At 55.0% G+C, this 140,732-nt stretch overlaps 1 protein-coding gene across 3 annotated transcripts; it reads left to right on the plus strand.

Moving 5' to 3' along the window:
• Positions 1-28,652: 28,652 nt before the first annotated feature.
• Positions 28,653-108,586, plus strand: FBLN2 (fibulin 2). 3 transcript variants are annotated; one of them, XM_039254957.1, is made up of 18 exons: positions 28,653-28,739; positions 56,254-57,605; positions 80,182-80,293; positions 81,710-81,839; positions 84,368-84,548; positions 87,184-87,393; positions 87,981-88,094; positions 88,687-88,788; positions 91,064-91,204; positions 95,106-95,240; positions 96,520-96,657; positions 98,851-98,994; positions 99,121-99,249; positions 99,620-99,745; positions 101,557-101,673; positions 102,171-102,299; positions 104,987-105,110; positions 107,678-108,586. In XM_039254957.1, the coding sequence occupies exons 2-18, from the start codon at positions 56,312-56,314 to the stop codon at positions 108,033-108,035; spliced, it is 3,684 nt and encodes a 1,227-aa protein (XP_039110888.1). In that variant the 5' UTR covers positions 28,653-28,739; positions 56,254-56,311; the 3' UTR covers positions 108,036-108,586. The 3 variants fall into 3 exon arrangements, with proteins under 3 accessions (XP_039110888.1, XP_039110889.1, XP_039110890.1); XM_039254958.1 differs by having other exon boundaries at positions 56,254-57,593; XM_039254959.1 differs by lacking the exon at positions 91,064-91,204.
• Positions 108,587-140,732: the final 32,146 nt, after the last annotated feature.

Raw genomic sequence — 140,732 nt, forward strand, 5'->3', positions numbered from 1 at the left:
GCTCTGTGGCAGTACATGTGGCTGGCTGGCTGCGTGAGCTGAGGCCGGGAGGGATGAACAGCTTCCACGTCCTGCCCTTGAGGTGCTCCTTGGCTGGAGGATGCACGTCGGCCTTTCTGCAGCTCCAATTTTTCAAGCACAAAATGAACTCTTAAAAATAAAACAGAGCAGGCCGCCGAGAAGTGCTTTACGAATTGGTGTGTGCACGGTCAGAGCTCAGGGTCCCCCGGACGACTGGCCCCACCCACTTGCCGTGCAGACAGCCCACGGAGGCCCAGCCCCGGGCCACAGCAGCTGGTGGGGGCAGAGGAGAGGGAAGGCTGTCCTTCGCCAAGGGCCTGCTCGGAGCCTGGCTCAGTGCTGGCGGTCACCACCATCACTTTGTCTATAGGAAACGGGAGCCCTGTGGAAGGGTGACCCAGAGCCCAACTTCCTGGCTTCCTCCCCCAGTCTTCTTGTAGGGGATGGCAGGAGGGAGGGGCAGAGGGGCCATGCTGAGGGTGTACAGAGAGTAGCGTTCGGAAGAGGACCTGAGGAAGCCCTCCCACCACGAGCCACACAACCTCTGACCTCCCTGTTCCTGCTCTCCCCTGTCTGTGTTCATCCTCACAGTGGCCTCGCTGGACAGGGACCTCGAGCCTCGTCTCGCAGACTGGGAGACCGAGGCTCAGAGAGGCACACGGCACTTACTGCAAGCCACACGCAGCCAAGCGGTGGGGGAGAACGGGCTCCCCGACTGCCCCCCCCCCCCCGCCACGTGCTTTCCCTGCATTCCCGTGTCACTGTTACGGTTAGGGCATGGTTGACTGCATGAGTAGGAGCCGTGAGCTCTGCTGAGGAGGCCTTGAGAGAAGGGACACGGGCTTTGGAATTGGCTCGCCTTGGGCTCGAACGTGCCTCTGCTACTGGCCTGTAGAGTGACACTGGGCAGGTAGCATCCCTTCTCCGAGGCCCGCTTCCCCCTCCACAAGGACTGTGGGAGGTCATGGAAGTGGGCTGCCATATAGTCCCTGGGTCATTCGAGGACAGAAGTAGCATGGAGAGTGATCACGGGAGGGACCCTCCTGCCTCCCTGTCCAGCCCGCTGTTGCACAGATGGACCAGAAGCCTGGAGACGCAGGGGCCTTGCTCCGTGCGGGAGCCGGGTCCCCGGTAGGCAGTGTAACACGGTGGCTAGAGCTCGGATGAGCACTCCCTCACTATGCGACCTTGAGGAAGACAAATCACCGCCCTGAGCCTGCGTCTTTTCCCTCAGGAGATGTGCTGGCATAGGCAAGTGCTCAATTAATGTTAGCTAATAATACGATTCAGACGGAATAAGGCAGGACAGCCTCACAGCCAGAGCTTTCCAAAGATCATCAGAATCGCAGCCAATGCAACACATTGCTTCCGGGTTCACAGCACGGTTCAAGCTCTGGCCATGTATGCACGACTTCATCCTCACACAACCGTGTTTGCAGATGAGGAAAGGGGGTGCAGAGAGGGTCTGTCTCCCAGCCGGCTATGCTCCCCGGCTCCCCCCAGAGCCTGGTGCCAAGCTCCAACTTTGGGTGTCCTGTGGGTTGTGGCCTCCCCCTTATGGGAGGTGGAGTGCTGGGGGCATTGCACATCGGGGGGACCTTCTGGCTAGGCTGTTTCTGGGACTTCCCAGCCCTTTTCCTACTCTGAGTGTGCAACCGCCTTGGAGCTCAGGGGAAGGTGCCACACGTGAAGGGGGTGGGGTTCCTGCCGGGCCAGAGGCCCGCTCCCTTCTGGGACCCTGGAGCCAGAGCGCACAGCCTGCTGGTCGTTTCGGTAACCGATACCCAGGCGGCCAGACAAAGTTATGGTGTGTGGCTGGGAGGCTATTTTGTCTAATATGCTAAAAGGCCTTTGGAAATTCCTGGAGCCCATCTGGTCCTAGTTACACCACAATATTGCTGTCTCTTCAGCTCACAGACAAGGGAACACTTTTTATTTCTCCTTTCGGAGCTCAGGAATGTGCCTTAAACGCAGCTGCCCGTTTGGTTCCCTGAGTTCCTTGATCATGTGTCAGAGCCATCATCCCTTTAAATGACCACTCCTTCCCCTCGGCTCTCCCCATCTCGGTCAAGCCCTGTGAATCCTGAGGGCACCACAGGGAAGGCTGAGGATTTAGAGGTGCCCCTGACCTCCGTGCTTTCTCGTCTCTGTAACAGAGACAGGAACTCCAGAGAAGTGGCACGTGGTTGGGGCTTAGGAAATGAAGGTTTCCCACTCAGCACCATGAATTTGAGGAAGTTCCTCAGCCTGTCTAACGTGCTGGTAGCCTCTGTAAAATGAGATCCGCAGCTCTAAGGGATTCGGTAAGCTTTTTTCCCCTGGCACCTGTCCACCCACTACGGCCACCCCAAAAACTGGAAGGTGAAACAAATAGAGAGTCTGCATCTAAAACAGTCCTGAGGAATCCAGGCAGGGCCACTTGCATGCTTCTCCATGAGCTGGGGTCTATGTGTGTTTCTTCCCTGGAGTTCTGGTCCCTCTGGGGCCCTCGGGGCAGGAGCACATTTTTGAGGCATAGCATCTGATAGTCAGGGTCCCTGAAATCCCAAAATGAGTAGAGCCCCCACTCAAAGGGGGTGGACATTCAGTGTGAGTGAGAAATAAACCTTTGTCATTTAAGCTGCTGAGGTTTTCGGTGGCTCCTTACAAGCATAACCTTGGCTGTTCTGACTGACACATCCCCTTTTCATGACCACAGAGGTGGTTTAGTGATGCAGTGTTATTCAACCTGGACCAGAGTCCTTACCTAGACTTTTTTATTTTTTTGGGCACGGGGTGGGAAGAGAAGGGACCTTGTGTCTTGAGTTATAGAGCAGTCATATTTTGACCACAAAGATAAAGCCCATCAAAGGCATGAAAGAGTAAAATGGAGGCAGAAAAAGATAAAATGCGATAAAATGTAATAAAAATTCTGATGACATTAAGACAGAACTGCCATGATCAGTTGTACAAGTTGTGCACTACACAATTCTAAGTAGTGTGATTTACACTGCTTTCATGATATATTTGTGTATTTATCAGGACAGTTTCCCAGCAGGTGGCAGTAAAGTGTCTTAAGGAAGTGGAACTTTTCTCTATTTGGCACAAATTTGCTATAAAAAGGCTAAGAACCCATACTATCTCAAGCCCCCAATTTCAGTCATTGAGTCCCCAGAGATTCCTGAGCTTAAGCTTGGTAGAATTTATTCTTCTGATAAATTTCCTTCATTGTTGAGCTGTGCTCACAACACAATCATTGACACTCCATTCACCAAGGAGATGCATCAAGCTTGTTTTCCACTTTCCATAACAGATCTGGAAGTGTTTTTAGAAAAATAGTCCAGGGGCACCTGGACTCAATCAGTTAAGTGCCTGACTCTTGGTTTTGGCTCAGGTTATGATCTGATGGTTTGTGCTATCGAGCCCCACATGGAGCTCTGCACTGAACAGTGCAGGGTCTGCTGGGGATTCTTTCCCTCTCTTTCTGTCATAATAAATAGATAAAGTTAAAAAAATATATATAGTCCAACAAGAAGACAGGACACAGAACAACCATTAAAAGCAGACATTACAGGGGCACCTGGGTGGCTCAGTCAGTTAAGCATCTGACTCTTGATCTTGGCTCAGGTCTTGATCTCATGGTCATGAGTTTAAGCCTCATGTTGGCTTAAACTGGGCATGAAGCCTACCTCAAAACGAAACAGATATAACAACAACATCATCAGTTTGAGGCCATTTGTGTAGGTACAAGTCATTTTCTTATCTCAGTAAGCACCTAGATTCTTACCTACTGTGCTGTGGCCTAAAAATGGTTTGTAATAGTAATTTTTCTAGGGACACAGAGAAGACATTGTGTAGCCTTCATTTCCTCTTAAATGGTTAAATTGTAACTATGTTGTTGCTTAAAAGGACAGACCAAAATTATCTAGAGAGTTCACATATGTGTGGCTTAAGCTAGATAAATAATGTATCATTGTAAAAGAAAGGATGGTGGCTGGTGAGGTCCAGCCCCCTGCTATTCCCAGCAGAGGAGGAGGGAGTCCCACCCCTCCAACCCCCTCCCCTGAGCCGGGGCCCTGACCCTGTGCAGGACAGCTCACTCCCACGACCCTAAACGCCAGGAGTTTCCAGGAAAGGTCGAGGGGAGGCTGTGGGCCCTGGCGTCAGAGGATCCTGGACGGGGTCCTGGCACTGCCTTTTCTAGCTGGATGACGCCAGGCTAGTACTCCCCCGTTTGGAGCCTCAGTTGCCGCTTATCAAAACTGGGAATGAGGACACCCACCTGCGGGGTCATTGTGAGGGTCAGGTGGGCGTGGGTGGGAGCCAGCCGCATGTAGTCGGTGCTCAATGTACAGCCCTTGTTACAGCTCATCCCGCTGCCGGCTCCCCCTGCCAGGCAGCGAGGGGGTGGGATCCGTCTGCTCTCCCAGCATACACTCAGAGCAGGGCCTGTTGGCACCCAGTAGGTGCTCCATAAACACCCTGTCACTGTTCCAGTTGTGAGGGAGATTGGCTTGTGCCTGTTGGGGTTTCCTCGCCCTCCAGGCTGCGGGGGAAGGGGCCAGGACCAGCCTTTGCCTGCTCAGGCTAGAGACTCACTTCTCCATGACACTTCTCGGGGGAGACATTGGGCCCCAGTGTCCCCTCTGGATCCATGGGGGCCCCACCCCACTCCTGAGCAAGCCCTCCTAGTCAGCACTGCTTGGCAGGGACAGGACATAAAGAAGGGAGCTCCGGGGCCCCTGGGCCAACATGATTGTTTTTCTTCCTGGAGCAGCCAGGCTGAGGGGCTCAGGGTGAGTGAGACGCCAGTGGGCGTGGGAGGAACCAGAGTCACCCTCTCCATCCATGAGGGAGCACCGGGATCAGCTGGACAGCACTGGTTGGGATCCACTTTCCTTTGACCTCAGGTGAATGACTTAACCTCCCTGGCCTCAGTTTCTTCATCTACAAAATGGAATAATCTCAGCACCCACTTCTTAGCCGGGCTGTGAGGGATGGATAAGTGGGCCCCTGCAAAGCACTTACAACGACGCCTGGCGTGTAGTAAATGCTCCAGAAAAGAGTTGCTGCAATTCTTAGGACTGTCAGTGATTCCTGGTCTGAACATTGGGGCTCAGCTGCAGTGACGCAGGGCTATCATTCCCCGTCTCTGAGCCTCAGTGTGCCGTGTGTGTGTGTGTGTGTGTGTGTGTGTGTGTGTGTGTGTACTGGAGGCTGTGAGCACGCAAAGGCTGTGTGAAGAAGGTGTGTAGGTGAAACTTGCCTTCCTCCCTCCCACTACCCTTCCTCCCATTCCTGCTTCCTTTAGCATGGGGACTGCCCCCGAGGCAGGGCGTGAGCCATCTGCCCTCTGGGAGGGTCTTCCAGCTCCCTCAGCCCCAGAAAGAGTGGACCTATGGCCCTTGGGACATTGCCATGTCTCATCCCCCTTTGCACGGGATTAAAAATGGAGGCCCGAGAGGGACAGGGCTGATGCTGGGCAGTGTTGGGTCCAGCAGACCCGAGGTGTGGTCAGCCGGGTTCCCTGGGGCCCGGCCACGGGAACAGGCTGTCCCGACTCGGCTGGCTGCCGTCCCTCACCGTTGTTTGGAAGAGACAGCCGGTGTCAGTCGCAGCCCCACCCGCCCCTTGGCTCCCCCGCTCCTTGGCCCACGCAGCCCCTGCTGATGGAGGTCGTGCTAGGTGACCAGGGTTAGGCCCTGCTGCTCCCAGAACCTCCATCCTTCGTCCTTCACCTCCGCCTGAACACCAGGGGATGGAGCTGTTGTTCTCCGAGCGCCCCTCCTGGCCCAGGCCTTTGGGAAAGAGGGCAGGAGGTGCAGAGCCAAGGGCCGACACTAGGTGAGTGCCCACTGGGGACCAGGAGCCACTCAGGACTTCACACCCCTGATGGCATCTGGGAGGCAGAAACAGACATTGCCGTTTTATGAGTGGAGTGTGCACATCCGGCGGCCACGGCGTCTCCCTATCACAGCCCCAGCCATCCCACCTCATCCACCACCTACCCCTGCCCTGACCCAGAGTGGGTCTGAGCAGAGCAGCTCCTGGGCCACGTGGATGGACCAGACTGCATTCCTCAGAAAGGCGCAGGGCTGAGGGCGGGCCATCAGGAAGGGGAGGGGAGATTTAGAGCACTGGCCAGGGGAGCGCGTCCTGGCCGGGCAGATCCCGGGTCACAGACTCCAGGCTCATTCCTGTGTGCTCCCCCAGGAGGAGCAGCAGCGCCCAGCCTTCTCGGCAGCAAGGGAATTGGAGACAGGAGCCCAGCCGTGGGGCCTGATGAACGTGACCCCACCCACCAGGTGGCTACTGTGTGGACGCTCAGGTCCCAGGGCCTTGTGAATCTGGGGCTCAAGGCCGTTGACTTCAGACCCTACCTGCTGGTGGAAAGCAGGCTCTTGCCCCCTCCGTCCCTGGTCAGGTCATGCCCAGGCCTCCAAACAGGGAGAGGCTGCCTGGAGGGGCATTGGAGACTGGGTCCTGGGTTCAAATTCCACCCTTGCCACTTCTTAGCCATGTGACCTGGGGCAATGCTCTTCTCCTCTCTGAGTCCACATTTCCTCTTCTATAAACAGGAAAGTAATGACCCCAGTGTGTGAAATTTGGACAGTGTACATCAGAGGCCCAGTGTGTAGTCAGTGCTCCGTGCCTCTGTCCTCCTCCACCTTCGCTCCCCTGTCTAGGGCGCTGAGGAGAGGAAGCAGGCACTGGTGGCGTTCGTGCTGGCATCAGTTCCCAAGGCTCTGGCCAGGCCTCAGCTGCCTCTCCCAGATGATGCCAGCCCAGGGGCAGAGTCTCTGCCCGTGGGAACTTGGGCCCATCCCAGGAACGTGGGCCAGATGGTGGGAACGGGAGAGGGCAAGGTGCATGCTTGGCCAGGCCTCTGCCAAGGTCTCCCGGTCACAGGATGGAGAGCAGGCCCGGCCTGCTGAGCCCAGCACCCAGGGCGGGCAGCCAGGGTCCAGGACAAACAATGGTGCTTCCCACCGAGAGCTGGAAACGGGAGCCTGGGGAGGCCTGCAGGCGGTGAGTAAATATTTTCCCAAAGGATGCTTGGAACAAAGCTCACTCAGGGGGCTCCCTATGGTGGCTGGACACATGGAATGATGGGTGGAGGGAGGGAGGCAGCACCTGCCGACAGAGAAGAGAGGGTGCCCAGCCGGGGTTGGCCTTCAGACTGCAGAGTGGGGGGCTGGGACCAGGCGGCCTGGCCTGGGGCCAGCACTCCAAGGACCAGAGCCCCCTCTCAGGGAGGGCAGACCAGACGCTGCAGGCCGCGTGCTAGGCCTCAGCATGACTTTGTGCACGTTAGAAGAAAGTGCTCCCTCGGCAGACACAGCTGCCTGTATCACTGGAAGCAGGAGCCCTGAGCCAGCCTCAGAGCTGATGCTTCCCGTCCCAGGCTGGCCCTGAAACGGCACCTCCTTAGTCAGGGGTGGGGGGTGCGGGCCTGGATCGCAGGGCCCCTGCTGGTTCTGACCCCTCATCCTCCCTCCCTCCCCAGCAGCTTCAGGCCTTGCTTGTGGTGGGGGGTCGGGTGACCTTTGTCTCTCAGACAACCTGGCCCCAGCCTGCTGGAGGTCCTGCCCTGGGGCCCGGCAGCACCAGGGGTAGACTGTTTCCAGAAACTTGTGATGACTTAGGACAAGAGTGGAGTGTGGAACATCACCAGAGGGAGACCACGGACGGAGCTCACTGTGAATGCCTGGCTGCCCCAGACAGCCCTGGGCTTGGGCTGAGACTGTCTTCACCCCGTGCTTTTCTGTCTCCCTCCCTCATTGCAGGCCTCCATGAACACTGCAGAGGCACCCCCACCTCCTTCCCCTTCTTTCCTTCCCCCTCCCCCAGGCTGGGGAGGTCTCTGAGGGGCACCCAACCCTTTGTAGTTTGAGATTTACAGGGATGTGGAGAGTCGCCTGCTCTTCTGGGCCTCTGTTTTCTCAACTCTGGCGCTTTCCAGGCTGTTCCCGGGACTTCTTGGATTCCAGGGCCTGCAGCAGGAAAGGCTGAGTGGCCAGCTGCCCAGGTCGGGGCAGAGCTGCGTCCCACAGCTGGGAGGCCCCTGCCCTCTAAGCGAGCGTTAAAGAGCTTTGCAAAAATGCAAAATAGCGCTTCTCTTCTCGTTTGCTTTTTGTTTTGAAAGAGTAGCTATTTTTCACACAAATATGTTATTTATTATTAAAAAAATAGATATGTATTTATTTATTTATTTATTTTTTTATTTTTTTAATGTTTTATTTATTTCTAGGAGAGAGAGAGACAGCATGAGCAGGGGAGGGTCAGAGAGAGAGGGAGCCACAGACTGAAACAGGCTCCAGGCTCTGAGCTGGCAGTCAGCACAGAGCCCGATGTGGGCTCGAACCCATGAACCACGAGATCATGACCCAAGCGAAAGTCGGACGCTTAACCGACTAAGCCACCCAGGCACCCCAAAAAAATAGATATGTATTTAAACAAATTTTTTCCATTCAAGTTTCCAGTACAGTAAATAGTGATATTCACAACCCACATAAACTAAAATTGCTTGAATTTCTCAACACTATTTAAGAGCGCGAAGGATAGGGTCGCCAGAGAAAATGGAAGTATATCCCATGCAGTGTTTGGGACATGCTCGTATCACAGAGATGATTTGCTAGTTATCTGAAATTCAAACAGAACCGGGCATTCTGTATTTTTATTTACGTACGAAACTTGGCAACCCTATTAAGAGATCGTGAGAGCAAAATATTTGAGGACCACTAATATAAGAGACAACAGGTGGTCCACTGGGTAATAATTCAGAGACTGAGGGAGATCGCTAGCTCAGCGTGGTTGGGGACAGTGACATTGGGTGACATGTAGGGGAGAGAGTTCCCACAGGAGGCTCTGTGACTACCAGGGCCTGAGGCCCCGTTCAGGCTTGGGGGGTTGGAGTCATGGCCAAGGAGGGAGGGGGACATGGTCCCCTGTTGACCAGATCTGTTCTGGGAGGTAGAACATGTCTAGATCCAAGAAGTGGGGTGCAGGGCAGCTCAGGAACAGGCCCATATTTGTGCAGCTTGTGTGTGGCCATCAGGAGCAAACCCCTTGGGTGTGACCCCAAAGCCTACGCCTGGCCTCTCTAGCATCTTCTCCAGCTGCAGGACAGGGGCTGGCCAGCACACTGCCTGCTGGTCATAGACACAGGGCAGGAAACCTCCTTTCTCCCGGGCTGTGGAGAAGGCCACAGTGGGGGCCAGGGGTAAGGGATAGAAGAACAAAGGCCGTTTGTGAGCAGCAGATTTTAGGCTGGCCCCATCTGCACGTGGGATGAGGGTCATCAGTCTGGCGAAGGAGGCACAGGTTCAAGCAGGCTGCACGCCGAGCATGGGATTCCTGCTGGAGGCGGCCTTGACCTCTAGGTCCCCTTTCCATGGCGGTGGGTTCACAACCATCTGGGCTGGGAGAGTGAGAGTGAGGAAGGGACCCCAGACACGTGTCTTTCTGGGATACTAGGGCAGAGCCAGAAGCATCCTCATCCTCAGAGAAGTTCCCCCTTGGTCTTGCCTTGCCACTCACATCAGGGGCCTGGTGATTGCCCCGGACAGGACACAGTCAGGGTGACGAACTAATTGATAACCGGCCTCCCAGGTGGGCTGAGAAAAAAGACAAAAGCTCCCGCCACAGCCCTGTGTGGTGGTCAGAATGCTAGGCCAGGCCAGTAGAAGAAACCCTCTCCTCCAGCTGTTGAATGCCAGGACCATGTCAGACAGAAGAAAGGAGATGGGACCAGTTTCTCCAGGGATGGCCCATGGGGGTGTGTGGGCTATCCATGATTTGAATCAGTAATAAACCACACCAAAGACAGTCTGCTTTTTATTATCACTGTGCTCTGGAAATTCTAAAAAAGGATCCATGATAAAAATACTCCTCCCTGTTGTAAACAATTACAGTAGACACTGTTAAGTTTTAGTAAGATAGATGCATGCTTCAAATTCGCATGTTTTACTCATGTATAAACTCCTCCTACACAGGCACCCAGACACATGGGGACTCAACTACGAGCATATGTTTGGAGGGTAAGTTTGTGACAGTTTGGAAGCATTCGGGAAATTTCTTTCATTCGTGCATTGATTCATTCATTCGTTCATTCATTCATTTTTAAGTAGGCTCCACACCCAGTGCAGAGCCCAAGGTGGGGCTCAAACTCACAACCCCAAGGTCAAGACCTGATCTGAGATCAAGATCAAGAGTTGGATGCTTAATCGCCTGAGCCACCTAGGAGCCTGCATTTGGGCAATTTAGCATCTCTGACTGCCTGTGGTGCCACCTGCCTGTGCTGGGCAGTAGACTTGAAATGATCACCAATTTGCACAGTGATTATAATGATGGAAGGAGCGGAACTGGACTTACTTTGGTTCTTTCTATGTGACTACATGAAGTTTTTATTTCTGCTTAAAGTTTCATACAGTGAAAGAAATGCAGGCTTGGAATGAAATGCTTTTGCTGGGTAAGTGCACATTTTTGTTCACACATAACGTGTTTCCATTTTGCGATTATTACAAGCCAAAAGTTTGGCATAGAGAGACAAGGTTTGTGAACAGCGATCCTGTCTGAGCGTCCGACACGCAAGGTCAGCCGCTGGGTCAAAGCAGCCATAGAAAGAGCTGAACTGGGTCTGAGAAATGAAGTTTCTACAGAAGGTGGTTCTAAACCCCAGGTCAGAGTTGAAGGCAAGGCTGGGCCAGGGCGAGGGTTGCTGGAGGCACAGCTGAAGTAGGAGTGGGTAAGAGGTCCCAAACCGAGGCTGTGGATGGCCACGTTCTAGCTGGAGCACAGACAGGGCTGGGGCTGGTGTGACTGGGAGGAGTTTACCAGAAGCCACTACTCCCACTTTGTGCACATTGTATCTCTGTTAACACCACCCTTGGCTGCTTCTGCTTGGCGGACAGCCCTACCACTCTGGTGCAGCAAATGATGACTGTTCTGCGAAGCCCTAACTCCTTCGTGCTTTCTCTGCACTTATTTGTCTGACACCAAGGGCGGGACAGCTTGGAAGAGGGGTCCTCAGGGCAGGGAGCATCCCTGGACTGAATGCCCCCACCCATGCACCCTCTCTGCTGCCCTCTGTGGACTGGGTTCCTCCCGGGGCTTCCCACCCCGCTCCTCTCCAGCCCTTTCTCTCTGGTTTCTTCCTGATTGGCTTCAGCCTCCTATCCCCAAGGCTCTGCCTCCATTCCCTGGTTTTTCTCACCCAGACCTTCTGGAAATTTCTCTCCATCCCACATGTTCCTTTGCCCTCTCTCAATCAGAAACCCCAATTCAGTGCACAATTCAGAACACTCTCCTGAATTCCAATCCCACTTCTGGGCTGAGCCCCGATGGACAGACATACTCAGGACTTCCACCCTGGGTTCTCCGCTGCTCCCCGAGGTGGCCCCACACCCCGTGTCCCCCTCTTCTCCTCCTTGATGGCCCCAGTCACCAAGCCCAGCTGGTTCTGCCTCTGTCATAGCTGTTCAGTGTCACCTCACCAGCCCCCAGCCTCTTAACTGCCCCATCCACTCTGCCCATGGGTCCCCATGTGTTACCCTGAACACCACTTCCTGCACATTCCTCCTGGGCTCATTGTCAGTTGACTGAGTTCCCGCTGCACACTCACCCCTGTGTCGGGCCCTGTGGAAGATCCACAGGGCAAATAAAGATGCCACCCCCTTCCCGAGGGTCTCACTAGCCGCGAGGAAGGAGAGCCATCTTATCCCTTCCCTCCCTCCGTCTGTCCCTCCGTTCACCTCTCCCTCGCTCCACCCCCCTTCCCGTGTCTTTTCCTCCCTCCATCCAGCTTTTGTCCATCCCTCTACCTTTCCTCCTGTTCGCCTCTTTCCCTCCCTCCATCCCTCTATCCACTTATTTATCCATTTTGCCCCATTTGGTGCCAGGCCTTAGGCTGGCCATGGGGGCTGAGGCATGACTCAGGTGTCATCTACAGAGAGAGGGTGATCAGAGCCGTAAGGGAGGACACACAGGGGTTGGGGACCAATGCCTGAGCTGGGTTCTGGAGGGTGAGTAGGAGTTCACCAGGGAAAAAGGTGCAGGAAGAGCATCAAAGCAGAGGAGATAGCATCTGCAAAGCAACAGGGGTGTGAATGGTGCGGCGTGCCCCATCTGTACAGGCTAGCTAGAGGAGCAGGTGTGTGGGACACGGGACAGGATGTAGGGGAGGGCTGAGCCAGCTCCCATGGGCCTTGAAGGCCAGGGTGATGCAGTCAGACTCCATCCTCAAGGCACTGGCACTGAGGCAGGTTTCTAAGGAGAAGAGTTGTGTGGGTGGGGCATGTTTCCAGAAGAGCCTTCTTGTGGCCGGTTTCCGGGCAGATCAGAGGGGAGCCAGGCAGCGGCAGGACAAAGTGAGGGTGGGCATGGGGGTCCGCGTGAACCAGGGGGGAGGGGGCAGAGCAGGAGAAGGGGGAGACGGTCAAAAGGGCCACACTTGTCCTGCTGGCGAAGGACTATTGCGGGGTGGGACACAGCGCAGGGGGGACCCAAGAGCTAAGTGGGATGGAGGTGGGCTGTGCCGCTGAGCCACCTCCTTTCTCTCTGAGCATCGCTAGAGAGCAAGGAGCCTGCGAGGCAGTCCACACCTGGCTCCCTATTGTGGCGTCCCTGTGGCTTCTGCCGCCCTGACCCGTCTTTCCCACTGTCTTCTTCCCTGGGCACACAGGTCCAGGACCTAGGGCTCCTGGTCCATTCCAAGAGATGACACCCAAACTGAGAGTGAGGTGCCCACATCCCCTCCTTGCAGATCTACCTAATCCTTTGGTGATCTGGCTTTTGAGAGGGGCTTTACTTTTCGTGGGGGGGGGGGTGAGGAAGCTTGGCTTCTGCCCCATAAACAACAGTTTAACACCCTCCCTGTGGTCTATACATGCAGACTGATGGGGTGGGGCAGATGTCCAGAGGTGACAGCTGGAGCTGTGGGCTGCATCCATCCCCCATTGGCTTCTGGCTTTCTTTAAAATGTGGGCTTCAGGAACTTCTTTGTCCTCAGCTCTGCGTCCTGACCATGAGTCCCTGCTAAAGGGAGAATCTCAGCCCCCTGTGCTCCTGACAGGCTCAGATAAGCAGGTGATGTGCCCATGGCCACATGGGATCTGGAACTGGCTTCCCTCCCCAGGCAGGGGCAATCCCTCTATCATTCTCTCTCGTCCTGACATTTAAGATTAGAAAAAATGACTTGGGGCCAGGATTTGAGTGCAGGTAGTATATTTGGGATATGATTCCAGAATCATAGCACAGTGACCCTGTGAGGCAGGGGAAGGAAGAAAGCCAACCAAAGGTGTGTTCACAAAAGAGTCACCATCAGAGGCAATTGGGGCTCTAGCCAGTAGGGGACCCTGAGGGGGCTGTGCAGGGCACACCTCTGAATTCCCTGGCATGGGCTGAGGAAGCCGGATATTAGCCCACCAGTCCTGCCCCTTACTGGTTGAGGTTGCTCCTAGACTCATGAACTGCATGGCACTTGGGGCCGCCCTGCAGGCCAGCTGCTCTCTTATCAACAGAAGCCATCTGTGTGTGCAGCGGGGACCATGGAGGCTGCAGTGACCTCACAGGCTGACAAGTGATGGGCAGGGATGGATTTGTCTGCCACCAGGCCACTCTCTAGTGATCCCTGCAGTCTTCATAAAAGCAGAAGCTGACCAGAGGGGACGTTGTGGCTTATCCCACATACCTGTCTTTTATTAGCTCCTTAGTTCCCCATCCTAAGTGTGTGCATGCCGGATTTTCACAAACCAAACACAGTCATGAAAGTGGCACTCAGATCAAACAGCAGAACACAGCCAGCCCCCTGAAAATCGCCCCTGTGTCCCCTCCCGGTGCCCACCACGCACAGGATACCTGCTCCCAACTCCTAACAGCAAGGGATTCGTCTTGCCTGTTGTTGAACTTGGTCAACAACGAACTCACACGTGTGTGATCTGCTGCACCCAACTTGAGCTCAGAGCAGTCTTAGCGAGCTACCGCCGAGAGGGTGTGTGTGGCCGTGAACTGTTTGCTTTCTCAGAGCTGCGGTGCTCAGCGGGGCGAGTGTGCTGTGACCTGCTTATCCATCCCGCTGCTGTTGGACATTTGAGTAGGTGTTCAGTCTGGGGAATTATGGACAGAGCTGCCAGGGACCCAGACCTTGTCCTCACCTCTGGAGTCGGAACTCAAGAGTGGAATTTCTGGGTCATAGGATGTGCATGTCCTCAGCTTTAGTCAGTCCCAGCAAATAGTTTCCTAAAATGATTGTACCATGTGAAACTCCCACCAAGAATGCTCGTTGCTTCATGTCCTTGCCCACACTTGGTCCTTCCATTTGTTTCTTTCTGCAGCTCCTTCCGGGGGGCCAAGCAGCCCTGGGGTTGGCACACTCTCCACATTGTGCCACCCCCCTCCCCCAGCCCTCATTCGGCTGAGAAAGCAGAGGCTCAGAGAAGGGAGTCCCTTGCCCTGCATCACACAGCTTGTGGGTGGCAGGCTGGGAACTCGAGTTCTTTGCAGGGGAACTTCTGAGGGCTGGCAAGCATGCAGGGTGGAGGCAGCCGGGAGACAGGGTGGGGAGGTGGATACTCAGATTTCCAGATGTGAAGTGGCGGGTGGGGTTGGAGCCACCTCCTCCCGCCTTGAGGCTGTCCAGCACGCCAGCGATGACATCCTGTCCCTGTCCACTCTCTGACTCCCTGAGGGGAAGCCACACAGCCCCCCGTGTTCTTGCAGGGAGAGCAGAGTGATGAGGTCTGCTGGAAGAGGATGCCCCCTGCAGCCCACCTTGACTGCAGAGAGTTGTGCTGGGGGGCGTCGGGGGCAGGACCCCTCAGGGCAGTGGAGCAGCCGAGTCAGGCTGCCCACATGTGGTCCAGCCGCTGGCCCTCCTGACGGAGCCAAGGGCTCGTGATTGTGACCTTCAAGCCTCCTAAATTTCTCATCAGCTAAGCGAGCCTGGTGGCAATGCCCGCCTGGAGGGTTGGTGTAAGCCTTGCTTGAGATGCAAAGAGGGCACCCACTTTGATGGGCTCCCTCCACCCTACAGGAGGCTCAGACAAGGGTGGCCAGGGGTATGGGGGGCAGGAGAAGTGGGGCTCTCCTCAGAGTCGGTGGCATCTGGCAGTCTGGGCAGGGCGTGGAGTTGAGAGGGGCGCTGGGATGCTGCCTGCGCGCCTGCCCCTCCTCCCGCATGCTGGCATGTGGTTTCGTTCAGCTGAAGCCAAGCTGTTGGGGGGGAGTTTCCGTGAAAGAGGCCGGGAACAAGGCCCCTTTGTCTGGCCCGGGGTCTGCCAGCTCCCTGGGCCTGAAATTATAGGTCAGACCTCAGGCCAGCCATCCAGGAGCACATCTCTGATGGGAAGAAAGCCAGGGATCCCTTCTTTTAGATGGGGAAACTGAGGCAGAGAAGATATCAGACTTGCCTAGAAAACTCCAACTGTCAGGACCCAGCTCCCCTCCTCCACCTTAGCGTTGGGTCCTCATGGCCCCTGGGTCCCTCCCAGGGTCTGCGTTGAGGCAGCTGCTTCTCTTTAACAGTCCCATGCTGCCCCTGCTATTCTTCCCTCCTCCTTCCTCTTCCACAGAGTCCTAGCTGGCTGACTACAGCCACATTTCCGGTTACCAGGAATGTAAGCCTGCAAAGCAGTCACTGTCTTGGCCCTCAGGGAGTTTGCCATCCAGTTTCCAGCACAGGAGTGGTGGCCCTGAGACAGAATGAGCAGGCACTGTGGCCCTACACTCTGGGTGGGGGTGAGTAGAAGCCAGGAGGGTTCCTTGGAGGAGGTGATGTTTTAGCTGAGACTTGAAGGCTGAGAACGAAGCAGCCAGGCAAGGATGTGGGATCTGTGGGGAGAAGGAGGCGTTTTCTGGCCATCACCCAGCGCAAGCAGGAGCTGGAAGGTTGTAGAAGTAGGGTGTAGGCAAGCAAGTGGAAGAGGGGAGGGGAGAATGTGAGAAGAGCGTGTCAGGAAACAGCTCCTATCAAGAATGGAGATGCAGATGGGAGCCAGACCACTGTAGGGCCTTGCTGGCCAGGCCACTGGGCGTGAGCTTTACTCTGAGGCCCCATAGGAGTCACAGAAGGGCTTAAAGGCGGGGAGTCATGTGGCCAGACTATGCTTTAGAAATCAGCAATTTCCAAGAAGACTACAATCTTTTCAGGGGCAAAAGACATACGCAGAAATTTCATAAAGGAGGAAGTGCAGATGACCAACAAACACGTGTCAGGATGCTCATCCTTATTAGTGACAAGGGACACGGCAACGGAAACCTCACCGCGGTGCCATTTCACACCTACTGCATGGGCAAACGTTGCAAGGGTATTCGGGGAGGTGCAGTCCTTAGCAGCCCCTGGCAGGATTGTCACAAACACTCCGAAACAACAGTTTGGCATGAGCTGACGAACTTGAACATGTGCACACCCCATGACTCAGCGCTCCCTCTCCTGGCCACTGGCCCTAGAGCACTAAAACAAATGTCACAGGAAGAATGGACAAGGATAGTTACGGCAGCACTATTTGTAAAAGGAAAGAAAACCCAGAAAACAACCTGAATAGCCACAGACGAGAGGATCGCTCAGTGTTGGCCAGTCGGCAGAATACTATACAGCACTGAAAAGAAATGAAGGACGGCCACAGGTATTGATAAGGTGCTCTTGTCGCTGCAAATAGGAACGTTTACAGTGTGTCTGCTTACATCAAGTTCACGACCTGCCCAAACTAAATAACAGTTTGGGGATGCATCCATTAGAGAGGCCTTGCGGCCAAGAAGGAGCGCCGGAGACGATTTCTAGGTCTGGTAGTCTCCATCTCGGAGAGTCTCCCATTCTGGTATTTTCACATAACTGGAATCAGACACTGGGCTCGTATCACATTCCCTCCTGCTGGCTTAACATTTTTGCAATGGGCGTAACCTGCTTGTTTTATTATTAGTCAGCAGCCACAGGCGAGGACTTTCCTATCAGACCCACTTTGCTCTATGCCTGGCCCCTGGTACCCAGCCTAGTGTGAGTCAATGACGTGTGAGATCCAGGAATCTCTAGGCTCTCATTGGTTGGACTGGCCAGGGGCTCCCTTGGCTGACCGCCAGCCACTGACAGACTTGATGAAGTCCCCTTGTGACTGTTGGGGATTTTACAGAGAACATGTTTAAAAAATATGTGCTATTATCTGACAGTGTCTGATTCTAATGTAGACAAAATCAGCGTCAAGCCCCAGGCTGCAAATGCACCCACCCTGCCAGGGCCATTCATGGATTCCCCTCCAGCATCTGGCAACCACCCCCTAGTTTCCATTTAGAAGTTCATCTTAGCCCTGCTTCAGGCTTTTAGGGGAGAGTATAGGCCCTGGGCTGAGCCAATCAGCACAGCCCATTCTTCTGGCTGCGGTGATTGGTTTAGGCCTGGGCACCTGACTTAAGCCCCTCCAGTCAGAGAGAACTTGAGGATGAGCGGACTATGTTTCATTTTGTCTGGGTGTAATCGGCTGTAGGCCGAAGCTGCTGGGAAGTTTGGTCACCAGGAGAGGTGCTTTCTGGTGGTAAATGGAGGTGAGGGGAGGAGAGCTGAGGGACAAGGGGAGAGAAACTTGTTCCTGGAGACATTTGCAGACCTGAATCCAGCTATACTGGAAGTCCATCCCTCTACTCTTATGGAATTCACGATCTCCCTTTTTGGTGCTTAAGCCTGCTCGAATCAAGTGTACTGTGATTTGCAGACTGGCACCCCTCTCCAGCTAATCAGCGGCACCTCCTGAACCAGGAACTGGGGGGGGGTGTCATCCCTGCCCCTTCCTTTCCTGGCTCCCAACATCATATCCTCTCCTGAGCCCCTCCCCAGCTACAAGGCCTCACCAAGTGAATACACCCTCAGATTGTTGTTTAGTTTGGGCTGTTTTTGAGCCCGATGTAAGCAGACAAACTGTAAAAATATTCCTATTTGCACTGGCGAGACACCCATGTAAGTGTGTAGTCTCTCTTCTCAGTATCTCTCCAATCCTACTACCTCCCCGCGCCACCACCCCCTTTTGAACACTATCATCTCCCACCTGGACTCTACCGCCTACCTCCACTGAAATCCCCCAGTGGTTCCCCTAGCTCTGAGAATCAGCACCGAATCCTCCCTGTGGCCCCTTGCCTGCCACATCCTCTCTCCCACAGCCCTTCCTTCAAAGGGCTTCTCACCTTCCACAGCACCCCACCTTCCTCCCAGGGAGCACTTTCCTTGAGCACCATGCCTGGCCGTGCAAAGGTCCTGCCCACCTATGAACTCAGGTAACCCTCATGACACCTGATGAGTTAGGCACCATTGTCCCCATGTTTAGAGGAGGAAATAAGGTCCAGGGAGGTTAGAAGCCTCCTCTGGTCATCACGCAGCTAGGACCAGACATTGGGGCCCCAGCGTGTGTGGGCTGAGGCTGCCCCACACCGCCTCCCCCCGCACAGCCTCTTCAGGGCGCATCTTCCTGTTTGCTGGCGAAGCTGCTGAATTCATATCTGTCTCCTGCAAGAGTGCAGGCTCCGTGACAGCAAGGGGGAGCCTGCCCCCCTGCCAGACCCTATGCCTGGCATAGAGCGGGTGCTCGGGAAAGATCTGTTGAGTAAACAGCCAGGACTCAGTGAACACTTGCTGTGTGGAAGCCCCCTCCTAAACAGTTCCCCTGTATCAGCTCACTTAGTCCTCACAATAGCCTGCTGTTGTTGGAGGTTACTTTACAGCTACGAACCCTGTGACATGGACAGGGAACTTTCCCAGGTCACACAGCTAGTAAGTGGCAGAGCGTGGGTTCAAACCCAAGCCTCATGGCTCCAGGATCTGTGGTGGTTACTGCACCGTCCTTGCATGGTGGGTAAGTGGATAGACGGACACCGAGGAAGCATTCTGGGGTGGGGGGAGAGGGGGAGTCAGGGTGCATGGAGATCAGGGGTGTGAAGCCAAGACTGGGCCCATGTCCCGAGCATGTCAGGAGGCCAGGGCTGGACAGATGGAGATGCAGGATTAAGATATACCTCACCAGGGGCCTCCTTTGCTTCCTGGGGTTGGAGCCAGCTGGCTGGTATGCTGCAGAGGGTGTGCATCCCCTGCCGGCTGCCTTATCAGGGCCTCAGTGAGGAGGGTGGATGGAAGGAAAGGCCTGGCAGGCACCAAAGAGAGCTGCGTGGGGCGGAAAGAGACCAGAGGGCAACTCAGTGCGGATGCCCAGGACAGATGGCCTGGTCTGCTCGCAGGTCCCCAAGCCTAGCTGGGTTAGCACAGAGCCAAGGAGCTTTGCACGTTCAGCTGAGAAGCTGAGAGCCCCTGGGGTTTGTGTGTGCTGGCACTGAATAAATGCCTCTACCTTGGATCACATTACCTGAAGTTTAAAGGTTGGAATGTGGAAGGTGAATCATCTCTCTATGCTGTAGAGACCTCACTCCCCCAAGTCCTGTGCTCAGCCCTTAGCCCAGCCCTCAGAGAGGGACAGGCTGAGTTGGCCGCAGGGTACCAGAGGGGCTGGGGTGACTCGGCATGGAAAATAGCAGCCTTGGGTCTCTGACTGAAGAACAGGAAAGTCTGGAGCAACGGAGGGCACAACTGGAATCGAAGAAGGGAATCACCTCTCTGTGTATGGAAGACTTTTCTCTCAATACCTAAAGTTGCCTAAGGACGGACACGCTGCCTTCCCTAGCTGAGTTTCTAGCTCCTTCCTCTGGGTTCAGCTGGGGAAGGTGTCCTGGGCTCCTTCCACCCGGGGAAGAGGGTACTGGGCACTGTCTGCCTGACATTCCTATGGCTTAGAGAGGCCCAAGGGTCTCAGAGTTGGAGGAGGAAACACAGAGCCTGCTAGCCTGTGGCCCCAGGGGGAATGCTATGGACCTAGTTGCCCAGACTAAAGACCTTGGTACTCCTGGGGGCCATGGGGCTCTCCCCAGATTCCTGGTGGGAAGAAGAGAGCCTGAATTTTGACCAAATCTCAGCAGCTGTCTCTGAGTCTCGGTTTTCTCATCTGTAAAGTGGGAACAGTGTTTAACCTCCAGTGTGAGGGAGACGGACACAAGAGAGATGATTGTTGCCGAGCTTCATAAGCATGTAACACAGTGACAATGTTAGTTACTATCCTTATCGTCTCATTAGCCTAGGCCAAGGAGCCTAAACTAATTTTGCCAAGACAGGATAGGTATAGGAGGACATTACTGGGGGACGGAGCAGGAGAAGGCAGGAGAGGCGCTGACCAGGGCAGCTCAGACACTTGCTATAAGAGATGGGGAAGGGAGAAGGCTGGGAAGGAAGCATCTCAGAATGTGGCCGAATGTGGGGCAATTCCTGAAAGCCTCAGGCAGGATGAGGGGGAGCCCTGAGCCAGCTTCCTGCTGGGGGAAGCCCAGGGTCTTGCTGGAATGATCCTGCATTAGTAGTCACACGGAAGGGTGGCGGTGTGGAGCAGCTCATCGTGGCCTCGGCAGAAATGCAATGATGGCTTGACAGGGATGGCCAGCCACCTGTGCTGCCTGAAGCAGGAGATATGAGTGATGTGCTTTCACGGTAGCCATAATTATTGCCATTCTAAACTTTCCCACATCCGAGGACTGGTTGGGCAAGCCCTGTCAGGTAACCAGAGATTATTTTGAGTCTCAAAGGCCAAGATTTGTTATTTAAGCAGGGATGCTTTCCCTCCGTGCATTCCTGGAAGGGGAGGCTTCCAGGAATTACTGGAAATTTCTGCCCCACAACAAGGCAGTGTGTTGGAGGACCTAGCCACCAGCAGTGTGGGATGGGGTGGCCAGGGGCCATGGGGTTAGATGCAAGGGCAACAATGAATGAAAGGTAGATGCATGGATGGATGGATGAAAAGGGCACCCTAAGAGAATATAGGTAGTTTAGTATGTCTGCCTTAGAATGGGGAAAGCCTTTCCAGGCACAAAGAAAATAGTGTAGCTTTTTCTACAGCACATTTTGCAAGTTCTATATATTAAAAAAAGTACATCACCAAAGTTAAAACAGGTGTTTGCTGCGTGTACGTGGGAGACAAAGGGCCAGCACTTCTACTATATAAAGGATTGTTAAAAATGGTCGAGCTAAAGTTGAACACTTGCAGTAGTGAAAGGGAATGAAGAATATACACAGGAGTTCCAGAAGAAACACAAGTGGCTAGGAATGGTTTAAAAAGATGGTCAACTTCAAATAACAGAATACCATCTGCACCTAAGAGATCGACTAACCATCGACAAGACTTAGAATATCCAGGGGTGGTATTCTCACCATTATTGGTGGGAGGAAATTTGTACAACTTCCTGGGGGAGGGTCCTTGGCAGTCTATATCAAAAGCATTTAAAAAATGTACCTGGACTTTGAACTTCTTGGAGGTGGACAAGTGTCCAAATATACAGATTGGAGGATGTTTTCCAATCAGTATTTACTTACTTTTTTTAAAGTGTTTAAAATTTTTTTTAAATGTTTTATTTATTTCTGAGAGAGAGAGAGAGAGAGAGAGCATGAACAGGGGAGGGTCAGAAAGAGAGGGAGATACAGAATCAGAAACAGGCTCCAGGCTCTGAGCTGGCTGTCAGCACAGAGCCCAATGCGGGGCTCAAACCCATGAACTGTGAGATCATGACCTGAGCCGAAGTCGGACGCTTAACCGACTGAGCCACCCTACTTTTTTTTAAAGTTTATTTGTTTATTTTGAGACAGACAGAGACAGTGCGAGCGGGAGAGGGGCAGAGAGGGAGAGGAAGAGAGAGAGAATCCCAAGCAGCCTCCACACTGCCAGTGCAGAGCCTGACATGGGGCTGGAACTACGAACCTTGAGATCTTGACTTGAGCTGAAGTCTGACGCTTAACCCACTGAGCTACCCAGGTGCCCCTAAATCAGTTTTTATAATAAAGAAAATTAGGAGTGCTCAAGGGAGGGTCAGGTAAATAAATTGTGGTGGTAGGAGACAGAGGAATACCCTGCAGTTGTTGAAGTGACTGTCTAGATATGTTATTGATGTAGAAAAATGGCTACAGTATATTGACATTAAAATGGAGCAGAAAAAAATGTTCGTTAGAATTTGTGCGCATTTGTGTATACATACATCCATTTACCTATATATGCATACATACATCCATTTACCTATATATGCATACATACATATAGAACAAAAGTGGTTGGAAGTCATTCTCTCGTGAAAGTAGATCTGCTAGAGTTAAATGTTCTCTTTTTAATTTTTAAAACATTTTTATTCATTCTTTTTGAGAGACAGAGAGACTGTGAGTGGGGGAGGGGCAGAGAGAGAGATGGAGACACAGAATCTGAAGCAGGCTCCAGGCTCCGAGTTCCAGGCTGTCAGCACAGAGCCCGATGCGGGGCTCGAACCCACGAACTGGGAGATCATGACATGAGCTGAAGTCGGACGCTTAACTGACTAAGCCACCCAGGCGCCCCTAGAGTTAACTGTTCTATTATGTTTCCCCCAACTTATTTATTAAAATCAGAGTCAGCTTCTCCCATTTCACAAATGGAAAAACTGAGGCTCAGAGTGGGCAAGACGCTTGCTGGGACCAGGCCTCCTGTCTCGGGGCTGCTTTTGTCTTCGGGCTTCACTGTGTGGCCTTAAGCAAATTCCTTCCCTCTCTGGGCTGCTCCAGTCAGGGAAGGGGCTCTGAGACCCTGCTGCCTCGTTTCCCAGCCCTCTGGGTAGATCCCAGTCTCTGAGTTCAGTGCCCCTGGCCCCCTCGCCCTTGCCCCCTGCCAGAAGAGCTGGCTTAAACAGCAAGACTGAGCCAAGTCTTGTCTGGGGTGACCAGAACTTTTCAGAAGTGCCAGAAGTTTCATCACACACCAGGCAGAGAGATGGGCGGGAGTGAGTCACGAATGAGCCGACTGAGCCGGGCCTCGAGGGGAGGTCGGGGCTGACTGTTCCCAGATGGGAGGCGTCAGGCTGGGCAGCTTTCCTGTAATAAGCAGACAGCTTGGGAAAGTGTGGAGAAGCCCCAGGAGTGGAAGGAAAATGGTAATGTTTTTCCCACCTCTTCTCCCCACACACCCTGTTCCGTGCGCTTCAGCCCCTCTGACCACTATGCCAAGGGGTGACCCAGGCCCTGCTCGCATAGGGAGGAAGGGGCACCCATGGCCTCACTGCAACATGCTCCACTCCTTCCTCTGCAAGGGCAGGGCCACTCTGGAGTCAGACAGCTCCAGGCAGGGGCCCTGGCTATGCCACTGAGCCCGATTCTTTGTAAAATGGGCGTAATAATATCCACCATCTCCAGATTGTCTCTAGGATTAAATGAATGAATCAATATAAGGTGCCCATTCAAATAAATGCTTGGCACACAGCGTATGGTTAACAGATATGAGTTTATTTTTCATTCCAATCATCGTCCTCTTTATTTAGGACAAAGCACCTTTGGCGAGAGTCTGGCCATCATAAAATCTGATCCCTAACTGCTAACTAACCCCAGTATTGGAAGCAAGGCTGGGAAGTGCAGACGCCAGACGTGGTGGGTAACGTTGCCTCAGTGAGACAAACTCTGTTGGGCAAGACTCTTGGGTGCAAGTAATAGAACCCCAAGTGAAATTGGCTGAAGCCCCAAAGGGAATGAAGGTATTGAGCTTTGTAACCAAAAAACCCACAGGTGGGTTGGCCAGGCCAAGCTATAATCAGGTGCTTGAATGTTATGTCGTCCGAAAGTGGTCTCTCTCCTCTCGGCCGAGCTTTCCTCTGAGTTGGTGTTTCTTTCTCAGCGGGTTTCCGTATGCAGAGACCACAGGCTCATACCCATCACATGCACAATGCGCCAGGAAGAGCCCCTCTGTCGGGGCTCTGATGCAGGAAGTCGGCCTTAAATGAGGAGGCTCCTCCTTTTGTCTGGATGGATTACTTTAGCAGGGCACACCTGGGCCAGGTACTCCTCCTTCCTCCCCGGAAGGGAGGATTGGCTCCATCTGAACAAAACACATGGACTCAGAATGGAGAGAAGGGGGTTCTGGGCAGGGGACTCAGGAGGCTGGTCGCTGTGGCACAGGTCGACTGCACAGGTGTTCATGGAGGGCTCGGAATCGTGAGCACCTGCAGAAGAATGGTGCGCACGCTGTGTCTATGACTTGTTCATGGACAGCTGGAGCCAGCTGTTGGAGCGGGGTGGGGGTTGGGTACATGTTAGGCTGCTATAGCCAAGGGATCCTAAAAGACTATGGCTTATGCATTTGAAAGCTTATTTCTCATTCATGGGATGATCCCAGGTATGGTGGCTCCATGATGCTCAGGGGTTCCTTTCACTCAAGCACGACTTCTGCCTATTCTACTAGGTGGCTGCTCTTGCTCTGTATCCACCAGCAGGTCCTCATTCAGCCAGCAGGAAGGGGAAAGGCCACATCACTTCTGCTCCCATTCAGTGGCCTCACCTCCTACCTGGCTGCCAGGAAGGGGCTGGGGATGTGTCTTTTGCCAGGCAGCCATGGGTCTGTGCAAAATGTCTACAGTTAAGTTTCTAACATAGAAAGCCCTAGATGGAACAGCTTTCAGGGCGGATAGAAAGACAGGGAAGTGAAGGAAGTTCCGGTGTATAACCAGCCTTTTGTTGGCTAAAGACAGGGGTGTGCGTGAGTACAGAAGCTGGAGGACCAGGTGGGGTCCGCACCTGGGTTCTCAGGACTGACGGTGTGCCCACTGATGGTGAACTTCAGTCATGACACCTGCCAGCAGCTGCCGTTGGCCACCCGTTGGGCCTGGGATTGTCTGCCGGTGATACGGCCACTCCAGGATGTGAGGAGGGATGGGAGAAGAATCCAGCACAAACCCTGGGGCTCAGGGCCCCTTGAGGAGGGAATTCCAAGGACTGGTGTGAGATGTCATGTGCCACATGAGCGCAGTCCCTTGGTCTCTCCTTGGGGAGGGGTGCAGCTGGAAGAAGAAAGCAAGAGGGAAGTCCTTGAAGCAGCCTTTTCCAAACTTAGCTGTACCTTACTATGGACTGGGGATGAGAAAAATACTGATACCTCGCTGCACCCTCTGGAGACATAGATTTAATAGTTCTGGAGTAGAACGTAGACATTGGTAGTTGAAAAAAAGTTCCTGGGTGATTCTCTAGGACTGCCTTGTTCTAGAACTTGGGTCTGGATGCCGCCCTGGGTCTCAGTTGGACACCGAGATAGCAGGGGGTGTGGTGGGGAGAGCCTTTGTCTGCAAATCACTGCCTGTCATCCTTGAATATCTTTCCCTTTCCCGTACTTGTGGGATTCTCCCTTTTGACGGTCTGGCTGGGCCCAGATACCCACTTTCCTAGCTTTCTTTGTGGCCAGGGGTAGACAGATGCCTTGCACTGTCCAGTGTGTCATTGCGGCTGCAACAGGTGCTAGAGGGAAGGCAGGAGCTATGACTACGTGAGCCCAGCACAGAGGAAGGGCTGTCACATCAGCTCTTAGAAGTGGAGAAGCTCTGGTGGGGGGTCCCAGGCCCATCATTCAAGGAGTGGGCAGCCCCATGCTGTCTGCACGCAGGTGCATGGGAAGGTTTGGGGCACTGTTACTGGCTCATGTTGGTTTAGGCTGTGTGCAATGGCGGGGGAGGCGGGGCGTGGGGGAACAGAGGATCCAAAGTGGGCCTAGCGCTGACAGCAGAGAGTCCGATGTTGGGCTCAAACCCATGAGTGGTGATATTGTGACCTGAGCCGAAGTCTGACCTTAACCGACTGAGCCACCAGCTGCTCCAGCAACAACCACCATTTAATTGAGGGCTTATCACATGTTCAAGTCTGCTCTATGCATCTTGACTTCAAAGCGATCCTATGAGGCAGGAATTGTTTTATAGATCAGAGCGCTGAGGCCAGAGGGTTGAAGCCACTTGCTGAATGTCACACAGGGGGATGTGGCTTTAAATCAAGGCCATTTGGCTGCAGATTCACTGCTCCTAGACCCTCTGCTATTGTTGTAGAGGGTGTTGTTCCCATTTCTCAGATGCTGGGAGAGGTGCTGTGACCTACTGGAGGCCACCCAAGCCAGGATGCGGTTTCAGGAGCCCAGTGAGGCTGATACTTCTCCGCAGCCCAGCTGGCCGGGTGGTGCAGGTGTGTCCTGGCCCGGCGCCGCCGGCGCCTCAGTGCCCGGGGGGGCTGGTGAGATTGTCTCTGATGTGAAGAACTCTGCTGCCCACTCTGAGCACTATCTGTGCCTTATCGCCTGGAACTTCCTCCAGTCGTGTCTTGACCGGGCCTCGGGCCCCAAATTCCTTGGGGGTGATGCGCGCTCTGTCTGTGATAACAGCCCTGGCAGGACTCCGAGGAGTCAGCTGCCTTGGCCACATCTGCAGCTCAGATAACAGACTATGGGCAAAGTGTCTCCACTTTATCTCATGAAAGCTGGCCAGGCCCTGGGTTCCCCCTCCGCGGCAAGGTAAGGCCAAATCTTGGCTCACTGCCTCTCCTCCTGGGACCTGCGGGAGGGAGGGGGTTGGGGGGGGGGAGAAGGGAGCCTCACTAGGGGGCAGTGAGTTATCTTGGTGCAAGGGGGGCAAAGCCCAGTGGCTTCTATGCCCCAGGACTCCTCCCCTGCTGACAGAAGGAAGGATTCAATCTATCACTCACTCATTAGCTATTTTCTAAACACTCCCCTGGGGCTAAGCCCTCTTCAAAGTACTTTTGTATTTTGATTTGCTTAATCCTCCCAATAGCCCCTTGAGATAGGCCCTGTCATCTTTGTGCTCATTTTACAGTTGAGGAATTCAAGGCCCAGAGAGGTGCAGTAACTTGCTCAAAGTCACACAGCTGGTGAGCCGTGGAGTTCTCAACCACAGGTCACACTGCCTACAATCATTTTTAAATGTACTCGGGAGAGTAGAGAGGGTAGGCAGTGAGAGAGGGGCAGTTTCTACCTCGGCCCGGATCTTAGGTCGGTGATGTGGATCAGCCAGTCATGAGGATGCAGGTTTGTGCAAAGGCCCTTGAGGAAAAGAAGCTCCAGTGGGTAAAAGGGCTCAGAGAGCCCAGGGTTAGACGGGACGCTCAGCAGGCTGGGCCTACGGTCTCTGTTCAGGCTTTGGGTGTCCGTCCCCTTCTGGCTCTTTTGTGGTCAGCCCTGTCCTAGCCCCCAGACGGTTCCATGCTTCCTGGCTTCCTCTCCTCCCGGCTGTGACCTTGAAGAAGTGGCTTCCCTTCTCTCTGCCTTTGCTCGTCCTGGGCTATAGTGAGGCCTCTGGGGGTGGGGGGGGGCCGTGGCTGCTACCCACATGTGAGGTGGCAACTGTCGGGCAGGTGGAAGATGGTCCTAGAGGTCCTGGTCTGGGCTTCGGGTCCCAGAGATGTGGCCCCGGGACTGAGAAGCACAAGGAGACCAAGAGGTAGAGTCATAGGGAAATGCAGAGACCAAGAAAGGTAGAGTAAGACAGAGATAGAGACATAGGCAGAGACACAGAAAGGAGAGACTAAGTGGGGGAAGAGTGAGAGACCTGAGAGAGAGGGAGGCCTGACCATGTGAATAAGACACCAAGAAATGCAGATAGAGGTTGATTCACAGCAACAGAGAGACACAGATGCAGACGCAGACAAGTAAAGGTGACATGCCCAAGAGAGGACAGCAAAGCTGTGAGTGTTCCGAATGCCATTGAATTGGACACTTTAAAATGGTTCAAATGGCCAATTTTGTGCTTTGTGACTTCTACCACAATGAAAAGAGAAATTGGGAGACAGAAGATGGCAAAGAGAGAGGGACAGAGGGGGATGGGAGGATGGAATTCCTGGATCCTGACTATTCCCTTAGGAGCTGGCCTTTGGGACCCTAGAGAGTGGGAAGGGATGTGTGTCCAGGCCTGAAGGGCCCAGAGGATTTGGGGCCAGTCCCCTGCCACCTGGGCTGTTCTGGTGCTAATGTTGGCCAAGCAGTGCCAAATTTTGCTTGTGTGTTTTGGGTGTGGGGTTTTGAGCCCTTGGTGGGGAGGAAGGACCCTGGAGGTAGCCCCAGGCCACCTGCCTGCTCCTCATAGGGCCTCCTACCAGTCACAGGCTCCTTGTCTGCCCTTACTCAGACCTTGGGATGCGCCCCCTCTGCCTCAACTGGAGGCATGACAGCCACAGGAAGCGACATTTTAGTTTCCCTCTCGCGCAGTGTGCTTACGACCTGTTGGGGCCTATGCTGTGGGTAGGACACCTGGTTCTCCTTGGCTACCCATCACCGGTCCGGGTTAACCCATTCAAGAGCCAAGGAGGCTGGGGTCACGCAGGGGTCACAGGAAAGGGACAAACCTAGATTGCCCTAAAGCAGGGGGCAGGGAGCCATCTGCCCAGGGCCCTGCAGCAGCAGTGTGGGGCTGCCGGCCGGTCAGGTAGGGTGCGGGAGCTCCCAGGGCAGGCAGCCAGGGGGATGGAGAAGCCTGCCTTTTGTCCCTATCACACCGCCCGCGCCTCCGCAGTGTGATGCCCACACCCCTCAGCCTTCCCAAAGTGCCCAGCTTCGCTGAGCCCATCTTCCAGGTGGGAACACTGAGGCCCAGGCTGGCTTAGGAACTCACTGGGCGGGACAAGACGGGTGCGGGACGGGTGGGGTAGCCGGGACTCCTCAGCGGACGCGCCAGGCGACAGTCTCTGGGGCTCTGCTTGCAGAGCTAGGCGCGGGCCCGGCCCCCTCCCCGGCCCGCGGCGAGACCCCGCCCCGAAGGCGGAGGCAGGGGAAGGGGCCCCGGGCCGACTCGGGCCGCCCCTCCGCCCCGCCCCGCGCCGCGCACAGCCGGGGCTCGCGGCTCTCGACGCGCCGACGGCCGGGCAGACTGACGGACGGGCGGCCGGACGTGCGGAGCGCCCCGCGGTGAGTGCCCGCCGAGCCCCTCCTGCGCGGGGTCCCCACCTTCTCCTCCGCGCCGCGCCCCCGCCGCTCGCCACGGTGGGCTCGGGGGCCCTCTGGCGCCCCGACGGTTCGGCGGCCCCGCGGACGGGCACCCGGAGCCGGGAGCGTCCACACCCCGCCCCGCTGCGGGCTCGCCTTCCCTGTCCCGGTCCCATTGGACAGATGCGGGCGCCGAGGCCAGCGCCGGGGCGGGGAGGGGGGCGCTCGGGGTCCGTGGGCAGGGTCCCCCCACCCACCAGGTCGCGCGCGCCACCCCCTTCCCCCTGTGCTGCCGCCCTTCCCTCCGCCGCATCCAGCCGGTCACCGCACCCCCCCACCCCGGTATTGCTCCACTCCTTCCCTAGGCCCCCTCCTCCCCTCCCCCTGCCTCTCAGCTCCCTCCGTCGGGCACCACCCCCACCACCCACACTAGTAGCCAAAAGTAGCCTGGGCACACGCGCCATCCCGTCACCCCATTCCCCCAGGCAGAAAGTCCTATGCTGAGAGCCACCTCCCCATCTCTCGCACACATGCTCGGGCCTTTCACACTTCTCTCCCACACACATCGCTTTTGCACACATGCCTCATACACACGCGCCCCTCTCACGGGCGCCTCCCAGACACGCATGCCTCTCCAGCAGTCTCGGTTACACGCGTGTGCCTCTCTAACACGCATGCATGTCGGCCACACGTGTGTCTGTCACACATGCATATCTATCTCACATGTGTCACACACGTGTCTCACGCATAGCTGGAGTAACAGACATCCCCTCGAGCACCGAATCTTGCACAGCGAGTCACAGACACCGACGACTCCAGGGTCCCGTGCACCCTGAGGGTCGGTCTACTGTAATGGGTTCTGCACTGTGTTCCCTGCTCGCCTGAGTTTGCTGGGAGCCAGAGTAGCGCCCCCGGGAGGGGGGGGGGAATGTCTCCAGGCTCAGCCTCTCTTGCCCTGGGGCCTGGGAGGCTGTGGGAGCACAGGCAGCATGGTGGGGGGTGGGCTTCTGGGATGGACCTGACTCCACCAGCCTCCCCACTCCTTATCCACCCCTGTATTCTCTCCCCTGCTCCCACCCTCCCCTCCCCAGCAGGGTTGCCCTTTCTCTCTTTACTGTTACAAGGTGATTGCACTTGGACCGCCGGAAGCTGGTGAGAGCCAGCAGGTGTCATCAAGGCAAGCCAAAACAGAAAGAGATTTGGGTGGCGGTCATCACCCAGAGCCCCTTGAATAGGGACTGGTCCAGGCCCCTCGCAGAGCAAGCCCCCATGAGTGGTCCCGGCATGTGTCTGTAGCTGAAGGACTGGGGCTCTGAGCCGCACCTTCCCCGGATGCAGATGAGGGTGAAGACCCCCACCAGGAGGGGGGGGCTGTACTTGTTGCTCCCTCACCTCTCACCCTCCCCCCTTGCATCCAGAGCTGGGAGATGGAGGAAGTGGGCAGGGAATGGGTGAAATCAAGGAATCTTGCTCTGGCTATGCAGGGCCCGCCAGCCCCAGCTCCGACTGGCCCTGTGTGTTTTGTCTGGCTCTTACCGTGCTGTTATTATTTTTAAATATTTAATTAGCCACCAGGATCTGCACATGGGCAGGTTTCACGTAAAAGTCCAGATTCCCATCTTCACTTGAAAAATCGCGGCGGCCGGCAGCACAGGACCCACACCCCGCCGTGGTGCCCGCTGGCAGTGCTGCCTGCCTTCTGTGCCTGCGGGTGGAGGGGGCACCGTCTGGCCCAAGTCTCCACCAGGCCTGCTTGTACGTCCTCAGCGCCTGCCTGGCCTGTAGGTCTCCGTGTTCGCTGTGCCTGCTGTATAATCCGGGCTGTTTCTGCCACATTCCGGCCCCAGAGGGGCCTGGGCTCGTCCCCTCACCCGTGGCTGGGGAAGCCCTGAGGGAGCCTCATACCTCTCTGCTGCACTGAAAGGCGTGCTGGGGCCCAGACCACAGGCATCTTTGTGATGATGGCAGGCACTTTCTGCTGGCCCGTGGGGGACAGTGTTCTGGGAGCCCCTGGGCGGAAGGCAGTGATCTCAGAGTCAGACCTTGACCATCTCATTCCTCCTATATCCTGTCAGTGATTCTGCAAGGTCACATCCTTACCCTGTTTGACAGCTGGGGAAACCGAGGCTCAGAACTTTCCAGCAAACGCATGGTAGAACTGGGATTTCAACCTAGATTTTTCTGATCCCACAGCCAATCTCTTTAATTCCCCCTCCCCCCACTTCAGTGACTCCAGCAGAGGAAGGACTTGGTCTCATCCACCCTGGGCCAATTCCCAGAGTCAGGCCCATGCCTGGCACCCAGTAGATGCTTGATAAATGCTTGTGGAATGACGGAGGGAAGTGCAGCTGCTTCTCTGCAGGGGTCAGGGTAGAGCTAAATTCAGGGCCTAAAGCGAAGAAGGTTTCATGCAGACTGAACGACCACCCAGGTTCCTTTTATCAGCCTGAAAGCTCAGCAGTTTTCTGTGCTTTTAAAATTTTATTTTATTTGTTTTATTTTATAGAAAGGGAGTGAGGCAGGGAGAGGGGCAGGGGCGAGGGAGAGGGAGGTGGAGAGAGGAGAGGGGGCGGGGGGAGAATCCCAAGCAGGCTCCACGCTCAGGAGCTTGGTCCTATCTATGCCTGTGAGATCATGACCTGAGCCGAAATCAAGAGTCAGATGTTCTACCGTCTGAGCCACCCAGGTGCCCCTCTGCTTTAGTCTTAATAGTCATCTTGTCTGTGACTCTGTCACCACCAAGACGAAGATTCCTGAGTCTCAGTCTATATTGCCTTAGGAGCATCCTGGTGGGGCGTGTTGGACATCAGGTTCCACGTTGGTCCTGCATTTGAGGGCTGTAGGTGTGAGCATTTTCTCAGGAAGCCCAGGTTGGCGTACAAGATGCCTTACAAGGAGGAACTCAGGCTCCCAGCTCCTGGCTCCTGTTCCCTTGGGTGGCCCCTCCACGGGTGGCATGGGGTGGGGCAGTGCTGTGCTATTTTTTTAAAAAATGTTTGTTTATTTTTGAGAGACAGAGACAGAGCATGAGCAGGGGAGGGGCAGAGAGAGAGAGGGAGACACAGAATCCGAAGCAGGCTCCAGGCTCTGAGCTGTCAGCACAAAGCCCGATGTGGGGCTCGAACCCACAAACTATGAGATCATGACCTGAGCCGAAGTCAGATGCTCAACTGAATGAGCCCTCCAGACACCCCATTGCTTTGTTATTTTAAGACCTAGTTCCCGTACTCTCTCTTGTGAGCCCACGTGTGTGGCTAAAGTCCTGTCATTGAAGCACCCCAGGGACATGTGGCCTCCTAGATGTTTGCTGACCTGACTGAATGAGGACCTGCTCTTCCAGAGTGACTGGGGATGGTGGGCAGCCCCAGCCTCTTCCTCATACTTCCTGAAGGTTTTCCTTCCTGCTGGGGAGGAAGGTGCTGGGCTGTACAAGGTAGTGCTAAGGGCCCATCCCTCCCTTCCCTGGGCCTCAGTCTTACCTTCTGTAAGGTGGGTATCCTCCGACGGCTTTCCAGGGCTCGTGGTCCTGAAGTGGAGGGGAAGAGGGACTCCCAGTTTCTGTTCTCTGGGAGGCAGTTGGGTGTAGCCTGCCTCCCAGGCCTCCTGAACTCCGAAGGGCCTCCCCCTGGTGAAGGCCTTGCCCTGGGACCCAGTTGCAGCTTGCGACGGGATTCTGGACGCTGTGCTCCTACAGCCCCATGATCTCTGTGAGGCCTGGCAGGAATAATGCTATCAGGTGGGAACTGCTGCAGGAGCTTCACCCTCCTGAGCCCAAAGTAGGAGTCACGTCCTGGGTGAGGCACCGTCCAGGTAGGGACGCCTCGGGGACAACGCAGACATGGTCTCTCCCAGGCAGTTTATGTTCTAGTTGGAGGGGCAAGGTGGGGTGAGTCAGGTGACAAATGAATTAGGTTGATTGCAGATGCTCTAGAGGAGTTTAAGTCAGGACAACCAAATCCAGGTGGGCAGGGAGAGTTCTTTGAGGAGGAGTTCTGAGCTGAGACCAGAGTGGTGAGGGAAAATGTCAGGCAGCGAGCACAGCTAGTGCAAAGGCCCTGAGGTGGGACCCTGCTTGGTGTGTCTGAGGGATGGAGAAGGAGGAGGCTAGAGTGGCTAAGGGAGGGGAGGGAGGGTGCTGAGTAAGCGAAGAAGGGCAGGGCAGGGAGTTTGAAAGCTACTGAAAAGTTTTGATGGAAGGAGCAGTGAGATCTGATTTTTGTTTTAAAACACCCCCTCAAGCCATAAGATCAGGAGGCTTGTGCTGGCCCCATGCAGGGGTGCAATTCTCACCTTTGAGAAGCCGCAAGCGGGTGGGAGAGACAGGCGTGTGGGCAGACATTTGAGATCCAGGGTGACAGATACTGGTTAAGTAGATGTTGGTACAGCCTCACTGTGGAATATGATGCAGCTGCAAAGAATTAGAGTGCTCTCTGTGGAAAGAAAGGTCCTTCCAGATCTGTTAAGAGAGGAAAACAAGGTGCTGAATGGCATGTACAACACACTACTCTTTTTAAAAAAAATTTTATTAAACATTTTTAAATTTATTTAAAAATTTTTTTTATGTCTTTATTTTATTTTGAGAGACAAAGAGCAAACGGGGAAGGAGCAGACAGAGAGGGAGACACAGAATGTGAAGCAGGCTCCAGGCTCTGAGCTAGCTGTCAGCACAGAGCCCGATGTGGGGCTCGAACCCACGGACTGTGATCATGACCTGAGCCGAAGATGAACACTTAACCAACTGAGCCCCACAGATGCCTCTTATTTTTAAAGTTTTAAATGTTTATATATTTTTGATATATAGAGAGAGACAGAGGTTTAGCGGGGGAGGGGCAGAGAGGGAGACACAGAATGTGAGGCAGGCTCCAGGCTCCGAGCTGTCAGCACAGAGCTCGATGTGGGGCTCGAACCCACAAACTTCTAGATCATGACCCGAGCTGAAGTTAGACTCTTAACCAGCTAAGCCACCCAGTCGCCCCTAAAACATACAATTCTTGTGTCAAATAAGAAAAATGAATTCACGGGACACCTGGGTGGCTCAGTCGGTTAAGTGTCTGACACTTGATTTTGGCCCAGATCATGATCTTGAGGTTTGTGAGCTTCACCCCATATCGGGCTCTGCACTGAAACGTGGAGCCTGCTTGGGACCCTCTGTTTCTACTTCCCTTTTCTGTCCCCTGCCACCCATAAATGAATAAAGTGAAAATAAAAAAGAAGAAGAAGAAAGAAATACAAATTCACGCTGGCTTGTATGTGCATAAAGCAGCCTGGGCAGAAACGCGAGGAACAGGTTTTAGTGCTGTGGTTGCCTGGGGGTCAGGGTGGGTTGGGGTGGGCAGGTGGGGGCCTAGGGTGCAAGGGGGAGGTGACACATCCCACACTGTGCCTTGTTTATATTTTCTGCTTTTTGAACCATGGGACTGGATTGCTTGCTCAAAACATCAAATTGAGCAGTTGGGCCGTTGGTGGGTGACTGTTGGTTTGTGAGTTTTAAGTGGAAGTGCTTCAGGATGGTTTTTAAATTCCCGGCTTGACTGACCTTGTTGTTGAGCAGACGGACTTCTTCCTGGCATGGCATGCAGAAGTTTCCACTGTGATTAAATTAGATGGTAACAAAGTCACTCTTTGCAAGGTTTGGCAAATGGACAAAAGAAAAAACCCACCCTCTCTCTCTCCCTGTTTCTTACCCCCTTTTCCTGTGGGTGTGTTTCCTTCTGGTGATTTGACTGCTGGCTCTTCCTGGCGTGGGTACCATGGCACTTACCGTGCAGTCCTGAGACTGTTTCCGCAGTCAGCCCCTCCCGGCTGACGACAGGTCCAGAGCTGGGGGTGGCCAGGTGCAGGAAAGCCCCTGCTTTGGCTTCCTCTAGGGTTCAGATTCCCAGCCCTGCCACTCACAGGCTGTGCTCCCATCAGGCCAGTGACTTATTCCTTGGAGCCTCAGTTTCCTCATCTGTAAAATGGGTATCCTATCTCTGTTAGGGTTAACAGAAGGAGAAAATGAGATCACTCATTCCTTCATTGAATAGACCTTTCTTGAGCATCCACTGGGTCCCGGATGCTGCTCTAAGTGCTGGGAATGACAGTGACCAAGACAATATCTTCTGCCCCCACACACTTTCTGGCAGGAAGCACACACAGGAGACATATGGGTGCTCCCTGTTGTGTCCTGTGCTAGCCGTGTGTGCGATGAAGAGACGGCAGGGCTGGTCCAGGGCTGGGAGCTGGGGTGCAGGCAGGTTAGGCAGAACATCAGAGGAGTCAGTGGAGTAGATGCTTTGGGTGGAGTGGTCACAGCAGGTGCAGATGGCCTGAAATAGCTACAGATCAGGGCCTCCATGCACAAGAAGAGCCACTGGGGGGCCAGGTCTGGGGGCCACAGGAGGGCTTCTGTTTTAACTCTTGGTGTGATATAGAATCAATTGAGGGAGGAGTGAGCCCTGATTGAGATTTTGAAGTCCTGCACCCCTGGGCTGTTGGGGGAAGACCGCAGAGGCCTAGGACTTGGCCTTAGGGGACAATGGCGAGTAGTGGAGTTGTTTTCTTTCCCCGGGAGGGTTGAGAACCATGGCTGATCATTGCTTTGAGCAGCCAGGAAGAGGCTTGCGAAGCCCAGGTTCCTGGTCAGTGGCTCTTGGGACATCCATGCCAGGGATGTGTGCTTGCAGTAGCCTCTGGTGTGGCATGGCCTGGCGTCCCTCTCGCGCCCACCTGAGGGCCCCAGGGATGCACACAGGCAGTTCTGACGGCTTCTGTCCTGGCTGTCCTGAAGGACAGCCTAGAGGTCATGAGAGTCTGAGAGGCATCTAGCTGAGTTGGGCAGTGGTCAGGGAGGGCTTCCTGGAGGAGGTGATACATTCACTGCAAGGTAAAAGTGTGAGAGAGACACAAGAATGGGAGAAAACCTGCTCCTCTTGGAGAAGGGCAGGTGGGAAGCAAGGCTGTGCTGGTGGGCTAGACTCCGACACTGGAGCACCTCAAATCCTCGTCTGTGAATGGGTGATGGGCAGCCTTGGGACATTTCTTAGAAGAGGATGGACATGGCCAAAGGGTTAGGGGGTCTCTATGGCAGCCCGAGCAGGAGGTGGGACTGGAGGGGCAGAATGGTGGTAGGCAGAAGAGAATGTGACACTGAGAGTGACAGAGCAGGGACGCTGAGGCTCAGAAAGGGGCCTGCCTGGCTGTAGTCACACAGCAAGTGAGGAGGAAGAATGGGGCGGGAGCCAGGTCTGTGCACCTCCAGGTCCTGCTCCGGATGGGCTGCCCTTTCATTGCAGGCATGGCCGGCATGCATGCACGCACTGCTCATCCTCCTCCTCCGGCCGGGTCCCTTCCCGGGGCCTCTCCCGGGTCAGGCTGTGCGTCATTTTCCACCATTGTCCCCACAGTTATTGGAATTTGGAAACACTGCAAAAATGCCTCTGTCTTCTCATATATGGAGATCATTGCAAAGAAAGTGCTGGTTTGGGGAAAGGTTATTTCCTTCCTTGAGGGTGGGGAGCCTAGCTTTTCTGGTGGGGGGAGATGCTGCATTGTAGGCCAGAGGGACCCCACCCAGGTCACAGTGCTCGTGAGGAAGTGGCTGCCTGCCCGCCCGCCCGGGGCTGGGAGACTTGGCCCGGCCCAGAGGGTGGGGGGGCAGTGTGCGCCGTTGTCCTGGGGAGCGGGATGGCCACAGGCAGACCCTGACCTCCTGGGGCTTTAATCTCACCTCCTATGGTTTCAGTTTCCTCATCCTGGCTCAGCTGTTTGATGCCCAGGAATGGCCTGAAATGTGGGAAGAGGGCCTGATAATGGGGTGACAGTGGGGCGAGGACCCATAGGCCAGAGAGGCATGGAGGCTGCTGGCACGCCTGCCTGGCCCGAGTCCCATGACCCTGGGTGATGAGGGCCTTGTCTTGCAGCCTCAGCTTCTCCATCTGTAAAGTGGGCCTGCTGGTCATGGGCTGCCTAGCAGGGCTGGTGTGTGGACTACAGGATGTATGCAGAGCCCCAAGCATGGCTTTTGGGGGGGTCCACAGTGCCTCACTGATACATGCCAGCTAGGTTCTTGGAGTGCCGTGACCCCATTCTCCTGTCATGTGTCTCTGTATTCTGATCTTTGAGATGGCCATGGTCTGTGTAGGGGCCAGCCCTTGGCCTTGTGGTCAGGACACACCAGTTCTTTTATTTTTTTAAAACGTTTATTTATTTTTCAAAGTGGGGGGCAGAGAAAGAGGGAGAGAGAGAATCCAAAGCAGACTCCTCACTGTCATCACAGAGCCCAACACAGGACTTGAACTCACGAACCATGAGTTCATGACCTGAGCTGAAATGAAGAGTCCAACGCTTAACTGACTGCACCCCCTCAGGGGCCCCCAGGACACACCAGTTCCTGATGAGCCTCCCAGAGTTCTGTCCTCAGCCAGGTCTCCCATCCTGGCCCTGAATTCCCAGCAGTGCCTTCGGTCCCTAAGTGAGCTTTAGGTGACCTGGAAAATTCTGTTCTTCTCCTTTGTCCTCACAGTGAAAATACAGCATTAAAAATACTGTGGTCAAGAAGTCCTGGGAGCCCTGAGAACACAGCCCCCAAAGAGTCTGTGGCCTGGGTCCTAGGGACCTGGGAGGGGTCTGAGCAGGACAGCACAGCCTGCTGGGGATGTGTGGGATGGGCACAGCGGGACAGGACCTCCGCGGACCAGGCCGGCTCAGGGGGTTGGGGACCAGTGGTCTTGACCTGTGCTGGCCCCTCAAAGGCACAAGACATGTTGGACCCTCCTTGATCCCTGACACTCAGACACACACACACACACACACACACACACACACACACAGCTCTCATTGTGGTTTCCGCATCAGCCTTCCTGGTCCTTGGGAGCTCAGAGATTAGTTGCCCGCATGGTGGTTTGGTGCTGGCTGAGCCTCTCCGTGTCCCTTATCTGCTCCCCTGGCATGTCCCCAGAGTGGATTCGTTCCCATGTCGTCTGACCATCGGCACCCCAGGGGCTCTGGCTGCCGAAGTCTGATTACAGGGGCTGATGAAGGCGGGCCCCATAGGGGGCCTCGTGTCCTTTCTTGGGAAAAAAGCCAGTGGCTATCGGCTTCCTCTTCTGATAAAGGGATAATTAGCGTAATACCAGCACATTTTCTGCTGTATCTCCCAACCTCCTGTGCCTTTACATCATATGTGGTATACTTTTATTTTTTATTTTTTTAATTAAAAAGTGTTTATTTTTGAGAGAGAGAGAGAGACAGAGTATGAGCAGGGAGGAACAGAGAGAGGGGGAGACAGAATCCGAAGCAGGCTCCAGGCTCTGAGCTGTCAGCACAAACCTCGATTCGGGGCTCGAACTTGTGAACCGTGAGATCGCCACGTGAGCCCAAGTTAGATGCTTAATGGACTGAGCCACTCAGGTGCCCCATAGTATATGTTTAAAAATCCCTCCCATTACGCTTATTTTATAGGACACCTTTTGTCTCAACAGTAGACAAAAAAAACAGACTTGCCCTGAATCAGCAATACCCATGAAAATGCAGGGAACAGGCACCAAGCAGGGCTTTGAGCTGCTTCTGTTCAGCCTGCAGGGGCGGGACCTGCCCTTTCTTGGTGCAGAGGAAGGTTGGCAGGTGTCAGGGAGGTGTGAACGACGCACCAGGGTTCCTTGGAGAGTTCTCTATGGAAGCGAATAAGGCGGAGGATAATCACTGTCCCCAGGTTGCCGTCACCCCTGCCTTGTCCTGACATGTGACCTCACCCTGCATGGTCTTCTCTGGCCCCACTTGGACAGAAGCCCTCGGGCTGGGCATCCCAAACTTCTCATCTTCTGGGGACCCCCTTCCCACTTTCTGAGCCCTTGTTGGTGTGTCCCCTGCTGGGCAGGGCCATGAGTGGAGGCTGCAACCCCTTCAGCACAGATGCCTTCTCTGGGACCAAGTCCCTGGTTCTCAGGCGGGGGGTGGGGGGTGGGGAGCCCTCCCTGAGGCATTGGTGGCCTGGGGTCCATGCCAGGGGGTAGGGACTGGGGGCTTAGGGCCAGGAACACGCACACTAATGGTCAGTCGAGCCCTCAGTTGGCCTCAGGACCGGCGTGAGGGTAAGTTTACCCTCCTGCCCCCATCCCCTCACCTCCTGCAACTTGTTTTCTTTTTCTTTTTCTTTTTTTAAAATTTTTAAATGTTTTTATTTCTGAGAGAGAGAGACAGTGTGAGCAGAGGAGGGTCAGAGAGAGAGAGGGAGACACAGAATCCGAAGACAGGCCCCAGGCTCTGAGCTGTTAGCATAGAGCCCGACGCGGGGCTTGAACCCACGAACTGTGAGATCATGACCTGAGCCGAGGTTGGACACTTAACCGACTGAACCACCCAGGTGCCCTGCAACTTGTTTTCTTGAATGGAGTGGCTGACCTTACCTCCCCCGATGAGCGCGAGAGACCAGTTTACTGGAGTGCTGGCCATGGAGAGGATATGGTGATGTCAGTTGCCTGTCCCTGAAATGCCCCACTGTGACCCCAGGGTGGGACATACCTGACCCAGGTGTGCTCCCTTAGAATGGCCGTGGCGTCCTGTGCCTGGGCTGGGAGCAGTGACCTTCCTTGGCCCCAGACCCTGGGGCGGGGGTGGGGTGGGGGGTGGGGGCGGCTCATGGGAAGATCGGGTCCCAGTGTGGGGTTTGCTTAAGGCCGCTCAGGAAGAGCAGAGGGCTCTGCTGTGTCATCAGGGAAGACTAGGGACCTGCTGGCACCAGAGAAAGCTGCAGCTAGGGACCCTGATGCCACCAGGCCCGCCTTATACCCCAGCTCTATTTTGTCTCTGCTTTTCCCTGTAAGCCTGGTTGATTCTCTCAAATTGACTTCAGTGTGCCTGCCCTCAGCTTGGAGGGTTCCCTCAAGGTCTCTTCCACCTGATGGTCCCTATGTTCTTTTAGTTCCAGTTCAGAGTCCTGGGGAAGAGCTCTGATTGGCTTAGCTTGGGCTAAACGTCCACCCTGGGCCGATGGGCTGTGGCCAGCGGTGGGGTCGGGATACTGACATGGCTCTGTGGGCTGTCTCCAGCCGGTCCCTGTGAATGGGCCCTGAGTGGAGCTGACTGTCAGCATCAGAGGGGCCTATGGCAGGGACCAAGTTTACTAATTCCAGAAACAAACATTCTCGGAGTCCAGTCTGCAGCAGACAACACGGGTGCTAGTCTTGACATTCTCATCATAACCGTCAGGGTTATTTGGATTGTAGGTGAGAGAAAGTATAATGTGAGCAAAAATGTCATGGTATGAGAGCGCCTGGGTGGCTCAGTCAGTTAAGCGTCTGACTCTGGATTTCGGCTCAGGTCTTGATCTCACGGTTTATGAGATCGAGCCCCAGGTCGGGCTCCATGCTGACAGTGTGGGGCCTGCTTCTGATTCTCTCTGTCTCTCTGTCTCTCCCTTGCTCATGCTTGCTCTCTCTCAAAATAAATAAACTTTTTTTTTTTTTTAAAAAGTCATAGAATAAAAAAGTACAGGTATAGTTTCAGGCTTGGCTGTATCCAGGGGCTCTAAAGACGCCCTGAGGACCATGTCTCCATTCTCCATGTTGAGTTGCTCTCTCAGGCATCTCTGGGCTTGCTCCTTTGAGCTCAGAGCTTCAGCGTGGGCCGGTGTGGAAGGGCAAAGGCCATCCTGTGGTCTCGTGTAGCAGGAGAGGGTGGCTCCCCGGAAAATTGGGGTTCTCTTACTGGGAGAAAAGGGTAGAGATCCCCATAGCATCACTGGGTTGCTCTATATAAACAGGCTTCACTATCCTGTCTACACTTACCCTGTCTCACAGGGGGGAGACATCATTAAATAGGGAGTTGAGAGAGGGGGTGGGGGCTCTGGGGTCTTGACCTCCAACCCAACCACACTTACCCCGTGGTGAGGACGTGGGCAGAGTCTGTTATTCTTCAAGGGCGTGGTTTAACCCTCTTGTTCACATCCTTCTGGTCCTTGAACCCCGTGGAGTCAGGAGCTCCACATACAGAGTGCAGGGAGGTCAAAAGAGGCTGCTGTGAACTCCAAGGGAAGCTTTGTCAGAGGAGGGCATAGAGAGCTGGGTCTTTAGGGATGAATAGGAGTTTGCTAAGAAGATGGCAGTGCCTGGCAGAGGGAACAAAGGAAATGGACAGATTTGAGGAGGTGTGATGGGTTTAGAGTAGCGGAAAACAGTGCTTTTTTTTTAAAAAACACTGGTCATGTATTGAGTGCTTGTTGTTTGCCAGGCACAATGCTAGGGTTTCCACATCATCTGCTTGAGTCCCTTCCCTACCCCCCACCTCCCCACTGCCGGTGTTGCCGAGAGGCTGCTTTGACTGGGCCCATGTGCAGATGGCTTCTCAGAGGGCCACATGCTGGAGTGCTAGGGGAGTGCCCTGGGGGAGTCCAGGGCTCGGTTCTGCTTGCTGTCTGACCCTGCTCTGGTGGCATTGGGGGGCCCGACGGTTATGCCACAGCCTGGGCCAGACCTGACTCTCTGCTGCACATCAGCTGCCCCACTGGCAGCCCTGAGAAATTCCTAAATTTCAGGGCCATGCCAATAAATGGGGACACTGGCACAGCAAAGGCCCGAGGGAGTCACAGAGTTCCCCAGCTGGTGCCTCCTTCCGGATGCCGTGGCGGCCAAGGGAGCCCAGGGCTGCTGGGGGCTGGCCCTGCCCACCCATCTCCCTCATCTCCTCCTGTTTGTCTGTGTCTTGTCTGTGTGTCTGCTTGGCTTTTGGTCTCTGCTTCTCTCTGTCTGCCTTTCTGTCTCATCTCTTTCTGCTGGTCCCTTTACACTCCACCCCCGCCTTTAATGGAGTTGCGAGGCTAAAAGGGCCCCTGTATAAAGGGTGGGTGTGCGCCTGTGGTCATGGCATGTGGCTCCCAGCTTGGGCCGTGACTCTCCAGGTGACCTCAGGAAAGGGGACGGGGGGCCTGGGGGGTTCAGTCAGCTGGATGTCTGACTTTGGCTCAGGTCATGACCTCACAGGTTGTGGGTTTGAGCCCCGTGTCGGGCTCTGTGCTGACAGCTCAGACCTCAAGCCTGCTTTGGATTTTGTGTCTCCCTCTCTCTCTGCCCTTTCTTTGCTCACTCTCTCTCTCTTTCAAAAATAAACAAACATTAAAAAAGCCCTTCTGGGATGAGTGTTGGTGACACTCATGTTTATAAGTCATACTGTGTCTTCTGTCTGTCCTTTACTAGGGCCATAGACACTAATTAATTAACCTGCCCACCCACCCAAAACATTTTGTGCGCCTGCTGTGGCCCAGACCCTGGGTCGAGGCTGAGCAGGAGAGTGGGGCTCCTGCCTCAGAATCACAGTCTGGTTGGGGGGCTAGCAGGTGGACACATCAGTGTAAGATGTCAGCTCCTAAGTGCAGGGAAGGACCCTGCCAGTTCTGGCCCCTGACGAGCATCCCATCTGATTAGGTGGAGGATGGCATCTCTGAAATGAGGTTGATGGCAGAATGAGCCTGTCCAGGGCACTGAGTGTGCCCCGAGCGTGGTGATGCCAGCAGGGCTGTCTACACTGAGGCTGGAGAAGTGGTGTAGGACTGGACAGGCTCTGTTGGAGTTCTGAACAAGGTGGAGGGCCAGGGATGTGGCCAGGAGCAGGAAGCAAGTCCCTGAGGCATTGAAGAGACCGTGTGGTCGAGGCGGAGGGGAGGGGCAAGGTAGGGAGAAGGGAGTGGTCAGGAGCCTTGGGGAGCAGTGACCTGCTGCCTGGGGCTGGAGAAGGGGTGGGGCCTAACAGGGGAGGATGACCCAGCACGTGCGTGTGTGTGTGTGCATGCATGCGTGTGTGTGCATGCATGAGTGTGTGTGTGCATGCGTGCGTGTGCACACACGCATGTGTGTGTGCATACACATGCACACATCGTTGTGCGTTCTCTCCCACTGGGCTGCCACAGTGCCTAAAGTCCCACCTCTTTGTTCTTTTGAGGCATTAAATTCCCCTAAGCCCAGTTTATTTTCTGGGAGGGGAGATGGGTGAATCCATTTCCCTAGGAACCTGGCAGGTGATCCTTTTTACTGGGAGGAGATGACTATTCTCAGAGCTTTTAATCACACAATATCAGATTTTATTGAATATTTATTTGTTTCCAGCATGTAGTGAGATGATCCCTTAGAATTTTTCTTTTAGTGAATTGCATTGATTTTTTTTTAATATTGAACTACCCTTGCATTCCTGAGGTAACACTCTCGGGGCACAATGTATTATTATCCCTGTAATATGCTGCTGGATTCAATTTTCTGGTGTTTTATTTAGGACTTGGCAGCTAGATTCAGAAGTGAAACTGGCCTCTACTTCTCTCTTATAGTAGCCGTGTCTGGTTTTGGTATCAGGATTTTCCTAGTCTTACAAAATTAGAGGAGGCTGCCCCTTTTCTCTTTCTAGGCCCTGGAACAATTTTTTTTTAATAGGATGGAAATTATTGTCAGCTCTGAGTGTACCATGCCTTGGGCTAGCCTCTGCACATAATTCTTTATTCTATCACACAGCAGCCTGTGGAGGGAGCACAGTGCTTCTCATTTAACAGATGGGGAAAATGAGGCTCAGAGAAGCCTCTGGTCTGTGGTCAGATAGTGGGAACAGCTCAGTTGGGCTGTGAATGTAGGCCAATGTGATGCTAGGGTCTATGCTCCCAAGCTATTCACCACAGCCAAGAATTGTCCGAGATGCTGGCCTATAGGAGAGCCTTTGGCCTTGTTCTAGGGTTTTCTAGGGGGTCTGGGAAGAGCACTGATTGAGCATCAGGAGAACTTGACCCTCTGCTGCTCAACCACCTATGTACCCCGCTACCATTCATGCCTCCACTTGTCCACTGATCCATTGCCTGCTTAGTCATTACGTGCCTCAGCCATTCATTCCCACACTGATACACGCACCCATTAACCCACCTTCCCCTCTGTCTGTCCTCTATGCCATCCACTCACCCACCCATGTATCCATGATCTGTCCACCGTTGGTCTGTTCACCCATCCATCTCTTCAACTCTCTACGTACCGTTTCATGTACCCATCCACTAATCCACCTTCTCATCCATCCATTTCCCATCTGTTACGTACTCATCAACCCCTCACCCACCCATCCATGCATCCACCCACCCATCCACCCACCCATCTACACATTTATCCATTCACCCACCCACCCACCACACACCCATCCACCCATCCACCCATCCACCCACATACCCATCCACCCATCCACCCACACATCCACCCATTCATCTATCCACCCACACATCCATCCACATATCCATCTATCTACAAGGCTTAGCTGGGATTTTAGTCTTCAGAGATTAATAATGGAGGGCACCCTGGTTTGGGACAGCGATACGAGCAAAGATGAGGGGTTGGGAACCAGAGTTCCCAGTTTATCAAGAATTGTGTGAATGGAAGACAGCAGAGGGAAATAGCTTTGGAAGATAGGTGGGGGCTAGATGGCGATGGTCTTTGAATGCCACGCTTAGGGGTTTTCACTTTATCCCTGGACCGGGGGTCTTCAACCCAGGGATCTGTGACTGAGTTCCAGGGAGTCTGTGAGACCCCTAAAATGACACACAGAAGTTTTTGGTATTTGCCCATTTTTCTGTTAAGACTCTCGATTGCAAGTGACAGAAAACCTGGTCCAGGCTAGCTTAACACTGGGTTTGTGTCGGTTTTTCAATTAGGCCTGGCTGGGTCCAGGTGCTCTGCAGCTGTCGCTGTGTTTTCCCCGCCTCTTGGGTTTTTCTTGATTTGGAGTTGGTGCCAGCGTCAGACTGTCTCCGCCTGAGGACAAGATGGTGTCAGGGATCCTCGACATCAAGTCATTCCATGTCTACTATGGCAGGAACCAGAGAGGCCATTTGCCCCAAATTTCACCTGTGTTGGGTCTCTTGGGCTTTTGTTGGCCTGGTGTCCAGGTCTGAATACTGCATGTTGTGACAGGAACAGGAAACACTGATGGTGGGGGACAGTGGGGTGGTATGGATGCCAGAGGGGCCCCCCAGGCTGGTCTTGGAAGGTGGGTAAATACATAATGGGATGGCCAGAAACCTCCCCCTGTCTACTACCAAGCTTTGCTCACATTTCCTCCTTTTTTTGGTGGAGGACAGTGTGTTATCCACAGCTTTTCCTGGATTCTCCAAGGGGCCAGAGGTGACAAGGAACCATTGGGGATTTTGAGCAGGGATAGGAGGGGATCAGACAGAAACCCTCCTGTGGGTGGGACCCAGCGAGGGCTGGATGGAAGATGCCTGGATCTCCCAGAGGGAGGGAGAGGTCAAGGGTGTGACACCGCCCATCCGGTCTGGGGCTGGCTGGCCGAGGACACTGGCCGCCAGGTGGGGAGAGCAGTGAGCTCAGCCTGTCTGTGGGCAGGCCCATTTCTCATCCCTCCTCTCTGGGAGCGGTTCCTCTCTCCAGAGTTGTGACTTGTGGGGAAGGAAAATAGCAGCTCCCCTCTGGTGCCAAAAGCAACATTTTCTTTTCTCGAAGGTTGATTATAAGTCATGAACATTCATCTTTGTAATTTTTCACCTGCTTTTGTTGGTAATGAGATTAGTGATTATATACACAGGGTCAGCTCTCAGCCTGTCAGCCTGGAAGGAGTCTTTTATTCATTTCCTTTTTTTTTTTTTTTTTTTTTTAAAGGGAGGAGAGGGTAGGGAGGGGAAAATACCCTGGCTGTTCTACTTGAAGGATTATTTTTCACAGTGTTTTCATGAGCTCACCCCTTTGGCCATCCTCAGGGGGGAGTGAGCATGTGAGGACACAAGACTCCCGGCCTCTTCCCTCATCTCACCTGGGGCAGCAATGCTGGTCAGCACTTTACACCCAAGGTTGGCTCACAGACCTGGTGTCCCCTGCACGCCGGCCTCAGCTCCTTCCGCCTCTTCGGGGATCACAGGCCACTGGCCTGTGCCTTCAGCCTTGTGTGGCTTTCCCCTGGCATGTGCCTGCTCAGGCTCTCCCAGACCCCCACCTCCCCGACAGACCCTTGGCCCCGTAACCCTTCTCCTCACGGCCAGCCCAGTCTTGCAAAGCATGCCAGCAATTGTTTAAAGGCTTTTGCCCACGAGGAAATGAGGGAAAATAAGACTTTAAAGACAGAAGCCAGACTTGATCACCTTTCTTTTGGTAATTTGTGACTATTTTTCACATTCCTCCCCTCCTTCCCATTTCTTTTGCCAACACCCTCTCTGGCTCTTGTTTTCTTTTCCTGGACTACTATAATTGGCTCTTTTTTCTTTGCTTAAAAAAGTCTCTTTTATTGTGAAAAAGCACACATATAAAGAAAGTGCATAAAGTTAGTGTACCATTGAACAAACCCATGAGTAACCACTACCTGGGTGAATCAAGGGGATACCTCCCACCCCCGGAACTCCTCTGGTCCTTCCCTGTCTCCCTCCCCTGACCAGGTACCCACCACCAGGCTTTTATGGTGACCATTCTAGGTTGGCTTTTAGTTCTGCCTCCGACATTTGCATTCCCTATATGATGTTGTCCAAACCTGGGTTTGGACTTTATAGACTGGAATCTTCCTCAGACTCCTTGAAAAGGAGGTCTGTAGTTCCTTCTTGCATTCCCAGTGTGCTGGACCCCACCACCCTGTTGGAACAGTGTCTGCTAAATGCACCAGGGCTTTGCTGAGTTCTCTGGGGACACTGCTTGTGGGGGACTAGTGGACCCCCTCTTTGGAGCTGCTCTGTTTTCTTGATTTTCACATACCTTCCTCCATGTTTTTTCCTCTTGCTACTCACCTCACCATGTCCTACCCTCTTCCTTGTTCCATGCATATCAGCTACAGTGTGTCAAGCTGGTTCCTGCCTCAGGGCCTTTGCACAGACTGTTACCACTACTGGGATGCCATTCCCCAGATCTCTGCATGGCCACCACATTTTTGCCAGGCAAGTCTCAGCTGAAATGTCACCTCTTACACATGGTTACTCTGACCACTCTTGGGAAAGAAGTGCCCCAGTCCCTGTCTTCACAATGCCCATATTATCTTCTTATTTATCTGTTCTTTGTCACTTCCCTCCACCAGAACATTGGTCCCATTTGCTGGTTTTGTTTACTGCCACATCCCAGTGCCTATAATAGGAGCTGGGAGGTAGCAAGTGTGTGTTAAATATCTATAAGCTAGAGGACTCTGCCTGTACTCCCTTAGCTAGACAGACTTGGGTTCAAATCCCCAGGCCTCCTTCTACTGGGGATCTGACCTTCCCTGGAAACTCAGGGGTCAGTGTTTGGCATTATGTCGGCACCGACGAAGCTATCGTTGAATATGAACCAAGCCCGCAGCTAAAATCCCTGCTAACGTTTTGTGCCAAGAACAAGTTTATTTTTCTCGATGAACTAGATGACTTCCTCTGATCAGACAGGGAGCATGGGGTCATCCTTTGACTTCCCTTCTGGCCTTGGCTGCCAGGAAGCTGACTACCAAGGGGAGATGTTGGGGCAGCCCTGGTTTCCTGTTGGGTCTTCAGTGCACTTCCTTCTTTCCATCCCTTTCCGTGCTCTTTAATTCCTCGCTTCTGGCTCCCCAGGGCATGCTTTTTTGCTTCTTACTGCAGTAAAATACACATACCATACGATGAACCATCTTAGCCATTTTTAACTGTGCAGTTTGGTGGCATTAAGTACCTTTGCACTGGTGTGCAAACATCACCACCATCCATCTCTGGGACTTTTGTCTTTCCAAACTGAAAGTCTGTCCCCATTGAACTGTTCCCCACCTTCCCCAACCCCAGCCCCTGGCAACCACCATTCTACTTGAAATCTCTATGAGCTCGATGACTCTGGGGACCTCATATAAGTGGGATCATACAGTATTTGTCCTGCCGTGTCTGCAATGTTCATCTGTGTTGTAACTTTTGTCAGAATTTCCTTTTTAAGGCTGAATAGTATTCCATCGTATATATAGACTATATTCTGTTTACCCACTCATCAGTAGATGGACCCCTGGGTTGCTTCTACCTTTAGGCTCTTGAAAATAATTCTGCAATGAACATGGGTGTGCTGATGCTATTGCTCGGGTCGTTTCCTGAGCTAACCTTTCTGAGCTCAGGGTGCTCTCAGACTGAATTATAAATTAGAGGTAGGTTTTGGGAAACTTTGTAGGACTATACTGTTTTATATGCTTCTGCCCAGGGTGTATGTGTGTGATGCTGTGGCTGTTGCTGGTGCCCCTGTCTGCTCCCCCTCACCTGGAGGTGCACGCATCCCCCAGCTGTCGCATGTGTTGGCTGCTAATGGCTCCTGCCTGCATCCTTCTCCACATCCTTGCCCTTAGCCACCAGGCGTTGCCTCCCATTGCATGCCTGGCAAGTAATCTTTCCCCTTCACACCGCCGGCCCTTGGCTCTTGGCCAATGTCTGACTGGGGTCCTCGAGTGGGATGAGCCCTGGGGTACCAGTCACACTGCAAGGCTCCCCAGGAATCTGGCTGGTGCCAGACTCTCGCCAGTATCACATCTTTGGCCAGCTTTGTCCCATCTATCCCCTCCCCTTCTTCCAAGAGTCATCCCCCAATAAATCACATGCACAAGATCCCATGTCAGGCTCTGCCTCTGGGGGGTCTCCATGTCAGACAGCTTGTGTCTTCCCTCCTGTGGCTGTGTATCTTGTATGACTGTGGGATGCTGTTGGAATCTGCTAGAATTGACACACTGTGGCTTACTAGGCCACCTGGGCAGTAGTGGGATCCTTGCAAGGGGGCAAAATCCCCACTGCCTGCCACTTAGAGAAGAGGCAGGTCCTGCCCCAGGAGACCAGGACATTCAGGAGGTGGCCCTGGGCAGGAGGAAGTAGCAACTCCCACCTCCTCTGGGCCCCCCTCCTTTGGGTGTGGACAAGAGAAGCCCAAGGCTCCAGAGGGTCCCAGGAGATAGAGAGGAACTAGGGAGTCCACTGATGCCAGTGGGGAGTGAGCGTGGACCCTCCGTGGTCCAGAGGAGTCCTGCTGTTAGGTCCTACCTTCTGGTTTTCCGGAGAAGTTGGGGGTCTAGCTTCAGTGCAAAGTGTTTTTTTTTTTTTTTTTTTAATGTTTGTTTATTTATTTTGAGAGAGGGGGTGGGCAGAGGGGGAGGGAGACAGAGAATCCCAAGTAGGCTCCACATTCAGCATAGAACCTGATGTGGGGCTCGATCTCACAAGTGTGCACAACCTGAACCAAACAAGAGTCGGATGTTCAACCAACTGAGCCACCCGGGTGCCCCCAGAGTGTTCTGATTTTAGATGTGATAGCATCAAATTGATTATAAATTAATGACATTGAAATGTTATCAGCAACTAATTTCAAAAGCCCACAGGGGACGCTGAACATGGATGGTGAGCAGATGGCTGCTTTGTGTCCCCCTCTAGCTGGACTTGGGGGGCCGGAGGCAGCTGTGTGGGCGGTCTTTTGGGAGGAGCAGGGCCCTGCGGTCCTGATGACTCACATGTTTGTAACACGTGTGTCTACAAGTGTCTTGCGTGTTTATTTCCCTTCTGTCACCCCCAGCTGCTCAGAAGTCCCATTGTTTTGATGTAGCTGTCTCTGGTGTAAAGAGAGAGAGCCCCCTGTAAATATATAAAAAGCTTTGAAGCCACACCTGAGCTTTTCTTTCTGTCTGGGGTTTCCTGGTAACAATGTGGGATACCCAGGTAAATTGGAATTTGAGATGAACACAGTTGTCACACAGGACACACTTATGCTAAACAGCCACACGTGGCTTATCTGAAGTCCCACGGTGACTGTGTGTCCTGTGTTTTCATTTGCTGGCTTTGGCAAGCCTCTTCTTGTCATGATCGGAAGGATCAGAGAATGGGGGAAAGGAAACATTTCCTTATCTTGTGATTTGACACTGTGTAAAGCCAGACACTGCTTTTGATAATGGCCCTGGCGATGAATCAGTGTCTCCCAGGGCCATCTGGGGGACACCAGGGTGGCCTGGACGTCCCCGAGCATCCTCATCTGGGCCTGCTGTGGATGGGAGCTGTAGAAAGTGGTGCAGAGATGTGTTTCTGATTTGGGAGCTGGTGGCAGAGAGAGGAGCTCGCAGACAGAGCGAGGGAGGGTAGCTGAGGTTCGACCAGCACTCAGGGCACCTCTGACTCTGCTCTGCCAGGGTCCTCCCTCCTTGATGCTGCCAACCACTGGCACCCTTGGGGGTGGTGGTGAGGGAGCAGGCATGTCTCCACAGTGCACTTAGCCCCCTGTCTCGGGGGATGCTCCCTGAGAAGGGACCCTTCCTGAGTGTGCACCCACCGCCACCGGTGAGAACCTGACCCCAGGCTACATCAGAATCCTCACTGTCCCCACCCATAGCAGGTGTCTGATCAACAAAATACCAAAGCTGTGGCATCCCAGACCTTGACCTCAGCCCACCCGCTGGTCCTGCCTGGCGCCTGCTCTGGGATCTCCAGTTCAGAGAGTCAAAGAGTCATACCCCCTCCCGCCCCCTCCCCCCCTCCCAGCTGGACACACTCCCAGATGTGAGTGTCAGTGGCTTCCTGGCCTTATGTGCCACCTACACAGCCACTGTGGCTCTTCATTGTAGAGAGCCGCAAGCCAAAACAGAGGAGACCAGAAAGGACACCAGACACCCACCACCTAGATCTCACAGTTGTGCTCATTTTGCCATTTTGCTTTTTATTAAATTAATTAATTAATTTACTTAATTTTGAGAGTCAGAGAGAGACAGTGCTAGCAGGGGAGGGTCAGAGAGAGGAGACACAGAATCCGAAGACAGGCTCCAGGCTCTGAACTAGCTGCCAGCACAGAGCCCGACGGGGGACTCCAACCCAGAACGGTGAGATCATGACCTGAGCCAAAGTTAGATGCTTAATGGGCTGACCCACCCAGGTCCCCCCGCCATTTTGCTTTTGACCTTCATTTGTGCTGAAATATATGAGGGCATATTACAGACACAATCACTAAAAAAGGTGAAGTATTAATCTTTTACAAATGCCAGCGTTTGCCAGCCATCATGTCTCACAGAATGATGGGCTGCTCCTTGGAACCTGTCAAGTAGCTGAAATGTCTTTCTCCTCTGGTTAGTTCACACCTGGAGCTGATCAGGGAACCCACACAAATTGGGTTCTATCTCAGGTCTGTTTCCTCTCTCTGCAACGGGTGGGGGGCATTTGTCCTGTGTGGTGTCCCACCTCTGGATCATCTGGTTTTAAATGCTTAGATCCCAGGGGTCCTGGCTACCTGTTGCTGCATCACTAGCGACCCTGACCCTTGGCCCCTGAAAGCAACAAGAGCAGCATGTAATTTACTCAGGAATTCAGGGAACCTTGACCCTTTATTCAGGTCCATGTATATCAGCTGGGGACATTAGTAGTGTTCACCAGGCCTCCGGGCTGATGGGGACATCCAGAATGGACGCCCACACCAAGGGCTGTGACCAGGAGGGCTGGAGGCTGGGCTCGTGTGGTCTCACTGACAGGGTGGTCACCCCTCCTTCCTGGTGGCTCAGAGACCCCTGGTAGAAACAGCCGGGCCTCATCCAGGGAGCTCTGCATCCGCGGCGCTGTTCCCGCGTGGGAGGCTTTGGGCTCTGAGTCTCATTGGTTACTGGTGTTCCCACGCCCATCCCGCAACCAATCACTGTGAAGAGGGGATGAGCTTTGTGGATTGGCTGGGAGTGGTCATGTGGCCTGGCCCCACCCTGGGGCTGGGTGCAGGGAGGACCCCCCACTGAACTCTCCCTGAGGCTGGTGGTTCCAGCTGTAGAGGGGGCCCACTTAGGACGTGGGATTCTTTGTGTTTATTCAGCTAGACCTCAGGCACAAATAGTTAAGTTAATTATACTCCTCAATAATAACACACTATTATCTTGGTCTCGGCAGGGTCCTGCTTTTATTTTATTGGTTGGTTTCTTCCCATTATCTTTGCTCCCCATGCCATTCCGTTTCTCCACCATGGCAGACCTCCAGTTATGCCCAGTGCGTTGGTTTGCCTGTGTTTTGCAAATGGTATACGTGTATTTTTACTCCACGTGAACCGTGTTGGGCAAGCTTGTTCTTTTTCTTACCTTTTCCGTTTAGTGCTGTTCTTAAGGTCCATCCTTGTTGATCTGTGCAGACCAGATCACTGACTTAGAGTTCTGTAGGGTCTTCGTGGCTGTGTGTCCGTCAGGGTCTCAGTGGGAAAAGGGGTTGGGAGGCCTATACGGTGTACCAGAGGAGTGGTTAATGAGGAGACCCAAAACAGAGGTGTGGGCAGGGTTGGGGGAATTCTAGGGGATGCGGCAGCTCTTGGAGTCTGGCGGTGGGTGGGGAGTCCTTGGCACCCAGGGCCTGCAGGGGTAGGGGAGAGGCAGCTCCCAGGACCCAGCAGGGTCACCCAACTGGGAGTTGCCACTAAACCCCTGCCCTGGAGGGAAGAAGAAAGGGAGATGGGGAGTAGATGCCCCGCCCTCCTTCTCCCTCCTTCGGATCTGCTGGCGGTGGCTGGCAATGAAGGATGCAGGAGCTTCTGGTCTGAAGCGGTCAGCCTCCCAGGTGCAGAGCAGGGGTGGGTAAGGGCAGGGGAGTGGATCTAGGGACAGGTGCTGGCTTGCAGCTGCTGTAGTATCCCCACCAGCCACCAGATGAATATCCGGTGGTCACGTAAGCCAGCTAGCATTACAGTAATAACACTTTCCTTGTTATTAATGTGCAAACGCTTGCCAGCTTTGCCCGTCACATGGTGTCGAGCAGAATCTGTGAGAGTTTTGCTTTGCGTTCCTCGGTGGGTCCGTAACAAGTTTCCACCTTGGGAGCGTGTGACCCAGCCCGCAGGCACCAGGCAGCCTGGCTGGAGGCTCTTTGTTTGTGACCACAGTCTGGCAGCCGGGGCTCCCCACCCCCTGCTGGGAGGTCAGGCTCCCTTTCTCAGCCTCTTCCCTTGTGGCTCCTCTTTTTTGATTGGAGGGGGCGGATGTCTGCAGGAGCCAGACATTAAGGGGGCCACTTGCTGTGGGGGCCGTGGGAAACCGGTAGCTGCACTCTCCAGGGGGGATGTTTGAGTCTGAGAACCAGCGGTGTAGAGATTGTGGCCTCCTGCTTTTCACCTGCTTGCTGAGCTCCAGGGACAGGGAGCTCACCCTTTCCCCCTAGCAGCTTGGTCCATCCTTGAACTGCGTAAAGCTTTTTCCACATGGATCCTCTTCACAGGTGGGCATGCAACTCTCAGACGGCACCAGGAGGCTCTGAGCAGCATGTAGAGGGCCCCAGACTTACATTCTCTCAGCTGGAGATCATGGTGGGAATGACCATGAAGTTCTAAGTTTAAGGCTGAACCTGGGGGGACCTTGACCCCCACGTGTGAGTGAGTGATGAGGCCACATAGGCTTTGTGGGAAATAGGAGCCCATACCCTGTGTGACATCTCAGGGTGGCCAGGGCTTGGTGGTTTTCAAGAGGAGTCAGAAACCTGGACTTCCTCCCTTCCTTCCTCCCTTCCTTCCTTCCTTCCTTCCTTCCTTCCTTCCTTCCTTCCTTCCTTCCTTCCTTCCTTCTTTTTCTCTTTTCTTTTCTTTTCTTCCTTTAGAAACCTGAATTTTCATGGAAACATTTCCAATTTGTAAATGCTGGTCACTAATTTAAAACTGAAAACCAACTGTGTGAGACAAACAAAACACACTTATGGCTAACCAGCACCTGTGGGCCCCCTGCTGTGACCTAAGGTGTGATGAGCCTCTTCCTATATACAAATGGCTCAGAGAGGGCAAGAGCCTTGCTCAGGGTTGCACAGCAAATGAGAACCCAAAGCCAGGGCCTGATGTTCTTTATGGTTCCCCTGGGCCTGGGGTGATGGGTGAACCCAAGATCTGGATCACCTACGAGTGGACAGAATGTGACACTTGGAGGGGGGTGGTCCAAGGGCTAGGGGTCTGAGAGGAACTAGGGGACCAATTCGTGGGAGAAAGTAAGGTGGAGTGGGTGGAGTGTGGCAGGGCTGGCTGGGAACAAAGTTCCTCTGGGAGAAGGCCTGGGAGAAGGCTGCTAGCCTGCGGTGGGAATATTTGCCCCTCGGGGCTACATCATTTGTGTGAGTGAGACGGAGTGGGAGGAGGGTTCCGACTTGTCGGCAAAGATTTCCTTTCCTAAATGACACTGTTGAGAGTGGACTCCAGGGCCACTTTCGAGGCCTTTGTGCCCCACCATCTCCTGGTAGAGGGCTATCCCGCTGGTCAGTGGGGATCACAGGCCCCGGGTCTTCCTGTGGCCCAGTCCTAGTCACACTTTATAGAGCCACCCCCCTCCTGAGATGGCTTCTCCGGGGGGCGAGGGGAGGGGATGTCTGTTGTTGTCTTTACCATTTTCATTTGCGCTCTCCTGGGGCTTCTCAAACTTGACACGGCCCAAACTGGGCTGCACAACCCCCCACCCTGGCAGGCCCTCCTTCGACAGCCTTCTCTGCCTCAGGAAGCCACAGCTCCATCCCTGCAGGTACTCAGAGCCAAACCTTGGTTCGTCCCAGCCTCTTCTGTTGTCATACCCGGTCCAGTGCGTCAGCAAATCTTGTCAGTTCTACCTTCTCAGTAATTCCCCTTCCCCTCATCCTCTCCGGCTTCCCCTCCCTGGCCACCTCGGCCATCTCATGCCCTCTCCCTGGTCTTCATGCTCCTGTCTAGACCCCTGTTCTCAGCACAGCAGCCGGGTGAATCCTGTTAAGTAGGGAGTCCCATCAGATGGTTCCAGACTCCAGGGCTTCCGGGAAGCACTGCCTGATCTGACTTGTTACTACACTCATCCAGTGCTATTTGCTGAGCTGCGATGGCCCTCTGCTGTTCCTCATCTCCCCCCTGCTGTTCCTGCCTCAGGCCCTTTGCACTTGCTGTTTGGCCAGCTGACATACAGATATGCTTTTACCTCCAGAGATATTTGCATGGCTGTCTCCTTAGATTCAGGCCTCAGCTGAAATGGCATTTTCTTAGACAAACCTTGCCTGACCACCCTAGTTAAAATAGGCTTTCCCACAGCCCTAGTAACTTCCTGTTGCATTTCCTTGCTTTCTGTCATTTATTTCTTCATTGTCCTCATTACTGCCAGGCGTTCACTAATCTACAGAAATTCGCTGTGGGTTTATTACCTACCTCCCCACCCCAGAGCGTCCGTGCTGGCAGAATGGCCATAAGCTGTCTTGGGAAGCCATATCCCAGCACCAGTTCTGATTGACTGGTCAGCAGAGGCAGACCTTCTTGTCCCAGGTGCTGGGTGCTGAGTTGCTGTCACCGCCCCCTTGGACTCAGGCCCTTTAACTCCAGTCCTGCCCACCCCCTCTGCCTGGGCTCAGCCTGGGGGCCGGCAGCACCAGGCGGAGGCGTCCTCTAGAAAACAGAAATGGCTCTGCTCTTTGCTTCCTGTCTCCTCCCATCAGAAACTTCCAAGAAGTTATTATTATATAGTTTTAGGTTTGAAATGACCAACACTTAAAATACTAGAGATGTCACTTAATTGTGTTTTTTTTCTCCCTCCTTGTTTTAGAAAGCCAGACAGGTTTAGCAAAGTGACTGCAAACAATAGCTCCAAGTTGCTAGGTGGGTGAAGGAGCCCATGTCGGGGAGCAAGCACAGGGTCAGGGCAGCCCCCATCCGGATGGCAGATCTTTCCCTGCCAGAGCAGGGGGGCCCTGACAGGGCTTCGTGCCACAGCGCATTGGGGTCAGCTGCACTCAGGTCACACGGGCTTTGCAGACAAAGGGCTGGGTGCAGTTGGGGAGAGCGAGGAGGGTGGCGGGCACCTCAGATGGGAGGTGAGGCTGGGGCTGTGGGAGGGCAGGGAAATGAGGAGAAGCGGGCAGACAGTAGAGGGCTGTTCTGGGGAAGAGCGGGGGTGGGTGGTGTCAAGGACAGCGGGTGTCGAGGATCATTCTGGGAATGGTGGTAACATTTGCTGAGGCAGCTGAGCACATTGGCAGGAGCGTCCCCTGTGGCTAAGCTTATAATCCAAGGAGGTCTACTGGGGGGCGTTCCTGAGCCCTGGGGTCTAAGGGCTACAGTGTGGTTGGGGGTGGGGCTTGGCTGGCTGGGAGGGGGCTTGTTCCTGCCCAGCATCTACTTGCCCATATCTTCTGGCAGGCAGCCTGGACCTCAGGGTGGACAGCTGCAGAACGGAAATCATTTGGGTGGTCTTGCGTGTGAGACTACCTGTTGTGTCCTGGCACGTGGGTGAGACTATGTGTGTAACTGTGTGAGCGACTGTGGCGCCTGTCACCAGGATGTGTGAGACCTGACGTGGGCCCCAAATGGGTGTGACTGAGTGAGAGTACAGGTGTGTGAGTGTGTGTGACTGTCAGAACGCAGGTGGAGTGGGGGGGAGGGGGGGTTGTGTTGGCACAACACACGTGTTGGTGGCCGGATGTCAACACGTGTGGTGCCTGGGCGACGGTGGATGCCGGTCTGTGCGTCGCAGCAGACGTGACTGGGAGCATGCGTACCGCAGCTCTGTGTTCCGGGGGCGCATGCGTGTGAGTGAAGGCGGCGGGGCTCCGTGCGCCGCGTGCCGGCACGTGTCCACACGTGTGGGCCCGCGGGCGGTGCTGACGGTGTTCTTTCCGCTCCCCCAGGGCCTTGCGGGAGAGGCGGCTGTTCATCCGGAGGCAGCACCTGGGCTGGCGTGGGACCATGGCGCTGCCCTGGGAGCCTGCAGGAGCTTGGCTGGCCGTGGCCCTGGCCCTGGCCCTGGGCCCAAGCGCTGGTGCGGCGGCCCCGGGGCAGGACTGCACGGGCGTCGAGTGCCCGCCACTGGAGAACTGCATCGAGGAGGCGCTGGAGCCGGGCGCCTGCTGCGCCACGTGCGTGCAGCGGGGCTGTGCCTGTGAGGGCTACCAGTACTACGACTGCCTGCAGGGTGGCTTCGTGCGTGGCCGGGTGCCCGCTGGCCAGTCCTACTTCGTGGACTTCGGTAGCACCGAGTGCACCTGTCCGCCCGGCGGCGGCAAGATCAGCTGCCAGTTCATGCTGTGCCCGGAGCTGCCCCCCAACTGCATCGAGGCCGTGGTGGTGGCTGACAGCTGTCCACAGTGTGGCCGGGTGGGCTGCATCCACAGCGGTCGCAAGTACGCTGCTGGCCACACCGTCCACCTCCCACCCTGCCGGGCCTGCCACTGTCCTGACACCGGGGGTGAGCTCATCTGCTACCGGCTCCCCGGTTGCAACGGAGATGCGGAGGCCATGCCTGCCGCCACCGGGAACTTCTCTGAGGCTGAGGAGGGTGACCCCGAGCGGCACTACGAGGACCCCTACAGCTATGACCAGGAGGTGGCCGAGGCTGAAGCTGCAGCAGCCCTGGGGGGAGAGCTCCAGGCAGGCCCAGGGGGCCCAGCTGCTCTGGGAGGTGGCAGTCAGCTGTCCTCTGCCATCCAGGCCACCCGCTGGCCGGCTGCCCTCCCTAGGCCCACGGCGGCTGCCGCCTTGGGTCCCCCAGCCCCCGTGCAAGCCAAAGCCAGGAGAGTGACCGAGGACAGCCAGGGTGAAGGGCAGGAGGAGACAGAGGCAGTGACCGTCAGGGAGCAGGCAGCAGCAGGTGGCCCTGGGGAGCTGGATGGACTGCCCACTGCAGGCCCAGCTGGGCCTGGTCTCCCTACGCCAGAGGACGATGCAGAGGCTAGGGCAGGGCCTGAAGAGAACCTCATCCCGGAAGCACAGGTCACTCCCCGCAGTGCTGGGCGGGAGGGAGCCAGGTCTGTTCTGGGGTCCAGCGCAGCCAGTGTCCCCCCAACACCGCCCACCTTGAGCTCTCCTGAGGGCACGATGAAGCCCAGCCTCCACACCATCCTGACGACGTCTCCTCATGAGGCAGCCCGAGTCCTCCCTACCCAGGAAGTGCCCAAGCAGCCACCTGTTCTGCCCCGTTCTCGGCCAGAGGAGGACACAGATCCCAACTCTGTTCATTCTGTCCCCAGAGGTGAGCCTGAAGGTAAGACTCTATTCTGGTTCCTCCAGGAATAGAGAGCCTAGGGAAGGGCAGCCTCAGGACCCCTGCAGGGCCCCAGGGCCCTGCACATTTGCCTGGGGCACAGAAAGCTGGGTCTGTGGGGCCAGGCCAGAGACAGCCAGCCTAGCCCCTACGCCACAGGGTGGGAGGCTCTGAGATGTTCAAGCTGGCGGTGGGGTGGGTAGGTAGGGGTGGGGTCCCCGTTGCAGGAGGCGCTGGGCTACCTGCTGGGGCTGTGGTTGAGAGCTTCTCAGACATACCTTATCAGGGCTGGAGGGTCCCTGAGGACGGTTCTAGCTTAGGTGCAGGGGAAGGTGCCCAGTGGGGTCCACAGGTGCCCTGGCACAAAGTGGGGAGTTTGCAGACTGGCACAGCTGATGGCTCACGTCCTCTCTGACAGTAGCCTCTGGGCATGGCTGTGTTCTTGGAAGGGGTGTGGTCTCTCAGGGCTCCTCAGGAGACCATGGTACCAGGTGGCCACCCCTTCCAGCCAGGGGTCCTGTTTACACACACGTCATCCTTGTACCCACCCCGCTCAGCACTCTGCCCTGGCACCCACCTTCTCAGAGGAGAAGCCAGAACTCTCTCTTGGAGCCACAGGCTGCTCCCAGGACCTGCTCCCAGGACCTGCTGTACCACCTCTCCATCACCCTTGTCTTAGTCTTAGTCTATTTGTCTTAGTCTATTCTGGCTGCTGTTAACAAAAATGCTACAGATTGGGGGGCTTACACAATAAGCCTTTATTTCTCACAATTCTGGAGGTTGGGAAGTCCGAGATCAAGGTGCCAGCAGACCTGGTGTCTGATGAGAGCCCACTGTGTGCTCATTGTGTCCGTGTCCTGCAGACGAGGCTGCATCTCATCTGAGATACACTAGAGAAGGGGCCAGTTTTCTTGCGAAAAGGCACTAATCCCATCACAAGGGCTTCATGTTCGGGGCCTAATTATGTCCCCAAAGATCCATCTCCATATACCATCCCTGTTAGGGTTTTAACATATGAATTTGGCGATGGGGCTTAAACACTCAGTCCCTGCAGATCTCACCTGTCACCCACTCTGCATAGGCTTCTGACCCCCTACAGGTAACTTCCAGCCCCAGGGCATTTGCACTTGCCACCCCCTCTTCTTGAAATGCTCTCCCATGTATCCATCTGGCTCCTTCCTTCTTTTCTTCTAGTAAGCTCTCTTTTCACGGTCACCTCCCCAGAGAGGCCTTCTCTAACCAGTTAAAAGAGTACCCCACCTTTCTCTTACCCTGCTGTAATTTCTCTTAGCAACACCTGGCATTATAGAACACAGTGACTTTAATGTCATCTCCCCTAGTAGATTGTTAGTACCATGAGCGCAGGGACCACATCTGTCATCTTCTCTGCCATGCCTGAGGGCCTCCATCAGGGCCTGGCAAACCCAGTGGTGCTCTGGAAACTTAAGGTGAATAAAAGTGGATTGGTGGGGGCTTTCTGGCTATGCCCCTCATCACCCTTTCTCACGCTAGCTCCCTTTCCATCCCATGAGCACCTTAGATGGACATATTCCTTCTCTTCCATCCATTTGCTCACACTGTTCCCAGCCAACTCAGGCAGCACCTCCTCTGGGAATCTTTCCCTGTGTCTTTATGCCTTGTCTGATCCCTCCCTGGCCCCCCTCTGAGGATACCCTAGGCAGGGGTCTGATTGTCTACAGAGCCCTCCCCATAGCTGAGAGTCTGTGTTTTGTTCAATCCTGTATTATATGTAAACCTCTATAAACTGTCTTTAGGCATGAAATGTGAACAGGCCCTGATGGGCCCTGGGGAGGCAGAAATGGACCCCTGTGGCCCATGTCCATAGGCAGGGGGCTGAGGGAGGGATGCCTGGAGGGTATCTGGGAAGGTTTCTTGGAGGAGGGGGCCTGAGGGGCCTCTGGGATTTGTGCAGCATTCCCATACACCCATCCTGCTGCCCAAAGCTGTGTGGCCTTGGGCAGGTCTCTCAACTGGCCTGGGTCCCCCATCTGTCAAGTACTATAGCTCTTGCTGGGCATAGGCTGTGTGCGAAGCTTGTGTGTATGTGGCATGGGGGTGAAATTGCAGGGTTCTCCTGACCCGCAACCTCCCCAGCCAGAGGGCTCTCCTTCTGGCCTTGATGATGGAGAATGGGGCACAGAACTTACCCTCCTCGGTGCCAGGCCCCGTTTCAGTGACTTGACCCTTCCCACAAGTTGGGGAGGTGGGCTCTTTAACACTGAGCACATCAAGGTCAGAAAGGTGGGGCTCTAGGTCACCCAGTGGGGCGTTGGTGGGCTGGGACTGGGGCGGTGGGCTTGGGGGGGGAGGACTCCTCCTCACCCCGCCCTGAGGCTGCAGGATGTGGGGAGAATGTGTGGGCTGGGGTGGGGGCTGTAATGAAGTACATGTGTGCCCGGGGAGAGCTTGCAGGCCTGGCTCTGGAGCCTTGGTGCATGCAGCGTGTTTGGGTTGCAGCCTCCGCCCCCACCCCCGCCTCTTCTTCCAGAGGCCTCTCTGTGGTTCTGGGCCTGTGGAATCTTGGAGACTTATTTTGTTCTGAGGAGCCCTCATTCTTTTGTGTTTTTTTCTCTCTGCCCTGAGCTTTCTCAAATGGATTTTGGGGTGTGGCCTTTGATGCGGGCTGCTGGGGGGCAGGGGCCCTGATGGGGTGTCCCTTCTCCCTCTGAGGGCTGTCCTGGAAGAGGGCCCAGCACACAGAAAGCCCAGAGATAATCAGGGCATGGACAAGCAGCTGCACTTTTTGGTGTGCAAGGAAAGGAAGGTGTGGGACGTTGGGAGCTGGGGGAGCTCGGCCCTGGCCAGATAAACAAGGGCTGGCCTGCCTCCCTCCACCCCATCTGTCTTCCCTCCACTTCTTACCCAGTGTCCAGCCATCACCCACCCATCCAGGCATGCTGCTCCACCTACCTGTGCACCTTAGGCACCATTTCCGGCCTCATTTTCTCCATCTGTAAAAGCAGCAGGAAAGTCCCTGCTTCATGGTGACGTCTTGACGTTTAAAGGAGCTGGTTTGTGCCTGGTGCTCAGCATGGAGCTTAGCGCTTGCTGAGTAATTAAAAATGTTAGCCATTGTTCTTTACCCTCTATTCTTCAATCTACAGATGTTTTCAGAACACACTCTCTGCACAGGGGTATGCCAGTGAGCAAGGCTGGCACAGCCTCTCCCCTTCCGAGGTCTGATGGGGGAGACGGGTGTTAAATGGATAAGCACACACAGGTTTCTTGGTGGCTAAAGCTGAGGACACACAACTTATGGGTGGGGGTCAGGTGCCCGATTGAGCATCCTTAGGGAAGTGGGGACTTTGGAGGTCCCTGGCTGCTGTCGGAGGAAGGGACTGGGACATCCCAGGGGATGGAGGGGCCCTCAGTGGGGAGAAGCCGGGGAGGTAGCTTTGCCTTGTTCCCCCGTGGGGCTGGCTGAGAGCCGGGCCATAGGGCCGGAAATGACCCCAGCTCTGTTGCCATGGCAGCCCGGGGGCCTGGGGAAGGCGGTTTCCAGCCCTTGCCCCAGGCCCGGCTGGGGTGGGGGTCTTGTCTTTGAGCCAGAGCTGTGCCAGGGATCCCCACTGCCTCTGAGCATGTCCAGATGTGGCCTAATGGAAGCCACATGCCCTCCCAGAGATGCGGGGAGAAGGGGTCTGAAGCCTGTTGTCACTCAGGGGCCTTTGTGACAGTGCCTTCCCCACTTACCACTGGGCTGGCAGATGGAGGGAGCCAGGGACTTCTCCTGCTGCCCTTCTGGGCCCCAAGGGAGGGCACCGTGGGGCAGGGTGGCCCTCAGGAAGTCGGAGTTTCCCCTCCTGGGAAAGGCTCCAGCAAAACCCCTGTGGGCCCCCAGACCACGTGGCAGGAAAGAGGACCCTTCTTCAGGACCCTCGGGTAACCAGATTCTGCAGGGCAGGGGTCCTTGGTTGCTTTGACATTCTGGTTAACAAACAGACTTTAAAGCTCAAAATAACTGTATTAATCGCAGACTCCTTGCAGTGTTTATGACTTGTGCTGGCACAATTGGGAGCACTCTGTGACCATGAGCCCCTTAAATCCTCCCTGCTGCCCTCTTAGGTCACAGCAGAGGAATCAGGCTTCTCATCTGCAGACACGCACGCAGGGAATAGTGGATCCGGGTTTCCCTTGCATTTCTTGGTGTCTTCATCCCTGTCACTTCTGAGTGCCCGGTGTGTCCACGGGCTGTGACAGATGCTGAATGTACAGTGTCAAAACCCAGCACAATCCTTGCCCTTGGGGAACTTACAGTTTAGTGGAGGAGACAAGCCAGTGATGTTCTGAGCCATGACCAGGGCTGAGGAAGGAGGTGGGTGTGCTCTGTGAGTCTGTCTGGGGGATCTGACTTCTCCTGGGGATCAGAGAAGGCTTCCTAGGAGAGGTGATATTTGAGCACGAGGGCTTGTTAAGTGGGTGGTAGTTGGCAAGCAGAGAGAAGACAGTGCTCCAGGCAGAGGACACAGCATGTGCAAAGGCCCTGTAGCTGGAAGGAGTGAATTCGATTGAAAGGAGGCTGTGTGGCTGGGATGAAGCTAGGGAGGGGGTAGGGACGTGGTGGTGTTGATCCTCAGGCTGAAGATTTGGGTCTTTGTTCCAAGAGCACTGGGGAGTTATTGCAAGTGTAAGTCAGGAGGGGTATGATCTTATTTGCACAGTGCAGCACTCCCTCTGGGTGCTGGAAGGGGGAACACAGGGCAAGCACTGGGCTTTCCCAGTGTCTGTGGGTTCCCAGCCACACCCTCCCACCCCCTGCCCAGGATCACCAGGCTGTGGCGCTAGGAAAGGGACTTGCCTAGACTCTCCCCATTCCCCAGAGGATCCTTACAGACCTTCCCCTCTCTTCTCATCTTGGCCTGTGGGTGATTTAAACTTGTGTGGGGCCTGAGGGAGCCAGGTTGGGATTCTGAGCCCCTGAGCCCATGTCCTATGCAACAGAATTACCTCCTGCATGAGCTCCAGGCTCCCAGATGGAGACGGCCTGTGGGGGCCACAACCCTACTCAGCAGCAGAGCACAGCCAGGAGAGCTCATGGGGGTGGGGGTGGGGCGCAACCAACCCTTCTGTCCTCGCCCCAAACCACAGGGCCTTGAGATGGGGTCTCTGACTGCTAGGTGCTGTTTGGGGGCTGCTGAGAGCACCAGAACAGGCAGACAAGGGCCCAGGCCCCCCACAGACCCTGCATGTCCACTCTAAGTCCTCAGTCTGAAGCCCACCACTCACTTGTGTGATCTGGGGCCTGGGACGTTGCCCCTGTGAGCCCCACTTTCCCTGTTGACAGAACGGCAGGGGCGCACGTGCCCAAGGCTGTGGGGGGAGGACATGTCAGGAGGGAGGACTGCATGGAGTGAGGACACGGGTCCTCACGCTCCTCTCCCCCGTCCACTTGTCACTGTTTTCTGCAGAGCATTTTTGTAAGCAGTAGAATTTTGTTGTGAGTATCTTGAAATTGGAAGATTTCACTTAAATTTCAGCTCTCAGACTTTCCTTGAAAATTGGGAGTTGTGGGCACGCCAGGCCTGGGTGCCACAGGCCGGCTGTCGGGGGAGCTCAGAGGGGGCTGCCCACCCTTCAGACCAGATGGGTGCTCTGTACTTGGCTGCACTGCGCTCCTCGCTCCCGTCACCAGCCTGGCCCCAGTTGGCCGTGGGGTGGGGACCTGTGCTGGGGGAACCTGTCTGAGCATAGAGTTTCTTCCTGGGGATCTGCGTGGCCATTCTGTGTTATGGAAGGGAAGCTGGCATCCCGGGAGGGGACGGGGGCTTTCCTGGAGGTCACAGTAGAGCTGGGCAGGGGGCTGCAGTCTCCCAGTGTGGGAGGTGGGTGGGCTTATGGCTCCTATCGGGTGCCTGAGACACAGGTGGATCTGAGTGGCCTTAGCTGGGCCCTCCCTGCCTGCCCCAGAGCATATGCATGTGGAAGAAATGGGTGCATTTCACAGCCACTCCCCATAGTCAGGGTCAGGGGCCACCGCCAGGCCTGTAGTGGGTTCTTTATTTTAATTAAAAAAATATATATATATTTTTTATTTATTTCTGAGAGAGAGAGAGAGAGAGAGAGCATGAACAGGGGAGGGTCAGAGAGAGAAGGAGACACAGAATTGGAAGCAGCCTCCAGGGCCTGAGCTAGCTGTCAGCACAGAGCCCGACATGGGGCTCGAACCCACGAACCATGAGATCATGACCTGAGCCGAAGTCGGACGTTTAACCGACTAAGCCACCCAGGCGCCCCGAGGAGGCTTTAGAAGGAAGTCAAGAAATCACATTGTATGACTGTAGTTGAATATGATGGCAAGAGAAACGGAAGTGACAGCTTGCTGGTGTCTGTGGTCGGCCGGCAGCTCCGCGGGGACTGGCTGGCCTGGGACAGCCTCCACCAGGGTGGTTCGTGTCTGCCCTCTGCACTCTGTGCCCTCCAAGCCATAACTGGCCTCTGCACTCCTCTGTCCCCTCTAAGCCAGTTAGCCCTGGCTTGTTCTCGCCCTGGAAACAGGGCTCCTGGGGAAAGATTAGAAGCACACAGGGTTCCTGGGCCTAGGTTCAGAACTAGCAGAGCGTTTCATTTACCAGGTTTTGTTGCCAGCTGGTCAGGAGGCCAGCCCAGGTGCAAGGGCTGTGAGGTCACCTTGCACAGGGTGTGCCTAACGGGAGGCGGAGAAGTGCGCCTTTCAGTGCTGGGACTCTACCCCAGAGCACCCTGGGCCGGATGCTCCATGGACCTCATTTCACTTAGTTCCCAAACGACTTGACAGTGAGTCTCTTCCCACCACAGGGAAAACGTTTGTTGGCCCGTGGCCCAGCAGCAAGTGGTTGACCTGGGTTCGTCAATACTTAAGGCCTGTCTGGACTTCCTGCTGGCCGCCTGCTGGCTGGGCACAAAGCTCCCCGGGTTTAAGCTGGCTCTGCCCCTTACTGGACTGTGCAACCTTAGGCAAATGGCATGATCGCTTGGGCCTTGGTTTTCTCATCTGTAAAATGGACTTCCTGAGGGCTGCTTCCCACAGCTGCGCTCTCAGTTGGCAGAAGGCTGGTGCAGGGGACCAGGTGCTGAAGTCTGTTGCGTAGCAGGGCCCTGTTCACAGCTGGCAATCTGCGTGCCGACTCCAGCCCTGGGTTGGCGGTGGGGTTGAGGGGGGGAGGGTCTCTGTCAGGAGGGCAACAACTCCTGTGTGCTGGGCTGCTTCTGTTTCTACATCAAACCTGAGGCAGCTGATGCGGCCGTCTGGAGGCTGAACCTAGCCCTCTGGCCTCCTGTACCCTGTTCCTCCCAGAACCCTGGGTGCCTCCCTGAACTGGAGCTGAGAAGTCTGTGTTCAGGGCTTCCCTGAGGATGGCGTTAGCATCTTCTGCCTGCCTTACCTTCCCCAAGCCCAGCCAGGATTGTGTGTGGCCTCTGAGTCCTTTGTCCTGCAGCATCTGGGGCCTTGAGGGGGAGGCCTCTGCACACTGAGGCCAGCATAGTGTCGCTGAAGTTCTCCCGGGCCCTCCTTGTCCACTCCAAGGTCTCCATCTAGGAACACGGGGTTGGGGCTGGTCACACAGGGGTGGGCCAGCTTGGTCCTTAGAGGGTGAATCTTTGGGTGTAAATCCTGCCTCTGCTGCTGTGGCTGTGTGACCTCAGGCAGTTGACTCCTATCCCTCTCTGGGCCTCAGTGTCTGCATCTGTAAGATGGGAGAGTGATCTTACTGGCCCAGGAGGAGTAGGAGAGGGTATGTCAGTCCGCACAGGGCTGCTGCTTAGGACTGAGTTCCCGTCTTTCCCGGGCCAGAGGGCCGCTGGCTCCCTGGGGGTGGGCGTGCGGACTTGTGTGTTTGTTTACATGAACGGATGTGTGTCTTTTCTGGTGGCCGGCAGTTCCTGCTGGTGAAAGGGCAGCGAGGCCAGGCCCAGTGGGGTTGGGGGGGGGGGGCGCTTCCTCCCTGCCCCCTACCCCTGCGCTGTTACTCTGGCTGCCTGCAGATGTGCAGGGCCCCTCCCCAGCTGTTCCCTCCCTGCCCTGCAGTTCTGTTTCAGCACCTGCCAACGGAGTCAGCAAATGCCCATTCCCAGAGGCCCGTTCCTTCAGCGGCTCGGCCTGACCCTGACGGCGGGGCTGAGGTGGGCGGGGGTGCCCTCCGTGAGTCTTCACCCTCACGGCTTGGCCTGCCTGGGGGAGCATGCGTTACGTGGCAGGTGCCCTGCTGCTCATGGGACATGTATGGGGGCTCTGAGCCTTGTGGTCCCCCGTCACTAGAGGTGGGGTAACTGAGGTATGGAGAGGTCAGACGGTTGTCCGAGGTCACCGAGGGCAATGAAGCAGACGTTTGCCAACTCGCAGCCCTTTGCTACCTCCTTGGGTTTGCCCAGTTGCCCGGCGTGAGTACGTAATTCCCGCTGTCAACAGACTCGCTGTCAGGACTGCTCTGTGTCACCGGCCCACAAGGGGCACATGGGATAGGGTTCTGGGTTCTCTGGGATCCATGTCGGGGAGGGTGGAGGAGGCTGAAGAACAGTCTGGCTGCAGGGAGCCACCTGCCTGGTCCAGAGCGCCCAACCCCTGAGAGGGGGTGGGGATGGGGTGAGTGACGTCTGTCCCACTCACTCACTCAACGTGCTGTGGGCCACACGCTCTGAGCCAGGATCCAGTGGGAACCAGAAAGGAGAACACCCTGGGAGGATGGACCTGCAGTTATGAGCAGCCTTTAAGAGGCACAGGAGGGGGAAGGAAAGCCCGATGCTCGAGGCGAGGCAGCTGTAGGGCGAGGGCCACCGGCCGCCGGGGTCCCGTGGGGGCCATGGCACCAGAAGGGCACCTGGTGTGCAGGGGCAGCTGCTCCCCAGCTCCGACCGTCACCCTGGGCAGGCAGGGGAGGTCCAGTGTGGCCCATAAGTCTGGGTTGTCCAAAAGAAGCCAGGGATCTGGAATTTTATATGAAGGTTCCCCATCTGTAAGTGTTGTCAATAAGTTCACATATAGGAAGGCCCTGGTAGAGCGCACAGTGGGTCCAATTTGCCATCACAATTTAGACTCACTGAGCACCAGCTCCGCTACCCCTTCCCACCCCTAATCACACAGCTGGGACACGGAGACCCAGAGGTGATGAGGGCTGGCCAGAGACTCTCCATGAGGTCAGGGTGTGGGCCCCCAAATCCTGGCTCCCAGCCTGGCGTGTGCTCCCCTCCCAGACCTCGCTGCCAGGCGGAGTCAAAGTGCAGGAAACAGGTAACACACATGAAGGGCCACGGAAGAGAGTGTTGTGAAGAGGCCGCTTGCACAGGCGAGGGCAGAGCCAGGGCACCAGCAGGGCCTGGGGCCATTGGCAGCCTCGCACCCAGGCCTGAGTCTCTAGGGCAGCTGCGGTCTTCAGTAGAGGAGGCCACGCCTGCTCTGCGAAGAGGGGGCCGGGGACAGATCCGGGACAGACGGGACAGGCCGCAGGTTTGCTGTGGCTGGGGAGGGATCAGGGTCTCTGCAAGATGCCACGCCTCCCCGGTGCAGTTAGGGGGATGCGCTTCCTGAGACCAGTGACCCCCGATCTGTGGAGCCACTTGCTGGCAGTCAGGCAGAGACACTGCCTTGACAGTGGGCATGTGAGTCTGCAGTGCCAGGCAGAGGTCTGGGCCAGAGGCGGGAGCCCAATCTGAGAACAGCGGGGTTTCTGTTTCTGCCCTATCAGGTTTCCCCCACATGGCAGGTAGGCAGTGGGTGGATGGTGGGTAAGCACCCAAGGAAGGATCCTTGATTCCCTGTCTATCACCACATGTCCCTCATACCTGGATGCAGGAACAGAGAGGCCAAGGCTCTTGCCTGAGGGTGCTCAGCCAGTGGGGGGCAGAATGGGCTCTGGGTGGGGTTCTCTGGCTTCCTAGCTCTCTGCTACCACTTACACCCAGCTGTGGCCCTCAGTATAGCATGTGGTGGTGTCAGCCCACCTCTCCTGGGCTCCTGAGGTGGTGCTCACTGCTCTGCTTTGCTCACTGAGCTGCCAGTCACTGCAGGCTGCAAGGGACAGAAGATGGAGGTACTGGGGGATGGGGAGAGAATTGGTAAAGATCTAGCTGGAGTCAGTGGCCTGGCGGGGTTGTCAACCCAAGTGTGCCAGGTAAGAGAAATGCAAAGTTGCTGGGCAGAGTCGCTGGGAATTTGGTTCTGGAAGGGTCCTAGCCTGGCCCCTTGGGAATTCTGGGAGCCTGAGATAACAGGCTTGCAGCCCCTCCGCCTCTGCTGGTGACTGACTGGTCCCGGGGCACCCACTGCCTCTTCTCCAGGCCGGGTTTCTGTGTCAGCACCATCACCTGGGGCTTTGCAGAAAACCTCGATGCTGCCCAGCTTCCTGTTTCTCCTACAAGGAGAAGAAAACCTCCCATTTTTTATGTGTTATTTTAATTTCTGTAATTTTTCAACCAGTCACTATTTATTAAGGTAAAAACAAGTGTTTACCTTGTTCTTTTAGAAAAAAACTGGCCTGGGGAAGCCAAACTTGCCTTATAGTTAAACATCTCTTATTAAACTGTATGTTTGTGTGGTGTGTATGGACTGGTAATTAAACTGAACTATCCAGAAAGATCAGTGAAATAGAATTAAGTCATTTATAAGACTCAGGTGTAAAATAAAGGGCCGTCCTGAGATCCAGAATTTCATCAGACTCCTCTTTAAGCAAAAGTGTATATAGTCTCTTAAGTAGCAGCAAGTTTCTTACACTCATAGTGATGGAGATATAATTCACTGTTCTTTCTGGGGAGGGACAGAACACATCCCAAGTGTCTTGAAGTCTGTGCATTTGGTGTGAGGTTTGAATGATCCTGGAAGGCTGCACTGGGGTGGGGGCTGGGAGAAGCCTCCCCCTTGGACCTGGTGTCTCTGTGAGCTACAGCAGGCCAGGAACATGGCCGGTAGCCTGGGGCGAGCCTGAGTGGAAGGAAGGACAGCTCGTGTTTTAGATGAGGGCCATCAGTTGGTGAAGGACCATAGTGGGTGTCTGCCCTTGGCCACATGGACTGTTTTAGAAAGCTGTTTGCCATGTTCTAATTCTGGAGTGATATTCCAGTGACTGGCTCATTCTTCAAATGTGAGCTGCCCACTCCTGTGTCCCTGTGTCCCAAAGATCTCAGGATCTTTGTCCTGTCCGTGGTCTGGGGAAGCTGTTTTCTCAGAAAGCGGCACTGGTCACATTTAGCTTTTCAGAGTTTGCCTCCAGGTTCTCTATGCCTGGTGACTCTTTCCAGGGTTGCACCCTCTAAAAATGATGCCACTTCTACGTACGTCCTTAGTTTTAAAAAATTTATTTTGAGAGGGAGGGGCAGAGAGAGAGAGAATCCCAAGCAGGCCCCAGCGCAGAGCCCGATGGAGGGCTCGAACTCATAAACCATAGGACTGTGACCTGAGCCTAAGTCAATAGTCAGCTGCTCAACTGACCTAGCCACCCAGATGCCCTGCGTACTTCCTTTGAACAGAACTAAGCTTGTCAAGAGTTTTTGTGCCATTCTTGATCGGGAAAGCGTGTTTTCTGTTCAAGCTACTTTTCTCTTTTTGCACGGAGTTGACTTTTCACCAATGGTAAACGTCTAAGTCAAAGTGGCCAGTTAGAATGCATATGGCAGACATACACCCCAGCCCACTGTCTGCTCCCTGGAAAGCTGTGGAGAGTAGGGGGTTGTCCCTGGGTCATTTTGCTGCTCAGATACATTTTGCTGCTCCCAAAGCTTCCCAAAGATCGTGCTGCAGCCATGTGCCATGGAGCCTCATGGCCCATCCATATCAGGAAAGCCCACCATGTAGTCCCCTTTGTATCTGTGGCACCGTCCCAGCATTCCACTGGGACCACACCAGGCAGCTGGGATGGACCCTTGGTGGGGCTGTTGTCAGGGGAAGGGGCTCAGGGAAGTCTCGGGCCCCTAATTGTCCTGCTCTTCTGTCTCTTTTGAGATGGAATGTGCGTGCACACGTGCTTGCATATACGTGTGATGGAAACATTTCATTACGGCTTAACTCTAAAAAGTAAAGATGTTTCCCTCCTATTGCTACTACATTCCATGATCCTATACATAACACAGTTACTAATTCTCTAAGCCATCTGATTCTCAGACCATATTCTTCTTCCCCAGCTTGTCCCCAGAGTGCATTTGCACAGATTTGTAAAGTAATACCTAATCCAGGATGCTTTAGATGTTATTTGGTGTATGTGTGGTTGTTATATCTTCTGAGTTTCCTTCTTTCTAAAAGTCTGTACTAAATTATGCTATAGATACTCTTGATTTAAAACCTTGATTTAAATCCTGATTCATATAACAGTACTCCCTTTCCAACTTTTTACTTTCATGTTTTGATTGTGCTTATTATGCTCTTTGTAAAGTGTAATGTATTTGAAGCACAGGGATCTTACTAGAAGAGCTCAGTGGATTTTCACGTATGAAGACATGAGGGCAGCTCCCCCCAGATCAAGATATAAACACTTCAAGCCCTCCAGAGTGTCCCTGATGCCCCTTCTCAGCCATTCTTACTCTCTCTCCCTTGTGGGAACCATAGTGCTGACTTTTACCTGTCCTTGACTTTATTTTGTATAGTGGGAACAATGTGGTGGTGTTGCGTTTAACGTCTTTCAAGATAGTTGGAGACTCACCATGTTGCATATAGCAGTAGTTCATTTACAAAGATCTGTCTGTTATTCCCTTATGGGAATAAGTCATGGTTTACTTTCCTATTCTAGCATGGAGGTATATTTGGGCCACTATCAGTTTGGGGCTGTGATGAATACAGTTGTTGTGAACATCCTTGTCAAGAGTCTTTGGACGCCGGAGGCATTCACGGTGGATATATACCCAGGAATCATCAAATCAAAGGATTTGGTTAGCTTTAGCAGACACTGTCCTTTTCCCAAAATACATTACCAATTTGCATCCCATCAGCAGTGAGTGAGAGGGCCAGTTGTTCCACATCTCTGCCAACACTGGATGGTGTCATTTTTTTTTTTTCATTTTAGCCGGTCTGGTGGATATGTAGTGATACCTTGTTATGGTTTTAATTTGCATTTTCTCATAACTTATGATGTTGAGCACATTTTCATATTACTGTTGGCCATTGTGTTGTAGTCTGCTTATTTTTAAATTGACTTTCATTGTCTTGCTGATTTGTGGACAGTCTTTATTCTCACTGTGTGTCTTTTGTTGGATCATATGTTACCTTATTTTGTTCTGTGACTTCTTTTCCACTTTCTTCCTTTTTTTCTTTAAGAGAGAGAAAGAGGGTGTGTGGGGAAGGGGCAGAGAGAGAGAGGAGGAGTAGGAGTAGGAGAAGGAGAGAGAGAGAGAGAGAGGGGAGGGTCAGAGAGAGAGGGAGACAGGATCCAAAGCAGGCTCCAGACTCTGAGCTGTCAGCACAGAGCCTGATGCGGGGCTTGAACTCACAAAGCAGGAGATCAGGACCCGAGCCAGAGTGACCAGGCGCCTCTTCATTCTTCTTCTCAGATGCATATTCAGCTCATCCAGCATCAGGTCCAACAGGCCATCTTTCCCCCACAGCCTTGCTGGCTTTGTCAGGAATTGAGGGAGGGGCCCTATAGAGTAGGTCTCTTCCCTGCCCAGGGTGAGAATGGGGAAAGAGCTTGAGGAGTTGGTGGGGGAGGGAGGGCTGCTTCCCTTGGAGTAGCTGCTGCAGAGGAACTTGAGCTCCCCCTGCCTCTTCCTTTCCTGGCCTTCGTTGCTGGCATGCGCGCGCTGTGCCCAGTGGCCTGCTCTCTGGGGCTTGCGCTCCCCTGGGGTCCTGTGGCAGCTCCTGGCTGCTGTGTGGTCTGGGGTAAGCCAGGCCTCCTCTCCGGGCAACTGCCTGCTCCTCTGTAGAATGGGGGTGTGCATGGGAGCCCCTTTCTGGAGCTGAGGGGAAGAGGTGGTGAGTGAGTGCCAGCAGGGCCCCCCCCATCCCCCAGCCCCCTTCCCTCCCCGTGGGTGGCCCAGCCTGGGCAGAGACCCAGCCCCCAGTGTAAGCAGCCCATTGCAAGCAGCCCAGCGCCTCTGCCTTGGGCAGATGTGGGCAGGCAGTGAACTGCCCCCACAAGGAAGCAAGGTGATGGGCGGTGCTAGAAAGGGCTGCCCTTCTTGGTGGGGGTGGTGCAGGAAGGCATCTCTGAGGCACTGAATCGGGTGGGCCCCGTGGGTGGGCTCAGCCCAGGAGCTCCTGTGGTTTGTGGCCATTGTGTCAGAGCTCAGGGAGACGGGGCTCAGGAACCTTTCTTGTTTGTCCACTTTACAGTCATTGTTAGAGGATTCCAGGCACTCACAGGGCCTGCAGGTACTGGCCCCCCACCCCCAAGAACACTGGGCTGTTTGCTTAGGCCCCTCAAACATCCTGTCCAAACAGGGTGCTGGTGGAGATGGCCTGTGCATCACCCTCCTGACAGGTGCATGCATTTTTCGGTGGTATTTCCCAAGCCACAGTTCTTTAAGGACTTTAGTGGGGGGAGGGGGGCTGGGGGGAGCTGTCTAGAGGGGTCGCGACCTCTGGGCCGGACTGTTCAGGGCACCCATTGTCCTGTGATCAAAGGGGGTTACAATCTCCAGCATCTCCGAACCTTTTGATAGCGGAATACCTCTTGAATAGGCAATACCTGCACACGACAGGAAACAGATCAACAACACAAAAGGAGCAGACAGTGAAATGTCAGTTTGCTTCCTCCCTCCCACGGTCAGGTCCTTCCCCCAGCCAACCACTGTTACCATTGTCTTGAATGTCCTTCCAGAAATAGTCTATGTGCATCCGTGCATGCCTTCAAAATGGTAAGTGGTGACGTACCGTACACGCTTTTCAGGGCTGGGCTGTTTTTCTTAATTCTTCCTAGTACATTCAGACATTGTGTCATCAAAGTGCATGAGGTTTTATCCGATTCTTTTTAACATCTGCTTAAGAGCGGACGGATGTAATATCAATTACGTAATCACCACCCCATTGGTGAGATTGTGCTTGTTCCTCGATCTTTGCCCTCACAAACTCAGCTGTAGTGAGAATCCCTGTCCTGCATGTTTGAGCCCCTGGGGAAGCAGAGTCTGTCACCTTAGATTTCTGGATGGGGAAGTGCTGGGTTGCATTTTTTTTCCACACTGCAACACATTACTTTCTTTTCACTACAGTAAGATACACATCACATAACATCTGCCACCTAAATTGCTTTTTTTTTTTTTTTTTTTTGAGAGAGAGGGTGCAAGTGAGTGAGGAGCAGAGAGAGAGAGAATCCCATGAGGGGCAGAGAGAGGGAGAGAGAGAAGCAGGGCTCGCCCGAATGAAGTGAGGTTGAGCTCACCACAAGTGGGGCTCGAACTCAAGAACCCTGAGATCATGGCCTGAGCCGAACTCGGATACTTAACCGACTGAGCCTCCCAGGTGTCCTGAACTAGCTTCAAGTGTAGAAATCAGTGACGTGTACATTCACTAGGCATGTCGTTTGTCTCCAGAACATTTTCATCTTCCTGAACTGATGCTCTGTGCCCCGCCCTCTGACACCTCCCCAGTTTCTGATAATCTCTGTTCTACTTTCTTTCTCTCGGAATTTGCCTATTCTGGGTACTCTATGTAAGTAGAATTGTATGATATTTTTCATTTTGTGTTTGGCTTATGTCCTCGTTTAGGTTAAAATTTAAAAGACTCTTAGGCTTTAGTCTGAGTCTTAGACTTTTCTAATTGTTACTTAAAAAATTTTTTTGGGGGGCGCCTGGGTGGCTTAGTCGGTTAAGCGTCCAACTTTCACTCAGTTCATGATCTCGCGGTTCGTGGGTTCGAGCCCCACGTCGGACTCTGCGCTGACTGCCAGCTCAGAGCCTGGAGCTTGTTTCAGTCTGTGACTCCCTCTCTCACTGACCCTCCCCTGCTCACGCTGTCTCTCTCTCTCTCTCTCCTAGAAATAAGTAAAACATTTAAAAAAAATTTTTTTTAATATTGATTTATTTTTGGGAGAGAGAGACAGACAGACAGACAGACAGACATCATGAGCAGGGGAGGGGCAAATAGAGGGGGAGAGGGAGAATTCCAAGCAGGCCCTGTGCTGTCAGCCTCGAGTCCAACGAGGGGCTTGAACTCACGAACCAAGAGATCATGACCTGAGCCAAAATCAAGAGTTGGATACTTAATGGACTGAGCCACCCTGGCACCTACCTTACGTGGTGATGTTTTTGTCATGAGGCATTTGTGACTAGAACCATGCACGGGACTTACATGGTAATTAAAGGAGCAGAAAGCCAGCACTCGCCGAAGGTGTCAGCAGTGGGGACAGAAGCTGTGGCCTGCCCTGCCACCTCCACTCTGTACCTACTTCTCTGAGCATGAGTGCCTTCCTTTTCTTTGGAGTTGTGCCGTCATTTTGCTTTCTCCCTTTTTTTAAAAAAATTTGTTTTAATGTTTATTTTTGAGAGAGACAGAGATGGGAGCGTGAGCAGGAGAGGGGCAGAGAAAGAATAGGAGACACAGAACCTGAAGCAGCTCCAGGCTCTGAGCTGTCAGCGCAGAGCCCGACGCGGGGCTTGAACCCACAAACCACGAGATCATGTCCTGAGCCGAAGTTGGACACTTAACCGACTGAGCCCCCCAGGAGCCCCACTGTTTCCCTTCCTTGAGCTTCATGTACAAGGCAGTATGCAGTCTTCTTCTGTGACTCGTTTCTTCCACCAAGGGCCTGTCTGAGATTCATCCGTGTTGTCGTGTGTGGTTGTAAGTCATGTGTTCACATCGTGCGGTCCTGTCTCGGCTTATTTACCCTCTCTCTTGTGGAGGGGCGCCTGGCTCGTTTCCACTTTGGGGCTTCTGTTTGTGGGGCCCGCGAGCACCTGTTTCTCCTGGGCATGTACCTGAACGTGACCTCGCTGCATCATTGGCTTCGGGTGTCTTCCGCTTTGGTAAGTGGAGCTGATTGTTTCCCAGAGTGGGTTTGTCAGAGGCGGGCTCCTTGCCAGAGTCTGTGAGGCAGATGGTGGCAGAGAGTTCGGAAGCCAGGATGATGTGATGCTGGCCCAGGTCACTGGAGGCCAGAGAGGGCCAGGCTGTAGCTGTCACTGTGGGAGCCCCCCCACCCCGGTCCTGTCCACAGTGCTTGCAAATAACCAGCCGGTGAGGGACATAGCACGCCTTCTCACCTAGAGCTCAGGCAAGGTGGCAAAGCAGCCAGAAATGGGCAAGTCCACAAACCTCAGAGGGAAGCAGGAAAGGCAGGGGAGAGATGGCTGAAAGCCTCATCAGCTACTTCTGCTAAAGGCGTTATCGTCCTATCTGCCCATTCATTAGTCTGTTCCTTTGTGTTTTAGTTAATTAATTGGAGAGTCGTCCCCACACCTTCCGTGTGTCCGGGTGGGGAGGAAATGATTGTTTGCCATACCCTGAATCTTCTTACCTCCCCACTTTGTGAAGTGTGGCAGGAGAGGTTATTTGCCCATCTTACAGGCAAGGAAATGGAGGCTCAGAGAATGAGTGACCTGCCGAGGTCCCCCCGCCCATAGCTCACAGTGATAGTATGGATGTGCCTGTGCTCATTTCTGGGACCCCCCGCCCTCCATGGAAACTGCACCACAGAGGCGGTGTGGGAAGGTGGATGGGCCACAGCGTGCATCCTTTCTGTGTCCTCAGCCTGTGCCCTGGGCTGTGAACCTTAAACTCTGCTTACACACCTGGAAAATCAAGATAATCGTCTGACTTCATGTTGTTGATGTCAGCTTTCCATGAGATGGTAGACACCAAGGGCCTGGGGTACTTCATTCAGCACCAGGCCCTGGGAGCCCTGAGAGGACTCAGACCCATTCTTAGCTCCCGAGACCCTCTCAGTCTGGTGGCTGAGACAAGCCTGTCACCTGAGGGTGACATGATGGTGAAGGTACGTACCGAGTGCTGACGTGAATGGAGGCAGAGGAGGGGTCTGCTCATCCCCCCGGGATGGAGGTGGGTGCCAGGGGGAGCCCAGACGGTGGAGAGGCAGGGAGTCATGTGTGAATTGGCTGGTTAGGGATGGATGGTCAGACGGTGCAGAGAAGGGTATTCCTAACATGGACCAGCATGTGCAGAGACAAAGTGGCGAGGAGACGCCTGTGTAGCTAGGGTACAGGGTGAGAGCTGGGACGTGACTTGGGGCTGTGGTGGCCACATCAGGGAGGGCTGCTTCATCCCATAGGGCAGTGGCCACCCAGTTGGGTCTGTGGACCACAGGTTCCCTCTGGACTGGGGCAGCCAGCGCTAGGAAGACGAAGTAGGCTGGTGTGAAAAGGGTTGGCATAGTGGTTAGTTCAGATACAGAAGTCAGGGAGAGCCTCTCTGAGGAGGGGTGAGCCCCAAAGGAGAAAGGCAGCCCTGTGGACAGTGGGGTGGGGCAGGGCCACAGGAAAAGGCCGGAGGATTCCAGGCAGGAAGTAGAGTACATGCAAAAGCCCTGGGGCAGGAAGGAGCGCAGGGAGTTCAAGGAGTGGACAGAGAGTGAGAAAGAGGGTCAGGGAAAGGAGATGAGGTGGGGCAGTCAGCAGGTCTTTGTAAAGAAGGGGTAACTGCTGGGGGACCTTAGGTCGAGGAGAGACACAGTCTGATTTATATTTGTGAACTCATTCTGACACCCTCTGGAAGATGGCCTGGAGGAGGAGTCCCGTGGGAACGGGGGCCCTGTTGAGCCAGGTGGTGGAAGCAGGGTCAGGGGCCAGGTGGGTGGACTGGGATCACTTTGGAGGTGGCCCCATGAGTGACGGAGGGAGGTGAGCGACGAGAAATTGGCCCAAGAGAATCCTGAGGTTTCCAGGGGCCCCTGATTGATGCCGGGAAGACCTGGGGAGATTTGGATTTGGTGGAAATGTGTTGCGGAACAGATTCTGGCAGCAGGAGCACCAGGGAGCACTGGTGGTGGTTCCTTAGCCAGCTGCCTGTGTGTGCAAAACACTACAGCTGGAGACAGATGTGGGGGGAGGGGCGGGCATTGTGGTGGAGAAGGCGCTTGAAGTTGGGGGACTGGATGAGATCAGCCAGGGCTGGGGTGGAGACTGAGAAGGGAAGAAGTAAACCCTGGACATCTGAATGGTGCCTGGGAACTTGAAAAGAACCAGAGAGAAAGACAGAGTCTGGGTTGCTCAGAGGGGGCGGTCAAGGAAGGAGACCTGGAGGAGAGGGCCTCTGGGCAGGGGAGGAGGGTGTGTCTTTTGGACAAGGGTACAGGGGTACACATCTTGTTGGGCTTTGTTGGGCGCTGCCTCCCACATCTAGGACAGTGCCCAGCAGCGCCAGGCTTGGCCCCTGTATGAATTCCCCCTCCTGCTCCAAGTGGGTGGCCCTTCCAGCAGAAGGGTTCACGGCCTCTGAGTTCCTTTGTCTGAAACAGGGGGGAGCTGGAGTGGGAAAGGCCAGGGGAGAATGGTGGGAAATCTGCCAAGCACAGGCTGAAACCTGGCTTCCGATCAAGGAGGGGGCAGGAAGAGAACACCAGTCGATCCACAGGGGAGCAGAGAAGCCCCTCTCAGGCTGCTTCTGGTTAGATTCTCAGACAGGGCCTTCAGGATCAGCTGCATCAAGCAGCCTGTGCCACAGATGCGGGGGGAAGCTGAGGCCTGGAGAGGGGAAGAGAAGGGAAAGTGAGGCTTGGGACTTCTAACTCACTGCCTGAGCTGTAAATAAGGCAAATGAGAGTACTCACCAAATCTGTGAGGATGAGAGTGCTTGGACCTGAGCCTGGCTCATTAACTCACTCCCACTTCATTTTAGCTGCTACTGTTACTTGGAAAGGGCACCCATCTCGTATCACCTGGCTAAGACCCAGGGATCTACTAGTGCAACCTCCTAGTCACAGTAAGGCAGTCTTGGAGAAAGCTTAGGGAATAAGAAGAGTTCAGTCCAGCAAAAGAAGGGCGTGAACTTGAGCCATGCAGAAAAGGGGTGAGCTGCCTGGGTGGAGGGAGCTCCCCATCCCCAGAAGTGTTTGGGTGAGGCATGACTCCCACATGCCCGGAGTGTCATGAGAAAGGATTAAGCATGGAATGGTGGCGTCACTTTCAGTGGCCGCAGAGACTCCAGTGCCATTGTAGAGAAGGAAACAGATGAGTGAAAATGTAAGCTCCTAAGTAAACAAGACTTCACATGGTGGTGAATTCCACAAGGAGCTTTAAAAACGAGTGATGGGGAAGAGAGTAGCTGTGGCTGATTGGATGTGCTGTCTTTTGCCACACAGGCCGTTTACACTTTATTGTATTCAGATTTTCCTTTTTAATTGTGGATTTTATCCCTCCCCCAGCTTTATTGAAACATAATTGACATACAGTATTGTATAAGTTTAAGTATACAGTGTGATGGTTTAATCTACGTATGTATTGTGAGGTGATTACGACAATAACATTAGTTAATACATCCATCTCCACACAGAGTTGCCATTTTTTGTTTTTGTTTATGGTGAGAGCATTTTAAGATCTACTCTCATAACGACTTTCAAGTGTGCAGTCACCGTCCTGTGCATTAGATCACCAGAACTTAGCCATCTTATATCTGGAAGCCTGTGTCCTTTGCCCAGCATCTCCCCATATCTCCAGAGCCCCCTTTGACCCCCCAAAGCTACTCTTCATTTGAGTTTGGCTTATTTTGATTCCACATATAAGTGAGATCATATAGAATTTGTCTTTCTCTGTCTGATTTATCTCACTTAGCATAATGCCTTCAGAAGCCAAACATGTTCCTGAAAATGGCAGGATTGCCTTCTTTTTTTTTTTCCTTTAATTTTTTTAATGTTTTTTATTTATGTCTGAGAGAGGGAGACAGCGTGAGCAGGGGAGGGTCAGAGAGAGAGGGAGACACAGAATCCGAAACTGGCTCCAGGCTATGAGCTGTCAGCACAGAACCCCATGTGGGGCTCAAACCCACGAACCGTGAGATCATGACCTGAGCCGAAGTTGGACACTTAACCAACTGAGCCACCCAGGCGCCCCTGCCTTCTTTATTTAATGGCTGACTAACAGTCCATTACACACGTGTGCATGCTCACACAAACGCACACACAATGCATCATCTTTATCTGTTCATCCATCAGTGGACACTTACGTTGCTTCCGTGTCTTGGCTACTGTAAATAATGCTGCAGTGAACATGGGGGTGCAGATATCTTTTTGAGATGGTGCTTTAATTTCCTTCAGACATAAACTCAGAAGTGGAATCACTAGATTATAGCGTAGTTCAATTTTTAATTTTTTGACGAACCTCCATACTATTTTCCATGGTGGCTGCACCCGTTTGCATCCCTACGCACAGTGCAGAAAGGTTCCCTCTACTCCACATCCTCACCAACACTTATCTTTTGCCTTTTGATATTAGCAACCCTAACAGGCATGTGGTGACATCTTACTGCAGTTTGGATTTGTGTTTCTCTGGTGATGAGTGATGTTTAGCCTCTTTTCACGTACCTGTTGACTATTTATATGTCTGTTTTGGTCCCTTGCCCATTTTAAAATAAAATAATAATTTTTTTGCTATCATATGAGTTCCTTATATATTTTGGATATTATCCCCTTATCAGATACGTGGTTTGCAGATATTTTCTACCATTCTGTAAATTGCCTTCTCATTTTGTGGATTGTTTCTTTTGCTGTAGAAGCTTTTTAGTTTGATGTCATCCTACTTGTTGATTTTTGCTTTTGTTGCTTGTGTTTTAGTGTCATTACCAAAAACTCATTGCCAAGACTAATGTCAAGAATCTTTGCCCCTATGTTTTCTTCTAGGAATTGTACAGTTTCAGGTCTTATATTTAAATGTTTAATTCATTTTGAGTTGATTTTTTTTAAGAGGAAAACACTGTGAGTGCAGAGCCTGACGTGGGGCTTGATCTCATGAACCATGAGGTCATGAGCTGAGATGAAATCGAGTTAGACAATCGGCTGAGCCACCCAGGCGCCCTGCCAGTTTTATACATTCTGGAAGTGCCTCCTAACCTGTCAGTCTGTTCTGTTTACCCACGGAGTTCTTGGTTATACAGAGAATTTGAATTTGGAGATGAGCAAAAACATCTGTTTTTTTTTTTAAGCTGTGGTCTGTGCCTTTCAGTTTTAAGACCTTCCGCTACCTCTTCCCCTCCCTCCTCCTCCCTCCCAGGCACAGATATTTTCCCCCTAACTTTCCTGGATGAGTTTTAAACCTCTCTCACTGCTGCTGTTGGTTCTTATGCCTTATCTTGTCCTGATGTCTCAGGTCAGGTTCCTTAGAAGCAGAGCCTGACTTGAGGGTTTTGTGTATGTGGTAGTTCATTTGAAGAAGCCGCTTGGGGAGGGGGCAGGGCGGGAGCTGGCCAATAGTCTCCATCCCACCGGAAGCTCAGGAGTGAGAGTGGCCCCACAGGGCTGTCCTCATGGAAGCAGGGCTGGGCTCATCACTTATTGGCCACACTTCCTCCAGCCTCGTCCCCTGTGGGATGGACTTAACCTTGCAGGCAGCTCTCCAAAGAAGGTCGTACTTGTGGGCCGGGGGCAAGTGAGCCTCCTGTGCAGTAACGGGGGTCTGGACAGCACCGGTGGCATCTGCGCTACTTGCTGGCCCTGGAGGACCTTGGAACCAGATGCCTCCTCCGGGCTGGTGACTCTGCCTGTGTTGCCACCCACAGTGTCCACGAAGGATCTGATTGAGACATGCTGTGCCGCCGGACAGCAGTGGGCCATCGACAACGACGAGTGCCTGGAAATCCCTGAGAGTGGCGCCGAGGGTGATGCCTGCAGGTAAGGGTGGGCACCCAGAGCAGGCAGAGCTGCCCATTTGCCTTTTCCACACCCCTGCTCACTTGGCCCCCGGGTCCCCGCAGCTCAGGGTGAGCACACATCTTACCTGTCTCCAGCTGTACAGGGGCAGTTGGGCTGTGGCCGCTGTGCGCCTGCTGGCCAGGCTTACTCCAGGTCTTGAGAGCCCAGGACTGGCTGCAGAATAAGCAGACCACATCTTTTTGTAGCTGGACTGATGAGCACAGTAAAAGGAACCTACAGTTTAGAGCAGGTTTGGACCCTCATCACTGGGGAACCGCTGGGAGCCTCACTCACTGTATACTGCCATTGCTGCCAGGCAGTGCTTGGCCCACATGAGCTTTTCCTCCCTGGTTCTGAGCCAGGAGCCTTCAGGCCTCTTTCTTTCCCCAGTCTGGTACCTGGGGGTCTCTGGGAGGCTGGCCTCTCACTGTCCTCTGGTGGCTGTGCTGATGGTTTCTTCTGACTTGTATTCTCCGCAGAGGAACAGTTTGTCCCCTTGCCCTTGGGCGCCAGGCCCCAGAGACATCCTGGTCAGCTACTCACCCCTCCTTTTTCCCAAGGATGCCGCCTTTTCCAACCTACTATTTTTCTGGACAAGGAGGACAAAGTTCAGAGAGGTGGTATGATTTACCTGAAGCCACACAGCAACCTGGGAGCACGGCCAGGGTTAGACCACATGTCACCGAATGGTCTAGACTACCATGCATCCTTTAGAAACATTTAAATTCTAACCTTGTCTTTTTCCTTTCCCTTCTGTCATTCCACCAGCTTAGGAGCTACTTAGGAGTTAGAGCATACGTCATTCGGGAGTTTTGAGCTTAGGGACCCTGAGCGTGTGCTTGTCTCCCTCTTGTGATGGGAAACTCGCTCCTTCATAGATAGGCAGTCCCATGACTGAAGAGCTTCCACTGGGACATGCCCTTTCCCACTTGAGGCTGAACCCCACCTCCCTGTGAGCCCCCTGGCATGTTGGCTGCCTCTGCCCAGGGCAGCCCTACCACACTGGGAGGCATGGCCAGGGATCCTGGAGGCTACTCTCTTCAGGCTGAGCTGCCCTGCGCTTTCTGGGGTTGAGTCTCCCTGCGTTTCTCAGCCCTGTGGGCACCTCACAGTGCTGCCCCACCCCCATCGGTCAGGAATATGCAGCATGGAGTCCAGGGGGCTCCAAGCCCCGAGTGTTCTTGGTTAACCTCAGAAATAGAACCCACGTTCTTTGGTGGGAGATGGGCTGGCTTTGCTGACGCCCCTGCCACCAGCATTGGCCTTGCCTGCAGTGGGTCTTGGGAGGGGCTTCCTTCTCTGAGCCTCGGTTTCCTCCTCTGTGAAACGGGACCCATAATCTCTCCAGGGCAGGGACAGGCCCTCGGGTGGGACTGAGGCACACCTCTGTTGCAGGACAGCCCAGAAGCAGTGCTGCGTGTCCTACTTGAAGGAAAAGAGCTGCATGGCTGGCGTCATGGGGGCCAAGGAGGACGAGGCCTGTGGGGCTGAGGACAACGACACCTGTGGCGTCTCCTTGTACAAGGCAAGCCTGGCCTGCGGCATCCGTACCCTGGCCTGAGGCCCTTGAGGGCTGGGGGATGAGGTGCCCTGGGGGACTCCCCCAGAGGGAGTGATGCTCTTGCCTGGGGTTGGGGCTGGGTGGCTCTTCATCCGTATAGGAAACATCAGCCGTTATTACAGCAGCCAGTTAACCCAGGAAATAATTTATTCAACACCAGCATGTGCTGGGCCGTTGTGGGCATTCAGGATGCAGAAATGAACAGCACCTGAACATTCCCGCCCCCACAGGGCTTTCTGTGTCTTTTTTCCTTTGTGTGTCCAACTTATTTCACTTAGCGTCATGTCCCCAAGGTCATCCATGTTGTCATGTGTTAGACTGTCTTTCCTTTTCAAGGTGAAATAACACTTCGTTGTACAGATATCACACAGTCTGTTTGTTCAGTGCTCTGTTGGCGCTGACAACCGCCTGGTGCCTGTTGTGAATGATGTGCTGTGAACGGGGGCCCAGAAGAGCCTCTCCTGAGGACAGACAGCACTTCCATTTCCACGGCATTGGCCGGAGCTTAGCCCGGTGGCCACACATAGCACCAAGGGAGGCTGGGGACTGTAGCCCTGATTCCGGAGAGCTCGTGTGTCCGTTGAACATCAGGAGGAAGGAAAAACAGACCTTGGGGGTGGCCAGCTGGCTGTTTGCAGCAGAGGACAAGAGCGAAGAGAAGACCGTAGAACAGTTTCAGGAACAAACCATGGAAGGAGATGTTTGCAGGAGGCAGGAAGGGAAGGGGTTGAAAGAAGCCCGTGTCACAAGCCTGGATGACTGTGACAGGGGCCCCTGGAGGAGGGCACCATTTGGGAGAGGATTTGGACTCAGATTTTTTTTTTTAATGTTTATTCATTTTTGAGAGGCAGACAGAGACAGAGTGTGAGCAGGGGAGAGGCAGAGAGAGAGGGAGACAAAGAGAGAGAGGGAGACACAGAGTCTGAAGCAGGCTCCAGGCTCCAAGCTGTCAGCACAGAGTCTGACGCGGGGCTCGAACCCAATGGACGGCAAGATCATGACCTGAGCTGAAGTCGGATGCTTAACCAATTAAGCCACCCAGGCATCTCTGGACTTTGGTTTTTGTCACATTGGGGTCAATTTCCTAAAAAAACTGATATTAGGGAGAGGACATTGGTGACAGGCAAGTTTGGCATTCCACTGTGTATGTTTGACTCTGGACCAATCCTCTTTTCTAAGCCTCAGCTTCTCTGTCTGTAAAATGGGGCTAATGATCCACGTCTTCTGGGGTGGCTGTGAAGATCAGAGACAAAGCAAACTAAGTACTAAGTACATGGTGGGTCTTCACTGTGTGGCCAAGCTCGCCATTGGGAAGTGCAGGGCTGGCAAATCCGGGAGCTGTTGCTATGTGACCCACTGGCCCAAAGCTTGGTGGCTTATGACTCACTTAACTGATGAGTGAGGGTCGTGTTGCTGACCGAGGCCGTGCTCAGCTGATCCGGCTGGGCTCACTTATGTGTCTGCCACCGGCTGATGGCTCTGCTGGCGCTGGTCTAGGCTGGTCACTGCCATGCCAACTTTTCTTTGCTCCTTGAGTCTCTCAGCCTCCATCAGGCTTACCTGGGCTTACTCCATGAGTGGCTGGGTTCCAACGCAGGGCGTAGGAATGTGTAAGGCCTTCTCAGGCCTAGCTCAAAACTAGCACACTGTCCCTTCTGTCTCATCCTCCTGACCAAAGCCAGACCTGAGGCCCAATCAAGAGGTTGGGAAATAGATGCTTTCCTTTGAAGGAGAAACTGAACCATCACATTGCAAAGACAGTAGAACAGTGAAGAGTGGCTAAATGGGGCTGTTGCAATCAATCTACCACAGGAGTTTAAACAGAAAACATATTTTATTTTTGGAGGTGGGCAGTTTGGCGGGGACCAGTGGATCTACGTGATATCTTCAGATACCCAGGCTTCTGCTCTGCATAGTCATCTTTAGCTTGTAGCTTCCATCATTCGGGTTACCTCATGACTCCGGATAGCTGCTAGGGTTCCAGCCATCACATCAACCAAAAACAAGGAAAGAGAAAAGCAAAAGAGATACACTTCCCAGCTGAGTCAGCCCTAGTTTAAAGCTTCCCTGAAAGTATCATGTCTCTCCTGTCTTTAACTTCAACGGAAGTTCTGTCTTTTAGTGGGCATGAGTAGAATTGGGTTCTGCTAATAAATATTGGTGGGTGTTAATGGATGTGTCTGGGGGTTAGATGGTAGTTCTTTTCATAGGTGGCAGTTATTAATTATTGCAAAAATCTTACATTAGCTCTACTTTGATCTCGACATGGGAAGTGGAGACAGGTGACCCCCTCTGCTCTCTGGAAGCACATACAGGGCCAGAATAAACAAGCCAAGGATGAATTCATCCCAGTTACCAGTCCCTCCCTGAGCCTGGCCCCAGGCTGCGCCCTGGGGGCCCCTGAGCGAGCCCCCCGGGCTCATTGTCTGTGGGGAAGGCGGACAGGCTTCGAGGGGCCAGGGTGTGGGCAGTGATGGTGGATTTCCCTCCAGCAATGCTGTGACTGCTGTAGCCTGGGACTCCGTGTGCGGGCCGAGGGCCACTCGTGTGAGTCGAACCCCAACCTGGGCTACCCCTGCAACCACGTCATGCTCTCCTGCTGTGAGGGCGAAGACCCCCTCATTGTGCCTGAGGTCCGCCGGCCTCTGGAGCCCGAAGCCGCACCACGGAGAGGTGAGTGCTGTTCCCTGGGCCACGGTGTATAGGCCAGTCGAGTGAGAGGCAGAGTGAACCTCTGGGGCTTCTGGCCAAGGCCGGGAGCCCTCTTTCCTTCTGTGGGAACCCTGCGTCTACTATCACCTGTGGCTTAAGGCATAAGTTCTGCTCTTAGGGTAGAGTTCTGCTATGGTCTCCAGGGTGACTCTGAGATGGAAATCTAATTCAGCTATGCATGTACCATCCACTCCACCCACCAAACCACCGACCCCTCCCACCCTTCCACCCTCCACTCACCCACCCTCCTGTGCCTTTGTTCGTCTACACATCCGTTCGTCATCCTCCCCATCCATCCTTCACCCATCCATCCATCTCACCCTTCCCTGCACATCCTCCTAGCCCCTGGTCCATTTCTCCATCCATTCATCCTTCCACAACACCAGCCATTCCTCTGTCCCTCATCTGTCCACTCACACATCAGTCCTCCCATCCACCTGTTTACTCACCCATCTTCTTACCCACAAGCCCATCCACTTACCTTCTGTCCATCCATCCATCTGTCCATCCGTCCATCCGTCCATCTGCTCATGTGTTCACCTACCAGCCCAGCCAGCAAACCTTTTACTCATCCATTCATTCATTTACCCTTCCTTCATCCATGTGCTCTCCATCCCTCTCACTGGGCCATTCTGTGTCTTCAGGGTACAGGATATAACTAGTATAGAGAATGCATTCATAGATGTTGCCCTGCCCGCCTGATCAGCCCCTTCAGACCAGCCCTGTCTTTTCTCCCTGTATTCTCAGTGCTCAGCCCCTAAGAGTCCCTCACCAGTAACCGAATGGAGGATGGGTTTGTTTGGTGGCCTCCCCTTCACCACCATGAGCCCTTTGAGGGCTGAGCAGCCTGCACCCTCTTCCTCTGTGCCCCTGTCCCCAGACAGCCATAGGCTAGTTATATGAGAGCTCTGGTACAAGTGCCGAGGTTGGAGCTGTTTGCTGCTGCCTGAGCCCTCAGTGTCCCTGGGGCCTCCCCCTTCCTCTGGTCTCTGTGTTGAGGTCACATTTCAGGTGCCAGGCCCAGCTTCTGTCACCCTAGCCAGAGATGTCCCCTGGACTCACGGCTGTTAGCCTCCATCGTGCCTGTGGGCCAGCAGGAGCCCGAAGCAGGATGCAGGTGTCCTCGTGGGTCACAGACGCTGCTGAGAGGGGCTGGCCGGCCTTAGCAGGCTAGTGTGGACACACATCTGTGTCCAGTCCAAGGAAATACCACTCGCTGGGGTTGGCCGTAGGGACCTGGTGGAACAGTGTGAAGACCTAGTTAGTACCCAGAGTGTGTGGTTCAAGGTGAAGTCTTGGCTGTGGGAACCCCACGATGGGGACAGGGCTATCAGGGTCCAGATGCAGAGGTACATGTTCCTCTCCTTTAGTGGGGAGCTGGTGGGGAAACTCCGGAGACATAGATGGCAGGGTGAAGTTCACCTGGGTTCCGGTCCTACTCAGGTAACCTTGGGCAAATCATTTTGCTCCCCTGAGCCTCAGTTTCCCCCCTCCCAGGAGGGTTGTTTGAAGAGTATGCTGGTGAGGGTGGGCTGAGCATGAATCCTAGAAATCCTGCCTGTGCTCCTCGGAGTCTTGGGCCCAGGTCTGTCTGCTCCCCACCTGCCGCACCAGGCCTCCGGGCTGGACCGCCAGCCGTCATCGGCCACTTGCATGCACTAGGCCAGGGCTGATTGGGCTGGAGCGCAGTGTAAACACCCTTCAGTACGAAACATGTTTATCAGATGTGACCTCATGCAGCTGGTCTCTTTGGGGCTCAGCTATCTGGGGCTAGTGAGCAAGGCTGAAGCCCATGCTGCGGGCCCCTTCCCTTCCCTGTCCTATTTTATGAAGAGCCTCCAGTGCAGCTCAGCCCCAGGAGCCTTCTTTGCTACTCTTACCTGCTCCTCACGCAGCCCGGGGAGGCATGGAGAGATCTAGTACTGCCCAAGGTGTCATGCCTGCGGAAGGCCCGAGTGAGAGTTTGGGTCCCTGTCTGGCAGAACACATGTTTGCGGTCCTTTCTGTTGCTAGAGGTGGTTCTTCCAGATGTCACTGTGATTAGGGGTCTGGATCCAGTTCAACACTTTAGCCAAAGCTTCCTGAGGACTATTGTGGGCCTGGCCCTGTCATGTTGCAGCGTACAAAGACTTGGGCCTGGCTCTGATGGGTTCATTCTTGTTGCTAGAGGTCTGTTCATTCATCTGTCCATCCATTCATCCGTGCACCCACCCACCCATCCATCCCTGAATTCATCGTCTATCGTACATCCGTACATCCATCCATCCATCCATCCATCCATCTATCCATGCATCAATGCATCCATGAATCCATAATTTAGCCATTCATCCCTACCTTCATCATCTATCATCTTTCCATCCATCCGTGTATCCACCTATCCATCCCTGCATCCCTGCATCCATCCATCATTCACCCATTCATCCCTATATTCATCATCTGTCATCCATGCGTCCTTCCTTTGCCCATCCGTGCTGTCTTAGCTGGGCACACAGAAGGTTCTGACTAAGACCCTCACTGATTTTCATGGGGCCTGTAGTGTCAGCCCCTGCCGGGTGAACTTGTGTCCCGTCGTGAGCACTGACCCCCTCCCTTCCAGTTTCAGAGGCAGGGTTGGCGAGCCGGGAGGCCCTGTCACTGGGCACAGAGGCTGAGCTGCCCAACAGCCTGCCCGGCGATGACCAGGATGAGTGCCTGCTCCTCCCAGGAGAGCTGTGCCAGCACCTCTGCATCAACACCGTGGGCTCCTACCGCTGTGCCTGCTTTCCTGGCTTCTCACTGCAGGATGATGGCCGCACCTGCCGGCCAGGTAAGGCCCAGATGGCTGGAGCAGGGGCTGGTCTTGCCAGGGGAGCATGGTGGTCCTGTGATGGGCCCAATGGGCTCCTTCCCCTCCTGTCGCCCTACACCTTGGAGCCGGAGGCATCTAGCGATGGGATTTGTGAGGCCAGGCTGTCCGAGTGAGACTGCATCTGCTCTGTCTGAGCTTCTGTCTGCACGGGCAGCCCCAGCACCACACCCTAGATCTCACTGCAGGGCCAGAACCCAGGCTGCAGAGGCTCCCAGCAACCTAGCTCAAGCTGTGCCCCCAGCACGGGGCCCAAGGGGAACAGCCTAAGAGGCTGCCGTAGCCCCTGGTTTGGAGGTGCTTTCTTCCTACTGCTTGTCCAGGGATAAATACTCACCCTCCCTTCTTCCTCTCTCCCTCTGCCCCAAATAGCTGTGATGTAGTTTGTTGCCTTATGGCCTCAGTTTCCTTTCCTCTGAAATGGGTAGCAGGCGAGGATTATGAGGCAGTCTCTGTTGGATGCCTGGCCTGGTACCCAGGGTGTGAGGAGAGTCTGAGGTCAGGCTGAAGGTATGCGTTCTTCCCCCTGTCCGCCCGTCCCATGGCAGACAGTGACCCTCCACAGCCGGAGGCTGCAGAGACGTCTGTGTTCAAACCAGAGTCCTCCCAAGTGGCCGCCAACACCATCCTGCTACCACAGCCGCAGCCCAACACCTGCAAAGGTAACCTGGGCCATGGGGTGGGTCTGGGCTGCCTGCAGGGGGTGAGCTCCCCAGTGCTGGGCATGTGCAAGCTGGCCTCCTGCCAAAGGGGTGCTTCTGCTTTGTGGGTTTGGTCGGTCTCACCCGTCTGAGGTCAGGAGTTGAGAGTGTAGCTGGTAGGGGTGAGGTTGTGGGTGGGGGGAGCTGAGGGCCAGAGCGTGACCCCCAGCAGGTCAGTTAGCAGCTTTTTGTCTCAGCGCCTGGAGTATGGAGGGAATGGAATCCTGGCTTGAGGAAGTGTCTTGGAGGGCTCGCGGTGCTGCATGGAACGTTCTCTTGTCCTCTCTCCCTTCCTCTTCCTTGTTCCTTCGGTCTCCGCATCCTTGCTGTCCCTCTTTCTCTGCCTTCCCTGTCCCCCTCCCCTCTGGCAGCACAGTCACCCCAGGGAGGGGTTTGGTATCCCAGTGTTGGTGGTGACTGTCCCAGATACCAGCCGGTGCATGAGTGGGTTTCCCGGGGCGCCTCGTGAAAAGGTTCAGGAGTGTGGGGCTCCTTCTGCCTGGAGGGGATGCACGAGCCCAGTGCTCCCTGACCCATTGCGGTTTCCTCCCAGACAACGGGCCCTGCAAGCAGGTGTGCAGCATTGTTGGGGACACAGCCGTGTGCTCCTGCTTCTCCGGCTACGCCATCATGGCGGATGGCGTGTCCTGTGAAGGTGAGTCCCGCGGGGGCCGCTCTCATCCCTGTGCAAACCCAAGCTGGGCTGTGGAGGGGGCCCCGGAGGGGACACGGGGCAGACAGGAGGAGGTGGCGGTGTCCCAGCCCTCTGCCAGTGAGGGGACGGGCTTGGCTCCCACCATACGCAGCCCTGCATGGAAGGGCTTCAGCACCTGCTCCCTCTCACGGCACCGCGTGCAGGCCGCCCAGGGCTCCGGGCCACTTCCATCCTGTGGTTCGGCCGTTCCCTAGAGCAGTCCTTCTCAAACATCGGTGTGCCACGGAGCCACCCGAGCCCCGAGAAGCCTGCAGAACCCCCAGAGACCCCGACCCAGGAGGACTGGGGAGGGGCCCGAAGATTTGTATTTCTGACAAGATCCCTGGGCCACACACCCACCTCTCCCCATCTGCGGGGCTGCAGTTGGTTTCAGGCCACCTCGTCTTTGTTCCCAGTCACGCATGGGGAACGAGAGAGGGAGGGCCATGCCGCGCGGTGAAGGCAGGACCTAGAAGTGACGTGCATCCCTCCCATGTGCCTCTGCTGGGGAGCAAGGCTGGGGTAGGACCCCCAGTTGGATGGCATGTCCTCCACTCTGTTACTGAATCCAAAGAAGGGGCAGTAGATGTTGGGAACTCTGCCTTCACAAAGGGACCAAAGAAGGTCCAGAAGCATGTGGCTTTCACACCTGTGACCCCATCAGGACCGGGTCTTCTCTCACTGGAGTGTCAGTGGACCAGGACTTGGGGGCATTTGGATCTGAGAACACCCTGAGAGACCTGTAGACCACACCCCCTCATGTCTGATGGCAGGACAGGCCCTGAGCATGGGACGGGCTAGGAAATGCTTTAGTTCAGGTTCAAGTTCTGGAGATATGACCTTGATGGGTGTCTGGGGGCAAAAGAGTGAAGTCTTTTTTTTTTTTTTTTTTAATTATTTATTTTTAAATTTAAATCCAAGTTAGTTAACATATAGTGCAATAACGATTTCAGGAGTAGAATTTAGTGATTCATCACTTACATACAACACCCAGTGCTCATCTCAACAAGTGCCCTCCTTCCCTCCAGCAACCCTCAGTTTGATCTCTGTACGGTTTGTCCCCCTCACTGTCTTTATATTATTTTTGCTTCCCTTCCCTTCTGTTCTTCTGTTTTGTATCTTAAATTCCACAGATGAGTGCAGTCATACAATATTTGTTAAAAGGTTTAAGTATATCTAAGAAAATACCCGTATCCCTGTCAGAAGCTGGAACCCCACCCCTTGGCTGAGACTGTGTTCTTATTTTACTTATGTTTTGAGTGTTTATTTTTGAGAGAGAGGGAGAGTACACGCGAGTGGGGAAGGGCGGAGAGAGAAGGGAACAGAGGATCCCAAGTGGGCTCTGCGCTGACAGCAGCAAGCCTGATGCCCGTGGGGCTCACACTGACCAACCATGAGGTCATGACCTGAGCCCAAGATGGACACTTAGCCCGCTGAGCCCCCCAGGTCACCCCACGACCGTGTTCTGTGGACGAAAACCACCCACGTGGCTGGTGGCGGAGCAGATCTGAGGTGCCCTGTGGGCTCTGTTCCCCGTCTCCCAGGGCCCTGGAAATGTGGGCAGGGTGTCTCTGCTGTGTCCGCACTCCTTCGGTCCCGGTCAGCCCAGGCCAGTGTTTCTGTGTCTGAGGGACTCCTGGTGGTCGTGGCTGTGGGGTCACAGAGGTCAGAGGTGGCATTTGGAGGGGGACAGCCAGCCTCGTGGGGGGTCCTGCTGGGCTCTGCTCTGTTTAAAATAATCACACAAGTCACCAACCACGAAAACTCAAAAACCGTAAAAAAATAATGACAGGACTTCAGGTTTCTTTTCACACTTCTACCCACGAGGGGTTCACGGTCCTGGCCCCCCAGTGGACAGAGCACTGTCCACTCTTGGCCCCTGCTCCTGTCTATGTTGCCAGCCTGGTCCCCCAGGCACGTGTGTTTGCAGCCCCTGCCACTGTGTGTGTCCCTGAGGTGGACCGTTCCCAGAGCCGGGTGGGAGACGGCCTCTGACTGTGGGCAGGCTGCCCCTCCTCGCCGGCCTCGTCACCTGTCCTTCTCGGGGTTCTGGCTCTGACGTCTTGTGACGCAGACTAGGGCCCGAAGCCCAGAGGTATGGCTGATGCACTAGGAGGCCCTGGGCAGGTCCCCGCCCCTCTCTGGGACTCCGTTTCCCTCTGTGTCACTGAATGCTCCGTGACAGGCCACGCCTCTCTAATGGCCCTTCTGTTTTTCCTCCCGCGGCCGCCCCTAGACCAAGACGAGTGTCAGATGGGCACTCACGATTGTAGCCTGCGACAGTTCTGTGTGAACACCTTGGGATCCTTCTACTGTGTCAGCCACACGGTGCTCTGTGCCGAGGGCTTTATCCTCAACAGGCACAGGAAGTGCGTGGGTAAGCGAGAGCCCCTGCCTGCCGCCGCTGTCACGGCTCTCTGTGCTGCTCCACGCCACGCCGCCACACCGTGGCCACATGCTAAAGGGCCTGCCCTTTGCATACGAGCTCAGCACCACCGGCGCCCCCTGCTCCGTGCCCTGTGTGTCCCGGTGCCCCGTCCTGCTTGTCTCCTGGACATATGTGCCTGCGAGTCACAAAACTAGCTGATGCGTGACCTGGCAGGGGCGTCACAGTGAGGAGGTTGAAGGTGCGGGCAGCAGGATCGGGTCCGTGGGGTCTGCAGGCTGGGAGGCCTGGGTTTGAAGCGGGAGCCCCTAGTTGCTCTGTGGCCTTCAACAGATGTCCTCCCTTCTCCAAGCCTCTTTCATCATCTGAAAAAGGAGACATTGACGCTCCTTGGGAGATTATATGCCACGTGTATGGCAGAGCCCAGAGCCTGGGTATGGTGAGCGTGTGATGACTCTGCTGAGATTGTCCTTAGGGGCACCTAGAATCCCCTCCGGAGGCGAAAGGGTGGAGCTGGGGTCTGTCAGACCTAGCACTGTACCCCCGCTCAGTGTTCATTTGCTGTGTGACACTGAATAGTGGAGCTCCCTCTCTGAGCCTGGCTCCTTGCCTCTAACGTCGGGGCCAGAGGACTGGGCAAGGGCCACTGCTCTATAATGGCCTTTCCCTCCTGCCTCTTGGTGCACATGTGGGCCAGTGGCTAGGGCTTCAGGTGTGCCCTGCAGAGGAGGGCAGACTTGATGCCCTCCCATGGCTCTGGGGGTCTGACGTTTTCACAGAGGAAACATGATGGTTCTGAACAGAGATAGACCCAAAGTAGCAGGGCCTCAGGGCAGACTGTTGGCAGTGCTCTCAACAGAGGCACAGGCTCAGGTCACTCCACCTGGGGGCATCTGGACACACTTCCCAGAGAAGGTGGCATTTGCAATGGTCTCCAAGGATGGGTGGGACTTGGGAATTGGGAAGGGCATGCAGAGTAGAAGGAACGGCTTGAACAAAAGTGTGGAGGTAGGAACACTGCAGAGCGCATCCAGGGCACGTGATCAGAGCCCCGTGTGTCTTCTTTGTGCTTGGGGACCATGTCCAGCCTGGACATGTCCTCTTCCTCACCCTCCACCGCTGGGCAGACGGGCCCACGGCGCTGGGCTGAGGGGCGGCTGCAGACATGTTTGCCCCCGGCCCCCCTGGCTGTCGGCACAACATGAACCTTCCTGAACCTGCTTGTCGGTGGCTGGGCGGCTCTTCCCGTCTGGGCCGTGTCTGTGTGGGGGGGGGAGGGGGAGGAAGGCGGGTCCTGCCTGGGCCTGCCTCCCCACTCCCAGGGCGCCCCCTGCCATACCTGGGTGTGCTTGCTCCCCCGCTGGCCTGGAGAGAAGATCTTGCACTAAAAGGGGGCACCGGACAGCCAGAAAACAGATTCTGGGACTAAAAGAGCAAAGGGATATTTCATTCAGCAAAATTTATGAGCTCGCCTTCTCGTTCTTTCATGTCTCCCTCCTTGTTCATTCTGCTCAGATGCATTGGTGTCTCCTGCCCTTCCTCTTTGCTCCACTGATCTGCTCATTTTCCCAGCTGTTAGCACTCTCATTCTTTCCATCGCTTATTCACGCACAACATGGGTACCAATGTCTTCTGCTTTTCATCTGTTAGCTCCAGGCATGGTCATTAACCCTGGCTGGTGAGATGGAGATTCACACCTGCATGAAGAGTATGACCTCTGTGGCCAGACTCAGTGGGTTCAAATCCTGGCTCTGCACTTTCATGTCGTAAGACCTTAGATCAGTTAAGCTCTCTGAGCCTGTTTCTTCATCTGTGGAATGAGATAGTAATAGCATCTCCCTGAGTCTCTGTGGAAATCGTGTTAGTCTGTGTAAAGAACATCCGAGTATTTGATATCATTGTTATGATTTAACAAATGTGTTACACTAAGCAGCCTGCATAGGTAGTGAGCCCCCCATCACTGGAGGTGTGTAAGCCACAGTGGGATAGGGTGGAGCCAGGTTCAGAAGACCTATAATGGACGTGCAACTTCTGCTGTTTGTTGTTTTTACCTAGCCCTTTGAGGACCATCTTGGCCCCTGGAAAATAATGTTCCAGATGAGCTGTGCTGCTAGGTGATGAGAAGGTTGGAAAGGACACAGCTCTAGGCTGGGTACTCTGGGTTCCCTTTTTGCTGCTGCCACGTGCAGGCTGTGTGACTTTGGTCCAGTCCCACCCCTCTGGGAGCCGTTTCCTCATTGGTGAAACCGCATCTGTGAGCCGCCAGACCCCTAGTGAACCTCACTTAGTGTCGGCTGCTGTCATTTATTGCTATGGTTCCTCCCAAGCTACTGGGGCTCTGGGGCCATGGCATTTCTGGGGCTGTGGGCACACATCTCCCCCGTCCATCCATCCTGTGAACCAGAAGTCTTCATCTTGCCCCATCAAGCCTTCCTTGGGAACCGCTGCCCAACCCCCGCCCCCACCCGTCCTGCCTCCCCACCCCCACCAAGGTCAGGGTCAGCAGGGCCGGCATGCCATTTGGCTCACCTGTGAGGCTGGAGGTTCTCTTCCCCCCACAGCCCCACCGCCCCTTCCACCCCGTCTCTAGCATCCTCGTACACTTGGCTCCTGTCACTGTGCCCCAGAAGTGACTCTGACAGTCCAGGGCTCCGAGCCTCTAGCTTTCCTCCCCGGCATCTCTCCTCCCTGTCGCATCCCCACGGCAGGCTGGCAGTTCCCTCGAGGGCGGGCGCTGTGGCCGACCCCCCCTTGGCCACCAGGCTCAGAGTAGGTGCTGGCTAATGTGGGTCCAAGGGAGGAGGGCATCCGTGAATGACTGCCCCTCCCCCCAGGGGCAGCGTGGATGCAGCAGGCGCTGGCCTGCCATCCGCCATCCTTAGCATCCGGCCTGGCGCAGTTGCTGGCCCACTCCCTAGTGCTCCCGCCTCCCTTCGCACACCTTGGCGGCTCCTCCCCTTCCCAGTTGCTCATCCCAGCTGGGGTTCTTGGCTTCTTCTGTGTTCCATCCCCTACGTGGCCTCAGCAGCTGCCCACTCCCCGGTTAGTGTCTCCACTTTGGTGAACTCACATGCGTGCCTGGCTGCCACGTGACACTTGAACTCAGTGTGTCCACAGGGCTCCCGACCTTCCCTGCCAGCCTGGTTCTGGACGCCGCCCCATCCCCAGTGCTGGCACCCCTGCCTGTCTGGCTGCTCAGCCAGAAAGCTCTGCACACCTGTCCGCTCCTCTTTCTTCCTCAAGTCTGTCTCATCCATCAGTGAGTCCAGCCGGTTCTACCTTCGCAGCATTTCCAGAACCAGATGGCTTCTCCTGGCCTCCGTGGGTGGTGGTCTGAGCCCTGTCATCCACGCTCCCCCCGGGGCATTCACACCCAGCCAGGGGACCCTGCCACAAACGAGTCACCGTGGCCTCCACTTTGCTTGGCCACCTGCACACATGCTCTTCTCTTCTCTTCCCTGCAGCCACCGCCCCCCAACCACACCCCCCCACCCCCGGCCAGTCCTTGAATCTGCCTGGCAGACTCCCTCCTCAGGGCCCTGCATCCATTGTCCCCTCTGCCTGGAATGTCCACTGGGCTCATTCTGTCACCCCTTCAAATGCTTGCTCAAAGGCCCTCTTATCGGAGGATCCCTCTGTGACCTCCCAGCCGCCCCCCACCTCCTCATTTTTTTGGCCCTGCTCTGTTTTCTCCACGGCGCTCATGGCCACCGCCCTCCCAGGGATGTGCTGTCTCAGTCACCGATGGATGTGCTCTGCTTGATAAATCTTTGTTGAATGAATGGATGCACAGACAGGTGGATGCCAGCCACGTGCAAGTCTCTAGGTGGTGAGCACCTGAGGTCTCGAGGACAGGGCTGGCTGCGCCTCTGACGGCCCGCTCTCCCTGCAGACATCAATGAGTGTGTGGCGGACCTGCACACCTGCAGCCGGGGAGAGCATTGCATGAACACCGTGGGCTCCTTCCGCTGCTACAAGGCTCTCACCTGTGAGCCTGGCTATGCGCTCAAGGACGGCGAGTGCACAGGTGAGGAGGGGAGGCGGGATGCCCGCCCCTGCTGCCCCCTGACTCTGGCCCTCGGCCCTCTCCTGATGAGGGAGACAGGCTGCACAAGCAAGTGGGGGGTGTGGAGGGGGGGCTGAAGCCTGGGGGTTCACTTAGGTGGGGGTCCAAAGAGGCCCCCTGTGGAGGTGACCTCAGAGGAATCCTGACATGGGGTCACGGGGTTCCAGGCAGAGGGAACAGGAAGTATGAGGCCTTTCAGGAGAGGGGAGATCTCTGCTTGGTCAAAGAATAGAAAGTCTCAGGGTGGCCTGCGGGCTTAGAGTGTGGAAGGACGGGGGCAGGGTTTGCAGGCCCCCTTAGGGAGGGGGTGGAGTCTGCTTCACACGTGAGGGGTGGAGTCTGCTTCACACGTGATGGGAAACAGTTTTTTTTTGTTAACTAAAAATATCCTGAAGAATGTCTCCAAAGAGGTACAATCCACAGAGGTGCAGGATTGTTGCAAACCCTGCAAGCCATGGATGAGGAGTGGCTCAGTCGGGCGTGAGCTCAGGAAGGCGGCTTACCAAGCCCTGAGCTGGGGGGAGGGGTGAGCTCAGTCCCCTCACACACGTGTGCACACACATGGACCCAGGACCAGCACCCCCCCACCTTGCGAGGGGCACCACCCCCTGGACGTGTCTCACACCCACTGCCGCTCTGGCTTCTCAGGGTGCTGGCTGCCTCCTTCTCAGAGGTGTGGAGGGGCTGCCTCCTCAGGCACTTGGTGGTCCCTGGGTGGGGGCCGTGCCTGGCTCCCACCTGGGTGCCTGGAACCATGTGCCGGGCCTCCCAGAGCCGGGACTGCTGGCACCGAGTGGTAGAGGCCCTGGAAACCACACAGGGCATGGCTAGGGGGAAGGGCAGGTGGTGGGGGCCCAGACAGATGCACACACGGTCGTCCGCCTGGCAGTCAGCAGAACCGAGTGGGCCGCTGACCGTGTGAGCGGCCCTCCTATAAGGGTACATCTGCAGAGGAGGCCCAGCGTGCCTGCCCCGGGAAGTGTGGAGCCCAGCCCCGTGCCGCCGAGCTGTCCAACCCTGTGTGTGCCTCAGTCCCCCCTGGTTAGGACAGGGTTTGTCACAGCACCCTCCTGGGGTTGTGAGCTCTAGTAAATCCACCTCAGAGGGCTCAGGACAGTGCTGGGTCCCCAGAGGAGCTCTGTCAGTGCGGTGATGGCACATCAAGGGCACGGTGGGGAGTGTGGACAGGCACCTGCCAGCCCCCAACCCCCAGCCCTGACACCCCGCCTCTGCGTGGCAGATGTGGACGAGTGTGAGCTGGGCAAACACAACTGCCAGCCGGGCTTCACATGTCAGAACACCGAGGGCTCCTTCTACTGCCAGGCGCGGCAGCGCTGCATGGACGGCTTCCTGCAGGACCCCGAGGGCAACTGCGTGGGTGAGCGGGGCCCCGGGGTGGGCTCCGGGAGGGGCGCAGGGGCCCCCCCGGCTTGCTGCTTGGCCCTCTTCCAGCCTCAGTGTGTCAGTGCCTGGCCCCAGGAGGCACTTGGGAAACGGAACTTACTATCCCCAGGGGTCTGACCTTTGCTGAGTTCTTATCTTGTGGCCTCTGCTTATCTGCTTACCCATCTGTGGGGATGAACGTGAATCCGATTCTTTTAACCTAGCTGGCTCCCTGGAATGTTTCTGTACCTTGACCTGATAAAAACACACACGCAGCTGGAACACAGCTGCCACAAAAGTTACTGTCTCCTCTGCATGTGATACTCGCTACAGTTTCCATTTGCAGAGAATGCTAGCGAGGCCTTGCGGCACTCAGGGTGAAGGCCTGCAGCTTGACAGGTGGGACCTAGTGTCCCTGCGTGTGTCTGGGGTCTCACACTCTCCAGCTCCTTCCACCGAGCTGCTGGCCTGCAGCCTCTCTTCCCCCAGGGCTCCTGAGTGCGTCTGGCCCAGCGGCAGGGCACCGGAGCCCCCGTGGGACTGATGGCCTCTTGGCATGGCCAAGGCTGTGCTCAACCTTGTTGGTGGGGGTGGGGGGTGAAACACGCAGAAGGAGACACGGAAGGACAGACCGGTGAGCAAGGCTGGCTGCTGAGTGTGGACAGAAGCTGGGGGTGTGTGAGTGTGCAGCTTCTGTCACACACCTTTCTCGTGAGGGCGGCATGGGGGACAGACGTCTTCATCTCCCGGGGAAGACACTTAGGGACATGGGAAGCTTTGGCTCTACCTGAAGCCTTTCTCAAGACTTTTAGAGGGTCTCTCTAAGCCAGTCTGGGAGCTGGAGCTGTTTCTGGGGCTCCCCCTTTAGGGCTTCTCACTGTGTGATCCTCGCAATGCCGTGGGGTCACTGCAGGGTCATGGGCATGCGAAGGTCCGTGCGGTCTGCCCTGGGATACCCAGCAAGGGTCAGGGCAGGGTGGGGAGGGGTCTGTTCCATTGCTGACAGTTTCTCAGTGATTCATTCGTTGACAACATTTTCAGAGCACCTGCTATGTGCCTCCTTCTAGGTGTTAGGGAGTTCTAGCACTTTTTCTTAAGTCCATTTTATTTTGAGAGAGAGAGAATGAGCAGGGTCAGGGTGGGGGTGGGAGAGAGAGAATGAGAATCCCAAGCAGGCTCCATGCTCGGCAGGAAGCCTGACACAGGGCTCGATCCTACAACCTGCAAGATCATGACCTGAACCGACATCAAGAGTTGGACCCTTGGGGCTCCTGGGTGGCTCAGTTGGTTAAGCATCCAACTTCGGCTCAGGTCATGATCTCACGGCTCATGGGTTCAAGCCCTGTATCGGGCTCTGTGCTGACAGCTAGCTCAGAGCCTGGAGCCTGTCTTCAGATTCTGTGACTCCTTCTTTCTCTGACCCTCCCCGCTCATGCTGTCTCTCTATCTCAAAAATAAATAAAACATTAAAAAAATTAAAAAAAAAAGTTGGACCCTTAAACTGACTGAGCCACCCAGGCACCCCAGGGAGTCAGATGCTTAACTGACTGGGTGCCTCAGTTGCCCCAGGGAGTTCTAGCACTTTAATGAGACATTTCAGAGCAGGAGGGAATGAATAGGCAAACATAGTTATAGAAGTGGCAGCTATTCAAAGGTGCTTTGATAAATAATAAAGCAAGTAGAGAATACAGTCTTACAAAGGGGGGCAGGCTCACCTACCTAGAATGGGTGGAGGTGGCATTGGGAAAGGGCCTGAGGAAGAGAGGAAGCCAGCCATGAAAATATCTGAGGGCAGTGCTGGCCAGAGAAGGGGTGACAGCATGTGCCAAGGCCCTGTGGTGGCCTGGGGGCATCATGGGATGATGAGGAAATAGGCTGGGGCAATAGATGGACGATGAGCTTGACAGTTTGGCAGGAAAATGCAGAGCAGGGGCATGATCTAACTGTAGGTAGCCTGGGGCTCAGCTCTAAGCTGTAGTGGGGGGGCTTCTGCCTTCAGCTGCCTCATCAGGGCAGCCGTGAGAAGAATGTAGGAAGGGCTCCTGCTTGGAGGAGAGGGCCCTGGGGTCCTAAGACCCAGGACAGGGAGAGTGTGACCCTGCAGGCCTGTCCAGGGCTGGCCTGGAGCCCCACACCGGCCACCTCCCTGTGTGTGCCAGGCCCCTCGTCACCTGTGTCACTTCCGCAGACATCAACGAGTGTACCTCGCTGTCCGAGCCCTGTCGGCCAGGCTTTAGCTGCATCAACACCGTGGGCTCCTACACGTGCCAGAGGAACCCGCTGCTCTGCGGCCGTGGCTACCACGCCAGCCAGGACGGGACCAAGTGTGTGGGTACGGTGCTGCCTCCCTTCCCGCCTCCCTTCCAGCCCGGGGCTCTGTGGGCTCCTGGGCCTATGGGAGGCCCTTGCGGAGGGAGAGCTGGGGCCTCAGGACACTCTCCTCGCCTCCTTCCGGCAGACGTGAACGAGTGTGAGACCGGCGTGCACCAGTGTGGTGAGGGGCAGGTGTGTCACAACCTCCCTGGCTCCTACCGCTGTGACTGCAAAGTTGGCTTCCAGCGGGACGCCTTCGGCCGGGCCTGCGTGGGTAGGTGGGCCCTGGTGGCCGGGTCCCCTGTGTGCTGTGCACCTGGCCTGGCCAGCCCGCAGGCCTCTCCCTCCTGCCTCCCTCCTGGTGGGCGCCCCGGCTTGACCGCTGATGCTGCCTGCTCGCTTGTCTTTGGTCCCTGGCACCCTCCTCCCCTGCCCCTCTCTGTGTCCGTCCGTCCCTCTGTCTCTGCCTCCGTCCAGCACCCCCGCTGCCCTTCTCCTCTGCCCTGGTCTTTTCGCGGCTCCTGTTCCCTGTCCAGGTCCCTGGCCTCACCCAGCCCCCTCTTCTCCCCGGGGGTGGAGGCAGCTGGCCCCCGGGCCACCCCATTGGCGCTGCAGGCCGCCCACCCTGTGCCGCTCGCCCGCAGATGTGAACGAGTGCTGGAGCTCGCCGGGCCGCCTGTGCCAGCACACGTGTGAGAACACCCTGGGCTCCTACCGCTGCTCCTGCGCCTCTGGCTTCGTGCTGGCTGCCGACGGCAAGCGCTGCGAAGGTGCCACTGACCCCGCCCTCCGACCCCCACCCCTGACCCCATGCAGGTGGTACCCACTGTGGAAAGCCGCCCTGCCCGGCCCCTGGCCTCACGCAGTCGCCGGCCCATCCCTACCTCGTGCCACTCCCCAACTTCTGCAAACGCTCCCCGGCCTCAGCTGGTCCGGCTGTTTGCTCCCTCCCGGAGGCCATCTCAGACCCGAGGGGCTGGGTTTCCGAGGCGTCTGTACCCCAGATAGGAGCTCCTTTCAGACACGGATGGCAGCCCAGCCTCCGCCCTCCATGGGCTCTGTTCCTGGTCACGATTGCACAGCCTGGGAGTCCAGGCAGGGGACGGAAGTGAGTGCAGCCTAAGGGAGGGTTGTTGGCCACCTGGAGAGCCCAGTGGCCACCGAATAGCAGTAGCCACATGTCACCTGTAGAGACGCCGCCCAGCAGTGCCCATCCAGGGTGGCCCGATCCTCCTGGTTTTCCAGAGGCTGGAAGTTTAGATGTCTGTGTAAAATCTGCTGAGATTTTACGTGTTACAATGGATTTAAACTTTTAAAAGACACACTGTGAGTTAAGCCAAGCATGTGAATGGACTGGACCCTACCCGCGGGGCTGGCATCTGAGGCCAAGTTCTCACACATGTGAGATGGGGCCACGGCTAATGGCGGGAGTGACGTGTGAGGGACTGTCACCCTGTTCCTATGTCTGTTCGTGGCGTGGTCAGGTCAGGCAGGACTGGTAAGGAGGGAGGTCCTGAGATGGCCCGGTGGAGGGGTGAGGGGGTAGGCGAGGGAAGAGGGAGGTCCTGAGGCAGCATGGTGGAGGGGTGAGGGAGTAGGCGAGGGAAGGAGGGAGGTCCTCAGGTTTCCTGGTGGAGGGGTGAGGGAGGGAGTGGGTGAAGGAAGGAGGGAGGTCCCAGGCTGGCTTCCTTGCCATCCCTTGATGGCACCAGGCACACTCTTACCCCAGGGCCTTTGCTTGTGCTGTGCCTTCTACCTGGAACGTTTCCCCGAGGTGCCCACGTGACTGCAAAGTGTGAGCCCTCCCAGACACACTCCCTGTCCCTCCCCTTGCCCCACAGCACTTGCACCTTTGGACACACTAGTTATTTTACTCCTTTAGTGAGTTTCTCCCCCTTCTTTACCAACACGCATGCTAACATATGCTCCACAAAGTGGAGATTTTGTCTGTCTTGTTCACGGCTCAGTCCCTAAATTCAGCACAGACCCTTGCGTGTTGTAAGAGCCCAGCGGTTCCTGGTTGGGTGAGTGAAAGCCAAGTCCCTGCTTCAAGGAGCTCAGAGTCCAGCACATGTTCAGTCTGAGCCTTGAATTGACCTTTCATTCATTCTCTCCGACATTGTTTGGCCCATATGCCCCCATGTGCACTCTTACTCTTCCCCCCACCCCCAGCCCCATGCAGTGCCAGGCCTGGGGATCAGGACAGGCAGGTGAGGACCCAGTTCTCTAGGGGAGAGCACGTAGGTGATGTTTCCCAGAGTCATCTCTACCAGGTGCTATGGACTCTCAGTAGGGCAGCATCTAGCTCCCCACCAGGGAGATCTGAACCCCATCTGTAGCCACTGCCTCCTCTAGCCAGCAGGCTGAGCCTCCACCAGCAAGCCCCAGCCCTGCCCCTGCCTCAGCTGCAAGCCCCAGGTGGGCTCCCTGCCCTTTCCCGGGTCTTTCATTCCCTGCTGGCCCCCAAGACAGGCCGGAGTTAATGATGTCCCAGGTTAAGGCTCTAGGTGAGCTGGGCCCTAAGGCCCTCACTGCTGGGCTGGGAGGACTCTGCCTTGACTGCAGGCTGGTCCCCCTGCAGATGTGAATGAGTGTGAGACCCAGCGCTGCAGCCAGGAGTGCACCAACATCTATGGCTCCTACCAGTGCTACTGTCGCCAGGGCTACCAGCTGGCTGAGGACGGGCACACCTGCACAGGTATTCTCCTCTGCCCAGGGGCGCCCCTACTGAGAGGTACTCCCCCCATGTGTGCTCCCAGAGACCCCTTGCCAGGTTGGGACCACACAGGACACACAAAGGCTTTAGCTTCATATTAGAGCGGGATTCCAAGCCCTGTGATCTGCTTGGCTGTGTGACCCGGGGTGAGGGCTTCCTACCCCTGACCTTAGGCACCTCCTTTGTAATGCAGCAGTGATGGTTCTGGCCTCGATGATGTGACGCATGAGGTTAAGTACCTCGTCCAGGCCGGTGTCTGGTAACTTCTTGGCCCTGCACTGATAGTAGCAATTATGGGGCAGCACCCGGGAATGAGCACTGGAATGGGAGTCCTGTTTTGCGGTGTGGGTTTTGGTAACTCTTTCCCCCTCCCTGAGCCCTGTTGTTTTCATTGGTAAAAAATTGGAGCCCTAGGCTCCAGGGCTGTGGCCGGACCCCGCAGGTACAGGGGGTTCACGGGAACTGAACTTCTCTGACAGACATTGATGAGTGTGCTCAGGGTGCCGGCATCCTCTGTACCTTCCGCTGTGTCAACGTGCCAGGGAGCTACCAGTGTGCATGCCCAGAGCGGGGCTACACCATGACGGCCAACGGGAGGTCCTGCAAGGGTAAGTGAGGGGCCAGGCACAGGAAGCCTTGCTCAGCTTGCTGTTCAATTGGAGCCCTGACGCCTAGTGCACAAACAGGGAGTGGCCGATTCCACTGGTGGCCACATTACCTGAGGTCTGTGCCTGGGATGAGGAAGGAGACAGTCTGTCTTCTGTTCCACCCAGCTCGGGCTAGGCTTCCAGGCTTGGGCTCAGCTCTGGGCCCTCTCCTGGGAGGGGGACCGGGATTGTGAGTGGTGGTCCTGAAAGGTAGGCAAGGGACCTGAAGGGTAGCCTCAGGGGTTGTAGTCTCCATCCCCAGACAGCTGCATCTTCTAAGCTTGCAGACAGACACGGGCCTGAGCTATGCAGATAGCATGCACCCCACATAGTATGATGTTAGCTACGGTCATGCTGAGAATCAGCTTGAATTCTGCCTTTGTTTCTAGTGTATGTAAAGCCCGAATCAGCATCCCACGCGGTAAGGGCTAGCTTTTAGCAATACTCGTAATCTTGCCGCTGAGTTTGTCCCCCATTCCTGCCCATCCGAGCTGTGGATGGCGCTTTGCTGTCTCGGGTGAGGCTGCAGTGATACCCCCTGGGTATATGGCCTTGTCCGGCTCTCCCTTTGTCCTGACCTCTCCAAGTGAGGCTCTGGGGTCCAGGGCCCCGCACACACAAGGGGCCTGGCAGCACTGAGGGGCGAGGACCCCGGGGTCACAGGAAGTCCCGTGGCAGCTCCCTGTGAGCGTGGGGAGGGCCAGGCTGCGTGGTGCTGACCCTTGGCGCTCATCCCTCCTCTTAGGCATCTCCATCAGCCCCGGGTGGGTGGGCAGCATGAAGCAGCTCCCTCCTGCTTCCTGTCTCACCCTGCCCATTTGTGGGCGGCCCGAGCATAGCTGGGGCCGAAGGAGCAGGAGGCCCTCCCTTCATGTGGACTCAGTTAATGAGCCGTCAGGACAACAACCACCCCTCCTGGTCCCACTGGCTTTTCTCCCACTCGCCTTTGTGCCACCCTGGGAAATCGGGATCACAACCCAGTTTGTGTAGGAGGGAAGGGAAGGCGGCTTGGAGAGGTGAATGAGCATCAGCTGATCTGTCGCCACGGACGGTGGTGGCCAACATTGTAGAGTGTGGGCCGGGTTGGGGGCTTGAGCCCTGGCTCTGTCGTACTGCAGCTGCATAGCCCTGAGCACGTGTGAGGGTGGGGGGTGACTCGGTTCCTGGCTGGTGGGGCTGTGAGGACAGGTGAGTGAGCGCAGAGGGCCTCACGCATTGGACGGACATCAGGTGGTAGACTCGGGATGTGGCTCAGCCGCCGCTGTTATAGCCGCCCCACCGTGGTGGCTGCTATCGTGAGGAGTAGGCGCAGCATCACAGCTGGACCCCCACTTCCAGCCCCAGCTGCCTGCTGACTGCTGTGTGGCCTTGAGCAAGGCTGCGCCCCTCTCTGAGCCTCGGCTCCCGCCTGTGTCTGGGGAGCCCCACGCCCCTCACCCCACAGGCCTGGCGTGAGGATTAAGTGAGGAGAAATCTCTAAACTGGGTCAGTGTGGAGGATTGGAGAGAGAGCCCAGAGCCTCCCAGGAAAGCTCCTGATGGGCTTTGCCCCCTCACCCCTGGGACAGCCCCTGGGGCCCCTGGGGGTCACTGTCTGAGCTGAGCAGCTGATCTTAACAGAAGGGGTCTCTGGATCCCATTAATTTTATCCTACTTGACTTACAGGTTGCCTATGCACACACACACGCGCGCGCGCACACACACGTGCACCCCCCATGAGTGCGTCTCTGAGCTGTCAGATGTTTATCCATACATTTCTGCATATGTGTGTGCGTGTGTATGTGTATTTCAGCATCCTGAAAGGGCCCTCCCTGTGTGTGTGTGTCTGTGATTCTGTGTAGGTTGACTGAGCACGTGGCGTGCTTGGCCGCGTGCCTGTTGGTGTGAGTGTGCACAGGGAGCGTGATCGTGTCTGCAGTTTGTGGGGGGGCTTTCTAGCTGTGCCTCTTAGAGCCTGTGTTTACCAGGGATGGGTCCCACACTTCCATCCAGCAGTATGTGCGGAGCACCCACTCCGTGCCAGGCACTCTGCTGGGTGCTGAGGCCACCAGAGGACCAAGAATGACATGCACCCTGGCTTCTGGCTCACACTGAGGAGGGGGCTGGACGCAGGACACACAAAGTGGTGTGTGTTTCAGAGCAGGACAGAAGTAGGAGAATGAAATGGGGGTGGGGGCTGCTACAGGGTGGGCAGGGAGGGTGTCCTGCAGGAGGTGACCCTGAGTCAAGACCCGAGAGATGATAAGGAGCCAGCCATGGGAAGATGTGGGGAAACCGTTCCAGTAGCGGGAAGCGCATGTACAAAGTCCCTGAGGCGGATCGGGGTCAGGGTGTTGAGCACCCCAGACAGGTCCCACAGGGATGCAGCCCAGGGGGAAGGAGAGATGCTCAGACAGAGAAGGGCCTGAGGGGCCCTGTGGTGTCGATGAAGGGATGAAGTCTTTATTCTGGGGTCAGGGGAAGCCCTCAGGGGACACAGAGCCTGATCAGAGCAGGGTCCTCGGCTGCTGGGTGGGTGCATGTGGCGTAGGGCAGTCTGGGAGCTGTGTTCTCACAGTGGAGACCCAGGCCTCCAGCGTGGGGGTGCTGGTGTGACTCCTGCCCCCAGCTGGGGGCTGCCTCCCTCACCCTCACCTCCCCACCCCGCAGACCTGGATGAGTGTGCACTGGGCACCCACAATTGCTCTGAGGCCGAGACCTGCTACAACATCAGGGGCGGCTTCCGCTGCCTGCGCTTCGAGTGCCCCCCGAACTACGTGCGCGTCTCCGAAACGTGAGTGCCCCCCCCAGCCTCGGTCCTGGGCCCCCCCAGCACCTATCTCCAGCTGCCCAGGGGAGAGGCCTCCCCCCCCCGCTGCTCCCGACCACACAAGTCACAAGTAGAAGCACCTTGCAGAAAGCTCAGGGTGTAGGGAGCGAAGGGGAGAAAACTCGGAGAGTCTCCACTCCTGCACACACACATATGCACACACGCATGCACACACACGCACACGCACTGGTGAGTTGCTGCCGTGTGACGCGGTATCCCAGCGCTGAGCCCCTTTACAGAGGTTATTGTCTCAGCGGTTTGGAGGGTCAGGAAGCTGGGAGCAGCTCTGGGGACTTCCAGCTCAAAGTCCCCTGGAGTCTGTCATCAGAAGGCTTGACTGGGCCTGCGGGACCCTGCCGCTCACTCACCTGGCTCTGGGCAGCAGGCTCCTCCCCGTGTGGGCCTCTCTGCGAGGCTGCTTGTGACGTGGCCTTCCCCCGGCACCGGTCATCAGGAGAGCATGTGACAGTCCTTTGTAACCTAATCTCATCTAATGTGAGAAGTGACATACCGTCCCTTCTGCCACTGGCCACACAGTCCACCATGCAGGAGGTGTGACCACCAGGAGGTGGGACCATCTTACGGATGGGTGACCACAGTTCTTGTTGATAACTGCTTGGCATTTTGTAGCACTTCCTGTCCCTTCCTTCCTTCCTTCCTCCCTCCTTCCCTTCCTCCCTTCCTTCCTTCCTTATTTTTGGCAGAGAAACAGAGACAGAGTACAAGCAGGGGAGGGGCAGAGAGAGAGGGAGACACAGAATCCAAAGCAGGTTCCAGGCTCTGACAGAGCTGGACTCGGGGCTTGACTTGTAAGTTGTGAGATCGTGAGGGCGCCTGGGTGGCTTAGTCGGTTGGGCGTCCGACTTCAGCTCAGGTCGTGATCTCATGGTTCGTGGGTTCGAGCCCCGCGTCGGGCTCTGTGCTGACAGCTAGCTCAGAGCCTGGAGCCTGTTTCAGATTCTGCGTCTCCCTCTCTATCTGACCCTCCCTGCTTATGTTGTCCCTCTCTCTCTCTCAGAAATAAAAAAAACATTTAAAAAAAAATTGTGAGATCATGACCTGAGCTGAGTTTGGATGCCTGTTCTTTCTTTACTAAACATACATTTTCATAAAGTGCTTTGTTTTCCCTATAATTCAGTTGTTTCCCACTGTATTTTACTTTGTAAGGTATTTTCCAGATGTGTGTTTTTAGAATTGCAAATTTGACACATGCTTTTAAAATGTTTCAACAACAGGGACGCCTGGGGGACTCAGTCAGTTGAGTGTCCAACTTCGGCTCAGGTCATGATCTTACGGTCTGTGATGCAAGTCGGCTCAGAGCCCACTTCAGAGCCTCTCTCCCTCTCTCTCTACCCCTCCCCTGCTTGTGCACTCTCTCTCCCTCTCTCAGAAATGAATAAACATTAAGAAAAGTATTTCAGCAACAGAAGTGCTCTCCCGTCGGTGCGTGCAGCACGCCACAAGTAGGGTGTCCCAGCATAGATGCATCCGTGATTCCCCGCTGTCCTGCTGGCAGTTTGCCGTTTTCCCCGTTACAGGCACCCTAACGACCACGTGCGTGCTTTTTGGGACATTCAGGGGGGTGTGGTTGGAGCAACCCGGAAGGGTAGCCTCCCTTCTGCTTATCTTAGCGGCCCCTCCTGGAACTCGGGGATGAGAGCAGCGGCACCTGGTGGCAGGTGCGAGTATGGGGTGAGGAAAGGCAAGCTGTGCTTTGTGGCCTCAGTGCCCCTGTGGCTGGTGACGTGGTGGTTGTTATGGCGCCGGTGTAGCTGTGTGCATCGGTTCACTAGTCCGGGAACTCTGCTGGGAGGACCCTCTGGGCCCTAGAACCTGAGCAGTGTCCCTGTGGGAAGCAGTGAGCTTGTAGATGGTGACTTAGTAGCTCCGAGAGCCAAGAAGAGACAGACAGGTGCTGTGCTTAGAAATGGAGGCCCCCGTGGGATTTGGTGGAGGCTGTCTTCCCATCGTCACTGCTGTGTAGCAGGGCCGAGCCTCCAGGCTTCCTCAGGAGTGGGTGACTTGGAGCCCCACGTGAGCCATCAGCCCTGGTCCTCAGCTTCCCCTGGAGAAGGGCAGGCCGTTCCGAGTCAGGAAAGGAAATGGCTCCAATGGAGAGTCAGTTGCACAAGAAAAGGAATTTGGAAGATGATGGACATAAGCAAAACGCTGTGCCCAGGGAGTCTGTGCAAATGGGAAGTGTGTGAGTTCAAACAAGATGGAAGAAGGCAGGTAAGAATGAAGGGAGAGAGGAAGAAGGCAAGGTGGGCATGCCGATGAAGAAGGGCAGCTAACACCGTGCCAGGCTGTCTGCAAAGCCCTGCATGTTTATTAACTCATGCTAGCCAGCTGGCAAGATCACAGGCTATTAGCCCATCTTACAGATGAGGAAACTGAGGGCCAGAAAGGTAAGATAACTTGGTAGAGCTGGGGCCGGCCAGCAGGCCCTCAAGCCTGGACGTCAGGGTTGGGAGCATGTGGATACACCTGAGTCCCCGGGCTTGCTGACCCAGCCCCCGTGCCCCCCACAGGAAGTGTGAGCGCACCACGTGCCATGACTTCATGGAGTGCCAGAACTCCCCGGCGCGCATCACCTACTACCAGCTCAACTTCCAGACAGGCCTGCTGGTGCCGGCGCACATCTTCCGCATCAGCCCGGTGCCCGTCTTCGCGGGTGACACCATCTCCCTGACCATCACCAAGGGCAACGAGGAGGGCTACTTTGGCACACGCCCACTCAACGCCTACACTGGCGTGGTCTACCTGCAGCGCTTGGTGCGCGAGCCCCGGGACTTCGCCCTGGACGTGGAGATGAAGCTTTGGCGTCAGGGCTCCGTTACCACCTTCCTGGCCAAGATGCACATCTTCTTTACCACCTTTGCCCTGTGAGGTACCTGCCCGAGTGCCCTGCAGTGGCCATGGAGCCTGGGGTCTCCTGCCGTGTCCCTGCACTGGCCCCCGTGGCCCTGCAGTGGGCACCTCTCCATGGTTACTGAACACCATGTGTGTGGGGCCGGGTTGTGGTGGCGGTTTTTACTATAACTCTGTAAATTAACTTAATGTTGCTGACTCGCTTCCTCCTGGATTCCTGGGGCTGCTCCTGGGCCCCACCCCGTGCAAGGGAGTGTGGCGACAGGAGGCGTGCGGAAGCTTTGAGGGCAGTTCAAGGGGCTGTAGGTGCTCTGTGGCTGGAGTTGGGGGCAGAGGCTGAAGAGTGACTGAAGGTGAAACACGGTGGCTGTGACGGGGTGTCTGGACTTCACCGGGTGACCTGTCCCCCAAAGTTGATATTTCTGTTCCACTGTGATTTGCTCTTTACCTAAAAAAAAAAAAACCAACCCATGTTAAGTGTTTTTGTTGGATTGTAGTATGCACACATGGCAAAAAATATATTCAGACAGTAACAGAGGGTTATAAAATAAAAAAGTGAAAAAAGACGAGCCTTTACTTGTTTTGTGAAGTGTTTGTGTTTGCCGATGGCATCTGCGTGTCTCGGGCTCCCAGCCTGAGCCACGCGTCTGTTGGTTGGAGCCTCCCTCGAGGTTTTACTCGGGGGCCTAGCCCCGAACCAGGAGCTCCCGGGGGTGAGGGGATCGCAGTGTAAACACATGCTCACTTTGGGGTCCTTTCTTCTCCTTTTCCACCTCCTTCCCCATGTGTGGACCTCCGCTGGATTGTTACTCTGCGTACCTGCAGACGCTCAAGAACCCGTCGGGGCCATGGGGGCCTGCAAACATCCGGTCACACAGAGGGCTTGCACAGGAGCCCCAAAGATGAGAGGATTCATCTTTTTTCTCCCGGGTGGGTTTCTGGGGATTTGGGCAAAGGCAGAGGGCTGGGAAGGGAAGGGCCCGGCCCAAGGCCACACGGGCGTCTGGGCCCAGGTCAGAGCCCTTCCCCCCACTTTTGCCACTCCCCTTGGCTCTTTCTCTAAGCCAGTGGATTTCAGATTTGGGGAGCGTGTGACTCCAGGGGACTTGAATGCTTGAATGAAACGCGCTGGGTGGCAGGTGGCATTTACTCTGCAGAACACAAGGGACAGTACCCCAGTGCTCTACACCTGGCAGGGGAGGGAAGGCTGTCTGTCATGAAACAGCTGGGCACGCGTCTCTGTGTGCGTGTGTGTGCACACGTGTGTGCCGCACAGCGCCAGCCACACTGCCATCTGGGAACCTGCACCACTCAGCTGGATGTTCTCATTCTTCCAGACAACCTCCCAGGCCACATTTTGAGGTACAATCTTCCAATTTAAGATGCGGCAATTATTTAAAACTTGTTAAGGGCAGGCACGAGGCGGCCTCGGAGGTTGTTGCTGTAAGCCTCCTTACACATCCGTGATCATCCCCACGGAGGGTCACGCAACAGGGAGGCTCACCAGAGCCGTTGGAGTTCAGGGCGTGTGAGGTCCCTGGCACAAGGCGGAGGCACCAGTGATAGCGATTTCACCCGCAGCGTGTGGTTCCGGTGGAGGGGCCGCTGCGGCAGGTGCGACGGTGCATACATCTGAAAACTGTGAGGGAGCCATGCTCGTAAAGGCAGCGGAACTGGCTGGCTACTGCCAGATTGTACTGGCCTGCAGAGAGAGGGGCAAGGAGATGTGGGGTGCTAACTGGTAATGGCTGAGGGCGAGGCGGAGCCCTGCAAAGGCGGCTTGCATCTGCCGGGGAAGGACAGGCACACCTGAGTGGCGGGCTGCAGACCTGGTTGGTTGTGGGAGTCATGGAGCCCCATGGGCATTTGCTGCTCAGCCGAGATCAGTCATGGGAACCTAAGGGCCCCAGAGTGAGACACCCAAGGCCCTGAAAATGGAGGGAAGCATCTGGGCACTTGACTCTCTAGAGATGCAGAGGGGGCTGGCCGCTACTCGGCAAGTCAGCCTGTGCCCGCTCGGGAGCTGCCCTCACCTCTCCCGGCTGCCAGGCCAATAGCTGGGGTTAAATCCCAGCATCACTGGGTGGGAGATGTGCTGGGCTTAATGGAGAAGGAGACGGACTGCACACCCGAGAGCTGCAAACACTGTCCGGCAGGTGATGACCAGAGAGCCCCTCTGAGATGGATTTTGAGGGTGCTTGGCCAGCAGAGCCAGAATGAAAGGCTGGACAAGCAGGACTTCACCGACTTCGGGGCACTTTGTTTGGGGACGGGGGAATTGACACCTGGGCGAGGAACCCAGGTCTCTCTCTGCAGCCTGGACAAAACTGATGGCTGAATCTGAGTGGTCACAGAAGCTGGGTTTTGAGTGGGGCCGGAGCAGGAACGGGGTCTGCAGCGCATCCAGAGAGAGCAAGCCGCCTTCCCACTTGGGCCAGATGTGTTCATCTGGGCACTAGAGGAGACCACACAGCTGACCACAGGGACCCAGGGGTGAGCCTGAGCAGGACCAGAGGCTTCCTGAGCAGTGGTTCAGACCCTCCATGCCACCCGTGCTCCAGGCCTGTTCCCTTTGCCATGTGGCGGTTTGTCTACAACTGGCTGGAAGAGGAAGAAAATGCCAGAGCTTGGTTCTAGGAATGGTCACCTCAGTACGAGTGCAAATTGGAAATGGACGCACCTGCATAACGGCCTCATCCAGACACATCCTTGGGAGACAGTGGACAGGGAGCGTCTTCCCAGTGGGTGGTGCTGTGGGCAGTGTCCCAGCCAGCCACTTTGTGTGGAAGGAGAAGGTGAGGTGAGATTGTATGGGTGGTGGCCATCGGCGGGCTATCTGGCAGAGGCCTGGACACAGGATGGTGGGGTGACTGGGGACAAGAGTTCTGGGCAGAGGCCTGCGGGTAGAGACATGGGAGTGGGCACAGGTGTGAAGACGTTTGTGTGACACGTTAATGCCAACCACTAAGCATCTACCGGGGAAGCATGGTGGCCGGCCAGGGGAACAGAATGGTTCATCTGGGTGATGTTAGCCAGTCTTCACGACAGGCCACCCCAGCGGGACACACAACAGAGGTCATGTGCCTCTGAATGCAGCAGGGACGAACACTGAGCCCCCGTCGCTTCTGCAAGGAGACAGCTTGGTAGCCAGGGGACTCCTTTGGCCCCCTTCTGTTCCAGGACAGATGGCCGCTCAGCAAGAAGCACAGTCTGAGGGCCCACAGAGCATGTGGCTCTCCACCGCACAGGGGAAGAGCTGAGACACCGGCCCACGACCGCGGGACCCATGGGTCACACGCGTGCCGCGTGCCTCGGACGCCGCCAGCCTCACAGAGTGTGGGAACGGCGTTCTAAAGGTGCAGGTGGAGTTCCAGCTGGAGGGAAGGGTGCTAAAACGACGGGGGGCAGCCTTTGGGGTGTGGCGCGTCAAATTGGAAACCCCCTCTGACCCTGTGTCCCGAGGGAAGGACCTGGGATCCAAGCCTGCCACTCAGTGGGTCTGTCTTCCTGTCCTTGCCGCTCGGGACTCCCTAGGATTGGAGGTCCTGGTTCCTAGAGGAGAGCACACTTTTCCCAGGGGCAATGGCAAAGGTCCCATCAGCCTACCTGTGACAGCCACTGTCCAGGCGGTTTGGTCACCTCATATGACCGGGACGAGTAGGTGAGGACTGATGGGGTCACTGAGCCTGGTCAGCAGAGGGGGTGGGGCTGCTCGGACACAGTGGGGACACAGTGACACAGTAGTGAGGAGCCCCGGCCACATCAGGAGCTCTTGCGCTGCTGGGCGTGTAAACAGGCGCAGGCAGCAACCCCAGACCGCGACGGGCATGATGGTCAAGGTGTGAAATTGCAAGGTGTTGTGGGACGGGGTATGGGTCAAACCACCAGGTCAGCCCCCAGCTCCTGAAAAAGGTGTGCGGGGACTTTTTTGATGGCAGAGGAGGGAGAAAACGATTATCAGCAGTCCCCTCTGGGTCAGCTCTGGACCCTTGGTGGAGAGGGAAAGTGCCACCTTGCAGACCTCCAAGTATGGGGCCTTAAGTGAGCCAAGACCTCAGCTGCCATGCTTTTTTTTTTTTTTTAATGTTTACTTATTTTTGAGAGAGAGAGGGAGAATAAGTGGGGGAGGGGCAAGAGAGAGAGGGAGACACAGAATCGGAAGCAGGCTCCAGGCTCTGAACTGTCAGAACAGAACCCGATGCGGGGCTTGAACCCACAAACCGTGATTCGAAGTTGGACACTCACCAGACTGAGCCACCCAGATGCCCAAGCTTTGCAAGCTGTTACCATGTTGCAAGAACACACACTTCCCAAGGGGTGCTCCCAGCTAGGGGCTGGGCTTTGCAGGGTACTGAGGCAGGTGCCTGCCTAGCAGACACAGCTCTCTGATGGACGGCCGACTGTGGACAGAGGACTCCCAACAGTTCTGCTCAGCTTCTTTAGACTGACGGCGTCGGGAATGCTCCCGCTCAGTGCTTCTCTCTCCCCTCTCCCTCCCCCGGGGTTTTGCCCAGACCTCTCCCCAGTCTCTCTCCCAGGCACTTCCCCTAACAAAGGCCTGGCACATTTAATCCAGTCTTGGAGTAAGTTTGAGAGCTGAATTCATGCACACACACAGATGGAAGGTGCTGATGATGTGAAAGTTACCCTGTGATGTCATCCCTTTTGCAACCGATCCGAGCAAAAAGGTTCAAGGGACCAGGGGAGAGAGGGGAAGGAGACACTAGTTTACTGGGGGGACGGGGGGGGCGGACTGAGGAGCTGGATTACGTGTCTGTGAACCCCTTTCTGCATATGCTGGTTTAGGTTGGGGTTTCTCTCGTTCGCCACTCAGCAGCCTATGTGGAAAAGGGGACCAGGAGTGCGGTGTTAGAAAGGGGAAGCCCTAAACGTGGAGCTGGCCGAGTGATGGGGAGAGGTGGGGCGCCCCTGCTGTGGCCCAGAAGATGGTACTTCTTGCTGTCTGGTGGTGGAGAATGCACCATATCATTCAAGGTCTTAGAAGGAAAACTAAGGAGGTCAGATAGCATTGGCTTGACCACTCTTTCTGCTGTCCTTGTGATCCCACAGCAAGAGACAAGCTGAACTTGAAGTTGATCTCATGAGAAAGCGTCCAAGGGTACGAACGCGATGGGGATTCTTGGACTGTTATCTGCCTCTTTCTACCGTGGACATTGGGTATGTAGGGTGACTTATCACGAGGAGTAACACCCACATTACTGCCACCAGAGAGCTGAGGCTTAGACCCCGCGAGGCTTGGCTTTGCTGCTTTTGATTGATGTGTGAGCGTGTTTGGGAGTTCACAGTGGGAGGGAGGTGCCTCTGGAAGGTGGAAGGCCAAAGGAGTGGACTTTTCAGGGCATCTGCATCTGCCCATGCAGCACCAGACCCTGGCATTGAGCACAGGGCCTCCCTTTTTGTTTGGGACCCCCGGCCCACACCTTGGGGTCCATCCATGCTCGGCCTTGGCCAATGAGCACCCATGTTCCTGCTACCGTGATCGGTTCCTGGGTGGGCCCCCAGGTTGCTGCAGGTGAAAAGCTGAAGCAGGAGCCCACAGCCCCGATGGGAGATGGGAGCGCCTGAGCCCAGAGCCCCACCCGGCCTGCATCACAGCAGCCTTTGGATTTCCCTGTCGTTACTCTCTTTCTGTGTCAGCTAGTCTGGTTGAGTTGTCTGTCCAGTGCAACAGGAAAATCCAGCAAGATGCAGTAAAGAGTGGGGAAGGGTATGCCAGGCAAAGGGAACAGCATGTGCAAAGCTCCCGAGATGGGCACAAAGGCTGACCTGCCTGAGACCTGGTGAGCAGCACAGGGAACGACTGGAGGATGGATAGGGAGGCCTTGGCTGGGGCAGGGGTGTTGCTGAAGCCCTGCAGGGTGTGGACAGGGCCAGTTTTGTGTTGTACAGCATCCCTCTGGCTGCGGTCTGGAGAATGGATTACAGGCCTGAGGGCGGCTCCTCAGAGGGGCGCATCCCTCTGGGGACGGCAGTGCCTCGTTGGGATAGGGCCCTTGGACCTGGTCTTATTACTCCAGCCTTGTCTCGTGTCCAGGCCCCTGTCTTCCTCTCCTCTGAAACCAGCCAGTGGCTCACTTGTCATGCTAGCCAAGCCTGCTGGAACTATCTTAACCCAAACCGGTGACTTTGTGCTCCTGTTTATTTTCTCTGCTCTTCTGCACACACTCCACCCCCCAGACCCAGGGGATGGGCAGCAATTCATGGCTGTGCGTCAGGTGGAGCCCAGCCCCCGCCCCCCCCGACACCAGATCTTCCAACAGGCCACCACCTGCCCCCTGCCCTCCCTGCTGAGGCTTCCTGGTGCCTCTGGGGCCCAGCTGTGCTCGACCTCCAACCAGAGACAGAGACACCCACAGCCGTGGGGTTTTGGGGGGTGGTCTGTGTCGATGTGCACCATCACAGCACTCACCTCCCTCCTGGGACCCACGAGGGATGACTGTTGTGTCCATGCACAGGGGCCACGCAGGGAGCACCAGGGACACTGCCTTTCTGTTGCACTGGTTTTCAGACCTTGGGGCAGACACCCCATGGGTGTCCCTGGGGTCTGGGTCTGTATCCCTAGCCTGCCCCTCCAGGCCTCCATCCTGACATCTTTGATGTGTATCTCTGTTAGGAGGAGCTTTGGAAAGCCAGTACTTTGGGTGTGTATATATTTTTTAAATACATAAATACAACAGAGCGCTAGTGGGGAAGGAGCTGAGAGAGAGGGAGACACAGTCTGAGGCAGGCTCCAAGCCCTGAGCTGTCAGCACAGAGCCTGACGCGGGGCTCAAACCCACGAACCGTGAGACCATGAGCTGAAGTCGGATGCTCAACCGACTGAGCCACCCAGGTGCCCCAAACCCTTTATTTTAGAATAGTTTTAGATTTATAGAAAAAGTGCACAGATAGTGCAGACAGTTCCCACACACCTCCCCACCCAATTTTCTTTATTGTTAGCATCTTACACTATTCTGCACGTTCATCATAAGGAATGAGCCAACACGGAGATGCTTTTATGAACTAGTGTCAGCCATGCATTCAAATTTCCTTGGTTGTGAGTCAGTACCCTTCTTCATCCCTGGACACCACCCAAGGTACCACCTTACCGTTAGTCATGGCTCCTCTTGGCCCCGATAGCTTGCTGGACTTGCCTGGTCTGTGGTGACACTGGCATTTGGAAGAGCGTTATCAGGTTCATGGTGAGACGCCATCCCCTGGAATTGTCTGTAGTATTCCTCATGATGCTACAGGGACTGTGGTGTGGTGGGAGGAAGGCTCCAGATGCCACACCATATCAAGGGTGCGTGCTGTCAGTGTTGGTGTTGACCTTGGCCACCTGGCTGATGTAAAGTTACCTTTTCCCTCCCCTCACTCCCCCTCCCCACCGTGTGTTATAGACGGACTTCAGTTGCTTAATTGCTTTGCACTCAGCCCTGTTTTAAACTGTTTCATTGTTGCTGTGTGCGTCTGGCCTGTTGCTGCAGAGCACACCCCACCCCCCGCCCCCACCATTCACCCAGTGATGACGCCCAGGCTGGCCCTGGCTCCTGGCCCCACCAGACTCGGCCAGCATGAACCTCCACGACCTCATGCCTTCGGGGCCGCTTTCAGGACTTCTCAGGACCTGAAGCTAGGAGTGAACTGCAGGTCACAGGGCATCTGCACCCCTGTTTGGGCCACATTTTGTCACACTGCCTTCCAGAAAGGCAGCACGTCAGCCTCCTGCAACCTCAGTCCCCACGGATGACCTCACTTTTTGACACAGGCCGGGCTGGAGGGTGAGCAGTGTTGTGGCCGCGGTGGGGATGGGGCTGTCTGAGCACCCGACTGGGCATCCAAGGTGTGCTATATCCGAGTCCCTCAGCTACACCACAAACCGGGGCCCCGTCCCGTGAGCCAGGAGCCCATGTGCTCCATTGCGTGGCTGGCACGGTATTTAGAAAAGTTTTGAGCCACATTTCACATTGGCTTATAGTTTCCCAGGGTAGAGCTCTTCTCTTGAAATACTTTGATTCGGTAGCCCCTGTAGTCTCTTAAAAGCTCAAGGTGTCTGGAAACACCAAAGCACTTTTCTCACAGCAACAGTCAGCCTGCGATGGACCAGGCAGCCTGGCTGGAAGTTGTAAGTGCCCCGTCGCAGAGGGCGTGCCAGGTGGGCCCGGAGAGTCAGGACCCAGGATGAAGATGAAGATGGCTCCTTCCAAAGTTTTACCGCTGAGTTCAGCACATCTGTGGGGCAATGGTGCCCCCTTGTGGCTGCAGCCTCAGCCCGCGCTCTACCTCCAATGGTGAGGGATGGATGCAGATGGGTGGGTGGGCATGAGGGAAAGGTGTTTTTGATGGCAAGGAAAACCATCCAGTGGTACCACATGGGACACACTGGAGGCTCTGCCAATAGCCTGATGCAGCAGGTGGGGGGAGGGCGTGCCAGGAGCAGAGGCTGGAGGTCTGGTGGAGGTCGGATGGGAAGAGCATTGGATGCTGAGGAATGGTCCTCAAGGGGACATGGCCTGGGTGGCGCCCCAAGTTTGGCAGAGTGGTCAACCCTCCCTTTGGGCAGGTGTGTCCCACACCCCAAGGCTATGGTCTCCTTGGGGTCTGCTCCTTTGCCTCACCTGTGGGACCAAGAATTCCCACACATAAGAATCTTCCTGGTAAATGGACTTATTACCTGGCGGGGCCTGGGCTGCCATGGATGGGAACACTACTGATGGCCGGGTGATGGCCAGGTGCTTTACTGGTGGAACTGTGGGCAAAGTGCGCCACCCAGAGAACAGACAGATGTGCCTTGGCTCTACCAGCATCCCCCTGGCAGCACCTGCTAGGTGTCAGCCTCTGAGCTTGGGAGCACTGCATTGCTAAGATTTCACTCCACCCCTCTACAATCAGAAGGGAAGGCTTTTGTTCCTATTTTACAGAAGTGGAAACTGAGGCTTAGGGCATGTGACTTGCCAAAAGTTGCATAGAGACTCAGGCCCAAGTGTGCCTGATGTTCAGGGCTCCGGAGAATGAGGAGACAAGTGACAGACTGGGAGATAATATTTGCTAAAGATATCATTCATAAAGGACGGTTATCCAGAAAATACAAAAAGCTCTTAAAGCTCGACAGTAAGGAAATTAATAAACTGATTTAAAAATGAGCAAAAGCCCTGAACAGACACCTCACCAAAAAAAGGTATACAGATGGCAAATAAATACTTATTTGAAAAGATGCTCAACATCACATGTTTTTAGGGAATTGTAAATTAAAATGAGATACCACTACACATCTAGTAGAATGGCTGAAATCTAGAACACAGAAAATACCAAATGCTGGTGAGGATGCGGAACAAGGGGAACTCCCATTCGTTGTTGGAAGGAATGCAAAATGGTACAGACGCTTTGGAAGACAGCTTGGCAATTTCTTACAATGTTAAACATACTCTTCCTGTATCATCCACATTCACACTCCTTGGTGTTTACCCAAAGGAGTTGAAAACTTATGTCCACACAGAAACCTGCACATGGATGGTTACAGCAGCTTTATTCATAATTGCCTGCAACCAGGAGATCTTTCACTGGGAGATGATGATGTGCTGACGTGGGTCCATGGATGGGTGTTGATGGTAGGGGAGACTGTGCACGTGTAGGAGTAGGGGGTATATGGGAATTCTGTGTTTTCCCCACGATATTGCCGTGAGCCTAAAACCACCCTGAAAAACAGTCTGTTAGAAACAACGCCAAAGAAAAACCTCATTGCACTGCCCTCCCCAGACTCAGAACCTCACAGTCTGGTGGGGAGTTAGACATAGAAACTGGTACAGCCATTTGCACAGTCACTGCGATGAAGAGGAGGCTGCAGCAGGCTGTGGACTCTTAGAGGGGCTGTTACAATGGCATCAGAGAAGGCTTCCTGGAGGACGTGTTGCCTCCAGTGGGTTTTGCCCAGTTACCCAGGCGGAGAAGCAGGGCGGGCATTCCAGGGAAGGGAACCAGCTGGCCCCGGAGTGAGAGGTGTGGGGAAACAGGGAGGCTCCCAGGTGCAGAGTGGAGATGCAGGTGCAGCGGTAAGTCAGCAGAGGCGGGGCCGTGGACTCTGGGTGCAGCTCCCTAGAGCCTCACAGATGGGGCCCAGGTTGAAGCAAGGTCTGGGCTTGTGGTGGCTGCTGCCTGCTGAGGGTGCGTGCGGCGACACCTGGCGTTGGCGAGCGGGACTGCAGGCGGCCGCGCAGGCGCGGACTGGGAGGGGCCGTGCTGGCCTTGGCCAGGTGGAGCTGGGGCCAGGCTAGAGGGGCTTCATCCCAGGGCAGAAACCAGGGGCTCTGTGATCATGGCTGCGCAAAACCGACCGCCTTGATTTGTTACTGACCTAATGGAGTTGTAGACTTTTCTTTCCTTGTTCACACAAACCGCAAACCACTGCAGCATTAGCTGTGTTCACACTACATCTTGGATATCTCAAAGTATCATTTATGCTCATCAGCACTTTGAAATCACCGTGGGCGTCAGACCTGCTGCCCGAACGTGCAAGTCACTGTGCTAAGAAAGAAGCCCTCTCAGTGGAAATTACAGAAATTACAGATTTCTTTGTAGTATTTTGGTGACCATTATTTCAGCCTAATGGGCACTGAAAAACTTACAGACTCCTCCATACTGCCAAGCACGTCTCTGGCACACACACAAACGTGCATGCGCACATACAAATACATGTACACACAAACGTGCACATACACATGTACACAAACGTGCATATGTACACACAAACACACATGTGCACATACACACAAACACGTGCATACACACAAACGTGCACATACACATATACACAAACATTCATGCGTACACAAACACATGCACACACAAACACATGTGCACATGCACATATACACAAACGTGCATGCATACACACAAACACATGTATGTGCACATATACGTATACACAAACGTGCATGTGCACACACAAACACATGTACAAACACATGTGCACATGCACATATACACAAACGTGCATGTGTGCACCCAAACACATGTGTACATACACATACAGACATGCATGCATACAAACACGTGCACACAAACACATGACCACATACACATATACACAAACGTGCATGCGTACAAACACATGTGCACACACATGTACACACAAACGTGCATGCACACACAAACACATGTATACACAAACATGCATGTGTGCACACAAACACATGTACACTTACACATATACACAGACGTGCATGCATACACACAAACATGTGTGCACACACGTATACACAAACCTGTGCACATTACATGTGCATGTACAAAAACGTGTATTGCACACACATACATATTCTCACACAAAGGCGTGCACACAGAAGCATGTACACACGCACACACAGATGTGAGTATGTACACACGTCCTTAGTTGAGTAGCTCTCTTGAGAAGAAAGGCGAGAGCAGCGAGAGTCCAGTGTGAGGTGGCTGTGCATAGAATTAGTCATCTAGATCTGTACACTTGAGAAAGAGCTCCCACTAGCACTTAAGCAGCGGCAGCAGGTGTAAATGGACTCGCACAAGGGCTCCCTCCATCTGGGGCCTGCAGTGGTGTCTGTCTCAGCAGTGGTGTCTGTGCTTGTGTTTCTGTGGCTGATGGAAACTTGGCAAGGAGCCTCCAATGTAGGGAGACTGTGAGGGGCATCCTGACCTCTGGTGCCTGGGTTCTGCCAGCTGCCTGGCCTATAGCCCCTTGTTCAGCCTGGTCATTCTGGCCCCTGGAGGAGACCTTGCCCAGAGGGTTCCCAGGGCTAGCAAGTGGTCTGGGGGTCGGGCCTGCCCTGCCTCCACTGAGAGAGGCAGGTGGGCTACAAGTGGAGCCTTCCTGGCTCACCAAACTCATCCTCCTTGATATGACTGCTACCATTTTACAGATGTGGAAACTGAGGCCCAGAGACGTTGAATATTTCACCCAAGGCTATGCAGGTTGTCTAGCCATGGATGATGAGGAGCGGGATGCCTGGTCTTTGAGCCTCAGCCACCTTCACCTGCCGTGTCAGGAGCTGTCTGAGGCTGACCTAGCAGAGGAGGCCCTCAACTTTGATTGTCCCCTGTGTCCCCTGTGTAACTCCCACCATGACTCCCCACTCCTCAGAGTATCCAATCCAAGTTCTGCAGTCCTGCAGTGTGGATGCTGACGCCTCCAGCCTCATCACTCATCATTCCTCATCTGCTCCCTGTGCTCCAGCCCCCTTCCCAACCCCCTCCAAGCGCCTTCACACCCCCATGCCTCCGCTATTCTGTTTCTGAGCTGGGAGCACCTGGCAAACTCCTACTCACCCAGACTGTCCACAGAGCTGGCACCTCCTTGCTCTGACCCCACTGCCCTCACACATCCTTGCAGGGTAGCCCATAAATCTTGGGCTTTGTACCGATAAACAGCATCCGTGCATCCCTGGTGCTTAGCTCCAGGTGCAGCATAAGTAGCACTCATGAGTGTTTGCTGAGTGCATAACCAGACCTGTTCGGGCACCCTCCACCCCCATGAGCTGCTGGAGAGAAAGGCTGGGGCCTTTGCAGTCATTCAGGTGCCCATCCGAGTTTACCCAACTCTGCCAGCTGAAAGGAGGAGCAGGGCTGAGTGGGGGTGACAGTGGCAGTTGGCGTGGGGGGGGGTCCCAGGCTGGGGCTTGTCTGTGGCACTGCCCCCCAGTGGCTGAAGCATCTGCCCTAGGTTTCTGAGTGCGTGCACCTGCTTCCGCACGGCCCCCTGAGGGTCCCAGTGGGGCTCAGCCCTCGGTGGCTCTCTCTCTCTCTCTCTCTCTCTCTCTCTCTGCCCTCAAGGGTCAGTGCTGGGCGAGGCCTCATCCTCTCCATCCATGTATCAGGTCGGAAGCTCAAGGCTGGTCCGGCCTGACCGGGGCCAAGGTCTACGAGCTGGTCCTCCCCACCCCAGCCGCTCTGACCCTGTGAAACACGCCAGGAAGGGTGGGAACAGGAAGGGGATGGTGGGTCTCCGCGCCGGCCCCGGGGCGCTGTCAGCCGTGTCAGGATTTATGCCTCGATGTTCCCACCCCAAGAGCTGGTCCGGTGGGCCGTGCTGAGCTGTCCTGGGGGGGGGGGGGTGAGCTGTCCCTGGGGGGCCGAGCAGGAGCTGGCCAGGGGGCGGGCTGGAGGCGCAGAGGCATCTGGAAACACGGTCCCCTGCAGACGGGGCCCAGAGTGGGCACAGGTCACCCTGTCAGTGCTGTGGGATGAGAACTCGCCAGGCAGGCCCACCCGAGAGTCGTGGCGAGGGGTGAGTACTGGCTGGTGGGGCCTGCGGCCAGTCCAGCCTTGGTCCTGCTGAGAGACAATGGGCAGGACACCCCACCTCCGTGGGCCTCAGTTTCCTCAAGTGTGACTGGTGTAAGGGAGTAGCGCCCGCTGGGCCCTCCGACAGCGTGTGGCCAAGGACGCAGGTTGAAGTGAGCGCCTGTAGGGGGCACCAGTAGTTTGCGTCTGCCTGGTGGGCCCTTCTCTTCTTGTGGTACCAGCCACCCTACACTGTCAACTTTGGGGAACTACCCCCCACCGCCATCCAGATGGTCTTAGCTAGACGGCCCCCCTGCACTCCTTCCCACCCATCCCTCCAAGTGGCGGGGCGGGGGGTCAGGGGTCAGAGAGGAAGCCTCCTCAGCAGGGGCCTCAGGAGCCCAAGGCAGCCCAGATGGTCAAGAAGTAAGGGGAGAGGTTTCCTGGCCTTAAAGTGAGTTCCAGAAGTCACGGTGGGAAGGATGTGGGTGGGGGAGGGGCTGGCAAGCCTGAGTTGGATTTGGGGGTGCAGGGGAGGTGACACCAGAGGTCAGCCAGTTTGCTCACTTAGAAGCCGGGAGTAGTGGGGTGCCTGGCTGGCTCAGTCGGCTGAGTGTCCCACTTCGGCTCAGGTCATGATCTCACAGTTTGTGGGTTCAAGCCCCGTGTTGGGCTCTGTGCTGACAGGGCTCTGTGCTGACAGCTTGGAACTTGGAGCCTGCTTCTGATTCTGTGTCTTCCTCTCTCCCTGCCCCTCCCCTGCTTGTGCTCTGTCTGTCTGTTTCTCTCAAAAATAATAAATAGGGGCGCCTGGGTGGCTTAGTCGGTTAAGCGTCCGACTTTCGCTTAGGTCATGATCTCGCGGTTCGTGGGTTCGGGCCCCGCGTCGGGCTCTGTGCTGACTGCCAGCTCAGAGCCTGGAGCCTGTTTCAGTCTGTGACTCCCTCTCTCTCCGACCCTCCCCTGCTCATGCTGTCTCTCTCTCTCCTAGAAATAAATAAAACATTTAAAAAAATAATAATAAATAAACATTAAACATTTAAAAAAAAGAAGCCTGGAGTAACCAGGCTCTTCTCTCTCAACCCCCTACCTACATCTAAACCATCAGTGAATCTGGCTTGCAGGACCCTCAGAACATTCTAGAACCCAGCCTCTTCTTCAGCTTTTACTTCTCACTAACCCCCCACATCCAATCACAGGCAATTCCTTCCTCTTTGAACCTCAGAACACTTTGGACCCCAGACGCGCCCCCTGCCCGTGCTGCCCCTGGTCTGGCTCCAGCCCTCTTCTCTCACCTGGAGCTCTGCACCTGCGCTCCTCTAGCCACACCCCTCCTGTCCTTGCCACCCTTTTCCCTCAAAGCTTCCTGAACATTTATTGTGAAGAGCTTGCTGGTCCTCAATTCCTCCTACCCTCCATGGTTTCCCGGGGTCCCCAGGATAAATGTGAATTCCTTACTGTGGTCTGTGAGACCTCTGAGCTCTGGGCCCTGCTCCCCTCTCTGACCTCATCTCCTTCACTCTCTTTCCACAACCACCACAGTGCTGCCCACTTTCCTGAGCTTACCTGGTATGTTCCCACCTTAAGGCCCTTGCACTTGCTGTTCCCTCTGCCTGCAACATTGCTTCCCAGGTGTTCATAAGACTCCTTCCCTCCCTTTATCGGCTCTTTTGTCAGCTGCCACCTCCTCATGGAGTGCCTCCCTGACCTCATATCTACAGTGAGTGGTGTGATGACTGCTGTGATGGGGAAGACACAGGGGTCTGCCGGGGACTCAGAGCAAGCCTCCGCCTCAGTTTCCCCATCTGTACCCTAAGGCCTGGGCTCTCCCTCTCCAGCAGCCTGCTAGCATGATGCACATAATTCCGAGTCCTCGCTTTGTCCTGGAAGAGAGGTTGCCATGGAAACCGAGGCGCTAGGCTCCAGCAGAGGGAGCATTAACCTCCCTTTGTTAGATTCAGAGAGGGCGGCCTTCTGGGGCCACCCCACCTGGGGCTGGATTTCAGGAAAGAATGCTGCCTGCGGTCTGTGCTTGCTGAGGGACCAGTGTCCAAACCTGGGGACCCCAGTCTGGCCATCCTCCCTACCCTTTTTCTCGGGTGTGAAGCAGATGATGAAAGGGCCGAGTTAACTGCAGAGTGGTGGAGGGACGGGGGCCCAGGAAACCCAGGCAGTGGACCACGGGCATGTCCCCAACCCACTGCGTTTAGGTGCTGCATTCACCTCCCTGCCCCCACGCCCAGCCCTGGCATTTCCATCTGCACACAGCTCTGCTTTTAGAAAATCTACACTGAGCCCACCTCCCTGCTCCGGCGCCCGCTGGGGCACAATGTGGGCTCTGCTGGGGTGGGTGTCACGGGCCACAGTGGCGGCTGTCAGCAGGACCGCATCTGAAGACATCCCCTGGGCATCGGCTGTCCCCTCAGGAGCTGCAGGAAGGGAGGGCCCGCCTGTTGGGCACAACTGATTGGCGGGAGGTTGAACCCCTGCCCATGCCTCTCCCCAGGACAGAGCTGCAGCCGGAAGGTCTGTGATCTCTGGGCTCGGGGGTGTGGTCGCTGTCTTCCGGTCTGTCTGGCTGCTGCCCAGGCCTGGAAGTGGTGAGGGTGAGGGTGAGGCAGGGGGGACGCAGGGCAGGGGGCAGGAAGCCCAGGGCTCTGTTGAAGGACCCGCCCCCCTGTGTCAGGTGGTGAGGCCCCGCTCTCCGGGGAGCCGCTCATTCCCGCCAGCCGCCGTCCCTGAGCGGCCCCCAGCCGGGCCTTGAGCGCCTCTCCCCTTCCCGGGGCGCGCCCCTGCCCCGCCGCCGCCCAGGGCATCCCTGCTCCCCGCTGGCCTCGGGCAGGAAGGGCCTCCGGCGCCCAAGGCCAGTCAGGCGCCGCTGGAGCCAGACGCCGCCAGGGGGCGCTGCGGCGCCGTGGGAAACGCGTGCTGGGAGCCCAGGCCTTGTGGGTGTCAGGCTTGGCCTTGAGGGTCTTGCCATTCCCCAAGGCGGGGGAGGGGTGTTATGTGGGGTCCCACTCTCCTCTCGTCTGGCCACGCTCCACTGCCCACGGGAGGCTGATGGGGCCGGCTCCGACTCCCCCGCAGTGGTGCCTCCATGAGTGGGCTGGGGCTAGAGGGTGCCAGGGCAGGGGCCCCAAGCCCACCCTGGTGCCTTCTCAAGGAAGCGGCTCCCCAGAGGTAGTTAGAGACTTTGGGGGCATCTTGGGTCACTTCTCTGAAGGGCAGGGGCCCCCAAGCGCCGCCATTTTCCCGGAGAGGGAAGGCTGAGATCATGGGGACATTGGATCAAGGAGGTTATGCCGCCGTGTCTGCGATACCGCAGTTTTCAGATCTCGGCATCTGAACTCTGGACCTGGTGTGCACTGACTCTGAGTATGGTGTGGAGTGGTGAGGAGCAGGGGCCTGGAGCCAGGTCCTGGGTTCAAATCCCCACACTGCCAGGGGCCCGCTGTCTGTGGACGATTCCCTGAACTCTGTGCCGCAGGTTCGGGGCCTGTGAGAAAGGTTGAGGACAGTCCCAGCCTCTCAGGGTTGCAGTGAGGACGGGAGGAGGCGGTGCCTGTCACACCTCACTGAAGTGGAGTTATTATCACTCGTTCCATCATGTTTGACTCCCAGGCTCAGAAAGCCAGACATAGAGCCAGAGGTGCAGAGCACAGGGAGGTCGGGCGGTGTGAACTGCTGAGCCCTCGTGGCTGGACGCGTCCAGGAGAACTTTGGCCCTGACTTTCCCTTCCCAGGAAGTAAAGGAAATGGACAGGCCCCCGAGATGCAGAAGGTAGAGTGTGCGCCAGGCCACTGCAGGCAGATGGATGGTGTGGGCAAGCTGCTGAGCACTCTGAGACTCAGTCTTCCCACCTATAAATGGGATGCAGGTGCCTCTCACATTGGGGCTGAGGGGCACATCCAGGATGGGACATGGCACTCAGTAGTCATTCAACACATCCGGGTGGCTGCCTCCCCCCAGCTTCGTCACAAGACGAGAGAGGCTTGTATAGGGAGGGCTGGGGCAGGCCATCCCCCGCCATCCAGAGGGGACAGTGACAGCCGCTGTCAGGCCATCTTGAAAGGGTGCTGGGTGATTCGCTGTCAGTGCCACTGGCTGTTCCTCTGGGCCTGGGCACAGCCCCTCTCCCAGCCATCTGTCCCTCTTCCCTGCGGAGGCCACCGTTCCCTGAGCTACGGATGCAGGATGGCAGTAGCTGCAGGGGGAGGAGGGCCCTACCAGCAGGTGGTGCTTCTGCAAGACACAGGCTCAGAAGGGGGACACATTCAAGAGCAATGACATGGGGGCTCCCAGGTGCCAGGGAACTTCGTGCCCATTCTCACTAGCCCCTCACTGTACCTAAGAGAAACCAAAGTCAGAGGCTAAGGGGCTCACCCAAGATCACATGGCCAGAAAGAGGTGGGTGGGCCAACGGTGGCTGAGCCTATATGTCTCTTCCATGATCAATATCCAGGCCAGATTCATTTCTGCAAACCTCTCTGATCACCGTGAAACAGCATGCATTTCTTTTGTTGGGTGCATGACTGTGTCTGTTGGGCCACATTACTGAAGATCTATGCTTGCAGTGAAGGAGATGTTCAGCTCAACTTTGCTCTTCTCTGAGCTCCCTCGTTCCTGTGCCCAGGTCCAGACCCTTCAGTGGAATCTGAGATGTGCAGTGACCCCTGGAGACCCCTTCCTGTGAGGAGCAGCTCAGTCAGGACAAGTGCGGCCTCAGGGTCCCAGCTACTGTCCCTAATTCTCTGCATGATTGTCCTGGGGCAGGAGGGACAGGAGGGGCCAGTCGGTCTGTGGGTAGGGCTGGGACACTTAGGAAGACAGAACCCAAGCTTGTGAGCACATGCCCCATTTTAACCACAGCGGTCCTATAATGGCGGTGAGCAAGTTGGAATGGCCACTGGATGGGAACGTCCATGCAGCCATTTGTTTAAAAGCCATTACTGAGCACTTGCTTTGTACCGGACAGTAGAGCTGACATTATTTTGCTGGAGAAATGGACAGTCCACAAATAAATTTAGAATGTGATGGGAGGTGGTGACAAGTAGGAAGGTGGACAGAAGAGCAGGGTCAGGGGCAGAGCAACAGTGGGTAGGAGAGAGGCGGCATCATAGGGCTGGAAGCCTGAATGAGGAGGGGGTGATGGCCAGGTGGAAAGGCAGAGTAAGTGTTCCTGGCCCAGGGCCCTGCAGGGCGAAGGCTCGGAAGTAAGAATGTGCTGGAGTGCCTGAAGCAGGGTGAGAAGGACTCAAGAGAAGGGCTGTGCCCCATGCCCCAGCCCCCCTGCTTTCTTCCCAGTCCTGCCACAGCTTCTTCACTCAAGCGGGCTCCCAGGACCCCCGAAGTTACATGGCCTTGAAAGGCTGTCAGCTCTATTTGGCCACATGGGGGCAGCAGAGAACACAACTGGGAGGGAATGGGGAGGTAGAGGAGGCTGTCTGGCAGGGGTGGGGGGCAGGGGTGCTGGGGACAGAGCCTCCCTTTCCCTGTATAGGTACTTGCCGTTTGCTTTGGACAACTTGCTTACGCCCAGAGCCTCAGTTTCCCCATGTGGAAGATGGGGATGATGGTAAAGCTGTGGTGTGGGAATCCTGTGCGAGGCAACTGACCTAATAATGCATGCCGGCTACTCAGCACTGACTTGTACCCCCCAAAGACCTCCTGTCCATCTGACAGATGGGGACGCCATTGTCAGCCTGGCTGGGACCACCCTGTGGCAGACACAGGACTAGAGTCTGAGATGCCAGCTTCCTGGTCACAAGCTTATCCTGGCCCACTCTAGCACCTGCCTCTTTAAGGCCCCTGTCCCCAGCCTCTCACCCAGTCCTGGACGCTTCTGGGGCACCCTGACCTGGCTTGCACACTCCCTGTGGGTGGTAGGTAGCCAGCTGCGACAGAGGGAGTGCTCCCGGAGGAGGGAGCTTACTAGGGTGGGCGCTTCTCAGGCTGTGGGTCCTGAGGTCCCTTTCTCTTTCCCAGCCTTCCTGTGCCCAACGGTGCTGGAGTAGAGAGCTGCGATGCGTGCAGTGCTCCGTGCTTGGAAACCTGCTCCCTGAGTCTTTGAGTTCTTAGAATTTCCCATCAGAAGGGAGGGTCCTCATTTCTGGGGGAGCCCAGAAGGGAGCCCCCTAATGTTGATGTCCTTGGGGGTACATGAGGTGTTTCCAGAGGGTTTGGCCAGCCCAGGGAGGCAGAGAGGAGGAGGGGGTGTTGGGGAGTGAGTATCATGCCAACCCCCTCCCAGCAGGGTAAAGACCTTCTCTGGGCCGGTGCCCTGTTCCCTTGGCGTGGAGGGGAAGCCACTCTCCCACGCCCCTCTCTCCCTGTGCCCTTGTGAAACACCCACAGCCCACTTGGGATAATTCCTCCAAAACCTCGAATACCTCCAGTGTCTCCCAGGGTGTATTTCTTGTGGTTAAGGTGGTATTTACAGTGAAAACAGCTATTGAAGCAAATCGCAGAAATAATGTCAGTGTTTCCACTTTTGACAAAAATGGGAAGGCAGGTGGTTTCTTGTCTGTGATAAGCGCATCTGCTCCTGCAATAATTACTATTTGAGATAATTATGAAAAAGAATTTAAATACTTAAGGCATGCACAGGGGCCAGGACAACTTTCTTTCGCCTTATTCATAATTTCTCCTGCAAGTTGGAGTCTTGTCTTGACGAGGGCCACGGGAGGGGCACTGGAGTCGGGGGGCCAGTTGGCACTCAGACCCCGTGGCCGGGGCCTGCCACAGGGGTGAGGGGCGGCTGGGCCCCCAGAAGGAGCACGTGCCTTGGAGTCAGTTCCTTGGCACCTGACGTGTCCAAGCAGCACCCGGGGGATCATCTACCAGGGAGGCCAGGGAAGGGACAGGGGTTGGGCTGGGGGACCTCTGATGACCTCTGTCTTGTCTTGAGGTTTAAGGGAAAATCAGAACCCAGGAATCCTGGGTCCTGGGGGAAGCGAGGCAAGGAAGTTGCTGGGGCTCACGAAACACACATGAGGTCCAGAGAGGCTCACACGAATGCCTGTGATGGAGCCCAGGCCTTAGATGGCCTCCACCCAGGGCTGCCTCCAGGGGCCTTGGGACCTCCATGAGTGGAAATGAGGCAGGGGTCTGGCCTGCATGACCTTGAGGGAAGTGGGTTCTGTGACCCACTCAAGCAGAAATGAGGAGCCCGCCCAGGGGATCACAAGGGGACAAGGCCAGTGCCCCGGTTCTGTGCCGGCCCTGCTCTGACTCATCGTCTGGTGTTGTAGGTCATCGCCTGACCCCGGCCTCACTTTCCTTATCTAGGCATCAAGAGGGTCAGGCTGTAAATAAAAACCCCGAAGAGCAAGAGCTTAAATGAGGAAGAAATCTCTCTTTCAGATTTAAGTCTAGAGGTGGGTGGTACAGTTCTGGTCTGGAGACCCTCCTTCTTCTAGCTTCTGGCTTCACAAAACCAAGGAGATCTGGTTTTTGTGGTCCAAGATGGCTGCTGGGGTTCCAGCCATCACATCTGAGTTCAAAGCAGAAGGACAGAGGAAGGATGGAAGAAAAAAAAGGGACAAAGTGTGGGTATGAGATTTTGTTTAAGACAGGCTCCTGGAAGTTGATGCTAGGCACTATTTCATACATCCCAGTGGTTAGAGCTTTGTCACATGACCATTTCTAAATGCAAGAGAGGCTGGGAATGAGGTCTTTATTCTAGGAGCCCAGCTGAAAATCAGAGAAAGCAGGGGAAGACGGTGCTTGGGGCTGACTCTGCCTCAGACTGATCTCGTGAGCCTTTGTGCGTGGGCTTATGAGGGGTCTGAGAGTTTGGAAATGTACCATTTGCCCCGTCCCAGACTTTAAAGAATAGAATGCAAGCTAAATGGGATTAAACAAGTTTTCCAGCTCCTAAGATTCTGAGATTGTAGAATTTCTAAATAGAGCATGTGTGCATGTGCATGCGTGCCTGTGTGCCAGGGAGCAGCTCCCCCCACCCTGCTCAGGTAGCAGATTTGGGGCTCTCAGGGGGCGGGGGCAGGTGGTGCCCCACGGTGGACAGCCTCCCCGGGCCCGGCGGGCTGCTCCCTCGCTCCTGGAATCCACTCGTGCAGCCTGTCAGCACACGTGCCTCTGTGCACGGGAGGCCTGGGGCCAGGGGCGAGGGGAGGGGGGCGCCCAGGAATGCCTGCTCACCTAAGTCAGAGCTGCCTGTGCAGACTGCAGAGGTCTGGCACCTAGGGCCGGCTCGGGCAGTGGGGGGCGCCCGAGAGCAAACTCCAGGCCCTGGGTGGGGATGGGAGGGTGGGGTCAGAGCGCAGGAGCGTTTCCACCTGGAGGCCTCCAGGTTCTGGCTCAGGTATGTGTTTTACAGCCACTGTGCACAAGGCAGCGCTGTAGGCACCGCCCTCGGGGACCTACAGTCAGCGAACAAAACACAGTAGTGGATAAAGGGTCTAGGGAGCCTTCTGAGCAGGACCGGGGTGGCAGCTCTAGGTGCCTGGTGGTCAAGAAAGGACTCTCTGGGACGGGGCATTTGGCACAGACTTGAAAGAGAGGGAGGAGGGGGTGAGCCCAGGGAGCATCTTAGAGAGGGTGAGCCAGGCAGAGGGCACAGCCTGGGCAAAGGCCCTGAGGCAGGCATGTGCTGGTGTGTCCCAAGTTGCAGAGCGGGGCCGGGGTGGAGCCCACTGTGTGAGGGGAAGGAAGCAGGGAGTGAGGTCAGGGAGGGCATGGGGCCAGATCGTGCAGAGCCATGGGAAGGGCTTCGGCCTTGCCCAGGGTGCGGTGGCACTCATGGGAGGTCCGAGCTGAGGAGGGTCATGATCTGACCTAGGTTTTCATGCGATGCCTCTGGCCGCCGAGGGGCTGGTGGCTCAGTGTCCCCACGGGCTGTCCTCCCTTCCTCAGTGACAGGGAGTGTCTCCCATTCTCTCTCCCCAGTCTTCTTCATTCTGGCCGTCTGCTTTCTCTGCAGCCACTGTCCTCAGCTCTCACTGGTCATTCTCTTGCTCCTTGTTTCCTTTGGGCTTTAACTTCCTCAAGGTGGCAAAGGAGCTGCCGTGGTTCCAGGCCTCACTTGTAGCCTTCCTAACAGAGCTAGGAAAGGCTCTGGCCTTTGCACGGACTGGTTCCTTCCTGCGCCAGTTCTGGGGGGAGGAGGATGCCATGCTCCGATTCGCCTTTCCCTGGGTCAGCCTTGCCCGGGGTTAGATGCAAGACAGGTGGGATGCCACAGGCCACCTTAGGTTGGAGGCAAGGCCACCGCTCTCCCCACAGCTGCACCTAAGGCCTGTGGCCGTTCCGGGGGTTAGGGGCCATCTGGGGGGATGCATGCCTGGGGCTACCCGCCACTTTGACCATAAGCACTAGGGCCCCCTCGTCCCCAGCTTCTGGCTGCTCCTCCTCCACTCCCCCTTCTAGCCCACCTGGCATCTGTATTATTTGCTATTGTTGCGGGGACCAATTACCGCAAACACTGTGGCACAACACTGTCCTCCCAACAGGCTTGCAGGTCAGAAATCCGCCACGGGTCTAGTGGGGATAAACCCAGAGTGTCAGCAGGGCTCGAGCTCCTGGACTTACCAGGGGAGAAGCCGCTCCTTCCGAGTCTTCTCTGGCTTCGGTTGGCCGCCTGCTTCATCTCCAGACCAGCAGCTTTGGGTCTTTCTGTGATTCTGACCGTCTGCCTCCCCCCTCATCCACCTCTGAAGGACCCTTAGGTAGCACTGCTTTGACCTTTCCGGGCCACGGTTGTTTTTCCCACCTGTGAACAGGAGACGGGCTGGGTGGCTTGTCTCTCAGCCCAGGCCCTGAGCTGCAGCCTCGAGTGGCGTTTTGCAGTCATACCGTGCTGTTCCCACATGACCCTCCCCAGACCTCCACTTTCCCATCTGTCAAGTGGAGGTCTTACTTCCCACCCAGCCTCCCACACAAGGGTTTCTGTTATGTGTGATAATAATGGCCCCAGACTAAAGGGAGAAGGGACTTAGCATTTATGAAGCACCTGCTGTTTACCAAGGCCACTATGTAAGCTGGATTCATCACCCTCTCATCACAATCGGAAACTGAGGCCCAAGGAGGCTGTGTGAGCTGGCCGGAGGGGGCGGGAAGTGTAGGAGAGGTGTTTGGATTCGAATGCAGGCTGCCTTTCCCACCCACAGTGACCCAGCCCAGGTGGGCCAGGAGGAGAATCAGTCGGAGCCCCTAGAAGATCCCGGAGCTCACGTCCAGCCTGTGGAGAGAGGCGGCAGGCAGCTCCGACTGGACTTTGTCTGGAGTGGGAGGCAGGCAGTGGGTCGATGGCCTGGGAGGGGTGGACAGGAAGACAAGGGGGCCTTGGGCCCTGCCAAGAGGTATTGATTCCAGGCACCAGGCGCCGTGCTGGGGCCCAGCCAAGAGATGAGGTCATGAAGGACGGGGACGGTGACTCCGGGGGCCCTGGCATCCCGGTGGATGACGTGATCGCCAGACGTGAGGAATCTCTCTCTGCCTGGAAGACGTAGGCTTTCCCCTTCCTTCTCCTTGACAATCCCCTTGCTCCAGCCCGTGGTACCAGGAGCGGGGAGGTTTGCGGGCCTCCCTCGCTGCTGTGCTGTGTGACCTTGGGCAAGTCACTACCCTTGTGAGACTCTGTGGCTCTGGGAACACCTCCAGGGGTCACTTTGATCAGTCTCCGCCCAAGATCCTTAGTTTCTGGAGGGTCGGGCAGGAGGCTTCCCAAGTGCCTGGGAAGGAGGTCATCAGCAGCTTCCAGCAACTGCCCATACTGCCTCAATTCCCCACCTAGTCCTTAGGGGCAGGAGGGCGCTCTCTCCCTAGCTCCCTCTGGACTCCCCCCTTATGGAAGCTGGAGTGTGCAGCCAGGAGTTGGAACCCCGGGCTCTGCTGCCTGCAGGCTGTGTGGTCTCAGGTGAGCTGTTTAACTTCTCTGTGCCTAACTGCCATCACAAGGCTGTGGCGAGGGCACGTGCTGAGCTGCCCTGTGCAGGCCCTAGCATATGATAGGCACTGAGAGATGCTGAGTGTTCAAGTGAGGTGAACCCCTGGCCGTTAGGTGTGCCCTCTTGTCCAATCACATGTCCCCTTGAGTCCTCCTGGCCTGAATTTGGGTCCCGGCTTTAGTGCCGCTTCACTGTGAGAACATGGGTGGGTCAGCCCCTTTCTGTAAGCCTCGGTTTCCCCATCTGTAAAGTGGGGACAGCAACATCTCCCAGGATGGGCGAGTGGAGATGTGAAGGAAGGCTGTGTGGGGCAAGTGCGTGGCCCCATGGATGGTGGCCTTGCCCTGCTCTGCACCTGCCCTCCCCTTGGGTCAGTCCAGGCAGCATGGGCTCCCCAGGCCCTGGAGAGTGTCCTGTTGGAGAAGCCAGCTGTGGGTCAGCACATCACCAGAGGGCCGCAGATGGTAGTGGTGATCACCATGTCTTTTATGTCCCCCCGAGCCACAGCCCAGCACTCACCAGCCCTGAATGCCACCCTGGGCACAGAACCACAGAGCCACGGGTCTTTTTAAAGTTTCCATTTTAACTCAGGGGACTTGAAGTAACTTTGGGGGGGAAAACCCCAGATAAACCAAAGCAAGACCAGAAAACTTGCCTGCAGTTTCCTCCCACAGAGCTGCTCATTAGCATCTAGACGATCCCAGAGGGGGCCATTTGCATTTCTAGGCTCTTTTGCTGTGGTGACGCATGCACATTTATATTTAGAGAGAAGGGGCCATGCCATTTTTCATTTTAATGGTACAGAGTGCACATCTTTCCGTGTTGGTAAATGCTTGTCTGCAGCATCTCACGTGGCCGCACTGTACCTCATGGCCTTGACATGGAGTACACAGTCAGACCCTCTGTTGATACTTAGGTGTCTTCTAGATTTTCCCTGTATAGTCATTGTTCCCCATCACTCGTCACCGAAACTGCCTGGTCAAAGGATGTGCATTTTTAACGTTTGATTCTTGATATCAGTTCATATTCCCAGCAGCTGTGTGTTTGTTTGTATGCCAAACGTTCTGGGCTTGAAAATGATCTGTGTTATTTTTTTTTCCTCTTTCAAGCACAATTTCCCATGCTTTGGAAGAGCAGATACCACCCAGAAAGGCAGACTGCTTTCTTGGGTATTCTTAATACCAGCCTCATCTCCTCTCACTCTCTGCCTTTTCTAGTACTTTCTAGCCATGCTGGCCACCTCAGTGTTCCTCAGACATGTCACTATCTCTACCTCAGGGCCTTTGCACCTGCTATACCTCTCTCTGGAATCTCTTCCTTTAGATTGCCCCCATCCATCCTTTTCTTAAGAACTCATATTGTATTTCCTGAGAGATTGTCCCCTGGCCATCGTAGTCCTGCCCGCCCCATCTCTTTATTGTCCTGTTTATCGTCATCATAGACTGTCACTTTTGCAATTTGTGTCTCCTGTATATTTCTTTATTTGCTTAAGGTCTAGCTCTTTCAGGGGGACAGCGGGGCACCAAGTGAAAGTAGTGATGGTGCCAGCTGGAAAAAATGAGCCTTATCTGTGCCATTCTCTGCAGTTTCCTTGGGGCCCAGGCTGGAGCCTGGAAATGAGAATTAGAATAACCATGAACTTGGGAATAAGTGGATAGTGACCCAAGAGGGGATGCTCTCGTCCTGTTGTTCAGCAGAACACATGCTGGGAAGTTGGAGCAGCGAGCAGAGGAGCTGACTTGGTTTCACTCCCCGAGTCTCAGTTTCCCCAGCTGTAGAATGGGAATAATGCTTTCTAACCAGCATGTGTGTGGTGAGGAAAAGGGCAATGATATATGTCAAGTGCCCAGCACTGCATCGGGCATGTGGTAGTGAAAACGTGCAGACTTTCTTTGCCTGGGACGCCATTTGTGCCCTTGACATGGACTATCTCATTTAATCCACGTAACGTGTGTAGTGTGGAGTACGTCCCACACTATCCTCATTTCACAAGGGGGCAGATGGAGCCCAGAGAGGTCATTGCCCAAGGTCGCCTGGCTCTTGCAGGATGGAACTGGGATCCACCCTGGACACTGTGCCCCCTTGTCTCACCCCTGCCCAGCATTGTAGGTTAGGTGGTGCAGTAAGTTAACAGAGGCAGAGTCCAGTCTGGCACCTGACGCCCTGGGAGACCTAAATGGGCCTCAGTTTCTACATCTGTAAAGTAAAAAACACACTGGTGTTTCATGTTTCTGTTCATGTTTCTTGGGGGGAAATAGGACTGAGTCTTTGGGAAGCCTCTGGCTGGAGGGGGGCTGCAGTCCTGAGCTCAGGATAAGGGGGAAGGGAAAGGATGGGGAAAAATGCTTAGAGGAGGGTCAAGGGTCAGAGTCTGACCCAGGCACTTGCTGCAAGGAAATTGCACTGCTCTCCCCTGTCTACCCCATCTCCTGCCTCGAGCTCCCTCCTTATCGGCCACGGCTTCTTGGGGGACCTGCCACCATGTCCTGCCCTTGGCTGCTCAAAGAATGGAGGTGGAGGCTGCCCAAAGCTGTGGACAGGCCACACACTGACTCGTGAATCAGAATGGCCTTGTCACGCTGGCAGAATTCATGCAAAGTGAATCCAACTAGAAATGAATGTGAATTCCAGGATTTGGTCCAAAAAGCAAGCCACATGTGGCCAGGATCAGAAGGTGTGGCTTAGTGCTGTCCGTGGTGGTCAGGAGCTCGGTCCCTGCATGGTACAGACAAGCACATGTAGGTGATATTACCTAAGACATAGAGCCTAGAGGGAGGAAGATGATTACTGCCTTCATCCTTCAGAATCTCGTAAATGCTAGAGCTGAGATCCTTGACAGAGTAAGTATAGGCTGAGGGGTGTCTTGAGGGGTCAGCCAGGCAGTAGAGACTTCATGGGGATCAGTTAGAGCATCTGGGCCACTCAGCTACCTCCACTCGTGTCTGCAGGCCTGTCCTGAAATAGCAAAGGGGGTTCAGGCAAGTCTGGATCAGAGGGCAGGGGACAGGACCCTCTTTGTATATGTGTGATACTGCGAGAAGCTGGTAATTCTGTTTGAGTGTTTTTCCCAAGTCCTATTTTCTGGGAAAGAGATGGGTCATCTTAGGATATATGTATTTCTTCCATCCATCCATCCGTCTGTCCGTCCATCCATTCCTCTATCTATCCATTCACCCACCCACCCATCCACCTATCCAACCACCTACCATCCATCCATTCACTCATCTATCTATTCCTTCACCTAGCTGCCTATCCATCCAATACTTCCCAAGCCTTCTTGTACTAGGCTGGGGCCACAACAATGAAAACAGGCACCACTTCTGCCCTTGAAAAACTTGTAGGCTGGAGTAAAGGCTAAACAGACAAGAGCACCTAGTGGGGTGAGTACCAGGAGAGGGAGGGCCCTGACCAAGGAGACGTGAAGGAGGTTGGAGAGACTGCTTTTTGAAGAGGGTTTAGGTGTCAGATGGGAGGGGAGGCAAAATGACTTGAGGATCTGTCAACAGGAGGGGGCAGGTTGGCAGTGTCCCTGACCTCAGGCTGTCGTTAGCAGTACAGACCATGATCTCTAGCCTCCAGAGGCCATCGGAACATCTCTTCTAGGGAGCTGGGTGGGTCCTCCAACATCCCAGCCGGGATCCCCAGAGAAAGGAAGGACAGTGTGTGAACGGGGTCCTGGATTACCCTATTCCTTCAACAAAAGCAACTTGAACTTTCTTATGCATCAGGTTACTGGGCACTGCATGCGCTACAGTTCGAGCCTGGGGTTCTGTGCTCATACTGGCTGGAGCCTCGTTCACTCTAGTGGCCCTCTGTGGATTTGGCCTTCCCAGCACTCAGTTGGCCTTCTTAGGGGAGATCTATTATCTTTTGGGGATGATATGGGTTGGAAGGGGAGTGGATTGTCACTCTTGGCTTGGTACATGAGCATATGACCCAGACATGGCTGGTCAGACAAAAGTATACCTCAGCCACAGTGACTGGGGGGAGGGGTCGGGGTGGTCTTGTGACCTGAGACAGGCCAGCTAGTCCCAGCCCTGAGATTCTACTTGGTGCATCCGGGGAGTGCCTTCTTGCTATCTAGGGGCTTGGAGCCGCATGGCTGCAATTTGGGAGATGTGGGCATTTGTAATTTCATTTTTAAGCATTTTTAATCATTCATTTTCTCCAGCCTTATTGAGGTATAATTGACACATTTGTGATATACTCAAAGTGTGCAATGAAATGGCTCGATATGCCTGTGCACTGTGAAAGGCTTCCTCACATCTAGGTAATTAACATATTTGTCGCCTCATATACTTCTTGTGTGTGTGTGTGTTTGTGTGTGTGTGTGTGCGTGTGCGCACGCGCGCATGTGGTGAGAACATATAAATTCTGTGTCACTTATACGATACAATGTTGTCAACTGTATCACCATGTTAGACATTAGATCCTCAGACCTTACTCACCTTATAGCTGAAAGTTTGTATCGTTTTCCCAACCTCTCCCCATTTCCCCCACCCCCAGCCCCTGGCAACCACTTTTCCACTGTCTCTTTCTAAGAGTGTGACATTTTTTCTTTAGTTTCTACCTATAAATGATACCATGAAGTATTTGTCTTTCTCCTTCTGGCTTATTTCATTTGGCACAATGCCCTCAAGGCCCATCCATGTTGTTGCAAGTGGCAGATTTCCCTTCTTGTTCATGGCTGAGTAGGATTCCATTGTGTGTGTACATCATGCTTTCATCCATCCATCTGTTGATGGGTACTTGGGCTGCCTTTTGTAAATAATGCTGCAGTGAACATAGAAGTACAGGTGTCTCTTCAGTATCTTCTTTTCATGTCCTTTGGATATGTTCCCAGAAGTGGGATGGATGGATCCTATGGAAGTTGTGTTTTTAATTTTTTCAGTCACCTTCATACTCTTTTCCATAGTGGCTGCACTAATTTACACTCCCACCAACAGTGCACATGGGTTCCCACGTTTCCAGGTTTTGAAGCCAGTTTGAGTTGGCTGTCCTTGGCACCTAAAATAATCCTGACCAATAGATTCCTTGGTGTTGCACTTGTAGAGAAAACTGGGGCTCAGACAGAGGGAAATGACTTGCCCACAGTCACCCAGCAAGCTGTTCACAGATGCAGGACCTAACCTAAGTCCCGCCGGCTGCCAGCTCATACTTCTCATGCTTTACCCTGGTTAGCACGGCCTCTGGGGAAGGGTCAGCAGGTAGGGGGCTTGAAGTCCCCAGCATCGAGCGAGGCAGGGTCAGTCTTCTCACATCTCAGCAGGGTCCCTTCAGCCTGCAAGGGCACATCTCTGTACTGGGGAGCCTGTGAGGAGTGGATGGGGCTGGAGTGAGGGTAGGGGCACCCTGCTATTGCGGAAGGACCACCACAGTCAGAGTTCAGGTCCGCGGGTGGGGGTGGTGGTAAAAGAACAGCTTCCCTCAATTGCAGACCCCAAACTCCCCTAGGAAGTGTCTCAATGCTCAGCTCATGCCTGAAGTTCAGATAGCCTTTCATGGAACCGCAGACTTCCTGGGCTCCTTTCACATCTATGTTTTCCTAGAGGAAAGCAGTTGCATTTTTCATTTTAAAGTATGTTTTAGGGATTCCTTGTATGGTCTTGCTTGAAAATAAATAGGACTGAACCACTTAAAAAAAGTGTTTGAAATGCACCAGGCTCATGTCCATAGCCATTTGACAGATGAGAAGACTGAGACTCCAAGCGGAGTTGGGACTTTGCCAAGGACCTTGAAGAGGGCAGCACCAGCCCTGGGACTCTTGTCTCCTGCCACCTCCCACGGCAATGGGGCAGTCTTGCTGTGTGACAAGGACAGGGCCCTGCACCTTGTCTGAGCCTCTCTGGGAGAAGAGGTTCCCCAGGAGCTGTCCAGCTTCATAGCGTGCACCCCCGGCCACCTCCTGTGTTCTCCTGTCCTCGCGGCCACCTTCAATTAAGCAAGAAGTCATGTCTGTCTTTACAGAAAGGACGGATGAGTCAGAGGTTCGAGCAGCGAAGGGACTCAGGCGGTTCCCCAGCCAGCTTCGTCATTCCTTTGTGTCTTGAATGAAATTCCTCTTCAGTACGTGCCTTTCAGGAAAAAGGAAGGAAAAAAAGAAAAAAAAGAAGAAGAACATGGGGTAAAGAATCCAGAGAGATGGATTGACCCCGATAATATCAGAGTTAATTTCTGAGCTCATTCCTGAGCCGTCGGGGGTCTGGAGAGCTTTCTGTAAGCCATAAATAACACATTTTAATAATGGGGACTTTGATTCCTCTTTGGGGGCTGAAGCTGTGTTGTGATTGGGTGGCGGCTTGTCAGGGTGCCAACACGGGGGTTCTCTGGCACTTACTAAGGGATTGCGTATTTTGGGCATGTTCAGGTCTTCATGGTCAACTAGAAAACCATGCTGCCGAAAATGCTTTTGACCCAGGGAGATGGACTTTTAGATGAAAACAATGTTTTTTTCCCCAGCACTCAAGTTCATTGTTTACCGGTTTCACCCTGAATTGGGTTGAAAGTTATTATTAATTATTTTTTTCATTCCCTTGACCCTACGGCACAGCTGCATGACTCACAGGTGAGTCTATCCCAACTCGCCAGGACCCATGTTTAACACTACTGTAGGCAGTGGAATTCCAAAATCTTGGGGAAATGCAGAAGCCCTGTCTTCATCAACCTTCAGGGCTGAGTTTTGTCCAGACCAGGTTCTGTCGGAACTATTTCTCCAAAGACTGCCGTGACTTTGCTGTGTGATCTTGGGCAAGTCACTTAATGTCTCTGGACCACACCTCCTCCTCTGCAGAATAGCAGCCTTAAGCCCGATGACTGTGTGGATGTGCACTGAGGTCCGGGGAAGAGCTATTTCCTCTCTCATGGATCTCATGGGGATCATGACATCTCCGTTCCTTTTCAAGGAACCAAGGACAAAACCGCAGATAAGGCAGACATGGAGTCAGGGCCACCTGGCAGAACTGTAGGGCATGTTATTTCTCTTTATTCCATAAGGGAGGAATGAGGAAAATATAGATAACCATGGTAGATACTGCCATTTACCTAAGCAGTACCCATCTTCCGTTTTTCTCGGTAACAGAACTTGAATTTTGTTTAGGGCTGCCCTTTGCCCAGGGAAAGAATTGTGTATCTCAGCTTCCCTTGAGGTACCAGTGGGCATGGGAAACTGTCCTAGCTGATGAGTTGTAAGCAGACGTTTCTAGGAGGGGCTTATAGGAAACTTATTTTACTGTTTATCCTCTGGTAGGTCTTTTCTGCCTGGAATTCGGATTTGAGGCTAGAGCTCTGCAGCCACCTTGCAAGCATGAATTCAAGGAGCACCCCTGAAGGAACGCAGAGTAGAGGGAAGGGGAGCCCGGGTCCCTGAAGGTAGCGTGGAGTAGCTGCCTAGGCTTCTGGTTATGAGAGAGAAACACAAACTACAGTAAAACCTTGGTGTGTGAACATAATTCATTCTGGAAACATGCTTGTGATCCAAAGCACTCATATATCAAAGTGCATTTCAAGAATCACTGGCTAAGCTGCAATCATGTGATGATTGGCATCACGTACTACTTGTATTACAAGACATCACTCATGGATCTAGTTAAAATTTATTAGAAATGTTTGTTTGTCTTGCAGAACATTCGCAGACCAAGTTACTCAAAATCCCAGGTTTTACTGCACTGGCTTGTCTTGATCCACTGCTAGTTAGATTTTCTATGAACTGCAGTCCCACAGACATGCAATGACAAACGAAAACTTCCAGGCAAGACAAGATAAAAATCTAACTGGTGATCAAGTCGGGGAAGAAAGTAAGAAGGCAGCTCCATGGGCCACAGAGTTCTCTACCCAGTTTTAAAAGCTGATCTTCAAGTTTGGCTTTGAGCTACCTAGTAGCCAAGTAGAGGAGGAAACACCAACACTGACATGATTCTCATTGTCCCTAAGGAGGGAGTGTTGCAAAGTGAGACTCAGTATTTTCCTGCTATTTCATTGTAGCTACGTGACAGAATTTCCCCCAGGGCCTGGCCTGCTAAATGCCACATGTTAGTATTAATTCCCCTACTTATTACCAGTTACAGGGACCGCTTTCAAAGGTATGGTAACAAAACAGACCTCCTCCAGGCGGCTCTTGGTCCCTCTCCTTCCCACTGCCTCTGGCCAGCCTCTACCTGTTACCTCTCCCCTGTGTCGTCAGTTCCTTCTGTACTGGCTCCTTCCATCAGCGTTTAAACCTGTGTCAGCTACATGCATCTGGAAAAGGAAGGCCTCCCTCACTTCCTTCCCCTTGTGTCCTGTTTCTTTCCTCCCTCCCCAGCCTAACTTCCTAAATGATTCATCTATACCTGCTGCTTCCACTTCTTCACCTTCCGCTTTCCAGATTCATCGCCAAACTCAGAAGGACTATTTGTAGCCTTTATTGTACCGGATCCTCTTGAATTCATTAGCCCTACAAATATTCCTCCTTCACTCCTATGGGCCAGGCACGCAGCTCAAATCGAGTTGAAAAATATAAAAGCGCTTACAGTCCCATCGACCCCTGAACAACACAGGTTTGAACTGCATGGGTCCACT

The sequence above is a fragment of the Hyaena hyaena genome, unplaced genomic scaffold (assembly GCF_003009895.1).
Source record: "Hyaena hyaena isolate Hyena2069 unplaced genomic scaffold, ASM300989v1 scaffold_501, whole genome shotgun sequence".
NCBI lineage: Eukaryota > Metazoa > Chordata > Mammalia > Carnivora > Hyaenidae > Hyaena > Hyaena hyaena.

What these genes read in the sequence shown, in the direction of transcription:
- FBLN2 (XM_039254957.1), top strand. Translation starts at nt 56,312, where the DNA reads ATGGCGCTGCCCTGGGAGCCTGCAGGAGCTTGGCTGGCCGTGGCCCTG. An exon ending in GGACGGGACCAAGTGTGTGG is followed by an intron (nt 98,995 to 99,120) that starts GTACGGTGCTGC and finishes TCCTTCCGGCAG; the next exon opens with ACGTGAACGAGTGTGAGACC. An exon ending in CAACGGGAGGTCCTGCAAGG is followed by an intron (nt 102,300 to 104,986) that starts GTAAGTGAGGGG and finishes CCCACCCCGCAG; the next exon opens with ACCTGGATGAGTGTGCACTG.